Source organism: Arachis hypogaea, chromosome 2, assembly GCF_003086295.3.
Source record: "Arachis hypogaea cultivar Tifrunner chromosome 2, arahy.Tifrunner.gnm2.J5K5, whole genome shotgun sequence".
Lineage (NCBI taxonomy): Eukaryota > Viridiplantae > Streptophyta > Magnoliopsida > Fabales > Fabaceae > Arachis > Arachis hypogaea.
In genome coordinates this window covers 35,344,018-35,488,196 of record NC_092037.1, presented here as the reverse complement: position 1 = coordinate 35,488,196, position 144,179 = coordinate 35,344,018, and the positions used below count along the sequence as shown (strand labels likewise).

Here is a 144,179-nt window from a genome sequence, read left to right as displayed (position 1 = left end):
CAGATCCAAGCCATCATCTTAGCAATTTTAGAAGCAGGATGTATTTCACGGAGGCCTCAGATGCAATCCGTTATTCTCCATCCAGAAGGACAAAGCCAAACACGCACCGAGCCTATTAGGGATCAAGCAAGGAGATCGAGAGAGCCTTCGCAACAACATGGAAGGATTCAACAAAACATGTATGGGTATACAAAGTCTGCCAACAGAAGCAGCTATCAGGGGCCTCATCAATGGTCTACGAGAAGGACCTTTTAGCCACTCAATATCCAGGAAGCACCCAAACATCTCTAAACGAGGTATAAGAACGAGCAGAGAAGTACATCAACATGGAGGAAAACTCTCGACTAGGAGAGATCTCAAAAACCAAAAATTCCTACTCCTCTCGGGATAAGGATAAAGAGTCCAAGAAAAAAGAAGATCAACATAGAGAGAAGCCTAGAAAATACCACAATTACACCCCCTTCGGGTGTCTGTTGTGGATGTCTACCGAGAAATATGCAACACTGAGAAGATCCCATCAACTCGCCCAATCAAAAACAAAAGAGGACGGACGCGTTGAAAGTCCACTTTACACCAAAGAGGTCGGACGCGTTGAAAGTCCACCTCACACCAAAGAGGTCGGACGAGTTGAAGGTCCACCTCACACCAAAGAAGTCGGACGCGTTGAAGGTCTACCTCACACCAAAGAGGTCGGACAAAGTTGAAGGTCCACCTCACACCAAAGAGGTCGGACAAAGTTGAAGGTCCACTTCACACCAAAGTGGTCAGACAAGTTGAAGGTCCACCTCACACCAAAGAGGTCGGACGAGTTGAAGGTCCACCTCACACCAAAGAGGTCGGACAAAGTTGAAGGTCCATCTCACACCAAAGTGGTCGAACAAGTTAAAGGTCAACCTCACACCAAAGAGGTCGGAAAAGTCGAACGTCTCACACCAAAGTGGTCGAACGAGTTGAACGTCCACCTCACACCCCTGAGAGACATGTTCATGGAGGATTCGCAGGAGGAAGGATCTCTAAATCATCTCGCAAAGGACACCTCAAAGAGGTATATTAAGGAAGGGAGAGAGGTTTGAATAGAACTACGGGGTGCAAACAAGCTTTCTGAGATTTTGAAAATTCTTGGTGCAACCACCCATTATTACCCAACCAAGGGAAAGTGAAAAGCTCATATTATACCTCGTAGTGGGAAGTCTGGTAATAGCCTCATCACTAGTTAAAGAAGACAAAAGTGGGCAACAACCCGTCTACTTCATCATCAAGGCTCTAAAAGGGGCCAAACTAAACTATCAAGAGATAGAGCAGTTTTCCTACGCCCTCATACTCACCTTTCGATGACTCCACCCATACTTTCAAGCTCACACTATCAGAGTTCGGACCAACCAGCCCATAGAAGGCATCCTACAGAAAATAGACTTAGCAGGAAGAACTCTACAGTGGGCAGTCAAGTTATCCGAGATCGATCTTCGACATAAAGCTCAAATAGCCATCAAATCACAGTATCTGGCCAACTTTATTATAGAGTACACTGACACCCCGGAAAATCCTACAAAATGGAAACTCTACATGGACGACTCTTCAAACAAAACTGGGAGTGGTGCAGGCGTAATTATATAAAGCGATCAGGGAAGCCAAATCAAGCTAAATGACCAAGCTGAATACGAGGCACTACTCGCTGGTTTAAGGCTAGCTAAGAAGGTAGGAGCTTACCATGTCTAGTGATTCACAAGTAGTTACCTCACAAATAGAAGGGAGCAACCAAGCTGAGGATCCCACTATGAAAAAATAGCCCGGACATTTCGGGGGACCCTGGACAAAACCAGAGAACATCCCGGACAATTCGGGGGACCCTGGACAAAAACAAAAAATAGCTCGGACAATTCGGGGAATATGAAGTCCGACACATACCTCGGGAGCAGAATGCCCGAGCTGATGCATTTTCAAAACTAGCCAACACCAAACCAAGAGGAAATAATAGAAGCCTCATCCAGGCTACATTACAACACCATAACAAGGAAAACAAACCCTCTCCTCAGGGTCCGGCGACACCAACTCATTCTACGGTACCTCCTAAGTCGCACACAGTACTCAGGGTCAGCCACAGTAACACACATTAAAACTACAGAATCCAGTCAATCAGACATGCCGTCCGGGATCTTAGTAGACATCTCAGCAATATTTTTTCAAGAAGACATAGGTCAACCATGGGGTTATTACCAAACAACTCGGACAAATAAGGAAATAACTCGGACAATAACAGCAAAACATCAAGTGTCAGACACAACAGTTAAAGGGAAACCCCAGGACTCACACGAAAGTCCAGGGCACCCTTTGGAGGCAACAAGAAAGCAAAAACCCAAATACAAAGTCTAAAGCTTTACATCAAAAGCATGTTAGCTTCTACATTGCCCCACCAGAGGAGCTCATCAATGTAACATCACCTTGGCCGTTCGCAGAATGGGGACTCGACCTCTTCGGACCCCTTCCCCAAAGATCGGGACAAGTCGTGTTCCTCATTGTAGGGGTGGATTACTTCACAAAATGGATTGAGGCAGAGCCCCTAGCTAATGCCACTGCTCAAAGAAGTCAGAAATTCTTGTACAGAAATATTGTTACAAGGTGTGGGGTTCCTTACTCCATCACCACAGACAATGACACTCAATTCACAGATGCAAGCTTTAGAAAGTTGGTAGCCGACTTGAAAATAAAGCACCAATTCACACCCGTAGAACACCCATAGGCTAATGGACAAGCAAAAGCTGCCAATAAGGTCATACTAGTCGGGTTAAAATGGAGGCTACAGGACGCAAAGGGAGCTTGGGCTGAAGAGCTCCCACAAGTCCTATGGGCATATCGGACAACTCCACATTCCACCACAAATGAATCACCTTTTCGATTGGCTTATGGAATGGAGGCAACGATACCGGTAGAATTCGAAGAAGGATCTCCTAAAATGATCCTCTACAACGAAAAATCTCATCCTAAATAACATCGGAACAAGTCGACCGGGAGAGGAAAAGCTAGTAGCTAATTGGAAAAGACCCTGCCAAGTCACGGAAGTACTGGGGAAAGGTCACCACAAAGTGTCCGACCTCGAGGGGCGAGAGCTACCAAGGTCATGGCATGCCTGATGTGTGGAAAACGATCCAACACAAAACTCACCGGCAAGTGTACCGGGTCGCATCAAGTAATAATAACTCACATGAGTGAGGTCGATCCCACATGGATTGAAGGATTGAGCAATTTTAGTTTAGTGGATGATTTAGTCAAGCGAATCAAGTTTTGGTTGAGTGATTTGTGTTTAACAGGAAGTAAATGACAGTAAATGTAAAGGGGGAAGGGAGAAGTGCAGTAAATTAAAGAACAGGAAAGTGAATTTGCAGAAACTTAAAGAACAAGAAAGTAAATGACTGAAACTTAAAGTGCAAGAAACATAAACTGCAGTAACTTAAATGGCAAGAAAGATAAATGGCTTGAATATAAAAGGGAATTGAGGACTGGGATTGCAGGATCTAAACAAAGAAGAAGTGAATTGCAACAATTAAGAGAGCAAAAATTAAATCAGATGCAATAAGCATTCAAACAGAAAGGAAATAAAATGTAGCAGAGGTTCACAGAAGAACCAAAAGTAAAATTGGGTCTCAGGTCTCAAGAGACTAGGTAGCAGAGCCTAGATCTCTATTTGCCTTCCTAGATCCAAGTTCTCTAAGCAATTGACAGAAAATTAAAGAAGAAGCAATAGAAGAACAGAAATAAAATTGAATTATGCAGAGAACAAATTGAAAAGAGTTTGAATGGGAATTGAGACAGAATTTCCTCAATTTCACACACCCAAAACTCAGAAACAGAAGAGTAGAATTGCCCAAGTGAGAATGAGGAAGGAGATCAGTCAATTCTCCCTTGATCCTCTTAGTGCTCGGACAAGTCTCCCAAGAACAATTGCAAAAGCTCAAAAGAAAGGTGAAATTCCAAGTAAAAATTGAAAGTAAAGGTAAAAAGTCAAAATCGTAAAAGGTTCAAAAAGTTTTTAATTACATCAAACTAGCTTCTATTTATACACTTTCTATTCTTGGATTTTGGGATTTGGATGGGCTTTTGATTTGGTGAAGAAATGAATTCAAATGGATTTTTAATCTGAATTTTTGGCCCATTAAAAATCACTCCCAGGAGGCTGCCCTGCCCTTGTGGAGGGCAGGGCAGAAAATTGGTGCTTGGTGCATGAGATTGGTGCGGCCTTGGTGCGAGTTGGTGCGAGTTGGTGCGGCCTTGGTACTGCCAGGAACACAAAACGCTGCCCTGCCCGCGCCAAGGGCAGGGCAGAAAGTTGTGGTGCTGCCAGGGACGAGCGTTGCGCGTTGGTGCTGCCAGGGTCGAAGATTGGTGCGCCAGAATTCGTGCGTGGTGCGCCAGGAACACAAAACGCTGCCCTGCCCGCGCCAAGGGCAGGGCAGAAAGTTGTGGTGCTGCCAGGAGAGGGTCGTGGTGCGCGCTGGTGCTGCCAGGGAAGGATTTGGTGCGCCAGATTTGCTTCTTGGTGCGCCACACACAAAATGCTGCCCTGCCCGCGCCAAGGGCAGGGCAGAGTTCCCACATTGCATTCCCGAGTTCGAGTCTGGGCGGACGCACACGCTACAATAATTTCCTTGGTTTCTTGGCACGGCAATCAACCTTAGTTCTTGGCTTCCTCATGGTTCCTTGTTCGAACCTTGTAGCATGCATGGGTGACATTTTCCCTTGAATTTCTTTCCTTGGAGAGCCCGATTCTGCCCTCCACAAGGGCAGGGCAAGGTTCTCTTCCTCTTGGTCTCAAGGCACCATTTTGTGCTCTGCCCTTGTAGTGGGCAGGGCAGAGTTGCCTTCCTTGGTTGGTTCCTTTATGTTGCCCTTCTAGAGGGCAGTGTGCCCTTGTGGAGGGCAATGTTGCCTCCCCTTTAGCATGCGGCACGCTTCTTCTCTCCTTGGCCACGCTTTCCTTTCCTTAGGCCACACTTCTTAGGCCACGCTTTTCCTTTTCTTTTCTTTTCTTCACCTATAATAAACCAAAACAACACTCCAAGTATCACTAAATTCAAGAGGCTTATAAATCAATTAAAATTCAATTAAAATTAGCTTAAACCTCATGATTTAACATTAATTCCATGGTGGTTGCTTGATTTAGAGAAGTTATGCATTTTCACTCCAAATCACTTACTTAGGATACAAGAAAGTGCATAAATGCTATCAAAACAAGTGAAATTAGCTTGAAAAATGGGTATATGATGACTTGTCATCACAACACCAAACTTAAATCTTGCTTGTCCCCAAGCAAGCATCAAAACTAAGAGTAAATGGAATGAATAAGAAAAGAACACTTATCCTTATTATGCAGATAGCAGAACTTGATCTATGGGGTATTTATGCAGACAATGACAACTCAAGTTATTGTTGTTGTTACATAATATACATTTTGCATCAAAGGTTTGCTAAACTTGCTGTGATAAGACTCACTTTTTACTCACTCCCTTGCTAACTTTTCTTGGCTTACAAAGCTTAACAAGCTTATTATTCCTTTATAGGTTGGGTGTCAAATGCTGCAGCATAGCCTTTGGCTTTATTTTCTTTCTTTTTGCTCAACATTTTTCCACCACAGACACATGGCTCATTAATTCTTCCTAGGATCATTGATGCCCAGCATCTCTTTGGATAACTAAATGTTCTGTATCTAAGTTGCTCTTTATTGTGGATTTTCAATTGGCCATCCCAAATCAGTTGATCTAAGTGACCGGGTTTCAAAATACCCCTTAGAATTTACTCATCCAAGCAGATCTCAGTACAAGAACACCACAGGCATATGTCCTAAGGTTCAAGCTATTGGTGTCCAACCTTTATTCTTTGTTTTTCTTGCCATTTTGGCTTTTTCTTTCTTCTTTTCTTTCTGTTTTTGTTACCAAGGTTGTTTCATTATTGATAGGAGTCTTTGTAACAGCAAGCTAACTCACAATTGAATGAGAATGATATTATGCAACAATTATTTCATGAGTTATACATTTAATCAAACACATATACCACCACCAACTTCCATTCATACTTATGCAACATTGGATATTTTACTTTTCAATTCAAACCAAACTCTTTTATTTAAGCATATGGGAAACAAAACAATTTTCAAGCTAAGTGATGGATAACAAGCATTGTGCAGACTTATTATTTTTGGCAAACAATTTCACTTGCAACTAGATAAACACTTTAGCAAGACATACAAAGGTTCCCATGTTCGAAACAATACACAACAGCAAGGATTAAGTTCAGATACAACCTTTGAAGTTGCAGCCCTTTGATTCTTCCTTCTGTTGTGTTCTCTTTGAGTTAAAATGCATAGTGTCTTCAATTGCTGACTCATGTCCTGCATAATTCTCAAAGTTGCTTGCTTCTCAAGCCCTTAATTATATGGTTAGTGTGTATAAACTGAGTGTGGTTTCAGGATTTGTTTTGGTGTGTGAACACCAAACTTAATTGTTTTGCCACTGTCTCAGATGTGACAAGTTAACCATATTTGAAACCATGTATCCTTGCTAAAGTTTAATGAAATAAAAGCTAGAAAACAATTCAATAGTTGAATAATGTCTTTGATTGCTTGGAGCTAGAATCATGCAAGAGGTGAAAATGTGTTTTTAAATGATATTTTTGGTGGAACACCAAACTTAGAAGTTTTCATTCTTCCTCAAATTGTTTTGGTGTGCAACACCAAACTTAGCTCCTTGCAATGCATACCAATTATTCAACATTTTTATTGAGAAAGCTATGAAAAGAAACTACCTCAGGTTGGGTTGCCTCCCAACAAGCGCTCTTTTATTGTCACTAGCTTGACATCTTCATTTTTGCTTCAAGGGGGTCGAAGATCACAGTGCCTTAGCTTGTCTGTCTTCACTGTGAACTTCCTTCCGGTTTCCTCTTTGATGACTTCTATAAATTCTTGTGGAAGGATCTTAGTCACAGTGTAGTGCTCAGGTAACTGTGGGGACACCTTCAAGGGTTGAATATTGATCACCACTCGATCCCCTAGTGAAAACTTTCCAGTGAGGAATTTTTGCTTTTCTTTAGTTCTATCCTCTGCTTCTTCTTGAAAGAATTCCTTGTTGTGTTTTTCTTGACTGGTGCTTCCTTTGTCCAGTATTTTCTCATTGTCTTCTATGATCCCTTTCCATCCTTCCTTCTTTGTAGCATCTTTGTTGTTGGTTGATTTGTCTTCAATGGTTTTGAAGAAAGTATCTGGTTTCTTCTCTCCCGTTTCTGCAAAGTACTTCGCTAGTTGAACTATCTGCTCCTCAATTCCTCTCATTAACATCTCTTGGTTCCTTGTTGTTTCCTCTTGATGTTTCATCATTCTTTCCATTAGGATCTCCAAGTTTGTGATTCTCTGAGAGTCTTGTGAGGTTGGTTGGTTATGACATGTTGAAGGTAGGAAGGGTGGGTGTGGTGGCGGCATGTAATGGTTGTTATTGCTGTAATGGTGTTTTTGATGGTTTATGAAGTTCGGGTTGTTATAATGAAATTCCCTTGGTCTGTGATTTTGGTATTCACTCATTCTCCAGTTGAGATGGGTTTGGGAGTGTCTGTGTTGTGAGGGTTGGCTTTGAATGGTATTAGTAGATGTGTGATATTGATTATTTGTGATCATGAGGTTGCCTTGGTGGAAACTTCCTTGTTCTTGATGTTGAAACTCCCTCATTCTCAGATAGGAATGGGGTCTCCATGGTGGAAATTTGGCATTCACTGCAGCAGATGTTTCCATGTTTTGCTGTGGTTGAGGATGCATTTGTCTGTTTAAGTCTTTGAACGCATTTACCCCTTCACTATTCATCACTTCTTTTTCTGAGATTGCATTTTGTGATTTCTCAAATGACTGTTGGTTGTTGACTCCTTTGTCATTGAGGTCTGCAATTCCTTGGGCAGTTGTTGTTGCTCTGAGTAGGCCATCTGAGAAGTAATCCACTGCTTTTCTTGTTTCTGGGGTCAATCCTTCATAGAAAGCTCGGAAGCCCACTTTATCAGTCGCTTTCTTGTATCTTTCCCAGGCCTTAAAGAGTAGTTCTTCGTCCCCTTGTGTGAATAGATGTTCCTCCTTTTTCAGCTGGATGATCTGTCTAGATGAGGTGAATTTGGCCAGAAATTTGGTAACCAAATCATCCCAACTAGTGATGCTTCCTTGAGGAAAGGTTTCAAACCATTGTGCAGCTTCACCCTTTAATGAGAAGGGGAATAACAGGATCTTATAAGTGTCATGATCTGAACCATCAGTTTTGACTGCATTACAAGTCTTTAGAAAAGTGGATATGTGCTGCTGAGGATCTTCCGATGGATTTCCGTCATAAGAACAATTGTTCTTGATGAGTGTAATGAGTGGTGGCTTCATGTCATGATACCCTTTGTCTGTAGAAACTTGATTTCCTGTGATATGCAAACAATCAGGATGACCAAACAACAACACGCTTGAGAATTAGGTGCAGTTATTTGAGATAAATTGTTAGTGAGTTAATAGAGGCAATTGCTCAAACAGTTAGTGTGTTAGTAGGAATTAGAATAACAGAAAAGAAAAATGCTTAATCTAGACCTCCACTTCACTTAATCATTGTCTATCTATTTCAATCCCCGGCAACGGCGCCAAAAACTTGATGTGTGGAAAACGATCCAACACAAAACTCACCGGCAAGTGTACCGGGTCGCATCAAGTAATAATAACTCACATGAGTGAGGTCGATCCCACATGGATTGAAGGATTGAGCAATTTTAGTTTAGTGGATGATTTAGTCAAGCGAATCAAGTTTTGGTTGAGTGATTTGTGTTTAACAGGAAGTAAATGACAGTAAATGTAAAGGGGGAAGGGAGAAGTGCAGTAAATTAAAGAACAGGAAAGTGAATTTGCAGAAACTTAAAGAACAAGAAAGTAAATGACTGAAACTTAAAGTGCAAGAAACATAAACTGCAGTAACTTAAATGGCAAGAAAGATAAATGGCTTGAATATAAAAGGGAATTGAGGACTGGGATTGCAGGATCTAAACAAAGAAGAAGTGAATTGCAACAATTAAGAGAGCAAAAATTAAATCAGAAGCAATAAGCATTCAAACAGAAAGGAAATAAAATGTAGCAGAGGTTCACAGAAGAACCAAAAGTAAAATTGGGTCTCAGGTCTCAAGAGACTAGGTAGCAGAGCCTAGATCTCTATTTGCCTTCCTAGATCCAAGTTCTCTAAGCAATTGACAGAAAATTAAAGAAGAAGCAATAGAAGAACAGAAATAAAATTGAATTATGCAGAGAACAAATTGAAAAGAGTTTGAATGGGAATTGAGACAGAATTTCCTCAATTTCACACACCCAAAACTCAGAAACAGAAGAGTAGAATTGCCCAAGTGAGAATGAGGAAGGAGATCAGTCAATTCTCCCTTGATCCTCTTAGTGCTCGGACAAGTCTCCCAAGAACAATTGCAAAAGCTCAAAAGAAAGGTGAAATTCCAAGTAAAAATTGAAAGTAAAGGTAAAAAGTCAAAATCGTAAAAGGTTCAAAAAGTTTTTAATTACATCAAACTAGCTTCTATTTATACACTTTCTATTCTTGGATTTTGGGATTTGGATGGGCTTTTGATTTGGTGAAGAAATGAATTCAAATGGATTTTTAATCTGAATTTTTGGCCCATTAAAAATCACTCCCAGGAGGCTGCCCTGCCCTTGTGGAGGGCAGGGCAGAAAATTGGTGCTTGGTGCATGAGATTGGTGCGGCCTTGGTGCGAGTTGGTGCGAGTTGGTGCGGCCTTGGTGCTGCCAGGAACACAAAACGCTGCCCTGCCCGCGCCAAGGGCAGGGCAGAAAGTTGTGGTGCTGCCAGGGACGAGCGTTGCGCGTTGGTGCTGCCAGGGTCGAAGATTGGTGCGCCAGAATTCGTGCGTGGTGCGCCAGGAACACAAAACGCTGCCCTGCCCGCGCCAAGGGCAGGGCAGAAAGTTGTGGTGCTGCCAGGAGAGGGTCGTGGTGCGCGCTGGTGCTGCCAGGGAAGGATTTGGTGCGCCAGATTTGCTTCTTGGTGCGCCACACACAAAATGCTGCCCTGCCCGCGCCAAGGGCAGGGCAGAGTTCCCACATTGCATTCCCGAGTTCGAGTCTGGGCGGACGCACACGCTACAATAATTTCCTTGGTTTCTTGGCACGGCAATCAACCTTAGTTCTTGGCTTCCTCATGGTTCCTTGTTCGAACCTTGTAGCATGCATGGGTGACATTTTCCCTTGAATTTCTTTCCTTGGAGAGCCCGATTCTGCCCTCCACAAGGGCAGGGCAAGGTTCTCTTCCTCTTGGTCTCAAGGCACCATTTTGTGCTCTGCCCTTGTAGTGGGCAGGGCAGAGTTGCCTTCCTTGGTTGGTTCCTTTATGTTGCCCTTCTAGAGGGCAGTGTGCCCTTGTGGAGGGCAATGTTGCCTCCCCTTTAGCATGCGGCACGCTTCTTCTCTCCTTGGCCACGCTTTCCTTTCCTTAGGCCACACTTCTTAGGCCACGCTTTTCCTTTTCTTTTCTTTTCTTCACCTATAATAAACCAAAACAACACTCCAAGTATCACTAAATTCAAGAGGCTTATAAATCAATTAAAATTCAATTAAAATTAGCTTAAACCTCATGATTTAACATTAATTCCATGGTGGTTGCTTGATTTAGAGAAGTTATGCATTTTCACTCCAAATCACTTACTTAGGATACAAGAAAGTGCATAAATGCTATCAAAACAAGTGAAATTAGCTTGCAAAAGGTGCCAGGCCGAGATCTAAAAGATTGCCCAACCTAGAAGGGTAAGCACTAACATGTACACATTCTTATTCATATCTTCATTTTATTGTTTAAAAGTTTGCAGATTCCCTAAAACGTTTCCTACCAAGACGTTCGATTATGACAGGTCGGTAAGGCGAAAACCAAATTCACCGCCCAATCACGACAAAGGTTGGCAAAGTGAAAACTGATGACAAGTCATCATATACCCATTTTTCAAGCTAATTTCACTTGTTTCACTAGTCTTTATGCACTTTCTTGTTTCACTTGTTTCACTAGTCTTCCATAAGGGCAGGGCAGCCTCCTGGAAGCTAATTTCTCATGGGCTGAAAATTGGATTAAAAATCCAATTTAATTCATTTCTTCACCAAATGAAAAGCCCATCCAAATTCCAAAATCCAAGAATAGAAAGTGTATAAATAGGAGATAGTTTGATGTAATTGAGACTTTTCTTTTGATTTTGAATTTTTACATTCTGGAACTTCATTTTTCTCTGAGAGCTTTGAACTGAGATTTGAGAGAATTGGGAAGGAGAATTGATCTCTCTTCTTCCTTGTTCTTGCTTGAGCATTTTTACTTCTCTTGTTTGAGTCTTGGGTGTGAAGAATTGAGGAATTTCTATCTCAATCTCCATTCAAGATCTCTTTAATTTCTCTTCTACATAATTGAGTTCAATTACATTTCCTTTACTGCTTCAATCTTCAATTTCTCTTTACTTGCTTTGTGAACTTGGATCTAGGAAGGCAATTGAGATCTAGACTCTACTATCCAGTCTCTGGAGTCCTGAGATCTGATTTTCTTTATGGTTCTTCTGCTGAACCACTGTTGCATTCAAATTTCCATTTCTGTTTGAGATCTAGTCTATTTCAATTCATCTCTTGTTTAGTTAATTGTTGCAATTTAATTTCCCTTGCTTAAATTCTGAATTCCCAGTCCTCAAATCCCTTTTCCATTCAAGCAATTTATATTTCTTGCACTTTAAGTTACTGAAATTTACATTTCTTGCACTTTAAGTTTCAGTCATTTAATTTCTTGTTCTTTAAGATTCAGCACCTTTACTTTTAGTTCTCTTTAATTTCGGCAATTCATCACTCTCCCTTTACATTTCCTGCTATTTACTTACTGTTGGATACAAAATCACTCAACCAATATTTGATTCGCTTGACTAAATCAACCACTAAACTAAAATTGCTCAATCCTTCAATCCCTGTGGGATCGACCTCACTCCCGTGAGTTTTATTACTTGATGCGACCCGGTACACTTGCCGGTGAGTTTTGTGTTGGATCGTTTTCCACACATCAAGTTTTTGGCGCCGTTTTCGGGGATTGAAATAGATTGACAATGATTAAGTGAAGTGGAGGTCTAGATCAAGCACTTTTTCTTTTCTGTTTCTTTAATTTTTGATTGACCCACTAACTGTTTGAATTTTTGCTTAAGCTAACTAAAACTTCACTTTAGCAATAGATTGAAGTGTCACTGGTTTTGTGTGTTTCTTATGTTTTGTTTGTATGACAGATACAAGAAGAGCTACACCCATCTTTCATGAACAAGACGAACGAACCCTCAGGAGATTAAGAAGAGCTGAAAGAGGGAAAAACATTGTTGGAGAGGAGGAGTTAGAAGAAAAATTTCAAGACATGGAGGAACATTCAACCAATCCACCAGGAGGCGTAGCTAACAACAACAACAATCCACCACAGAGGAGAGTTTTGGCCTCCTACACATTTGCAAATGCTAGACACTGTGGGAGTAGCATTCTTACCCCTAATGTCAATGCAAACAACTTTGAACTAAAGCCACAACTCATCACATTGGTCCAAAACAACTGCTCTTTTGGAGGAGGACCATTGGAGGACCCAAACCAACATCTATCCACTTTCTTGAGGATCTGTGACACAGTTAAGAGCAATGGAGTGCACCCTGACATATACAAGCTACTGTTGTTCCCATTCTCTCTCAGGGACAAAGCCACTCAATGGCTAGAAACATTTCCAAAGGAGAGCATCAACACTTGGGATGACTTGGTGAGCAAGTTTCTTGCCAAATTTTATCCCCCTCAAAGGATCATAAGATTGAGGACTGAGGTGCAGACATTCACTCAAATGGATGCTGAAAATTTATATGAGGCATGGGAAAGATATAAGGCTCTGCTAAGGAAATGTCCACCAGAGATGTTCACTGAGTGGGACAAGCTGCAGAACTTCTATGAATGACTTACTCTGAAGGCTCAAGAGGCACTTGATCACTCAGCAGGAGGATCATTGCAATTGATGAAAACTACAGAGGAAGCTCAAAACCTCATTGATATGGTGGCCAACAACCAATACTTCTTTGCTCACCAAAGGCAACACCAACCATCACAGAGGAAGGGAGTGTTAGAATTGGAAGGAGTGGATACAATTTTGGCTCAACACAAAGTGATGCAGCAGTAGATTCAGCAACAATTTGAGCAAATGGCCAAGAGAATTGATAGCCTTCAGGTTACATTAGTGAGTGCCACAAGCCAACCATCAACTCCTTGGGGGCAGAATGAAGAGGACCAAGAAGAACAGCAACAAGAGCAAGTGCACTATATGAACAACCAAAATTCAGGATCAAATGAAGTGTATGGTGACACCTACAATCCATCTTGGAAGAACCACCTAAACCTTAGGTGGGGAGACAACCACAACCAAAACCAACAACCATGGCAAAGAAACTCAGCTCAAAACACTCCAAGAAATAACCAAAATCACAACCAGCAGCCAACTAACCAAAACTTTTACAGAAAACCCCAAAATAATTACCCCAACTCTAACCATTATCCACCCAATAACCAACCAACTAACCAAAACACTTTCCGTCATCCATCAACACCCCAAAACCAACCAATCTCACAAGACTCTCAGAGGATTACTAATCTGGAGATGCTTATGGAGAAGATGATGAAGAACCAAGAATTGACAACAAAGAACCAAGAAGCTTCCATGAAGAGCCTAGAAAGGCAAATTGGACAAATCTCCAAGCAGATTTCTATTGAGAGACCTTCAAGCTCACTACCAAGTGATACCATTCCTAATCCAAAAGAAGAATACAAAGCTGTGCAATTAAGGAATGGAAAGACATTGGTGGCTGGCAACCAAGGAGCAACCAAGAAACTTACGGAGAGTGACAAAGAACCAACAAAGAAAGATGGAGCTAACAACAAGGACATAACAAGCAAGAATGTCCCAGAAAAGCTCACAGAAGAGAACAACCAACCATAGAATTTAAAGAAGGGAAAGCAGATCATGGAAGAACCAAATCCAAAATAGCAGCAAGTGGAGAAGAGTCTTACACCTCTACTACCTTATCCATAGAGATTCCAAAAAGAAGCAAAGGATCAATATTTTCACAAATTCCTTGAGACTTTCAAAAAGATAGAGATCAACATACCCTTGGCTGAGGCATTGGAGCAAATGCCTCTATAAGCCAAGTTCTTAAAGGAGCTCATCAATAAGAAAAGGAGTTAGAATGAGAATGAGACTGTAATGCTCAGTGAAGAATGCAGTGCACTAATCAAAAAAGGGCTCCCTCCCAAGCTTGAAGATCCTGGAGGTTTCTTCCTACCTTGCACTATTGGAAGTCTATTCATCAACAAGGGGATGTGTGACTTAGGAGCAAGTATAAATCTAATTACATCTTCTTTAGTGAAAAAGCTTGGCATAGGAGAGGTGAAACCAATACAGATGTCCTTGGAATTGGTGGACCAATCAGTGGTATATCCTAAAGGGTTGATTGAAAACCTTTTAGTTAAGGTTGACAAGTTCATCTTTCCTGCAGACTTTGTGATCCTAGATTCAGCAGAGAATGAGAATGACTCCATAATACTTGGTCGACCATTTTTGGCCACTGCTAGAGCCATTGTAGATATAGAGCAGGGAGAGCTAACCCTCAGGATGCATGAGGAAAGCATCACCTTGAAAGTGTTTCCAGAATCACAAAGTAATGAAGGAACAAGCAAGACAAGTAGTAACTATCTTCCAAGGCAAGCAACCAACAACACAGTAGAACAGAAGAATGAGCAGGTGCAAGGAGGAGAAGGAATTCAAAAAGAAGCTGGGATGATAAACAAAAAGGGAGGTATCACAACTCAAGTCACTGCCAAGGGAGATAGATCAAAAAGAAAGAAAGAGAAGAAAAACAAGAAGAAGGCTTACAAAGGGTGGAAGAGTAAAAAATTCCCAACTGAAGGATTTTCCAAAGGTGACAAAGTGCAACTAGTATATCAACAGCTGGGAACAGAAGATTATTACACTGTCAACCAAGTACTCTCTCTTGAGCACATTGAAATTAAGCATCAAGGCACACAGAGAAAGCTTACAGTGAGAGGGGACAAGTTGAGACATCACCAGCATCAACCACCCTAAAGGGAGTCAATGTCAAGCTAGTGACAATAAAAGAGCGCTTGTTGAGAGGCAACCCAACCTGAGGTAGTTTTCTTATCATAGCTTTTTCAATAAAAATGTTGAATAATTGGTATGCATTGCAAGGAGCTAAGTTTGGTGTTGCACACCAAAATAATTTAAGGGAGAATGAAAGATTCTAAGTTTGGTGTTCCACCAAAAATCTCATTTAAAAACACATTCTCACCTCTTGCATAATGCTAGCTCCAAGCAATCAAACAAATTATCCAATTATTTAACTGCTTTCTAGCTTTAATTCCATAACCTTTAGCAAGAACACAAGGTTTCACATATAGTTAACTTGTTGCATCAGAGGCAGTGGCAAGCAATTAAGTTTGGTGTTCCCACACCAAAATAAATCCAAGAGCCACATTCAATTTATGCATACTAATCATGCACTTAAGGGCTTGAGAAGCAAGCAACTTTTGAGAATTATGCAGGACATGAGTCAACAATTGAAGATATTATGCATCTTAACTCAAAGAGAACACAACAGAAGGAAGAATCAAAGGGCTGCAACTTCAAAGGTTGTATCTAAACTTAATCCTTGCTGCTGTGAAGTGTTTGGAATCTGGAAACCATTGTATGTCCTGCTAAAGTGTTTATCTAGTTGCAAGTGGAATTGTTTGTTAAGAATGCTTATTTGCATAAGTGCTTGTCATTCATCACTTAGCTTTAAATTTTGTTTTGTTTCCCATATGCTTGAATAAAAGAGAATGGTTTGAATTAGAAAGTAAATATCCAATGTTGCATAAGTTAGAATGGAAGTTAATGGTGGTATATGTGTTTGATTAAATGCATAACTCATGAAATAATTGCTGCATAATATAATTTTCATTGAAGTGTGAGCTAGCTTGCTGTCATAAAGGTTTCTATCAGTAAAGGAAAAAGCCCTTGAGAACAAAAATAAAACAGAAAGAAAAGGAAGTAGAAAAAGCCAATGTGGCAAGAAAAACAAAGAATAAAGGCTGGACACCAATAGCTTGGACCCTAGGACACATGCCTATGGTGTTCTTGTACTAGGATATGCTTGGACAAGTAAATTCTAAGGGGTATTTCAAAACCCGGTCACTTAGATCAACTGATTTGGGATGGCCAATTGAAAGTCCACAATAAAGAGCAACCTAGATACAGAACATTTAGTTATCCAAAGAGATGCTGCGCATCAATGATCCTAGGAGGAAATAGTGAGCCATGTGTCTGTGGTGGAAAGATGTTGAGTAAAAATAAAGCCAAAGGCTACTACTACAACATTTGACACCAAGCCTTCAAAGAATAATAAGCTTGTTAAGCAAAATGAGAAAAGAAAAGTTAGCAAGGGAGCAAGTAAAGAGTAAACTTTATAACAGCAAGTTCAGTAAGCCTTTGAGGAAAAGTGTATATTATGTAACAGCAAACAATAACTGAGTTATCATTGTCTGCATAAAAACTCCATGAATCAAATTTTGCTATATGCCTAATAAGGATATGTTTTCTCTTCTTGTTCATTTCATTTTCTCTTAGTTTTGATGCTTGCTTGGGGACAAGCAAGATTTAAGTTTGGTGTTGTGATGACAAGTCATCATATACCCATTTTTCAAGCTAATTTCACTTGTTTCACTAGTCTTTATGCACTTTCTTGCACTAGAAGTAAGCAATTTAGAGTGGAATTGCATGTTTTATTTGAATCAAACAACCACCATTTAATTGATGCTAACTCATGAGGTTTAAGCTAAATTTAATTGATTTTTAATTGATTTATAAGCCTTGTGAATTTAGTGATACTTTGATTGGTTGTTTTGATTATTTGAAGGTGAAGAAAAGAAGAAAAGAGGAAGCGTGGCTTAAGAAAGCGTGGCCTAAGGAAAAAAAGAATGTGGCGCATGGAAGGGAGGAAGCTACACTACCCTCCAGGAGAGCACACTTCCCTCCAAGAGAGCAGCATAATGAACCAAGCTTCCAAAGAAATTTTGCCCTGCCCTCCTCAAGAGCAATATCGGGCTCCATACAAGAAAAAATCAAAGGAAATTGTCTCCAAGTGCCACCCATGGGTTTCGAACCCAAGTACAAGAAGGAAAGAAGTGGCGCTACTCACAAAGGAAAATAAGCCAAAAATTGTCTCGAACACAGAGGCTTCACTAAGAAAGCAAGGAAGCTGCACCACTTGAGCGCTATCCTGATGATGTCCAAGACTTGGCACGCGAAATATTTTAAGCGCATCATGGCAACATTGCCCTGCCCTCCACAAGGGCAGGGCAGCATCCTGATGTCCCACACTCAGCACGCACACAATTTCCCTGCTCTGCCCTCCACAAGGGCAGGGCAGCCTCCTGAAAGCTAATTTCTCATGGGCTGAAAATTGGATTAAAAATCCAATTTAATTTATTTCTTCACCAAATCAAAAGCCCATCCAAATTCCAAAATCCAAGAATAGAAAGTGTATAAATAGGAGATAGTTTGATGTAATTGAGACTTTTCTTTTGATTTTGAATTTTTACATTCTGGAACTTCATTTTTCTTTGAGAGCTTTGAACTGAGATCTGAGAGAATTGTGAAGGAGAATTGATCTCTCTTCTTCCTTGTTCTTGCTTGAGCATTTTTACTTCTCTTGTTTAAGTCTTGGGTGTGAAGAATTGAGAAATTTCTGTCTCAATCTCCATTCAAGATCTCTTTAATTTCTCTTCTGCATAATTGAGTTCAATTACATTTCTTTTACTGCTTCAATCTTCAATTTCTCTTTACTTGCTTTGTGAACTTGGATCTAGGAAGGCAATTGAGATCTAGACTCTGCTATCTAGTCTCTGGAGTCCTGAGATCTGATTTTCTTTATGGTTCTTCTGTTGAACCACTGTTGCATTCAAATTTCCATTTCTGTTTGAGATCTAGTCTATTTCAATTCATCTCTTGTTTAGTTAATTGTTGCAATTTAATTTCCCTTGCTTAAATTCTGAATTCCCAGTCCTCAAATCCCTTTTTCATTCAAGCAATTTATATTTCTTGCACTTTAAGTTACCAAAATTTACATTTCTTGCACTTTAAGTTTCAGTCATTTAATTTCTTGTTCTTTAAGATTCAGCACCTTTACTTTCAGTTCTCTTTAATTTCTGCAATACATCACTCTCCCTTTACATTTCCTGCTATTTACTTACTGTTGGATACAAAATCACTCAACCAATATTTGATTCGCTTGACTAAATCAACCACTAAACTAAAATTGCTCAATCCTTCAATCCCTGTGGGATCGACCTCACTCCCGTGAGTTTTATTACTTGATGCGACCCGGTACACTTGCCAGTGAGTTTTGTGTTGGATCATTTTCCACACATCAAAAACCAACTTCACCGTCCGACCACAATGAAAACCGAATTCATCTTTTGATTTCGACAAAGGCCGGCAAGATGAAAACCAAATTCACCACCCGATCACAACAAAGTCGGCAAGATGAAAGCGAAATTCATCGTCCAATTACAAAGCGACAGGTCAGCAAGGTGAAAACCAACTTCACCGCCCGACCACGATGAAAACCGAATTCATCGTTTGATTTCAACAAAGGTCGACAAAGTGAAAACCAAATTCACTGCTCAATCAAGACGCATTAATCTGAAGCATTCATCGTCCAGTTATAAAGCAACAATCGACAGAAAGTGAAGAACAGATTCACTGTACGATCTCGATAGGAATGATCGTCCGACAAAGGTGAAAACGTGATTCACCTAAAGGACGATCAAACCGGGACATAAACCACCATCTACAAATCGGCAAAGATGAACGCAGAATAATGCAAGAAGTTATCGAACGTGATCCCAAAAAGAACCTGACGAGGTCTTATGGATTGCTATATAATAACTTAAAAAGACTGGCCGACACTAAAAAGTCAGACCAAGTCAACCCAAGTTATCAACAAATCCCTGGAAAGAGGTCTGGCCAACCCTATTAAAGAGGAATTGCTATAACTTAGAAGAGATCGACATAACGAAGTCGGTCTCCTACAAGACAAGTTATAAAAATAATCCCTGAAAAAGACCTAACAAAGGTCCAAGAAAGAAGATTACAAAAATAACTTAGAAGAGATCGACCTAACGAAGTCGGTCTCCTACAAAACAAGTTATAAAAGTAATCCCTGAAAGAGACCTGAACAAAGGTCCAAGAAAGAGGATTACAGATATAACTTAGAAGAGCCCGACATGACAAGGTTGGCCCAAACGACAAAAATTATAAAAGTAATCCCTGAAAGAGACTTGAACAAGGTCCAAGAAAGAGGATTATAGAAATAACTTAGGAGGACTCGACATGACAAACTCGGCCCAAGCGACAAACGAAAAACGTGCGCTAAAACGGACATAGCTCCACCCAAAAAAGCCACGGCTCAACGACAAGGCTATCAAAATTGTTCAGATTGACTAAAAAGAGTTCTACGAGAACACTAAAAAGTCGTCAGACAAGTTAGCCCCAAGGACCACCTCGACCCGGCAGAAAGTGGACAAAACCAGGAGTGATCAAAAGAGGTCGGACAACAAAGTACCGACACTCTACAAAGATCCACAAAGGGGACAAAGACATCTCGCAACGGCCAAAGGAAGGCCAAAAATGCTTTCCTAAAAAGTACGAAGTCTTGAAAAAAGACACTACTTAAAAGGCAAAAGCAGAAATCAAAACGGCGCTAAAAAGTCATCCAAATAGACTATAAAAAGATTCTCCCATCGGAACACTACCTAAAAAGTTGTTGGATTATGATTAAAAAGCCCGAGCAGTGAAGACAAACAAAGTCGGAAGAAGGCTGAAAAGACCTCTCAACAAAATAAAAAGAGCAATACCAGACTCAACAAAGATGCTTGAGCACGACTTCCTCAAAGAGATCGCAGCTCTGAAAGCACGATCTCACGAAAAGTTCCGAAATCAAGCAGGGGCAAAGTCGTACAGGTCGACGTTAGCTAAGAAGAGGCACAAGTACGATCTCAAAAAAGAACAAGCCAAAAGGTTGGGAAACAACTTAAGGCTCAAATGTGCTTAGCCAAAAGGGATACAACTCCACTCAAAGAAGGCACAATCTCAAACAGGGTTACGAACGTCATCCGAGACTAAAAAAGGTTCTATATAAAGAACACTAAAAAGTCATTGGACAAGTCACTAAAAGCCCGGATATCAAGCCGCAAGGATAACTTCGCCAAAGCAGGGGGTTGTCAACACAAACTTAAAGGAAGGCGTGATCCAGAAGGCAAGGGTAGAAAACCCACACTACCGCTCAAAAGAGGTTGGACTGTGAAGTACCAAACCTCTAGAAAATCTGCAAAGATTGCAAAGCAATGAAGAAACAAGCCAGACAGATGCTTGAGCACGACTTCCAAAGAGATCGAAGCTCTGAAAAGCACGATCTCACGGAAAGATCGAACTCAAGCAGGGGCACTGTTCATACCCTGGGTCAAGCTGTCCGACCCGGGATGTATAGTGTTCATATCCTGGGTCGAGTTGTCCGACCCGGGATATTCTACAGACAGAGCGACCGACCTCTCAGGACAATCCGACCTCTTCTCAAAGAGCTCGGCCAAGTCATGAGAAAGCCCAAACAAATGGCCTAAATAAAGGAACACGCCCCAGATCCTAAGGCAGCCCAAGCCTACAAGAGAAGGGCGGTTCCCTTGAAGATAAGATGACCTCACTTGAAGATAAGATAAAGATAAGATAAGATAACTAACTTATCTTATCCACAGGAGGCCACATCTCACCATTATAAATACACTGGAGCACCCAGGTATAACCCATACTCTGATTCTACTCAATACCTGCTTAATACCCTTGCTAACTTAAGCATCGGAATCCCTTGCAGGTACCCCCACCCTTTGGTGATAAAGGATCAACAGCACTCTCAGTTCCACAAGTCGGACACACCAGCTCCGGCCGCTATACACCTGCCGGACACGTCGGCTCCGACCAACACAGAAGATCTCGTCCGAGATCGACCTACAGTTTCAGGTAACCCTCGAACCAGTTTTTAAAATATCAAATGAATTCGGAATTATGCAAATTTTATATCCATGCGACCATCTCGGATTAAGCTTTCTATTAAACCAAAAATTATAATTTTTCATTGACTTTAGCTTCGGGAATATAAGCAAAACCGTGACTGCTCTGCAGTGTTTTAAATCCAGAAAACAGCTGCAGCATACAACATTCAAAATTTCATATAAAATCCAAATTAAATCCAACCACCTTCAAAATTAAGGTGGTTAAACTTAACTTATCCAAATTTCTTTCTCAATTGGTTCCAGGGTCATACCATTTTTAATGAAGGAGTTACGTAGCTTGGAAGTTAGGTAATTTTCTGCAGAATTCTGTTTTACAAATCATTAAACACAACCTCTTCCAAGTCCCATAACTCACTTATTAAAACATGGAAAACCCTGAAATTTGAATCATATGTACTAAACATACTCAACTTTCACCTCCAATTGGTTGCATCTCAATATCATTCCAGAATTAAAAATTATAAAGTCTCAAAGTTACTGATTTAGAAAACAAAACCTGACTTTTACTGCATAATACATCTTACTTTAAAAATCCAAATCTTTAAAACCACAACACTAAGAATTCTAAATTTTTGTGAAATTAAAGTATTAGGACCAGAGTTTCATTTAAAATTGGTTCTATTTCAAAATTCAAACTGGAGAAATTCCAATAGAGGAAACAAGTTGCTGCTGTGTTAAACACTCTGCAGAAAAACCAGATTTGACATCCGTAATTCAAAAATTCACCATAAATCATAAACTTAATGAAAAAGTCTCAAATTCACCAGTCCAGTTCTCTATATTCCTAAGCTTAATCCAGACTTAGTTCCACACAATTTCGATAATCACAGAATTAGTTATAGCTTTTCAAAGTTGCAGACTCAGTTTAGAAATTATGCAGAAAATCAGATTTTAGAATTCAACTTTGAAAAATCATAACTAATTCTCTAGTTGATACGAAACCTTAAAAATTGAATTTTCACAATTACACTTAATATAATTTACTTAACACTTAAATTCTTATCATTTCAGTCACTATAGAGTCACTGATTCACTTTCAAAGTTGCCGTTTAATTTCAAGAGAACCTGATTTTCAGCAAACCATTTAGTATTCAAAATCCAACCCTTCAATACCCCTCAAAACCAATTCCAAATCAACCACCAACCAAGCTCATTAACATTACAATATACCAAATAATAGCTCAACAATAAGTCATCAAACTATTCCCAATCTACATAATCAATCAATATCACCAATCAACAATTTCAAATCACAATCTCAACCATTCCAATCACAATTTCAGTCACAATTCAATATTCACATAATCAATCAATTACTCACAGCTATTAAATCTATTTACAGTTATTCAATAAACCTTGTAGGCATTCTTAAATTAAAATCGTTTTAAACCCCCTACCTCGATGTCGCAATTACAAGAATCTGGAGACAAAATTGCGGCGAGACAGCTGGCTAGACCCCTACTAGTCACGCAACCATTTCAGCCAAGAAAGCAGCAGCACTACATCTCAACACAACTGGGATAGCAGTGCCATTAGCTCCCACAACAGTGATCATGGTTGCAGCGAGATGAAGATTTTGAATTCAATGGAATCGAAAAGCAAAAACGGCACTGGTGATTTAAAACAGAGCACAAGGCAAAGTTGAATTAAAACAAGAACAAGCAGTTCAATAATAAATTGGCAAAATAGGGCGTGCAATTGGAGCAGAAATAAGGGGAAAAGGCTAACCCAGGCCAATGGATGTTGAACCTAATTAGAACGGGAACAGGGCAGCAATGATTCCCAGTAATCCTTCCCGGTGGTTCCGACAGCAACAACACCCCGCCAGTGGATCCATTCCACAGCAACTCCAACAATCAGAAGAATGAATACTAGAAGTAGAAACAACCGCGTCTATGGCAACTCCAATGGCACCAGCTCCTTCTTCTTCTTGCGTGCAGAGGCAATAATGATGGCTAGGGTTTGATGGAAGTGTCTCTCCCTGGTGATCTCAACAGCGGCCGTGGCTTCAACTGATATCAAGAACGGCGGTGACAACGCGAAGTGGCAGCGATTGTGGCTCAACGACAACGGCTTCATCGTTCTCCGTCTCAACCCTCTCAACTTTGATCTCCCTTCTGCTCTCTCCTCTCTTGTCGACAGCAACGGTGAGGCATGTAATGGCGGCAGCGGTTCCCTCTTCTGTCAGCGACATCCCTCCTCCTCTCTTCCTTCTCTCTCGAGCCCTCTCTGTTCTCCATTTTCCCTTTGCTTCTTCTCTGTTCCTTTTTTTTCTTCTGTAATATGTATTGTGTATATGTGGTAGGAGTTTAACCGTGAGTGAGTGGTGAGGAAACAATAAGCGTGGCCCAATAACTAATAAACAAATGTGGAGTACATGTGTGAGTGCGTGATTGGTCAGGGAGTATACGTATTAGATAATAACAATACGTATAAAATAAGAAATATAAGACTTTATTAAAGTAAAATATGTACGAGTAACTAAAGAACTTTTACAAAATATTCGAGATAAAATAACAATTTAAGATTCAAACATAATATTATGAAAATTACTTTTGAAACACAGAATTTTACTTACTAATTTATCAATAAGCTTAAATAATTATTTTTAATTTAAATCATAAAGTAAGCATACTAATAACATTTTATAGAATACAATTTAAACTCAAAATATTAATTTTTCAAATTAAATGATATAAATTTTCATCATTCTTCCATTACTAGAACTTTAATTCTAATTTATGTAAAATAACTAATTATAATAAAAGTTGTATAAAAATATTAACTGACTTAAACTTAAAGTATTTACAAAAATTTATTTAATCATTCCTAATAAATTAATCTCTAAGAGCTCAAATTAATAAAATAAACCATAATTTAAGCATAATACAATTTTTCTTAAATTAAATTATATAACACTTCCATTACTGAATTCTAATTTGAAATTATATAAAATAACCAATTATAAAAATTTACAGAAAAATATTAATTAACTTAACTCCAAATATTAATAAAACTAATTTAATTATTCTTAATTGATTTTATAAAATAAGATATCAAATTAATAAAATAAATCGTAACCTTTTAAGAATAAAAGTTACTTAAATTAAATTATACAATTCTTTCTTATTTTTCAATTAATAAAATTATACAAAATATTCCATTATATAAAATTACTTAAGAATATTAATTGATTCAAAATAAAACTATCTCTGAATCTATTTAATTATTTCTAATAAAATAATTTCTAAAATTATAAAGTTTAAAGTTAATAAAATAAAATCACAATTTATTTATAATTATATTTTCAAAAATGCGGGATGTTACAAAAGGACTCTGAAGAAGAAGCTAAGAGAAGCTAAAGCACAACAATCCAGAGAAAACCTTACAGAGAATCTCGAAAAAGAGAGAGACATGGCCGAACACAATAATAATGGTGGAGGCGCAAGGAGGATGCTTGGTGATTATACTACACCTACTTCCAAATTTGATGGAAGAAGCATCTCAATCCCTGCTATTGGAGTAAATAATTTTGAGCTAAAGTCTCAACTAGTTGCTCTAATGCAACAGAACTGCAAGTTTCATGGACTTCCATCAGAAGATCCCTACCAGTTTTTAACTGAGTTCTTGCAGATCTGTGAGACTGTTAAGACTAATGGAGTAGATCCTGAAGTCTACAGGCTCATGCTTTTCCCCTTTGCTGTAAGAGACAGAGCTAGAACATGGTTGGACTCACAACCTAAAGATAGCCTGGACTCTTAGGATAAGCTGGTCGCGGCCTTCTTGGCTATGTTCTTTCCTCCTCAAAAACTGAGCAAGCTTAGAGTGGATGTTCAGACCTTCAAACAAAAAGATGGTGAATCCCTTTATGAAGCTTGGGAAAGATACAAACAATTGACCAAAGAGTGGATGTTCACACATTCCACCTTCTACTAGTCAGTTGCTGCATCAAATACTGGAGAGGTTGGACCGGCATGAACAGAAAGCGAAGCTCCGAGAGCGCCGCAACCAGCATCGATTCAAATACCTCAAGGAGCTACTCACAGGCAACCACAGACCTGATGAGGACCCAGACACTCTGGACTCCACTTCCTTTACAAGCACAGGGAGCCATGATGGTCCCGACTGTAGAGATACTGCCACCAGCCCACCCTTGTTCCTGACAGATGGCACCGAGGACAGTGCAAAGCCTTAAGTGTGGGGAGGTCGGTCAGTACCTGACTTCCAAAGGTAATTCTTTCCCCTAACACCAATTTCTTTTTCTTTAAAATAGGATAGATTGCATAGTAGTAGGTTAATTGCATGCATGTTCTACCTGATTGAAAAAGATAATAAGTTTCTTTTAAGACCCTACTTTTTTTTGAAAAATTTCACTAATTTGAATAAAAACATTTATGTTAAATTTGTTTGAAGTTGAAATTGGAACACAGTTTTTGAGCTAAAGAACACACAACCCTTGAAACTTTGAGCCTAAATACATGGTTACACTATTTAACCATAAATACTTTTTTTTTCCTGTGTGTTTACTTCTCTATGATTGTAATCTGAATTTTGTTTTATCCTATATGTCCAATGTTAATGTTTTATATGCATGCATATGATTGAGGCCATTGTTTGTTTAGTTCATATATCCCAAATAAGCCTACCCTTTTAAATTACCTTTGTTAGCCACTTTGAGCTATTTTTAATCCCATTTGTTCTACATTTTACCACATTACTAGCCTTACGCAGAAAAACAATTGAAAATCCCAAGTGAATCTTTGGTTAGCTTAAGATAGAAATTATGTGTTAATTGAGTATGGGAAAATTGTGGGAATAAAAGGTAATAAAGGAATATGTCATGATAAAATCAGGGAAATTTGGGCACCTATTCATGTGAAACCATAAAAGAAAAAATTACAAATCTATGTGCATTGATAAGCTATGTTTAAAAAAAATTTATATTTGTTTTAGTGAATAAGGGGACGAAATTACCCCAATTATAAGCTCAATAATCAATGCACATGTGATAAAATTAAAATAGAGGTTGATGCATGAGTATGGCATGTGAAAAGGAATTTCTGGGTAGCTAAGTATGAATGTTGAAATTATATAGATTATATGTATGTTAGGTGAGAGCTTAGGTTAATTAAAGATTCAATGTATAAGCTCACTTAGCCACATGTATACCCTCACCTTTACCTTAGCCCCATTACAACCGTGAAAAGACCTCATGATGTTTGCATTGATACTTTAAAATTGTTGATTGGTTAGGTGAAAAACAAAAATTTGAAAGCATGATTAGAGAAGGATAGAGTGATTACCCTATATACTAGAGAAGATAAGAGTGCACACGCACCAACAGTAAGGGTTCAATGCTCTGTCCTGTGTTCCCTGCTTCCACGAGCTATCTTCTTACAAATTTACTTGCTTTTACTGTATAATTTGAATTAGTGGAATCTGCTCCATGTTTTGTCGTAGAAAACTTATCTATTTTAATCATGTAGACAAAATCATACAGTTGCATTCATGTATATATAGGTTGCATTGCATTGCATGAGTCTCACATGTCCCTATTCATTTAGATTTGTCTCTTTCAACTAAGCATGAGGACATAATAATGTTTAAGTGTGGAGAGGTTGATAAACCATTATTTTATGATTTATATTGTGTTTAATTGAGTGGTTTTATCAAGTCTTCACCCACTTATTCATATAATTTGCATGCATTTACAATTCCTTGTTGAAAATGTTATATGATTGAAAACCCGCTTCCTAAAGATCTTTTAATTGTATATTTTTATTCTCCGTTGTACCATTCGATGCCGTCATTTGTGTGTTAAGTGTTTTAGGCTTCATAGGGCAGGAATGGCGTAAAGAATGGAAAGGAAGCTTGCAAAAATGGAAGGAACACAAGGAGTTGAGGAGATGATCAGCGAGGAGTGACGCGGGCACATGGCTCACGCGACCGCGCAAAATGGAGGAAATCGCAGTGACGCGCTCGTGTGCCTGACGTGACCGCGTGGATTGGGAGCTGCACGAGTGACGCGGATGCGTGGATGATGCGCACGAGTGGCACGGGAAACACTGAGTGACGCAAACGCGTGGACGACACGGTCGTGTAACATGCGCAATCTGTAGAATAACAGAAGTCGCTGGCATAGATTCTGGGCCGCGTTTCAACCCAGTTTTCGGTCCAGAAACACAGATTAGAGCCAGGGAACATGCAGAGACAGGTAGAACAATTCATTCCACATATTTTCTAGTTTTTAGATTTGATTCTACTCCTCCCCTAGGTTTTCTCTCTTTCCCATTCATAATTTAGGATTTGAAGATTTTGGCTTTGGCTTTTGAGAAGAGTCTACCTCTGGAACTGGTCATTCTAGTTTGTTTACCTACTTTTCGTTTACTCTTCCATATTCCTAATTTGTTCAGAGTTGACATTGGATTATTTTTAGAGTTCATTAATACAAGACCATTTTTACTTTTAATTAATCTCTTTGATTATTGTTTATTCTGTCTCTTTTTATTTTCCCCCTTTATTTTGTGAAGTCTACATTTATGATCATGGAGTAGTTTCCCAACTTGATTGGGAGTTGATCAAAAGGAGAACCTTGAGTTGGAATACTCAAGAGTTCAATTGTAATTGGTTCATTGTTGGTTGGCTTGTTAGTCACTAACTCTAATCATTTCCAAGGGAGAGGATTAGGACTTGTGAGTAGAAGTTGACTTTTAATTTGACTTTTCTTCATTCGTTGAGGGTTAACTAAGTGAAAATAATGACTAATTATTAATTGATCTTGATAAAATTCCATCAAGGATAGAACTTCCAATTAATCTTCTCCTGGTTAAGATTTTTATTTAAATCACATAAATTCTCTAATTTAATTTTCTGTTTATGAAACTCAAAACCAATTTGGAAAACCTCTGATTGATAAAATAGCACATCTTCCTGCAACTCGTTGGGAGACGACCTGGGACTCATACTCCCAATATTTTATTTCTAAAATTTGTGACAACTCTTTTCTAAATTGATAAGTGAATTTTTGCCGGTGAAGAACTGTACTTGCAATGCCATTTTTCTAAATAATTTTTAATCTGCCAATTTCCGCTCACGTCAATAACTCATACTCCAATTTTACAAAAAACCTGCTAAAAGCCTGTACTGACTTAAGCATCAAAGTCTCTTGCAAGTACCACCCCCTCCACTGAACGGGGACCAACATTGCCCCGTACTCCAACAAGTCGGATATGGCCACCTTGATCAATCCAGAAGATCTCGTCCAAGATCGACCACCCAGTTTCAGGTAACCATCAGAAGATTGGCGCCGTTGCCGGGGAACCTAGAAGTCATCCCATCAACATGGCAAGCAACCCTACCAACGACCATAATTCCAAATTAGAAGAAGGAATGCCAATCAAGAACACGGATGCCAAGCCAACCTCCCCAAAGGACACACACCACTCCAAGGGAGATAAGCAACCCAGAGCACGAAAATCTTAGACGCCATCCGTGAACAGCAGGATCGCCTCGAACAGCTCGAACAAGAGGCTGAAAGACAACGAGAAGCCGAGCGAGATCTCCGGAAGGAAACAATAGAAATCATGAAAGCTAAAGTCCTAAAACTCGAAGCCGACCTCAAGGTAAAAACCACTCAATCCAACTGCAAAGCCAGTCCTCGCCAAGACCAAGATCCGTTCACAATAGAAATCATGAAAGCTAAAGTCCCAAAAGACTTCATAGCTCCCAACATGACCCCTTATGATGGTACGTCCAATCCAAACCATTACCTCTGCAACTTCAAGAGTCAGATGTACCTCACTAACGCCTCAGACGCGACTCGTTGCAAGGCCTTCCCAACTACTCTGACCAAGACGGCAATAAAGTGGTTCGAGAGCTTGTCCCCGAGATCCATCACAAGCTTTGACGACTGGTGCACGAAATTGCAATCACACTTTTGTAATTTCGCACAACTAACCAGCAAGTGCACTGGGTCGTCCAAGTAATACCTTACGTGAGTAAGGGTCGATCCCACGGAGATTGTCAGCTTGAAGCAAGCTATGGTTATCTTGTAACTCTTAGTCAGGATATCAATAATTATCAGGGTTGATTGTAAAAAGCAAAAGAACATGAAATAAGTACTTGTTTTGCAGTAATGGGGAACAGGTTGAGGTTTTGGAGATGCTCTATCTTCTGAACCTCTGCTTTCCTACTGTCTTCTTCTTCAAGCACGCATGGCTCCTTCCATGGCAAGCTGTATGTAGGGTTTCACTGTTGTCAATGGCTACCTCCCATCCTCTCAGTGAAAATGTTCAACGCGCTCTGTCACAGCACGACTAATTATCTGTCGGTTCTCAATCGGGTTGGAATAGAATCCAGTGATTCTTTTGCGTCTGTCACTAACGCCCAGCCCTCAGGAGTTTGAAGCTCGTCACAGTCATTCAATCCTTGAATCCTACTCAGAATACCACAGACAAGGTTTAGACCTTCCGGATTCTCTTGAATGCCGCCATCAATTCTAGCTTATACCACGAAGATTCTGATTAAGGAATCCAAGAGATATCTACTCAATCTAAGGTAGAACGGAGGTGGTTGTCAGGCACACGTTCATAGTTGAGAATGATGATGAGTGTCACGGATCATCACATTCATCAGGTTTAGGAACAAGTGATATCTTGGAATGGAAGCAAGCATGATTGAATGAAAAACAGTAGTAATTGCATTAATCCATCAAGACACAGCAGAGCTCCTCACCCCCAACCATGAGGTTTAGAGACTCATGCCGTAGAAGATACAATGAGAAATGTGTAAAGTGTCATGGGGTCTAGATACAATGTCAAAAGATCCTATTAATAGTGAACTAGTAACCTAAGGTATACAGAAATGAGTAAATGACGTAAAAATCCACTTCTGGGTCCACTTAGTGTGTGCTTGGGCTGAGCATTGAAGCTTTCATGTGTAGAGACTTTTTCTGGAGTTAAACGCCAGCTTTTATGCCAGTTTGGGCATTTAACTCCAATTTTTATGCCAGATCCAGTGTTAAACGCTGGGAATTCTGAAGCTGATTTGCAACGCCGGTTTGGGCCATCAAATCTCGGGAAAAGTATGGACTATTATCCATTGATGGAAAGCCCAGGATGTCTACTTTCCAATGCCGTTGAGAGCGCGCCAATTGGGCTTCTGTAGCTCCAGAAAATCCACTTCGAGTGCAGGGAGGTCAGAATCCAACAGCATCTGCAGTCCTTTTCAGCCTCTGAATCAGATTTTTGCTCAGGACCTTCAATTTCAGCCAGAAAATACCTGAAATCACAGAAAAACACACAAACTCATAGTAAAGTCCAGAAAAGTGAATTTTAACTAAAAACTAATAAAAATATAATAAAAACTAATTAAAACATACTAAAAACATGCTGAAAACAATGCCAAAAAGCGTATAAATTATCCGCTCATCACAACACCAAACTTAAATTGTTGCTTGTCCCCAAGCAACTGAAAATCAAAATAGAATAAAAAGAAGAGAATATACTATAGACTCCAAAATATCAAAGAAACTTAGCTCCAATTAGATGAGCGGGACTATTAGCTTTTTGCTTCCGAACAGTTTTGGCATCTCGCTTTATCCTTTGAAGTTCAGAATGATTGGCATCCATAGGAACTTAGAACTCAGATAGTGTTATTGATTCTCCTAGTTAAGTATAATGATTCTTGAACATAGCTATTTTATGAGTCTTGGCTGTGGCCCAAAGCACTCTGTCTTCCAGTATTACCACCGGATACATACATGCCACAGACACATACTTGGGTGAACCTTTTCAGATTGTGACTCAGCTTTGCTAGAGTCCCCAATTAGAGGTGTCCAGGGTTCTTAAGCACACTCTTTTTGCCTTGGATCACAACTTTATTTCTTCTTTTTTTTCAGATTTTTGAAATACTGCTTTTTCTTGCTTCAAGAATCAATTTGATGATTTTTCAGATCCTCAATAACAGTTCTCCTTTTTCCTCATTCTTTCAAGAGCCAACAATTTTAACATTCTTAAAACAACAAATTTAAAAGACATATGCACTATTCAAGCATTCATTCAGAAAATAAAAAGTATTGTCACCACATCAAACTAATTCAACTAGTTTCAAAGATGAATTCGAAATCCTGTACTTCTTGTTCTTTTGTGATTAAAGCATTTTTCATTTAAGAGAGGTGATGGATTCATGGGACATTCATAGCTTTAAGACATGAACTTTGAATTTTATTAATCATGAATTAAGAACAAGACTCAAAAATAGATATAAGATGAGACTAGTAGGAATAGAAAACAAAAATTTAAATGGGCTCCTAATGATAGAGGTTATCACAGAGTTAGGACTCAACAACCTTGATTTTGAGAAGTGGATGCTCCCTCAAATTGAGGGGAGAACTTTTGGCGTTTCAACTCTTGAAGTTCACGCCCCTGCTTCTCTTGTTCCTTCAGCAATTTGCAGAGCATGCAGTTTTGATTCTGTTGTTCTTCCTTAAGTTGCTCCATAGTTTCTTGCAACTTGGTGATAGATGCTTCTAGGCTGGCCCAGTAGTCAATTTCAGGAAATTCAGGGAGGAACTCCTGTTCCCTCTTTTTGATAGAGTTGTCTTGCATTTGTCCTTCCATTGACTTCTTGGTGATTGGATGTTCAATGGGTATGAATTCATCTACTCCCATCTTCACCCCAGCCTCTTTACAGAGCAAGGAGATCAAGCTTGGGTAAGCCAGTTTGGCTTCAGTGGAATTCTTATTTGCAATTGTGTAGATCTCACAAGCAATCAGATGATGAACCTCCACTTCTTTTCCAAGCATAATGCAATGAATCATCACTGCTCTCTTGATGGTGACCTCAGAACGGTTGCTAGTGGGCAATATGGAACACCCAATAAAGTCTAGCCAACCTCTTGCAATTGGTTTGAGGTCTCCCCTCTTGAGTTGGTTTGGGACACCTTTTGAATTGGTTATCCACTTAGTTCCAGAGAGGCATATGTCCTCTAGAACTTGATCCAACCCTTTATCTGCTCTCACCATCCTCCTATTAAAGGATTCAGGATCATCTTGCAGTTGAGGCAATTTAAAGACCTCTCTTATTTTGTGCAGATGGAAGTAAATAATTCTCCCTCTGACCATGGTTCTGTAGGTATGAAAAGCAGTTCCAGTCATTCTCTGCTTATCTGTCAGCCACAAATTTGAGTAGAATTCCTGAACCATGTTCCTTCCAACCTTTGTCTCAGGGTTGGTTAGAACTTCCCATCCTCTGTTTCGAATTTGCTCTTGGATCTCTGGATATTCATCTTCTTTCAGATTGAATTTGACTTTCGGGATCACTGACCTCAGACCCATTATTTTGTGGTAATGGTCTGCATGTTCTTTGGTTAAGAACTTCTCTTGACTCCAGACATCCTTTGGATTATTCTCTTTCTTACCTCTTGAATTGGTTTGTTTTCCTCTAGGAGCCATGATCTTGGTAAATCTTGGCCTAGTGATCACGGAAAGCACACCAAACTTAGAGGTTTGCTTGTCCTCAAGCAAAAGAAGGCAAAGAGGGGAGAGAGGAGGAGAGCAAATTCGAATGGCGTGGGGAAAGAGGGTGGCCGAACGTGTTTAAATAGGAGAGGAGGAGATATTTTCGAAAATTTGAGGGAGATTTGAGAAGATATGAAAAAAATTTGAGGAGATAATTGAGTTTTAGAAAGAGCCTAGGAAAGGATTTGAAATAGATTTGAAGAAGATTTTAATTTTTGAAATTGGAAGGTGAATGATGAAAGTTTGTAATGTGTTTATGCAGAAAAATATGGATCAAAACAAGAAAGTTTGAAAAAATTTGAGGTGGAAAACAAAATCTCCTCCCCCTGCCTTTCTGGCGTTTAACGCCCATTTGTTGGCCAATTTGGGTGTTTAATGCCCAGCCAGGTACCCTGGCTGGCGTTAAACGCCAGAAAACCCTTTATCACTGGGCGTTTTGCTAAACGCCCAGGATGCTGCACACCTGGCGTTAAACGCCCAGAATGGTGCCCATTCTGGCGTTTAACGCCCAAAATGGCACCTTTACTGGCGTTAAACGCCCAGAATGGTGCCCATTCTGGCATTTAACGCCCAAAGTACCCCTTACTGGCGTTTTTTCACCAGCAAGCTCTTTTTCTCTGATTTTTGCACTGAATCCTTCTGTAACTCTGTGAATTCCTTCAATTTTGATAATTGCCCTTTTAGAATATGTATCAAACCTTGATTAAACAGAACAGATACCCTGCTAATCACTGGGTTGCCTCCCAGCAAGCGCTTCTTTATTGTCTTTAGCTGGACCTTCACTGAGAATTACTCAAGTCTCAGTTTTGAGCATTCTTGCTCAAAAATTGCTTTCAAGATAATGCTTGATCCTCTGTCCATTAACAATGAACTTTTTGTCAGAATCAGTATCTTGAAGCTCAACATATCCATATGGTGACACTCCTGTAATCAAATACGGACCCCTCTACCGGGATTTAAGTTTTCCTGGGAACAATTTGAGCCTAGAGTTGAAGAGCAGAACTTTTTGTCCTGGCTTAAAGACTCTGGATGACAACTTCTTGTCATGCCACTTCTTTGCCTTTTCCTTATAAATCTTTGCATTTTCAAAGGCACTGGGTCTAAACTCATCTAGCTCATTTAGCTGGAGTAATCTCTTTTCACCAGCTAATTTAGCATCCAGGTTTAGGAATCTGGTTGCCCAGTAGGCTTTATGTTCCAGTTCCATGGGCAGATGACAGGCCTTGCCATACACAAGTTGGTATGGTGAGGTTCCTATTGGAGTCTTGAATGCTGTTCTGTATGCCCACAGAGCATCATCCAAGCTCTTTGCCCAATCTTTTCTTCGGGCTATTACAGTCCGTTCTAGGATTCTTTTTAGCTCTCTGTTAGAGACTTCAGCTTGCCCATTTGTCTGTGGATGATACGGGGTAGCTACTTTGTGGCTAATTCCATATCGGACCATAGCAGAGTAAAGCTGTTTATTGCAGAAATGAGTACCCCCATCACTGATTATGACTCTAGGAACACCAAATCTGCTGAAGATGAGTTTTTGGAGGAATTTCAGCACTGTCTTAGTATCATTAGTGGGTGTAGCAATTGCTTCTACCCATTTAGATACATAGTCCACTGCCACCAGAATGTAAGTGTTTGAGTATGATGGTGGGAATGGACCCATAAAGTCAATTCCCCATACATCAAACAACTCAATCTCTAAGATCCCTTGTTGAGGCATGGCGTACCCGTGAGGCAAGTTACCAGCTCTTTGGCAGCTGTCACAGTTACGCACAAACTCTCGGGCATCTCTATAGAGAGTAGGCCAGTAGAAGCCACATTGGAGGACCTTAGTGGCTGTTCGCTCACTTCCAAAATGTCCCCCATACTGGGATCCATGGCAATGCCACAGGATCCTTTGTGCTTCTTCTCTGGGTACACATCTGCGGATCATTCCATCTGCACATCTCTTAAAGAGATATGGCTCATCCCATAGGTAGTACTTGGCATCTGAAATTAATTTCTTTCTTTGCACTCTGCTGTACTCCTGTGGTATGAACCTCACAGCTTTATAATTTGCAATATCTGCAAACCATGGAGCTTCCTGAATGGCAAAGAGTTGCTCATCTGGGAAAGTCTCAGAGATCTCAGTAGAAGGGAGGGACGCCCCAGCTACTGGTTCTATTCGGGACAGATGATCAGCTACTTGGTTTTCTGTCCCTTTTCTGTCTCTTATTTCTATATCAAACTCTTGCAGAAGCAACACCCATCTTATAAGCCTGGGTTTTGAATCCTGCTTTGTGAGTAAGTACTTAAGAGCAGCATGGTCAGCGTACACAATCACCTTTGATCCCACTAGATAGGATCTAAACTTGTCAATGGCATAGACCACGGCAAGTAACTCTTTTTCTGTGGTTGTATAATTCTTCTGTGCATCATTTAGAACACGGCTGGCATAATAAATGACGTACAAAAGCTTGTTATGCCTCTGTCCCAACACTGCACCAATGGCATGGTCACTGGCATCACACATTAGTTCGAATGGCAATGTCCAGTCTGGTGCAGAGATGACTGGTGCTGTGACCAGCTTGGCTTTCAGGGTCTCAAATGCCTGCAGACACTGTGTGTCAAACACAAATGGTGTGTCAGCAGCTAGCAGATTGCTCAGAGGTTTTGCAATTTTCGAAAAATCCTTTATAAACCTTCTGTAGAATCCTGCATGCCCCAAAAAGCTTTTGATTGCCTTAACATTGGCAGGTGGTGGCAATTTTTCAATTACCTCTACCTTTGCTTTATCCACCTCTATTCCTTTGCTTAAAATTTTGTGCCCAAGGACAATTCCTTCAATCACCATAAAGTGACATTTCTCCCAGTTTAAAACCAGGTCGGTCTCTTGGCACCTTTTCAGGACAAGTGCTAGGTGATTAAGACAGGAGCTGAATGAGTCTCCATATACTGAGAAGTTGTCCATGAAGACTTCCAGGAATTTCTCCACCATATCAGAGAAGATGGATAGCATGCATCTCTGAAAGGTTGCAGGAGCATTACACATACCAAAAGGCATCCTCTTATAAGCAAACACGCCAGAAGGGCAAGTAAATGCTGTTTTCTCTTGGTCTTGAGGATCTATTGCAATTTGATTGTAACCTGAATAGCCATCCAAAAAGCAGTAATAATCATGATGAGCTAGTCTTTCTAGCATTTGGTCTATGAATGGTAAAGGAAAATGATCCTTTCTGGTGGCTGTATTGAGCCTTCTGTAGTCAATACACATACGCCACCCTGTAACTGTTCTTGTAGGAACTAGTTCATTTTTTTCATTATGAACTACTGTCATGCCTCCCTTTTTTGGGATAACTTGGACAGGGCTCACCCAGGAGCTATCAGAAATAGGATAAATAATCTCAGCCTCTAGTAATTTAGTGACCTCTTTCTGCACCACCTCCTTCATGGCTGGATTTAGTCGCCTTTGTGGTTGGACCACTGGTTTGGCATTATCCTCCAATAGGATCTTGTGCATGCATCTTGCTGGGCTAATGCCCTTAAGATCACTTATGGACCACCCAAGAGCTGTCTTGTGTGTCCTTAGCACTTGAATCAGTGCTTCCTCTTCCTGTGGATTTAAAGCAGAGCTTATAATCACTGGAAAAGTGTCACCCTCTCCCAGAAATGCATATTTCAGGGATGGTGGTAGTGGTTTGAGTTCAGGTTTGGGAGGCTTATCCTCCTCCTGAGGAATTTTCAAAAATTCTTTTGTTTCCTCTGGTCCTTCCTAATCAGGCTAAACATCCTTGAAGATGTCCTCAAGCTTTGATTCTAGACTTTCAGTCATATTGACCTCTTCCACCAAAGAGTCAATAATGTCAGCGCTCATGCAGTCATTTGGTGTGTCTGGATGCTGCATAGCTTTTACAGCATTCAACTTGAACTCATCCTCATTGACTCTCAGGGTTACTTCCCCTTTTTGTACATTAATGATAGTTCGTCCAGTTGCTAGGAAAGGTCTTCCTAGAATGAGAGTTGCACTCTTGTGCTCCTCCATTTCCAGCACCACAAAGTCAGTTGGAAAGGCAAATGGCCCAACCTTGACAATCATGTCCTCTATTATGCCTGATGGATATTTAATGGAGCCATCAGTAAGTTGGAGGCATATCCGGGTTGGTTTGACTTCTTCAGTCAACCCAAGCTTTCTGATAGTGGATGCAGGTATTAGATTGATACTTGCTCCAAGGTCACACAGGGTTGTCTTGGTGCAAGCACCTTCTAATGTGCATGGTATCATAAAGCTTCCTGGATCTTGAAGCTTTTCTGGTAAGCTTTTCAGAATGACTGCACTGCATTTTTCAGTGAGAAACACTTTTTCGGTTTCTCTCCATTCCTTCTTATGGCTTAAGATCTCTTTCATGAACTTAGCATAAGAAGGTATTTGCTCAAGTGCCTCTGCAAACGGAATCTTTATTTCAAAAGTCCTTAGATAGTCTGCAAAGCGGGCAAATTGCTTATCCTATTTCGCTTGGCGGAGTTTCTAAGGATAAGGCATCTTGGCTTTATATTCTTCAACCTTAGTTGCTGCAGGTTTATTCCTTACAGAGTTGGTTGGAGAAGCCTTTTTAGAGGGGTTACTATCAGCACTCTCAGGTGTCTAATCCCTCATTGGCGTTTGAACGCCAGGATTGGGTGAGGAATGGGCGTTTAACGCCAAGTTTTCCCCCTTTTCTGGCGTTTGAACGCCATAACTGGGCAGGGAATGGGCGTTTAACGCCAGCTTTTCCCCCCCTTTCTGGCGTTTGAACGCCAAGAGTATTCCTCTCTGGGCTCTTACTGTCCTCAGAGGGATTTTGGACAGTGGTTTGGTTATCCTCTATCAATTGTTCCTTTGTTGCCTTTTTGCTACTTTGAGCAGTGTTATTCAATGTCTTCCCACTCCTCAGTTGAACTGCTTGGCATTCTTCTGTTATCTGTTTAGATAACTGCTATTTTGCCTGATTCAACTGTGATTCTATGTTCTTGTTAGCAATTTTAGTTTCCTGGAGCATCTCTTTAAATTCTGCTAACTGTTTTGTCATCAGGTGTAATTGTTGATTAAGCTCAACCATCTGTTCTTGAGGATTAGGATCAGTGGCTACCATCATAACTTCTTCTTTTGTAGAGGACTCATTGCTAGAGTACAAATGTTGATTTCTAGCAACAGTATCTATAAGCTCTTGAGCCTCTTCAATTGTCTTCCTCATGTGTATAGATCCACCAGCTGAGTGGTCTAAAGTCATCTGAGCTTTTTCTGTAAGCCCATAGTAGAAGATGTCTAGCTGTACCCACTCTGAAAACATTTCAGAGGGGCATTTTCTTAGCATACCTCTATACCTCTCCCAGGCATTATAAAGGGATTCATTATCCTCTTGTTTAAAGTCTTGGATGTCCAGCCTTAGCTGTGTTATCCTTTTTGGAGGGTAGAATTGATTCAGGAATTTGTCTGATAACGGTTTCCATGTCTTTATGCTTGCTGTAGGTTGGTTATTCAACCACCTCTTAGCTTGATCTTTTACAGCAAATGGAAACAGTAATAGTCTGTAGACATCCTGATCCACCTCTTTATCACGTACTGTATCAGCAATTTGTAAGAACTGTGCCAGAAACTCAGTAGGTTCTTCCTGTGGAACACCGAAATACTGGCAATTTTGCTGCACCATGATAATGAGTTGAGGATTTAGCTCAAAGCTGATTGCTTTGATGGGAGGTATACAGATGCTACTCCCATATGCAGCTATAATGGGGTTAGCATATGACCCCAGAGTCCTTCTGGACTGCTCAATTCCATTTAGGTCCATGATGGAGAAAGGGAATATGATATGAATTCACAAGTGAAGTAAATTGTTTTTTTCTTTTGAATTAACCGAAAATAATAAAATAAAACAAATGGAAAATAAAATCAAATTTCGAAAACTAAAAGAAAATAAGATCAAGGTAAATTGAAAACTAAATCAATTAGTTAATTAAAAAGATTTTGGAATTAGCAATTGAAAAGATATGATTGAAAATTATTTGAAACAGATTTGATTTTTGAAATGAGGAAAGAGAAAAACAACAAAATGACACCAAACTTAAAATTTTTAGAAAATCAAACACAAATTTTCGAAAATTTTAAAGGTAAAACACAAAGAAGACACCAAACTTAGAATTTTTAAAGAACAAGAAAGGACTAAGAACATGCAAATTCAAAAAAAATTAAAAGAAAACAAAAGCATGCAATTGACACCAAACTTAAAATATGAAACTAGACTCAAATAAAAGACTCTAAACCAACAAAAATAAAACAGTCATAATCTAAGCAACAAGATAAGCCGTCAGTTGTCCAAACTCGAACAATCCCCGACAACGGCGCCAAAAACTTGGTGCACAAAATTGCAATCACACTTTTGCAATTCCGCACAACTAACCAGCAAGTGCACTGGGTCGTCCAAGTAATACCTTACGTGAGTAAGGGTCGATCCCACGGAGATTGTCGGCTTGAAGCAAGCTATGGTTATCTTGTAACTCTTAGTCAGGATATCAATAATTATCAGGGTTGATTGTAAAAAGCAAAAGAACATGAAATAAGTACTTGTTTTGCAGTCATGGGAAACAGGTTGAGGTTTTGGAGATGCTCTATCTTCTGAACCTCTGCTTTCCTACTGTCTTCTTCTTCAAGCACGCAAGGCTCCTTCCATGACAAGCTGTATGTAAGGTTTCACCGTTGTCAATGGCTACCTCCCATCCTCTCAGTGAAAATGTTCAACGCGCTCTGTCACAGCACGGCTAATCATCTGTCGGTTCTCAATCGGGTTGGAATAGAATCCAGTGATTCTTTTGCGTCTGTCACTAACGCCCAGCCCTCAGGAGTTTGAAGCTCGTCACAGTCATTCAATCCTTGAATCCTACTCAGAATACCACAGACAAGGTTTAGACTTTCCGGATTCTCTTGAATGCCGCCATCAATTCTAGCTTATACCACGAAGATTCTGATTAAGGAATCCAAGAGATATCTACTCAATCTAAGGTAGAACGGAGGTGGTTGTCAGGCACACGTTTATAGTTGAGAATGATGATGAGTGTCACGGATCATCACATTCATCAGGTTTAGGAACAAGTGATATCTTGGAATGGAAGCAAGCATGATTGAATGAAAAACAGTAGTAATTGCATTAATCCATCAAGACACAGCAGAGCTCCTCACCCCCAACCATGAGGTTTAGAGACTCATGCCGTAGAAGATACAATGAGAAACGTGTAAAGTGTCATGGGGTCTAGATACAATGTCAAAAGATCCTATTAATAGTGAACTAGTAACCTAGGGTATACAGAAATGAGTAAATGACGTAAAAATCCACTTCTGGGTCCACTTAGTGTGTGCTTGGGCTGAGCATTGAAGCTTTCATGTGTAGAGACTTTTTCTGGAGTTAAACGCCGGCTTTTATGCCAGTTTGGGCGTTTAACTCCAATTTTTATGCCAGTTCCAGCGTTAAACGCTGGGAATTCTGAAGCTGATTTGCAACGCCGGTTTGGGCCATCAAATCTCGGGCAAAGTATGGACTATTATATATTGCTGGAAAGCCCAGGATGTCTACTTTCCAACGCCATTGAGAGCGCGCCAATTGGGCTTCTGTAGCTCCAGAAAATCCACTTCGAGTGCAGGGAGGTCAGAATCCAACAGCATCTGCAGTCCTTTTCAGCCTCTGAATCAGATTTTTGCTCAGGACCCTCAATTTCAGCCAGAAAATACCTGAAATCACAGAAAAACACACAAACTCATAGTAAAGTCCAGAAAAGTGAATTTTAACTAAAAACTAATAAAAATATAATAAAAACTAATTAAAACAACTAAAAACATGCTGAAAACAATGCCAAAAAGCGTATAAATTATCCGGTCATCAACGACCTCGCCAGAAAATTCCTAGCCATGTTCTCCATACAAAAAGATAAAACAAAGCACGCTCCCAGCTTGCTTGGGATCAAGCAAGGAGATCGGAAAGGCCTCCGAAGCTACATGGAAAGGTTCAACAAAGTTAGCCTCGATATACAGAACCTTCCCACAGAAGCAGCCATCATGGGACTTATCAACGGTTTGCGAGAAGGGCCCTTCAACCACTCCATATCTAAGAAACACCCCAAATCTCTAAATGAGGTGCAAGAACGGGCCGAGAAATATATCAACATAGAAGAAAACTCCCGACTGGAAGAGACCTCAAAACCGGGTTCTCCTACCCCTCTCGGGACAAAGATAGGGAATCAAAGAAAAAAGAAGACCAATCCTCAGAGAAGCCCAGGAAATATCATAACTACACCCCTCTTCGGATATCCTTAGTAGACATCTACTATGAAATATGCAACATAGAAAAGAAGATGCCGCACACTGGTTGATCAGGGCAGCTCGTCAAATATCCTATTCAAATTTGCCTTTGACAAGCTCGGACTATAAGAAAAGGAGTTCAAGGCATATCCAAACAGCCTGTTCGGGTTAGGAGACGCTCCGATCTAGCCCCTTGGGTACATTTCACTCCACACAACCTTTAGAAAGGGAACCCGGTCCAGAACACTGAGCATCGACTACATTGTGGTTGATTGATAAACCACTATTTTATAGTTTATCTTGTCCTAAATTGAGTGCTCTTTATCAACTCTTTGCACACTTATTCATACAATTTGCATGGTTTTACAAATCCTTCCCAATTTTGTTCTATGGTTGAAAACTTGTTTTCTAAGCCCCTAAATTCTGTATTTTTAATTTACCTTTTTACCATTTGATGCCGTGATCCGTGTGTTAAGTGTTTTTAGACTTTATAGGGCAGGAATGGCTTAGAGGATGGAAAGGAAGCTTGCAAAATGAAAGGAATACAAGAAACTAAGGAGCTGACTAGCGAGAATCGACGTGCACGCGTGGCTCACGTGCGCGCGCAATTTGGCATATTCCATAGGGATGTGGACACGTACCTGACGCGTACGCGTGACACGCGTAAAGGACCATCGACGCGAATGCGTACTTGATGCTAGGGGCGATTTTGGGCTGAGATTTGACCCAATTTTCGGCCCAGAAACACATATTAGAGCCAGGGGACAGTAGGGACTCAATTGAAATCACACATTCTCATTCATTAGTTTTAGTTTTAGTTTTTGAATCTTAGTGAGAGAATTTACCCCTTTCTCTAGGGCTCTTCATAGATTTATAGATTTTCTAGTTTCATGCTTTTGGATTGGACATTGAGAAGAGTTACTACCTCCGTTGAAGTCTCTATCATTATAGTTTATTTTCTATTTCCTTACTCTTTTATTTCCCATTTATTTTATTGAGAGTTACATATGGATATCTTCGATTTTGGAATTAATTAATGCTTCATATATTTTTCTATTTAATTTCATTATTTGTTGATTATTTTCAATTAATTTAAGTTACCATGTCTTCTTCCTACTCCCTTTACATGCAAACGAAAATGGTATCCATGTCAATGGAGTAGGTTCTTAACTTGACTTTGGAGTTGATTAATAGGAGACCCTTAAGTTGGAATACTCAAGAGTTAATTTGAAACTGGAAATTGTTGGCTGGCTCTCTAGTCACTAACGCTAATCCTTCCCAAGGGAGAGGATTAGGACTTGTGAATAAGAATTGGCTCAATTACTTGACTTTTCTTTATACGGTAGGGGTTAACTAAGTAAAAACAATAACCTATTACTATTACTTTTGGAAAAATCCAACAAGGATAGAACTTCTGATTAATCTTCCCTGGTCAAGGCTTTTAATCTTAATTATATAAAATCTCTCTTTAATTTCCACTGCTTTAATTTACAATCATTTATTTTCCCATTCCCCAAACTCCAAATCTCTTGAAAAATTCCTGACCACTCAATAGCAACTCGATGGGAGACGACATGGGAATTTTAATCCTAGTATTTTATTCTAAATTTTTGACAACCCTTTTTAAATTGATACGTGAAATTTTCATCAGTTAAGAATTGTATTTACAACGTTAATTTCCATTATAAATTCTTAATCGATAATTTTTTGCAAGTTAATTTTTGGCGCCGTTGCCGGGAAGTTGCAATAGTGTGCTAAGTTATTGGTTAGTGTAAATATTTTTTAATTTACATATTTACATATTTTATTTTATTTTATTACCACGGGCTTTATGTTTCTTTTATTGAATGATGCGTTCGTTACCGGATCCGAGCTTAGACGCGTTTGATCCCGAAACTGAAAGAACTCTTTCACGTATAAGGCGAGCTCGGCGTCGGTTAGCCTCTGAGGGTGGTGAAGTGGTTACTACCAATTCACCAGTCTTATCTAAAGGCATATCTGAAGCGCTATTCGAGGAAGCAACAAGCTCCTCTTCTACTGATTTTGTTGATTTATGCGCAGGTAATATGGCAGAGCCCAGAAGGATTACTCTCTAGGAAGCAGGAGCTCTGAACTTTACACTGCCACCGTTTCAAGCGCGTCATCCAAATCTGGGTGTAGATTTTGAACTGAAGACTGCGCTAATCAATCTACTGCTTAAGTTTCATGGCATACCTGCTCAAGAGCCTCTCAAGCACCTCAGAAATTTTTAGACAGCCTGCTCAACTGTTAGGCGTAATGGTACAGATGAGACTACTATTTTGCTATCTGCCTTCCCGTTTTCTCTTGAGGGGAAGGAAGGGAGTGGTACTACACTCAACATGAAGCAGATGTTATTAATTGGGATCTGCTCAGAAGGGAATTCCTGGACAAATACTTTCCGACTGAAGTTACAGATAGACTTAGGAAAGAAATTTCCTACATTATTCAAGGTGAAATAGAGACTCTTTATGAGTATTGAGAACTCTTCAGGAATCTCCTAGACGCATGTTCCCACCACATGATTGACAAGCTGGTGCTGATTAGCTATTTTACGCAAGGCATGAAGCCTCAAGACAAGACTACATTAGATGGTGCGAGTAATGGCTCTCTGAAGAAGTACAAGACCGCAGAAAAAGCGTGGCAACTGATCACCGATCTAGCTGAGTCTACCCGGAATGCCAGGCACAGGAACAACCATCTCTAATAGTGAGTCAACTGCTCTAACACAGACTTTGGGAGAGATGACCAACATATTGAAGCAGCTACAGCTGAATCAATAACAACCTCAGCCCCCTCCACAACAACAGTGTCAACAGCTGGCTCCTCAGAGAGTGTGCGGAATATGTGCTTACTACACTCGTTACACTGATGAATGTCCGCAACTCCAACAAGAGGACAACACCTTGGCAACTACCCACAATTTCTATGACCGCCGGAATCAAGGATACTATCAACAAGGCGGTAATTATAACCAAGGTGGGAACTCCAATCAAGGTTGGCAAGACACCTCCAATTAGGGATGGAGGGATAACTCCAACCAAGGGTGGAGAGGCAACTCCAACCAAGGATGGCAAGACTTGCATCATTTACCCTTTTTACCTATGCAAAAAGACCATAAAAAGAGCACATATTCATTGATTCAATGCAATTTCTTGAGCTAAATGATATGTATTATGGTAATTGCTTTGAAATGGGTTTGTGCTGAATTTCAGGTAAAAAGTGCAACAAAAAGGGAAGAAAACATCAAAATAGAGCTAGGTGATAACTTGCATCATCTACCCTTTTTTCTTGCATAAAAAGGACCATAAAAGAGGCATAATCTCATTTGATCATTGCAATACATGCCTTAATTGATGAATATCATAGTACATTGCTTTAAAATGAGTTTGTGCTGAATTACAGGAGAAAAAAACATCAAAAATGGGAAGGAAACAAAAAAATAAGTGGGGCGTGTGAAGCAAGCATGCCACTTGGAACAAACGCCACAAAATTTGATTAGTGTGGCACACCAGAAGCTGGGCATGGCACGCTAGTATAACTTTCCAGAGAATAACAATGAAGACCATTGAAGGGGCGTGGCACGCCAGAGGCTGGGTGTGGCATGCCAATTCATCTTTTAGAAGAGTTCATCATTAGGGCGTGCCACTTTGTTTCGAAGGCATGGCACACCAGCTCCAGAATTCACTTGGGTATGCCACTTGAGGATCAAGGCGTGGCACGCCAAGCCTAAGGACCCACAATTGAATGGGCGTGCCACTTGAGCAACATGGCATGGCACGCTGGTTCAAGAATCCAGAGAGGAGGTTGAAGGCTAAATGAGGTCTGGGTGTGCCACTTGGTGTCGAAGGTGTAGCACGCCAGCCCAATAATTCCACTAAGGCGTGCCACTTGAACAACACAGGCGTGACACGCCAATGCACAAAGAAGACTCAAACCAAAGCTGGGCGTGCCACTTGGAGTCGAAGGCGTGGCACGCCAGCTCACATATCTCACTTGGGCATACGACTTGGAGTCGAAGGCGTGGCATGCCAACACTAAAGGAGGCCAAGTAAAAGCTGGGCGTGCCACTTGGTATCGAAGGCGTGGCACGCTAGCAAAGGAATCTCACTTTAGTGTGCCACTTGAACGTTCAGGTGTGGCACGCCAACTCTTGGAACTAAGGCTTGTGATGGGCGTGGCACGCTAGTCTCATGGCGTGGCACGCTGGTAGTGTTTTCCAGAGAAGGAGATAGGAAGCCAACGAACTGGGCGTGCCACTTGAAAGATGAGGCGTGGCACGCCAGCAAAGGGATGAGGCATTTAGAGGGTGCTGGCACGCCAGACCCTGGGCGTGCATGCTGGTACTAATTTCTAGAAAGCATGAAGATGAGGAAATGGCTTGGGCGTACCACTTTGTATTGAAGGTGTGGCACGCCAGGCTACTTGAGGTTATTAAAATGGTCTGGGCGTGCCACTTTGGCTCAAAGGCGTGGCACACCAGGTTACAAGGGTCAATTAAAATACCCTGGGCATGCTACTTTGGCTTGAAGGCGTGGCACGCCAGGGACATAATGTAGGAGGGCGTGCCACTTAGATGATGAGGCGTGGCACGCCAAGCCAGAATCAAAGGAAGCGTGACACGCCAGCGAAGCGCCAGTCATACGCCAGCTATAATATCACGTTTGTTGAGTTTCTTTTCCCTCCAAATTATAATTTTCTTTTCACTTTTGTATTTTCCTTTATTTTTCTAGACCTAGGAGTAGTATAAATATCCCTTGGAGGTATTAAAAAAGGGGATCGGTGTAGTAGGATTGGGGAGAGTTCTAGTTGGGTTCACTTTTCACTTTTTTTACACTTTTTCTCTTCCATCTCTTGTACTTTCTCTCTGATCTATGAGTAGCTAAATTCCATCTCATTGAGAGAGGGAACTCTATTGTACTTGATGGGTTAATGATAGTGAATTTCTTCTTCTCTTCATCTTCTCTTTCATTTGCTAGAAGGAATTTCATTTTTCATGCTTAGTGTTCAATCATCTTGGAAAAGAGATTGAATGCAAAATGGGTTTCATGAGAACCTTGGAAAAGAAAACATGAAACCATGCTAGAAATCCCTTCTCACACTTGAGTAGGATATGGGTTTTGGTGTTTGGATATGGTGACATATAATCCTCCATCTACTTGGGCCTATGATGTTGTATGGTATAATCAGGGACCAAGCATATCTCTCTTCATGAGAAATTAGACCAAGGAATTGGCTATTGATCAAGATCTAAGAGATTGAGTCACCAAGGAATTGGGGTTCAATCAATCATGATTGCCAAGAGGTCAATGAGTTGCATGATTGAAGAGGATATAAGCTGGATTTAATCCAAAGAGATAATATCTCCTGATCTCAATGAATTTCCCTTATTCTTATCTCTCCCATTCTTTTATAGCTTTTATTTACATTCTGCAAATCCCCATTCCCTGTTTACATTCTGCCATTTCTATTTCTGCACTCTATTGCCTTTCTTTATTCATTTGCCATTTATGTTTCTGCCATTTATTATTCTGCAATCAAAACTTTTGTTTAGCTTGACTAATTCACCAATTGATTAAAAATTGTTCAAATATACCAATCTCTATGGATACGATCCCACTCCACTGTGGGTACTTACTTGACGATAATTTTGGTGCGCTTGCCAAAGAAAGGATTTACCATTTTTTATTGGGGGAAGTGAATTCAAACTTCATCACTGGGCATGCGAAACTAGCGTGCCACTTGGAGCAAATGCCATGAAAGTACATGGGCGTGGCACACCAAGAGCTGGGCGTGGCACGCTGGTACAATTTTCCAGAGAGCAATGCTAGAAGCCACAAGAGGGGCATGGCACGCTAAGATGGGTGTGGCACACCAGGACCTTCAACCATTATGGGCGTGCCACTTGATGTCGGAGGCGTGGCACGCCAGCCGTCAACCATCACTTGGGAGTGCCACTTGAAGATCCAAGCGTGGCACGCCAATGCTAGAGAAGGCCAAGCAAAGCTGGGCGTGCCACTTCATGTCGAAGGCGTGGCATGCCAGCCCCCAACCATCACTTGGGCGTGCCCCTTTAAGACCCATGTGTGGCACGCCAATGCTAGAGAAGGCAAAGTAAAGCTGGGCGTGCAACTTGAGATCGAAGGTGTGGCATGTCAAGCTCTCATCTAAACTTAGGCGTGCCACTTGAGTACCAAGGCGTGGCACGCCAACTCTCATTGTTTATCTGGGCGTGCCACTTGAATGCTTGGGGTGTCACGCTAGCTACTGGAACAAAGAGGAACTATGGGCGTGGCACGCTAGACCCTGGGCGTGGCACGCCAGTTATATTTTCCAGAACGGTGAAAAAGCATGCACAAAGGGCGTGGCACGCCAGATGCAAGGCGCGGCACGTAGTTATATTTTTCAGAAAGGAAGATAGGAGGCCAACCATATGGGCGTGCCACTTGGTGTCGAATGCGTGGCATGCCAGCTATCATCTCTTACTTGGGCGTGCCACCTGAATCTCAGGCAGGGCATGCCAACATCACTAATCAACAAGAAGAAGTCCTGGGCATGCCACTTGAGTTCTGGGCGTGGCACGCCAACAAAGGAACCAAGCACACAAATGGGCGTATGGTGGACGAAATTGTGATAAAAGAGTTCCAGGCACTGTTAGAGAAGCTCACAACTCCGTTCAACTTAACCAGCAAGTATACTGGGTCATCCAAGTAATACCTTACGTGAGTAAGGGTCGATCCCACAGAGATTGTTGGTATGAAGCAAGCTATGGTCACCTTGTAAATCTCAGTTAGGCAGATTAACTGATTTATGATGATTTTGAAAATTAATAATAAAAAGAAAATAAAATAGGATAGAAATACTTATGTAAATCAATAGTGAGAATTTCAGATAGGCGTATGGAGATACTATGCTCCTCTCGAATCTCTATTTTTTTATTACATTCATCCAATCCTTCCTACTCCTTTCCATGGCAAGCTATATGTAGGGCATCACCATCATCAATGGCTACTTTCAATCCTCTCGGGAAAATGGTCCTATGTGCTGTCACTGCACGGCTAATCGTCTGGAGGCATCACCCTTGTTGATAGCTACATCCCATCCTCTCAGTGAAAATGGTCCAAATACGCTGTCACAACACGGCTAATCATCTGTCGGTTCTCAATCAGGTTGAAGTAGAATCCATTGATTCTTTTGCGTTTGTCATCACGCCCAGCCTTTAGGAGTTTGAAGCTCGTCATAGTCATTTAATACCGGAATCCTACTCGGAATACCACGGACAAGGTTAGACTTTCCGGATTCCCGGGATCCTACTCGGAATACCACAAACAAGGTTAAACTTTCCGGATCCCCATGAATGCCGCCATCTATCTACCTTATACCACGAAGATTCTATTGGGGAATCTAAGAGATATGCGCCCGGCCTAGAGTAGAACGGAAGTGGTTGTCAATCACGCGCGTTCATAGGTGAGAATGATGATGAGTGTCATGGATCATCACATTCATCAAAGTGTTGTGCAATGTATATCTTGGAATAAGAATAAAAGAGAATTGAATAGAAAGTAATAATAATTGTATTGAAACTTGAGGTACAGCAGAGCTCCACACCCTTAATCTATGGTGTGCAGAAACTCCACCGTTGAAAATACATAAGTGAAAGGTTCAGGCACGGCCAAATGGCCAGCCCCCATGGTCTAAGGACTATGCGCCCCCAGATGTTCCTTTGATCTAAAGTGATCAAAAGATGTCTAATACAATAGTTAAATGTCCTATATATACTAGACTAGCTACTAGGGTTTACATGAGTAAGTAATTGATGCATAAATTCACTTCTGGGGCCCACTTGGTGTATCTTTGGGCTGAGCTTGATCTATCCACGAGCTGAGGCTTCTCTTGGAGTTGAACGCCAAGTTATAACGTGTTTTGGGCGTTCAACTCCGGGTTGTGACGTGTTTCTGGCGTTTAACTCCAGACACCAGCATGTACTTGGCGTTGAGCGCCACTTTACGTCATCAATTCCCGAATAAAGTATGGACTATTATATATTGCTGGAAAGATCTAGATGTCTACTTTCCAAAGCCGTTGAGAGCGCGCCATTTGAAGTTCTGTAGCTCTAGAAAATTCATTTCGAGTACAGGGAGGTCAGATTCCAACAGCATCAGCAGTCCTTTTGTCAGCCTTTTTCAGAGTTTTGCTCAAGTCCCTCAATTTCAGCCAGAAATTACCTGAAATCACAGAAAAACACACAAACTCATAGTAAAGTCCAGAAATGTGAATTTAACATAAAAACTAATAAAAACATCCCTGAAAGTAGCTTAAACTTACTAAAAACTACCTAAAAACAATGCCAAAAAGCGTATAAATTATCCGCTCATCACAACACCAAACTTAAATTGTTGCTTGTCCCCAAGCAACTGAAAATCAAATAGGATAAAAAGAAGAGAATATACTATAAATTCCAAAATATCAATGAATATTAATTCTAATTAGATGAGCGGGACTTGTAGCCTTTTGCTTCTGAACAGTTTTGGCATCTCACTTTTTCCTTTGAAGTTTAGAATGATTGGCTTCTCTAGGAACTTAGAATTTTGGCTAGTGTTATTGACTTTCCTAGTTAAGCATGTTGATTCTTGAACACAGCTACTTATGAGTCTTGGCCGTGGCCCTAAGCACTTTGTTGTCCAGTATTACCACCGGATACATAAATGCCACAGACACATGACTGGGTGAACCTTTTCAGATTGTGACTCAGCTTTGCTAGAGTCCCCAGTTAGAGGTGTCCAGAGCTCTTAAGCACACTCTTTTGCTTTGGATCACGACTTTAACTACTCAATCTCAAGCTTTACACTTGGACCTTCATGACACAAGCACATGGTTAGGGACAGCTTGATTTAGCCGCTTAGGCCTGGATTTGGGCCTTCCTATCCATTGATGCTCAAAGCCTTGGATCCTTTTTACCCTTGCCTTTTGGTTTTAAGGGCTATTGGCTTTTTTTGCTTGTTTTTTCTTTTTCTTTCTATATATTTTTTTCGCCATTATTATTTTTTTCACAAGCTTTTGCTTTTTCACTGCTTTTTCTTGCTTCAAGAATCAATTTCATGATTTTTCAGATCATCAATAACATTTTTCTTTGTTCATCATTCTTTCAAGAGCCAACAGTTTTAACATTCATAAACAACAATATCAAAAGACATATGCACTGTTCAATCATTCATTCAGAAAACAAAAAGTATTGTCACCACATCAATATAATTAAATTAAATTCAAGGACAATTTTTGAAATTCATGTACTTCTTGTTCTTTTGAATTAAAAACAATTTTCATTTAGGAAAGGTGAAGGATTAATGGATTTTATTCATAGCTTTAAGACATGGTTACTACATACTAATGATCATGAAGTAAAGACACAAAACATAAATGAACACAACATAAAAACCGAAAAGAAGAAAGAAATAAGAACAAGGAATGAATCCACCTTAGTGGCGTCTTCTTCTTGAAGGTCCAACAATGTCCTTAAGCTCTTCTATGTCCCTTCCTTGCCTTTGTTGCTCCTCCCTCATTGCTCTTTGATCTTCTCTTATTTCATGGAGAATGATGGAGTGCTCATGATGTTCCACCCTTAATTGTTCCACGTTGTGGCTCAAATCTTCTAAGGAAGTGTTGAGTTGTTCCAATAGTTATTGGAAGGAAAGTGCATCCCTTGAGGCATCTCAGGGATTTCTTGATGATGAGCTTCCTCATGCATCTCTTGAGATCCGTGGGGGGTCTCTCTTGCTTGCTCCATCCTCTTCTTGGTGATGGGCTTATCCTCTTCAATGGGGATGTCTCCTTCTATGATAACTCCAGCTGAGTAACATAGATGGCAAATAAGGTGAGGAAAAGCTAGCCTTGCCATGGTGGAGGGCTTTTCAGCTATTTTGTAGATTTCATTGGAGATGACCTCGTGAACTTCTACTTCCTCTCCGATCATGATGCTATGAATCATGATGGCCCGATCCACAGTAACTTCAGATCGGTTGCTAGTGGGAATGATGGAGCGTTTGAATGAACTTCAACCATCCTCTAGCCACAGGCTTGAGGTCCAGTCTTCTTAGTTGAACTGACTTGCCTTTGGAGTCTCTTTTCCATTGAGCTCCTTCCACACATATGTCCATTAGGACTTGGTCCAACCTTTGATTAAAGTTGACCCTTCTAGTGTAGGGGCGTTCATCTTCTTGCATCATGGGCAAGTGGAATGCCAACCTCACATTTTCTGGACTAAAATCTAAGTATTTCCCCCGAACTATTGTGAGATAATTCTTTGGACTCGGGTTCATACTTTGATCATGGTTCCTAGTGATCCATGCATTGGCATAGAACTCTTGAACCATTAAGATTCTGACTTGTTGCATGGGGTTGGTTAGGACTTCCCAACCTCTTCTTCGGATCTCATGTCGGATCTCCGGATACTCATTTTTCTTGAGCTTGAAAGGGACCTCAGGGATCACCTTCTTCTTTGCCACAACATCATAGAAGTGGTCTTGATGGCTCTTGGAGATGAATCTTTCCATCTCTCATGACTCGGAGGTGGAAGCTTTTGTCTTCTCTTTTCCTTTTCTAGAGGATTCTCCGGCCTTAGGTGCCATTTATGGTAATGGAAAAACAAAAAGCTTATGCTTTTACCACACCAAACTTAAAATATTGCTCGCCCTCGAGCAATAGAAGAAAGAAGAGAAGAAGAAGAAGAAGAAGAGAATATGGAGGAGAAGGGGAAGTGTAGGTTCGGCCAAGGTGAAGAAGAGGGGGTTGTGTTGTGTGAAAATGAAGTAGAAAGGAAGGGTATATATAGGGAGGGGGTGTAGGTTCGGCTATTTAGGGTGGGAATGGGTGGGAAAATGTTTTTGAATTTGGAAGGTAGGTGGGGTTTATGGGGAAGAGTGGATGGATGTGAGTGGTGAATAGGTGATTGGGAAGAGAGATTGAGGTGATTGGTGAAGGATTTTTGGGAAGTGTGACATGGGGAGGAGTAAAATAGGATTAGGAGGTAAGGTGGGAATATAGTAGGTGGGGATCCTGTGGTGTCCACAGATCCTGAGGTGATCCTGTGGGGTCCACAGATCCTGAGGTGTCAAGGAATTCCATTCCTGTACCAAATAGGCATGTAAAATGCCCTTGCACACCATTCTGGCGTTTAAACGCCGACTGGTGCACATTCTGGGTGTTCAACGCCCACATGTAACATGTTTCTGGCGTTGAACGCCAGTTTCATGCTTGTTGCTGACGTTCAGCGCTAGCCTTTCCTTTAGGCACATTTCTGGCGTTCGAACGCCAGAATGTTGCTTGTTTCGGGCGTTCAGCGCCAGATTCATGCTCTGTTCTGGCGTTGAACGCCAGCCAGATGCACCTTACTAGCGTTGAACGCCAGCCTGTGCTTCCTCCAGGGTGTGATTTTTCTTCTGCTATTTTTGATTCTGTTTTTAATTTTTATATTTTTTCGTGACTCCACATGATCATGTTACCTAATAAAACACAAAATAACAGTAAAATAAAAATTAGATAAATAAAATTGGGTTGCCTCCCAACAAGCGCTTCTTTAATGTCAATAGCTTGACAGTGGCTCTCATGGAGCCACAAAGGTGATTAGGTTAATGTTGTATAGCCCCAACACCAAACTTAGAGTTTGGTTCTGGCCTCCCAACACCAAACTTAGAGTTTGACTGTGGGGGCTCTTCTTGACTCTGAACTGAGAGAAGCTCTTCATGCTTACTCTCTTTTGTCACAGAGGGATGACCATGTGCCTTAAACATAAGGTAGTCCCCATTCAATTGAAGGACTAATTCACCTCTGTTGACATCTATCACAGCTCCTGCTGTGGCTAGGAAAGGTCTTCCAAGGATGATGCATTCATCCTCTTCCTTCCTAGTGTCTAAGATTATGAAATCAGCAGGGATGTAAAGGCCTTCAACCTTCACTAACACGTCCTCTACTAATCCATAAGGTTGTCTTACTGACTTGTCTGCCAATTGTAATGAGAACAAGGTAGGTTGTACCTCAATGATCCCCAGCTTCTCCATTACAGAGAGTGGCATAAGATTTATCCCTGACCCCAGATCACACAGAGCTTTTGCAAAGGTCATGGTGCCTATGGTACACGGTATCAAAAACTTGCCAGGATCTTGTTTCTTTTGAGGTAAAATTTGCTGAATCCAGGTATCCAGTTCACTAATGAGCAAGGGAGGTTCACTTTCCCAAGTCTCATTACCAAACAACTTGGCATTCAGCTTCATGATAGCTCCTAAATATTGAGCAACTTGCTCTCCAGTCACATCTTCATCCTCTTCAGAGGAAGAATAGTCTTCAGAGCTCATGAATGGCAGAAGGAGATTTAATGGAATCTCTATGGTCTCTATATGAGCCTCAGATTCCTGTGGATCTTTAATAGAAAACTCCTTCTTGCTTGAGGGACGTCCCAGGAGGTCTTTCTCACTAGGATTTTCGTCCTCCTCCTCCCTTGTGCATTCGGCCATATTGATTATATCAATGGCCTTGCACTCTCCTTTTGGATTTTCTTCTGTATTGCTTGGGAGAATACTGGGAGGAGTTTCAATGATTTTCTTACTCAGCTGGCCCACTTGTGCCTCCAGATTTCTGATGGAGGATCTTGTTTCACTCATGAAACTGAAAGTGGCCTTTGACAGATCAGAGACTAGATTGGCTAAATTAGAAGTGTTTTGTTCAGAATTCTCTGTCTGTTGCTGAGAAGATGATGGAAAAGGCTTGCTATTGCTCAGCCTATTACGTCCACCATTGTTAAAGCCTTGTTGAGGCTTTTGTTGATCCTTCCATGAGAAATTTGGATGATTTCTCCATGATGAGTTATAGGTGTTTCCATAAGGTTCACCCATGTAATTAACCTCTGCCATGGCAGGGTTGTCAGGATCATAAGCTTCTTCAGAAGCTGCCTCTTTAGTACTGTTGGATGCATGTTGCCATCCATTCAGATTTTGAGAGATCATGTTGACCTGTTGAGTCAACACTTTGTTCTGAGCCAATATGGCATTCAGAGCATCAATTTCAAGAACTCCTTTCTTCTGAGGTATCCCATTATTCACGGAATTCTTCTCAGAAGTGTACATGTATTGGTTGTTTGCAACCATGTCAATGAGTTCTTGAGCCTCTTCAGGCGTTTTCTTTAGGTGAATAGATCCACCTGCAGAATGGTCCAATGACATTTTCGAAAATTCAGACAGGCCATAATAGAATATATCTAATATGGTCCATTCTGAAAACATGTCAGATGGATATCTTTTGGTCAGCTGCTTGTATCTTTCCCAAGCTTCATAGAGGGATTCACCATCTTTTTGTTTGAAGGTTTGAACATCCACTCTCAGCTTGCGCAGCTTTTGAGGAGGAAAGAATTTATCCAAGAAGGCGGTAACCAGCTTATCCCAGGAGTCCAGGCTATCCTTGGGTTGTGAATCCAACCATATTCTAGCTCTGTCTCTTACAGCAAAAGGGAAAAGCATGAGTCTGTAGACTTCAGGATCAACTCATTCGTCTTTACAGTCTCACAAATCTGCAAGAACTCAGTTAAAAACTGGTAAGGATCTTCAGATGGAAGTCCATAAAACTTGCAGTTTTGTTGCATTAAAGCAACTAGTTGAGGCTTAAGCTCAAAGTTATTGGCTCCAATGGCAGGAATGGAGATGCTTCTTCCATCAAACTTGGATGTTGGCTTTGTGAAGTCACCAAGCATTCTCCTTGCATTATTATTATTTTCGGCTGCCATCTCCTTCTCTTGTTCTAATGTTTCTGAAAGGTTACCTTTAGATTGTTGTAACTTAGTTTCTCTTAATTTTCTCTTCAGAGTCCTTTCAGGTTCTGGATCAATTTCAACAAGAGTGCCTTTTTCCTTGTTCCTGCTCATATGAAAGAGAAGAGAACAAGAAAAGAAGAGGAATCCTCTATGTCACAGTATAGAGATTCCTTTATGTTAGTAGAAAAAGAAAGAGGAGAAGAATGAAGAAGAGTGGGTTCGGATATTTAGGTGAAGAGAGGTGAAGAGAAGTGTTAGTAATTAAATAATTAAATAGAATAAGAGAGACGAGATAGAAAATTCGAAAATAATTTTTAAAAAAAGGGTTAGTAATTTTCGAAAATTAAAGATGAATTAAAATTAAAATTAAAATTTGAAACAATTAGTTAATTAAAAAGAATTTTTGAAAAAGGGGTGAGATATTTTCGAAAATTAGAGAGGAAAGAGTAGTTAGGTGGTTTTGAAAAAGATAAAAAACAAACAAAAAGTCAAATAGTTAGTTGAAAAAGATATTAAAATCAAATTTGAAAAGATTAGAAGATAAGAAGTTAGATAAGATAATTTGAAATCAAATTTTGAAAAAGATATGATAAAAGATAAAAAGATGTGATAAAAAGATATGTTTGAAAAAGATTTAATTTTGAAAATTAAAATTAATTACTTAACTAACAAGTAACTACAAGATATGATTCTAGAATTTAAAGATTGAACCTTTCTTAACAAGAAAGTAACAAACTTCAAATTTTTGAATCAATCACATTAGTTGTTAGTAAAATTTCATTTTTTTTAAAATATAAGAAAAAGATTTTGAAAATAAATTTTTAAAATTTCGAAAATTACAAAAAAAAATGAAAAAGATGTGATTTTTGAAAAAGATTTTGAAAAGATAAGATTTTTAAAATTGAAAATTTGACTTGACTTATAAGAAACAACTAATTTTTAAAAATTTTTGACCAAGTCAACCCAAAATTTTGAAAATTGGAGGGAAATAAGGAAAATATATTTTTTTGATTTTTGAATTTTTAATGAGGAGAGAGAAAAACACAAACATGACCCAAAACATAAAAATTTTGGATCAAAACACAAGATGCATGCAAGACACTATGAATGTCAAGATGAACACCAAGAACACTTTGAAGATCATGATGAACATCAAGAACATAATTTTGAAAAATTTTTTATGCAAAGAAAACATGCAAGACACCAAACTTAGAAATCTTTAATGCATGGATTCTAACAAACGAAAAATGCATATGAAAAACAACAAAAGATGCAAAACAAGAAAACATCAAGATCAAACAAGAAGACTTACCAAGAACAACTTAAAGATCATGAAGAACACCATGAATGCATGAATTTTCAAAAAATGCATGATAATTTTTTTTAAAACATGTAATTGACACCAAACTTAAAAGTTGACTCAAGACTCAAACAAGAAACACAAAATATTTTTGGTTTTTATGATTTTATGATTTTTTTGGTATTTTCTTTATTTATTTTCGAAAAAAAAGGAAAAAAATTTTTGAAAAATTTTTGAAAACAAAACAAAAAGAAAATTACCTAATCTGAGCAACAAGATGAACCGTCAGTTGTCCATACTCGAACAATCCCCGGCAACGGCGCCAAAAACTTGGTGGACGAAATTGTGATCATCAATGTTGTATTCTTTGTTGTTGTATGGAATAATTATAATGGCTCTTTGCTATGTGTGGACACAACTCCGTTCAACTAACCAGCAAGTGTATTGGGTCGTCCAAGTAATAAACCTTACGTGAGTAAGGGTCGATCCCACAGAGATTGTTGGTATGAAGCAAGCTATGGTCATCTTGTAAATCTCAGTCAGGCGGATAATATTTGATTATAGATTTTCGAATAATAATAAATAATAAACAGAAAAGAAAGGTAATTAAAATAGGATAGAAATACTTATGTAAATTAATGGTGGGAATTTCAGATAAGCGTCTAGAGATACTGTGCCCTTTCTTTTTCTACTTTCCTACTTCTTCCTTCAATCCTTCTTACTCCTTTCCATGGCAAGCTGTATGTAGGGCATCACTGTTGTCAATGGCTACATCCCATCCTCTCAGTGAAAAAGGTCCAAATGCTCTGTCACAGCACGGCTAATCATCTGTCGGTTCTCAATCAGGTTGGAATAGAATCCCTTGATTCTTTTGCGTCTGTCACTAACACCCAGCCTTCAGGAGTTTGAAGCTCGTCACAGTCATTCAATCCCAGAATCCTACTCAGAATACCACAGACAAGGTTTAGACTTTCCAGATTCTCATGAATGCCGCCATCAATCTAGCTTATACCACGAAGATTCTGTTTAAGGAATCTAAGAGATACACGCCCGGCCTAAGGTAGAACGGAAGTGGTTATCAATCACGCGCGTTCATAGGTGAGAATGATGATGAGTGTCACGGATCATCACATTCATCAAGTTGAAGTGCAACAAAAATCTTAGAATAGGAATAAAGAGAATTGAATAGGAAATAGTAGTAATTGCATTAAAGCTTGAGGTACAGCAGAGCTCCACACCCTTAATCTATGGTGTGTAGAAGCTCCACCGTTGAAAATACATAAGTGAAAGGTTCAGGCATGGCCGAATGGCCAGCCCCCTAAAACGTGATCAATAGTCTCCTCAGATGAAGAATAAAACAAAAGTGAGACCAAAGACGTCTAATACAATAGTAAATAATCCTATTTATACTAGACTAGCTACTAGGGTTTACATGAGTAAGTAATTGATGCATAAATCCACTTCTGGGGCCCACTTGGTGTGTGTTTGGGCTGATTTTGATCTATCCACGAGCTGAGGCTTCTCTTGGAGTTGAACGCCAAGTTGTAACGTGTTTTGGGCGTTCAACTCCGGGTCGTGACGTGTTTCTGGCGTTTTACTCCAGACTGCAACATGGAACTGGCGTTGAGCGCCAATTTACATCGTCAATTCCCAAATAAAGTATGGACTGTTATATATTGCTGGAAAGATCTAGATGTCTACTTTCCAATGCCATTAAGAGCGTGCCATTTGGAGTTCTATAGCTCCAGAAAATTCATTTCGAGTGCAGGGAGGTCAGATTCCAACAGCATCAACAGTCCTTTGTTAGCCTCCTATCAGAGTTTTGTTCAAGTCCCTCAATTTCAGCCAGAAATTACCTGAAATCACAGAAAAACACACAAACTCATAGTAAAGTCCAGAAATATGAATTTAACATAAAAACTAATGAAAATATCCTAAAAGTAGTTTGAACTTACTAAAAACTACCTAAAAACAATGCCAAAAAGCGTATAAATTATCCGCTCATCAGTTGTAAAAGGAGTCCAAGGTTCTTCAAGAAGACTAATTTAAGACTTGGAGTTCAAGAATGGTGTGAAGCACAATTAGATGATTTTTGGGAAATGTTAACAAGGGTCAATTAGGAGCTTATCCATCCGGCTTGAAGCATAAAGATCAACAAGAAGGTGACCGGATGCCTAGAATATGGGATCCCGGAGGAGAGTCAAAGACCAAGCATGGATGGAAGTTCAAGGAGGAGTGGAAACACAAGCCACCCTAGCTAGAGTCTCCTCAAAAAGTCCAACTTAGGACTATAAACCAAAGTGTTAGGTGGGAGACACCCCACCATGGTGACATTTTTCATACCCTTTCTCTTTGTTCATAGTCTTAAGTTCTTGCATGTTTGCTTGTCTTAGTTAGTCTAGGATTAGTTTAATTTTTGAGTAGATAGGTTAATTTTCATATGGATCATGATTTTGTGAAGTTTTGAATGTTTGGGGTTGAATTTTGGTTGAGCTAAAGTTGAGTGCATTAGATTTTGAAAGAATTTTTTTTTCAAAACAGGGCATCTGTGCGTACGCACGCTGCTATGCGTGCACACACAACTATGAGTTCCACGATCTGTGTGAGCGCACAAGCCTGTGCGCCCGTACACTCTTTGCAGTGCCCTCTGGTGGGAGCACTGGCTCAGCCTGTGCGCATGCACAACCACCCCTTTTCGCCCTTGTGCGTGCATGGTATGCGAAATTGCAATCACACTTTTGCAACTCCGCACAACTAACCAGCAAGTGTACTGGGTCATCCAAGTAATACCTTACGTGGGTAAGGATCGATCCCACAGAGATTGCCAGCTTGAAGCAAGCTATGTGGTTAATTCCATATCGGACCAAAGCAGAGTCAAGCTGTTTATTGCAGAAATGAGTGCCTCCACCACTAATCAATACTCTAGGGACACCAAACCTGCTAAAGATATGCTTCTGGAGGAACTTTATCACTGTTTTAGTATCATTAGTAGGTGTTGCAATTGCCTCCACCCATTTAGATACATAATTTACTGCCACCAAAATATAAGTGTTTGCATATGAAGATGGAAAAGGTCCCATCAAATCAATACCTCATACATCAAACAACTCAATCTCTAAGATCCTTTGCTGAGGCATGGTATAACCGTGAGGCAGATTACTAGCTCTCTGGCAACTGTCACAGTTACGTACAAACTCTCGGGAGTCTCTATAGAGAGTAGGACAGTAGAAGCCACATTGGAGGACCCTTGTAGCTGTTAGCTCACTTCCAAAATGTCCTCCATATTGTGATCCATGGCAATGCCATAGGATCTTCTGCGCCTCTTCTCTAGGTACTCATCTACGGATTATTCCGTCTGCACACCTCTTAAAGAGGTATGGTTCATCCCACAAGTAATACTTTGCATCAGAAACCAACTTCTTTGTTTGCTGCCTATTATACTCTTTGGGTATGAATCTCATAGATTTATAGTTTGCAATGTCTACAAACCATGGTGCTTCCTGAATGGCAAACAATTGCTCATCCGAAAAGGTTTCAGAGATCTCAGTAAGAGGGATGGATGCTCCTGCTACTGGTTCTATCCGGGATAGGTGGTCAGCTTCTTGGTTCTCTGTCCCTTTTCTGTCTCTTATTTCTATATCAAACTCTTGCAGAAGCAACACCCGTCTTATGAGTCTGGGTTTTGAATCCTGCTTTATGAGGAGATATTTTAGAGCAGCATGGTCAGTGTACACAATAACTTTTGATCCTACTAAATGAGATCTGAACTTGTCAATGGCATAAACCACTGCAAGCAACTCTTTTTCTGTGGTTGTGTAATTCTTCTGCACGTCATTTAAAACATGGCTAGCATAATGAATGACATGCAGAAGATTTTCATGTCTTTGTCCCAATACTGCACCAATGGCATGGTTATTGGCATCACACATTAGTTCAAATGGTAATGTCTAGTCTGGTATAGAAATGACTGGTGCTATGACCAGCTTAGCTTTCAGAGTCTCTAACGCCTGCAGACACTTTGTGTCAAAGATAAATGGCATATCAGCAACTAACAGCTTGCTCAGAGGTTTTGCAATTTTTGAAAAATCCATTATAAACCTCCTATAGAATCCTGCATGCCCCAGAAAGCTTCTGATTGCCTTAACATTGACAGGTGGTGGTAATTTTTCAATTACTTCTACCGTAGCATGATCCACCTTTATTCCCTTGTTCGAAATTTTGTGCCCGAGGACAATTTCTTCAGTTACCATAAAGTGATATTTCTCCCAGTTTAAAACCAGGTTAGTCTCTTGGCACCTTTTCAGAATAAGTGCTAGATGATCAAGACAGGAGCTAAATGAGTCTCCAAATACTGAGAAGTCATCCATGAAGACTTCAAGAAATTTCTCTACCATATCAGAGAAGATAGAGAGCATGCACCTCTAAAAGGTTGCAGGTGCATTGCACAGACCAAATGGCATCCTTCTGTAGGCGAATACTCCAGATGGACATGTGAATGCTGTTTTCTCTTGATCTTGAGAATCTACTGCAATTTGGTTGTAACCTGAATAGCCATCCAAAAAACAGTAGTATTCGTGACCTGCTAGTCTCTCTAGCATCTAGTCTATGAATGGTAAAGGAAAATGATCCTTTCTGGTGGCAGTATTAAGCCTTCTGTAGTCAATACACATACGTCACCCTGTAATTGTTCTTGTAGGAACTAGTTCATTCTTTTCATTATGAACTACTGTCATTCCTCCCTTCTTGGGGACAACTTAGACAGGGCTCACCCAGGGACTATTAGAAATAGGATAAATAATCCCAGCCTCTAGTAACTTAGTGACCTCTTTCTGCACCACCTCCTTCATGGCTGGATTTAGCCGCCTCTGTGGTTGAACCACTAGCTTAGCATCATCCTCCAATATGATATTGTGCATGCATCTGGCTGGGCTAATGCCATTAAGATCACTTATGGACCACCCAAGAGCTGTTTTGTATGTCCTTAGCACTTGAATTAATGCTTTCTCTTCCTGTGGCTCTAAAGCAGAGCTTATGATCACGAGAAAAGTGTCATCCTCTCCTAGAAATGCATATTTCAGGGATGGTGGTAGTGGTTTGAGCTCGGGTTTATGAGGCTTCTCCTCTTCCTGAAGAGTTTTCAAAGGTTCTTTTGTTTTCTCTGGTTTCTCTAGATCAGGCTGAACATCTTTAAAAATGTCCTCTGGCTCTGATTTGAGACTCTCAGTCATTTTGACCTCTTCCACCAGAGAGTCAATAATATCAACGCTCATGCAGATGTTTGGGGTTTCTGGATGCTACATAACTTTGACAACATTCAACTTAAACTCATCCTCATTGACTCTCAGGGTCACCTCCCCTTTTTGGACATCAGTGAGGGTTCGTCCAGTTGCTAGGAAAGGTCTTCCTAGAATAAGAGTTGCACTCTTATGCTCCTCCATTTCCAGCACCACAAAGTCAGTGGGAAAGGCAAATGGCCCAACCTTGACAATCATGTCCTCAATTACGACTGGTGGAATTTTAGTGGAGCTATAAGCAAGTTGGAGGCATATCCGGGTTGGTTTGACGTCTTCAGTCAAACCAAGCTTTCTGATAGTGGATGCAGGTATCAGGTTGATACTTGCCCCAAGATCACATAGAGCTGTCTTGGTACAAGCATCCTCTAATGTGCATGGTATCATAAAGCTTCCAAAATCTTTAAACTTCTCTGGTAAGCTTTTCAGAATGTCTACACTGCATTCTTTAGTCAGAAAACTTTTTCAGTTTCTCTCCAATCCTTCTTATGACTTAAGATCTCTTTCATGAACTTAGCATAAGAAGGTAAGAAGGTATTTGCTCAAGTGCCTCTGTAAATGGGATCTTTATTTCAAGAGTCCTAAGATAACCTGTAAAGCGGGCAAATTGTTTATCCTGTTCCGCTTGGCAGAGTTTTTACAGATAAGGCATCTTGGCTTTATATTCTGCAACCTTAGTTATTGCAGGTTTATTCCCTACAAAGGTGGTTGCAGAAGCCTGCTTAAGGGGGTTGTTATCAGTACCTAGAGGTGTCTGATCCCTTATTGGCATTTGAACGCCAGGATTGGGGGCTGGATGGGTGTTTAACGCCAATTTTCCACCTTTTTCTAGCATTTAGACACCAGAATTGGCCATTCACTGGGCGTTTAACGCCAATTTTGCACCCTTTTGTTGTGTTTAAATGCCAGAATCATTTCTCTCTAGGCTCTTACTATCCTCAGAGGGATTTTAGGCAGTGGCTTGATCATCCTCTGTCAGTTGTTTCTTTCTTGGCTTCTTGCTGCCTTGAATTAAGGCATTCAATGTCTTTCCACTCCTCAGATGAACAGCTTGGCAGTCTTCTGTTATTTGTTTAAATAATTGTTGTCTTGTCTGATCCAATTGTGCTTCCATATTCTTGTTAGCATTTTGAGTGTCTTGTAGCATCTCTTTAAATTCTGCTAACTGTTTTGTTAGAGCAAGTAATTGCTTATTGAGTTCAGCAACTTGTTCTAGAGGACTAAGTTTAGTGGATACTGCTTTAACCTCTTCTTTCATGGAAGACTCACTACTTAAGTACAGATGCTGATTTCTAGCAACTGTATCAATTAGCTCTTGAGCCTCCTCAATTGTCTTTCTCATGTGTATAGATCCTCCAGTTGAGTGATCTAGAGATATCTGGGCCTTTGCTGTAAGCCCGTAGTAGAAGATGTCTAACTCCACCCACTCTAAAAATATTTCAGAGGGGCATTTCCTTAGCATCTCTCTGTACCTCTCCCAGGCATTATAAAGAGATTCATTATCCTCTTGTTTAAAGCCTTGGATGTCCAGCCTTAACTGTGTCATCTTTTTTAGAGGGAAATATTGATTCAGGAATTTGTCTGACAACTGTTTCCATGTTCTTATGCTGGCCTTAGGTCGGTTGTTTAACCATCTCTTAGCTTGGTCTTTTACAGCAAATGGAAATAGCAATAATCTGTAGACATCCTGATCCACTTCCTTATCACGTACTATGTCAGCAATTTATAAGAACTGTGCCAGAAACTCAGTAGGTTCTTCATGTGGAAGACCGGAATACTGACAATTTTGCTGCACCATGATAATGAGCTGAGGATTTAACTTAAAATTACTGGCTCTAATGGAGGGTATACAGATACTACTTCCATATGAAGCAGTAATGGGGTTTGCATATGACCCCAGAGTCCTTCTGGACTGTTCATTTCCACTTAGATCCATGATGGAGAAAGGGAGATGATGTGAATTGCAAATAAACAATTTTTCTCTCTCTTTTTTTTTTGAAAACCGAAATAAAAAGGAAAAAATAAAATGAAATAAATGAAAAATTGAATATAAGTTTCGAAAATTAAGAAGGAAAAAGAAATAAAAGAAATTAAAAAACTAAACTAATTAATTAATTAAAAAGATTTGAAAATTTTTGGATATGATTTTCGAAAAATGAAGAGAGATAAAGTGGTTAGGAAGTTTTGAAAAAGATATGTCTTAAAATTAAAGATACTTGTAAGAAAATAAATAAAAGAAAAGATTTGAAAAAGATATGATTTTAAAATTTGAGATTAGAAAAGATAAGATAAGATTTTAAAAAAGATATGATTTTTGAAAAAGATTTGAATTTTGAGATTTAAAACTAAGATAAGAAAAAAATAAAAATTTTAAAATAAAAATCTCAATTTTTTTAAAGGAAAATTCGAAAATTAAATTAAAATAATGAGAAAAGATATTTTTGAATTTAATGAGGAAAGAGAAAAACAATAAAATGACACCAAACATATAATTTTTAGATCAAAACAAAGAAAACAAACAAGAAAACTTTGAATGTCAAGATGAATACCAAGAACACTTTGAAGATCAAGATGGACACCAAGAACAATTTTTGAAAATCTTTAGGAAAATAAAAACTCAAAGGACACCAAACTTAAAAATTTTTATACTTTGGACACTAATAATTCAAAAATGCACAAGAAAAACAAGAAAAGACACAAAACAAGAAAAACTAAAGATCAAACAAGGAAAATAAACAAGAACTTGAAGATGAAGAAAGAACACAATGTATATATTTTCAAAAAATGTTTAAGAAAAATTAAAACATGCAATTGACACAAGACTCAAATAAGAAACAAAAAATTTTTTTTTAAAAAGAAAATAAAGGACTCAAAGTTAGTGACTCTAAACCAAAAAGATAAATTCTTCCTAATCTAAGCAACAAGATGAACCGTCAGTTGTTCAAACACGAACAATCCCCGGCAACGGCGCCAAAAACTAGGTATGCGAAATTGCAATCACACTTTTGCAACTCCGCACAACTAACCAACAAGTGCACTGGGTTGTCCAAGTAATACCTTACGTGAGTAAGGGTCGATCCCACAGAGATTGCCGGCTTGAAGCAAGCTGCGGTTATCTTATTATTCTTAGTCAGGATATCAATAACAATTCTTAGTTTTATTTGTAAAAAGTAAAAGAACATGAAATAAATGATACTTGTGATTCAGTGATGAGGAATAGGTTGAGGATCCAGAGATGTTCTGTCTTCTGAATCGCTGCCCTCCTACTATCTTCATCTCCAAACGCGCATGGCTCTTTCTATGGCCGGCTTTATGTTGGTGGATCACCGTTGTCAATGGCTACCATCCGTCCTCTCAGTGAAAATGGTCCGGCTATGGTTCTCACCGCAAGGCTAATCATCTGTCAGTTCTCACTTGTGTTGGAATAAGATCCATTGATCCTTTTGCACACTGTCACTGCGCCCAACAATTGCGAGTTTAAAGCTCGTCACAGTCATCCCTTTCCAGAGCCTACTCGAAATACCACAGACATGGGTTAGACTTTCCGGACTCAGGAATGCTGCCAATTGATTCTAGCCTCTACCACGAAGGTTTAGATCTCACGAGTTTGAGTGCTCTGTTGTCAGGAGATGCAGGTCAAACTCGTGGATTAGAAACCCAAGAGATACACACTCAAGTTGTCGCCCAATGACTACATTGAGCTCATGTAGAACGGAAGTAATTGTCAGGCACACGCTCATAAGTTGGGGAATGATGATGAGTGTCACGGATCATCATATTCTCCATGTTGAAATACGAGTGAGTATTTTAGAATAGAAACAAACATGATTGAATAGAAAACAGTAGTAATTGCATTAATCCATAGAAACACATCAGAGCTCCTCACCCCCACCTATGGGGTTTAGAGGTTCATACTGTAGAAGATACAATAGGATTTGTCAAAAGTGTCATAAGTTACAAAATAAATCTCTAAAAGTAGTTTTTATACTAAACTAGTAACCTAGGTTTACAGAGAATGAGTAACTAGATGCAAAGAGTGCAGAAATCCACTTATAGGGCCCACTTGGTGAGTGTTTAGGCTGAGCTTCCTAGCTTTCACGTGCATGTGCCATTTCTGGAGTTAAATGCTAGGTTGGATGCCAGTTTGGGCGTTTAACTCCAGCTTTGGTGCCAGTTCTGGTGTGGGTCTCTCGTGGGCGTTTAAATGCCAGTTTGACCCATCAAATCTCAGGAAAAGTATAAACTATCATATATTACTGTAAAGCCTAAGATGTGTACTTTCCAACGCAATTAAGAGAGTGCCAATTAAGTTTCTGTAACTCCAGAAAATCTACTTCGAGTGTATGAGGGTCAGAATCCAACAGCATCTGCAGTTCTTTTTCAACCTCTGAATCAGATTTTTGCTCAGGTCCCTCAATTTCAGCCAGAAAATACTTGAAATTATAGAAAAACACACCAACTCATAGTAAAGTCCAGAAATGTGATTTTTGCATAAAAACTAATAAAAATATACTAAAAAGTAAATAAAACATACTAGAAACTACCTAAAAACAATGCCAAAAAGTATATAAATTATCTGCTCATCAGTGCGCATGGAGCCATGTGCACACGCACACATGATCCTCACAAAAAAAAAAGAAAAGTGACCTGTGCGTAGGCACACAACTGTGTGTACACACACCTCTTACACCCCTTTCTATCCAGAACGTTCGCACGACTTGTGCCGACGCATGCCACCCACTTTTTGCCTAGTGTGCGTACACACACCTCCCTGTGCGTACGCACAAGTGTTGTTTTGGGAAAAAAATTTATTCCTCTTCCATTTAAGCCCTAACGCACCTCCACCCTTACATCCCTTCTTTCTCTTACTTTTCTCATGTTTCTCTGCTTATTTTACTTAGCTTTCATTGCATCTCATTTTCATTTTACTAGTTATATTAGTTTTGGTTTACTTGCTTGTTAATTGAATAAATTGCAAGTGTTTGTTTCATATTGATTGGGTTGGTTGTTGCTTGAAGTTTCCAACAATGCACTTATACTTTTCCTTAATTTACTAGTACTTAGTGGGTTTGAATACTCATGTTTTGACTGTACCACTAGGACAAATTATATAAGTGCATTGAGTCAAGTGAGTTGAGTTGAAAATTACTTAGTCATCATGATGTCCATATTAAATTCATCACATGACCGATACTTGTTCTTTGTTAATGCTTTGCATTTGTTTGAGTTACTCAACGTGATTCTTATCAAGCTTGTCACTTTTTGTAATAAGTATTTTACCATGTGACCTTTTTCTTTATGTTTCAAGATGAATAAGGAGTTTTCTACTCATTATTGGATTGGTTATCATTTATTGTGCTATTCTATACCAATTTTGCGCTATCACTTGCACAATTTCAATATCCTACATCAAATACTCAAGTCACTTTTGTGGTTACCTAAGTTTGTTTGTGTCTCATCTCTTGCTTATTCTTTAATTGCAACCTAGGCCATCTAATTGAGGAATACATGCTTACTTTTTGATTGTGTGGATTCCATTCTAACCAGCCATTGTGTGCATTCCAACCGCGCGCATGATTGGAATACACACATGGCTAATTTTTTTTCTTATACCACACTTCTATGCAAACTTCCTCAATTAGATGCTTATTAGTTCCCCTCCCCCTTACCCTTTCATGCTACTTGCCCGATGATTCTTATTTATACTTTCTTCATTCTTTTTTAAGATACGACATAAAGGCAAGGAGTCGGGAGAGGAGGAAGATGTTGAGGATGGAGATGCCGAGCATTGGTGGGCGAAATTGTGAACTATACTTTTTCACAACTCTCATAATCCCCGGTAATGGCTCCAAAAACGTGGTAGCTCAATACCATGGCATTACACAACTTCGCACAACTAACCAGCAAGTGCACTGGGTCGTCCAAGTAATAAACCTTACGTGAGTAAGGGTCGATCCCACGGAGATTGTTAGTATTGAAGCAAGCTATGGTCATCTTGTAAATCTTAGTCAGGCAAACTCAAATGATAATGATGATGAACGAAAATAACACAAAGGTAAAGATAGAGATACTTATGTAATTCATTGGTGGGAACTTCAGATAAGCGCATGAAGATGCCTTCCCTTCCGTCTCTCTGCTTTCCTACTGCCTTCATCCAATCCTTCCTACTCCTTTCCATGGCAAGCTCGTGTAGGGTTTCACTGTTGTCAGCAGCTACCTCCCATCCTCGCAGTGAAAGCTAATGCACACACTCTGTCACAGTGCTGCCAATCACCGGTGTGGTTCCCTCCCCTACCGGAATAGAATCCAATGATTCTTTTGCGTCTGTCACTAACGCCCAGTAAGTTACAGGTTTGAAGCACGTCACAATCATTCAGTCATTGAATCCTACTCAGAATACCACAGACAAGGTTAGACCTTCTGGATTCTCTTGAATGCTGCCATCAGTTCTTGCCTATACCACGAAGACTCTGACCTCACGGAATGGCTGGCTCGTTTGTCAGGCGAGCACTCGGTTGTCAGGCGATCAACCATGCATCGTGCAATCAGGAATCCAAGAGATATTCACTAAGCCTCGAATGCTTGTAGAACAAGAGTGGTTGTCAGTCACTTTGTTCATGGGTGAGAATGGTGATGGGCGTCAATCATCACCTTCATCAAGTTGAAGAACAAGTGATATCTTGGAACAAGAACAAGTGGAATTGAATGGAAGAACAATAGTAATTGCATTAATACTCGAGGTACAGCAGAGCTCCACACCTTAATCTATGGTGTGTAGAAGCTCCACCGTTGAAAATACATAAGAACAAGGTCTAGGCATGGCCGAATGGCCAGCCTCCCAATGATCTAAGAACACAATGTCCAAAGATGATCTAGAGATCTAAAGTGATCAAAAGATATAAAGATCCAAAGATTTCTAATACAATAGCAAAAGGTCCTACTTATAAGAAACTAGTAGCCTAAGGTGTACAGAAATGAGTAAATGACATAAAAATCCTCTTCCGGGCCCACTTGGTGTGTGCTTGGGCTGAGCAATGAAGCAAATTTCGTGTAGAGACTCTTCTTGGAGTTAAACGTCAGCTTTGGTGCCAGTTTGGGCGTTTAACTCCCATTTGGGTGCCAGTTCCAGCGTTTAACGCTGGGATTTCTTGAGGTGACGTTGAACGCCGGTTTGGGCCATCAAATCTTGGGCAAAGTATGGACTATCATATATTGCTGGAAAGCCCAGGATGTCTACTTTCCAACGCCGTTGATAGCGCGCCATTTGGGCTTCTGTAGCTCCAGAAAATCCACTTCGAGTGCAGGGAGGTCAGAATCCAACAGCATCTGCAGTCCTTTTTGGTCTCTGAATCAGATTTTTGCTCAGGTCCCTCAATTTCAGCCAGAAAATACCTGAAATCACAGAAAAACACACAAACTCATAGTAAAGTCCAGAAAAGTGAATTTTAATTAAAAACTAATAAAAATATACTAAAAACTAACTATATCATACTAAAAACATACTAAAAACAATGCCAAAAAGTATACAAATTATCCGCTCATCACAACACCAAACTTAAATTGTTGCTTGTCCTCAAGCAACTGAAAATCAAATAAGATAAGAAGAGAATATGCAATGAATTCCAAAAACATCTGTGAAGATCAGTATTAATTAGATGAGCGGGGTTTTTAACTTTTTGTCTCTGAACAGTTTTGGCATCTCAATCTATCCCTTGAAATTCAGAATGGTTGGCTTCTTTAGGAACTCAGAGTCCAGATAGTGTTAATGATTCTCTTAGTAAGGTATGATGATTCTTGAACATAGCTATTTATTGAGTCTTGGCTGTGGCCCAAAGCACTCTGTCTTCCAGTATTACCACCGGATACATACATGCCACAGACACATAATTGGGTGAACCTTTTCAGATTGTGACTCAGCTTTGCTAAAGTCCCCAATTAGAGGTGTCCAGGGTTCTTAAGCACACTCTTATTGCCTTGGATCACAACTCTTATTTCTCTCTTTTTTTTCATTTTCTTCTCTTTTTTTTTCGATTTTTCTCTTCTTCTTTTTTTTTTTTGAATAGCTTTTTCTTGCTTCAAGAATCATTTTAGTGATTTTTCAGATCCTCAGTAACATGTCTCCTTTTTCATCATTCTTTCAAGAGCCAACATTCATAAACCACAAATTCAAGATACATATGCACTGTTTAAGCATACATTCAGAGAACAAAAATATTGCCACCACATCAAAATAATTAAACTGTTATAAAATTCAAAATTCATGCAATTCTTCCTTTTTCAATTAAGCACATTTTTATTTAAGAAAGGTGATGGATTCATAGGACATTCATAACTTTAAGGCATAGACACTAAGACACTAATGATCACAAGACACAAACATGGATAAACATAAGCATAAAATTCGAAAAACAGAAGAACAAATAACAAGGAAATCAAAGAACGGGTCCACCTTAGTGATGGCGGCTCTTTCTTGCTCTTGAAGATCCTATGGAGTGCTTGAGCTCCTCAATGTCTCTTCCTTGTCTTTGTTGCTCCTCCCTCATGATTCTTTGATCTTCTCTAATCTCATGAAGGATGATGGAGTGTTCTTGGTGCTCCACCATTAATTGTCCCATGTTGGAACTCAACTCTCCTAGGGAGGTGTGTAGTTGCTCCCAATAGTTTTGTGGAGGGAAATTCATCCCTTGAGGAATTTCAGGGATCTCATGATGAGTGGGATCTCTTGTGTACTCCATCCTTTTCTTGGTGATGGGTTTGTCCTCATCAATGGGGATGTCACCCTCTATGTCAACTCCCACTGAATAACAGAGGTGACAAATGAGATGAGGAAAGGCTAACCTTGCCAAGGTGGAGGTCTTGTCTGCCACCTTATAGAGTTCTTGGGCTATAACCTCATGAACCTCTATTTCTTCTCCAATCATGATGCTATGGATCATGATAGCCCGGTCTATGGTGACTTCGGACCGGTTGCTAGTGGGGATGATTGAGCGTTGTATGAACTCTAACCATCCTCTAGCCACGGGCTTGAGGTCATGCCTTCTCAATTGGACCGGCTTTCCTCTTGAATCTTGCTTCCATTGTGCGCCCTCTTCACATATGACTGTGAGGACTTGGTCCAACCTTTGATCAAAGTTGACCCTTCTAGTGTAAGGATGCTCATCTCCTTGCATCATAGGCAAGTTGAACGCCACCCTCACACTCTCCGGACTAAAATCCAAGTATTTCCCCCGAACCATAGTAAGATAATTCTTTGGATTCGGGTTCACACTTTGGTCATGGTTCTTGGTGATCCATGCATTGGCATAGAACTCTTGAACCATCAAGATTCCGACTTGTTGAATGGGGTTGGTAAGAACTTCCCAACCTCTTCTTCGGATCTCATGTCGGATCTCCGGATATTCACCCTTTTTGAGTGAAAAGGGGACCTCGGGGATCACCTTCTTTAAGGCCACAACTTCATAGAAGTGGACTTGATGCACCCTTGAGAGGAATCTATCCATCTCCCATGACTCGGAGGTGGAAGCCTTTGCCTTCCCTTTCCTCTTTCTAGAGGTTTCTCCGGCCTTGGATGCCATAATGGTTATGGAAAAACGAAAAAGCAACGCTTTTACCACACCAAACTTAAAATGTTTGCTCGTCCTCGAGCAAAAGAAGAAAGAAGAGAGTAGAAGAAGAAGAAATGAGGAAGAGGGAGATGGTGGTGAATTCGGCCAAAGAGGGGGAGAAGTGGTGTTTAGGGTGTGTGAAAATGAAGGGTTGAAGAAGGGTATATATAGAAGAGAGGGGGGTAAAGGTTCGGCCATTATGGGTGGGTTTGGGAGGGAAAGTGGTTTGAATTTGAAGGGTGAGGTTGGTGGGGATTTATGAAGGATGGATGTGAGTGGTGAAGAGAAGGGTAGGATTTGATAGGTGAGGGGTTTTTTTGGGGAAGAGGTGTTGAGGTGATTGGTGAATGGGAGAAGAAGAGAGAGAGTGATGGTAGGGTCCTGTGGGGTCCACAGATCCTGTAGTGTCAAGGAAAAGGCATCCTTGCACCAAATGGCATCAAAATCCACGTTTTGAGCCATTTCTGGCGTTAAACGCCGGGCTGGTGCCCATTCCTGGCGTTTAACGCCAGGTTCTTGCCCTTTACTGGCGTTTAACGCCAGTCTGGTGCCCCTTTCTGGCGTTAAACGCCCAGATGGGTACCAGACTGGGCGTTAAACGCCCAACTGCTAGGCTGACTGGCGTTTAAACGCCAGCAGCATCTTCCTCCAGGGTGTGCTGTTTTTCTTCCTGTTTTTTTTCATTCTGTTTTTGCTTTTTTCATTGTTTTTGTGACTTCTTATGATCATCAACCTACAAAAAAAAAAATAACAAAAGAAAATAATTAATTATAAAACATTGGGTTGCCTCCCAACAAGCGCTTCTTTAATGTCATTAGCTTGACAGAGGACTCTCATGGAGCCTCAGAAGTGCTCAGAACCGTGTTGGACCCTCCCAACACCAAACTTAGAGTTTGAATGTGGGGGTTCAACACCAAACTTAGAGTTTGGTTGTGGCCTCCCAACACCAAACTTAGAGTTTGACTGTGGGGGCTCAGTTTGGCTCTGTTTTGAGAGAAGCTCTTCATGCTTCCTCTCCATGATGACAGAGGGATATCCTTGAGCTTTAAACACCAAGGATTCTTCATTCACTTGAATGATCAACTCTCCTCTATCAACATCAATCACAGCCTTTGCTGTGGCTAGGAAGGGTCTGCCAAGGATGATGGATTCATCCATGCTCTTCCCAGTCTCTAGGACTATGAAATCAGTAGGGATGTAATGGTCTTCAACTTTAACCAGAACATCCTCTACAAGTCCATAGGCTTGTTTTCTTGAGTTGTCTGCCATCTCTAGTAAGATCTTTGCAGCTTGCACCTCAAAGATCCCTAATTTCTCCATTACAGAGAGGGGCATGAGGTTCACACTTGACCCTAAGTCACACAAGGCCTTCTTGAAGGTCATGGTGCCTATGGTACAAGGTATAGAAAACTTCCCAGGATCCTGCCTCTTTTGAGGCAATTGCTGCCTAGACAAGTTATCCAGTTCTTTGGTGAGCAGAGGGGGTTCATCCTCCCAAGTCTCATTTCCAAATAGCTTGTCATTTAGCTTCATGATTGCTCCAAGATATTTAGCAACTTGCTCCTCAGTGACATACTCATCCTCTTCAGAGGAGGAATACTCATCAGAGCTCATGAATGGCAGTAGTAAGTCTAAAGGAATCTCTATGGTCTCAGTTTGAGCCTCAGATTCCCAAGGTTCCTCATTGGGGAACTCAGTGGAGGTCAGTGGACGTCCATTGAGGTCTTCCTCAGTGGCGTTCACTGCCTCTTCTTCCTCCCAGAATTCGGCCATATTGATGGCCTTGCACTCTCCTTTTGGATTTTCTTCAGTATTGCTTGGGAGAGTGCTTGGAGGAAGTTCAGTGATTTTCTTGCTCAGCTGACCCACTTGTCCTTCCAAATTCCTAATGGAAGATCTAGTTTCAGTCATGAAACTTTGAGTAGTCTTAATTAGATCAGAGACCATAGTTGCTAAGTCAGAGGTATTCTGCTTAGAACTCTCTGTCTGTTGCTGAGAAGATGATGGGAAAGGCTTGCTATTGCTAAACCTGTTTCTCCCACCATTATTGTTATTGAAACCTTGTTGAGGTCTCTGTTGATCCTTCCATGAAAGATTTGGGTGATTCCTCCATGAAGGGTTGTAGGTGTTTCCATAGGGTTCTCCCATGTAATTCACCTCTTCCATTGAAGGGTTCTCAGGATCATAAGCTTCTTCCTCAGATGAAGCTTCTTTAGTACTGCTTGGTGCATTTTGCATTCCAGACAGACTTTGAGAAATCATATTGACTTGTTGAGTCAATATTTTATTCTGAGCCAAAATGGCATTCAGAGTGTCAATCTCAAGAACTCCTTTCTTCTGACTAGTCCCATTGTTCACAGGATTTCTTTCAGAAGTGTACATGAATTGGTTATTTGCAACCATTTCAATCAGTTCTTGAGCTTCAGTAGGCGTCTTCTTCAGATGAAGAGATCCTCAAAAAGAGCTATCCAAAGACATATTGGACAGTTCAGAGAGACCATCATAGAAAATACCTATGATGCTCCATTCAGAAAGCATATCAGTGGGACACTTTCTGATCAATTGTTTGTATCTTTCCCAAGCTTCATAGAGGGATTCTCCTTCCTTCTGTCTGAAGGTTTGGACTTCCACTCTAAGCTTACTCAATTTTTGAGGTGGAAAGAACTTTGCCAAGAAGGCATTGACTAGCTTTTCCCAAGAGTCCAGGCTTTCTTTAGGTTGAGAGTCCAACCATGTTCTAGCTCTGTCTCTTACAGCAAAAGGGAATAGCATCAGTCTGTAGACCTCAGGGTCAACCCCATTAGTCTTGACTGTGTCACAGATTTGCAAGAACTCAGCTAAAAACTGATGAGGATCTTCCATTGGAAGTCCATGGAACTTGCAATTCTGTTGCATTAGAGAAACTAATTGAGGCTTAAGCTCAAAGTTGTTTGCTCCAATGGCAGGGATAGAGATGCTTCTCCCATAGAAGTCGGGAGTAGGTGCAGTAAAGTCACCCAGCACCTTCCTTGCATTGTTGGCATTGTTGTTGTTTTCGGCTGCCATGTGTTCTTCTTCCTTGAAGAATTCGGTCAGGTGCTCTAAAGAGAGTTGTGCTTTGGCTTCTCTTAGCTTTCTCTTCAAGGTCCTTTCAGGTTCAGGATCAGCCTCAACAAGAATGCCTTTGTCCTTGCTCCTGCTCATAAGATAGAGAAGAGAACAAGAAAATGTGGAATCCTCTATGTCACAGTATAGAGATTCCTTTAGGTGTCAGAGGAAAAGAAGAGTAGAGGACAGGAGTGGGAAAATTCGAACTTATCAGAGAGAATGGAGTTCGAATTTTGCATTAAGGGATAATGTTAATCCATAAATAGAAGGATGTGAGAAGGAGGGAAGTGATTTTCGAAAATTAAGTGGGAAATTTGAAAACATTTTTGAAAAACATCACTTAATTTTCGAAAAATGAAAATGGAAAAGAAATCGAGTGATTTTTGAAAAAGATTTTGAAATTAGAAATAAAAAAGATTTGATTGAAAGCTTATTTTGAAAAAAAAAGACATGATTAAAAAGATATGATTTGAAAACAATTTTAAAAGATATGATTTGAAAACATTTTAAAAAGATTTGATTTGAAAACTAAAAAAAACTTGACTAACAAGAAAAGATATGATTCAATCATTAAACCTTTCTCAACAGAAAAGGCAACATACTTGAAATGTTGAATCAAATCATTAATTGATAGTAAGTATCTTTGAAAAAGGAAAGGAGTTAATTTTGAAAAAGATTTGATTGAAAATTGATTTGAAAAAGATTTGATTTTGAAAAGATTTTGAAAACTTAGAAAAAATCTGATTTTAAAACAAAATCTTCCTCCCTTAGCCATCCTGGCGTTAAACGCCCAGAATGGTATACATTCTGGCGTTTAACGCCCAAAATGCTACCTTTTTGGGCGTTAAACGCCCAACCAGGTACCCTGGCTGGCGTTTAAACGCCAGTCTGTCCTTCTTCACTGGGCGTTTTGAACGCCCAGCTTTTTCTGTGCAATTCCTCTGCTGTATGTTCTGAATCTTCAATTCTCTGTATTATTGACTTGAAAAGACACAAATTAAAAATATTTTTGGATTTTTAATAATAAGGACAAACCAAAATGCAACAAGAATCAAATAACAATGCATGCAAGACACCAAACTTAGCAGTTTGTATACTACTGACACTAACAATGCATATGAGACACACAAAACAATCAAGTCAATAGAATTTCAAAGATCAGAGCAAGTAAATCATCAAGAACATCTTGAAGATCACTTAGACACATGAATGCATGCAATTGACACCAAACTTATGATGAGACACTAGACTCAAACAACAAATATTTTTGGATTTTAAGATTTTGTAAATTTTTTTTTGTGTTTTTTCGAAAAATAAGTGGAAAAAGATATCAAAATTCCTAATGAGAATTCCAGGAATCAGTGCAATGTTAGTCTAAGACTCCGGTCCAGGAATTAGACATGGCTTCACAGCCAGCCAAGCTTTCAAAGAAAGCTTTGGTCCAAAACACTAGACATGGCCAGAGGCCAGCCAAGCCTTAGCAAATCACTGCTCCAAAAGCAAGATTGATACGAAATCAACAAGCTCTTGTGGTGATGAGTTGAAACCTCGGTCCAATGAAATTAGACATGGCTTCTCAGCCAGCCAGATTTCAACAAATCATCATGAAACTCTAGAATTCATCTTTAAGAATTTCGAAAAAAATAAATACCTAATCTAAGCAACAAGATGAACCGTCAGTTGTCCAGCCTAAACAATCCCGGGCAATAACACCAAAAACTTGATGTTGTTGCCGGATCTTGGCACTGATGTTACCAAAGCTTGCTCAAAACTTGAACAATCCCCGGCAACGGCGCCAAAAACTTGGTGGGCGAAATTGTGAACTATACTTTTTCACAACTCTCATAATCCCCGGTAATGGCTCCAAAAACGTGGTAGCTCAATACCATGGCATTACACAACTTCGCACAACTAACCAGCAAGTGCACTGGGTCGTCCAAGTAATAAACCTTACGTGAGTAAGGGTCGATCCCACGGAGATTGTTAGTATTGAAGCAAGCTATGGTCATCTTGTAAATCTTAGTCAGGCAAACTCAAATGATAATGATGATGAACGAAAATAACACAAAGGTAAAGATAGAGATACTTATGTAATTCATTGGTGGGAACTTCAGATAAGCGCATGAAGATGCCTTCCCTTCCGTCTCTCTGCTTTCCTACTGCCTTCATCCAATCCTTCCTACTCCTTTCCATGGCAAGCTCGTGTAGGGTTTCACTGTTGTCAGCAGCTACCTCCCATCCTCGCAGTGAAAGCTAATGCACACACTCTGTCACAGTGCTGCCAATCACCGGTGTGGTTCCCTCCCCTACCGGAATAGAATCCAATGATTCTTTTGCGTCTGTCACTAACGCCCAGTAAGTTACAGGTTTGAAGCACGTCACATCATTCAGTCATTGAATCCTACTCAGAATACCACAGACAAGGTTAGACCTTCTGGATTCTCTTGAATGCTGCCATCAGTTCTTGCCTATACCACGAAGACTCTGACCTCACGGAATGGCTGGCTCGTTTGTCAGGCGAGCACTCGGTTGTCAGGCGATCAACCATGCATCGTGCAATCAGGAATCCAAGAGATATTCACTAAGCCTCGAATGCTTGTAGAACAAGAGTGGTTGTCAGTCACTTTGTTCATGGGTGAGAATGGTGATAGTAAAGTCCAGAAAAGTGAATTTTAATTAAAAACTAATAAAAATATACTAAAAACTAACTATATCATACTAAAAACATACTAAAAACAATGCCAAAAAGTATACAAATTATCCGCTCATCAAGCATGCATTGGACTTGGCAATTTTACTGCAACCCGAGCCCCCGCATCCACCATTTGAACGTGGAGTACTCTAGAGCAATTCTCCCTGGATTGTATTCGTGCACGGAGGACCGTGCAACGCTTAAGTGTGGGGAGGATTCACCATTTTTGGGCATAAAAATTTTCTTTTCCGAACACTTTGCACTTCATTTTTTGTTTTCTTTTATTATGTTTCTTGTAGATATTTGGAGTATTTTTTTATTGTTGCATTGCATTTTCTTCATAGTTTATATATATTGCATTTTGCATCTTTTGCATGGTATATACCTTGTAGATTGAAGTCGTGATTGGATGTTGTGAATAGCATAGTGCCTAGTTCAATTTTGTCCTAATGGTTCATGTTAGTTTTTGCAATGTTGAAAATTAGAAATAGAACTAGGAAAGATTTTGAAATTGCATTCATCACAACATACATACATACATATATAGGAAATAACTTTGGTGGAAAACAACAAAAATTTTCAAGAATTTTGTTTCAAGGGCATTCTATTGAATTGATTTGGAAAATTATTTTTAAAACTTGCTTGAATGATTTCTTTGGAACATAAAAGAGAGATAGAACAAAATAACTTGTGAGTTTTTGAGCTTTAATATGTGGTTACACATCTTAACCACTATTTTTGTTCATTGTGTGCTATGCTCCTTCTATGATTGTAATATTAGTTTTGCTTGATTCTTTATTTCCAATGTTTGATGTTTTGAATGCATTTAGCATGATTGAGGCCATCTTTGATTTTAGCTCACTCACCCATATGGACCTACTGATGACAAGTCATCTTATGCTAGTTTTACAAGCATTTTCCATTTGTTTCACTAGGTTTTATGCACTTTCTTGCGCAATAAGTGGTTGGAATGGAATTTCATGATTATTTTGAGTCAATCAAACATCATTTATTTTATACAAAATCATTAGGTTTATACAAGAATTAATTGATTTTATGAATGGTGCAAGGACCTTGTGATTTTGTTGAGACTTTGATTGCTTGTTTGATTGCTTTTAGGTGAAGAAATGAAGAAAGGGGGAAGCAAACAGTAAAGCATTACGTTCAGAGAAGGAACGCCATGCTCAGCAACATACAAGGAATGGCGCTCACTTTTAAAGGGAGCGCTACGCTCACTAAGGGAGCATTTTCGGGGAAGTTAAGCTTGGAAGCAAGATTTTTGCTATCCGTACATAATAGTTAGCGCTCAATAATGCAACGTAGCGCTCACTAAGAGAGCGCTAGTTAAGGAAAATTATGCATGTGAGAAGCACACATAGTGAGTAAGCACTGTGCTCATTGTGTGAACTGAACGCTCCACTGGAAGCATGCATCCTGACCCACTTCAAACAAGTGTCATTTTGATCCAATTCTTCATAGGCCAAAAAGCCCACTCTAATTGCTTGATGAGGGAAATAGAAAATGTATAAATAGGAACAAATTTGATTTGAGAATGACCTTTTTTGCTCTCTTTTAATTTTCCTTTTAGAATTTTAGAGTCGGAAATTAGATCTAAGTTTACCTTTTTTTATTTTTCTCTTTTAATTTTTCCTTTTGAGAGTTTGAGAATTGAGATCAGATCTGGGTATTCTTTTCTTTTCTGTTTCATTTTCTCTCTTCTGCAATTTCTTTTTTCTGATTTTGTTACTTCACTGAAATTGTCAATTTATCTTTAGGATTTCAGAGTTGATCTAAGTCTTCTTGCTGTTTTGATTCTTCTGCAATTTTCCATTTCTGTTTTGCAAATGAGATCCTAATATGAATCTCTTCATCTCACAATTCTCTGTTTTACTACAATTTACAATTCCAGTCTTGTTCTGAATCCCAGTACCCAAATCCTTTTATTCTTTAAGCAATTTAAGTTCCCTGGCACTTTAGATTCAGCATTTTAAATTTCTTGCACTTTATGTTTCAGTCATTTACCTTTCTCGCAATTTAAGTTTCAGCTCATTTACTTTCTTGTACTTTAAGTTTCTACAATTTACTTCTTCTGCACTTTAAGATTCTTTCAATTTTCATTCTGCACTCTAGTTCACTTGCAATTTTACTTCTGTTAATCAAATTTCACTCAATCTATCAAATATTCACTTAACTAAATTTATCATCATACTAAAATTGCTCAATCCATCAATCTCTTTGGGATTGACCTTACTCTTGTGAGTTACTACTACTTGATGCGACCCGGTATACTTGTCGGTGAGTTTGTATAGAATTGTCTTTCCCTCATCAAGTTTTTGGTGTCGTTGACAGGGATTGATATAGATTGACAATTATTAAGTAGGGTGATAATCTAGATTAAGAATTTTTTTTCTTTGTTTTTTATCAAGCACACTAACTGTTTGAGTTTTTGTTTAAGCTAACCTTAACCTCATTCTAGCTGTAGAGTGAATTATTTTTGGTTTCTCATTTTGTGTGTGTTTTATGCCAGGAGGAAAAAGAAATGAATCCACCTCCTTTGATTCTAAACCAGAGAAAACATTTCTGAGATTGAGAAGAGAAGTAAGAGGGAAGGGAGTTGTTGGAGAAGAAGACTCGGAAGAAGAAGACCAAGAAATAAAAGGGAATGCCCCTAATCAACCAGACGAAGTAGCTAACAATGGCCAACCTCAAAGGAGAGTTCTAGCCTCCTATACCTTCCCCAATGCAAGAAACTGTGGGAGTAGCATACTCACTCCAAATGTTCATGCTAACAACTCATTACACTGGTGCTGAATAACTATTTTTATGGAGGAGGTCCCTTGGAAGATCTAAATCAGCACCTAGCCATCTTTCTGAGGATATGTGACACAGGTAAGACAAATAGTGTACACCTAGACATCTATAAGTTGCTGTTGTTTCCATTTTCCCTGAGGGATAAGGCAACTCAATAGTTAGAAGCATTTCCCAAAGAAAGCATCAACAATTGGGAGGATTTAATGAGCAAATTTTTGGCTAAATTCTACCCACCTCAGAGGATCATAAGATTGAAGACAGAGGTGCAAACCTTTACCCAAACGGATGGAGAATCACTTTATGAGGCCTGGGAAAGATACAAAGCCTTGATTAGGAAGTGTCCACCGAAGATCTTTAATGAATGGGACAGACTTCAAAATTTCTATGAGGGATTGACTTTAAAAGCTCAAGAAGCTTTGGATTATTCTGCTGGAGGTTCAGTGCAACTAATGAAGATAGCTGAGGAAGCCCAGAATCTAATAGATACTGTAGCCAACAACCAATACTTCTATGCTCATCAAAGGCAGCACCAACCAGCTCCAAAGAGATGCATGTTAGAACTTGAAGATGTGGACACCATCTTGGCACAAAACAAAGTAATGCACCAACATATTCAACAACAAATAGAGATGATGGCCAAGAAGATTGATGGTCTTCAAATTGCAGCAGTAAACACTACAAATCAACCATCACCTACATGGGGACAAAATGAAGAGAGCAATGGAGAGCAACAGCCTGAGCAAGTTTAATATATGAACAACCAAGGAGATGGACAAAATGAGTTCCATGGAGATACCTACAACTCATCCTGGAGGAACCACCCCAATTTGAGGTGGGGAGACAACCAAAACCAGTAGCCTTGGCAGAGAAACTCAAACCAGAATAATTCCAGAAACACAAACCATCAAAATCATCAAAACACTAACCAAAACCAATACAAAAAACCACAAAACAATCAACCTCAACCCAAATACTATCCACCCAACAACCCATCCACTAACCAAAATAATTATCATCCACCATCTACATCCCATGCTCAACCACAACCACATCAAGAAGATCAAAGGATCTCCAACTTAGAGATGACGATGGAAAAGATGATCAAGCATCAAGAATTGGCCAATAAGAACCATGAGGCTTCATTAAGGAATCTGGAAAGACAAATTGGACAACTGTCCAAGCAAATAGTGGCTGAAAGACCAACTAGTGCACTTCCAAATGATACCATTCCCAACCCCAAAGAAGAATGTAAAGCAATCCAATTAAGGAGTGGAAGAACCCTGGAGAATGACAAAGAAGCTAACAAGAAGCATGTGGAGAATGATATTGGCAGCAAGAAGCGAGTAGGAGAAAAAGACAAGCAAGACCAAGAGGAGTCCAAACAGAAGGAGGAAGAGCTCCAGGCTTCAAAGAAAGGAAAACAAATAATGAAGGAGCATCCACAAGAACAGAAGAAGGTTAAAAAGCCATACATTCCTTCACTTCCATATCTTTAAAGGTTCAATAGAGAGCTTAAAGACCAACAGTTTCTCAAGTTCCTAGAAGTTTTCAAGAAGCTGGAAATCAATATTCCACTTGCTGAAGCATTGGAGTAGATGCCTCTATATGCAAAATTCCTAAAGGAGCTTATCAATAAAAAGAGACGCTGGGATGAAAAATAAACAGTAATTCTAACTCAAGAATGTAGTGCTGTGATTCAGAAAGGACTACCACCAAAGCTCAAGGACCCTGGAAGCTTCTTTCTATCATGTACTATTGGTAGCATGCCATTGGACAAAGCCCTCTGTGATCTAGGAGCAAGCATCAACTTGATGCCTCTCTCATTAATGATGCAGCTTGCAATAGAGGAACTCAGAACAACTAGAATGTCACTTCAAATGGCAGATCGGTCACTCAAGATACCTAATGGAGTGGTGGAGAATTTGTTAGTGAAGGTTGGAGAATTCATCTTCCCTACTGACTTTGTCATTTTAGACATAGAAAAAGAAGAGCATAACTCAATTATCTTGGGTAGACCTTTCTTGGCCACAACAAGGGCCATTATAGATGTAGAGAAAGGTGAAATGATCCTCAGAGTGCATGATGAGCAAATGATCATCAATGTCTTCAAAGCTATAGAATACCCTCCTGAGAAAGCACAGCACATGAGAGTGGAAATGATAGAAAAACTGATAGAGGAAGTGTTTGAAGCCAACGGTCAAGAAGAACAAGAAGAAGAGACAGAAGCCGTTCAAGAAGTCTCTGAAGAACAAGGACTGAAATTCCCTCCAAAGGCGAGACAAAGGAGAAACCAAAACAAGATCTGAAGCCTCTTCCCTTACACCTTAAATATGCATTTCTTGGTAAGGAGGATAGTTTTTTAGTGATTATTAACTCTGTCTTAAGTGGAGAAGAAGAAAGCAAACTTCTTGCTATATTGAAAGACCACAAAGATGCATTGGGGTGGACCATTGATGACTTGAAAGGCATAAGCCCTGCCATATGCATGCATAAGATACTTTTGGAGGACAATTTCAAACCAGTGGTTCAACCTCAGAGAAGGCTAAACCCCACAATGAAAGAAGTTGTTCAGAAAGAAGTGATGAAGGTATGGAATGCAGGAATCATCTATCCTATTTCTGACAGCTCACGGGTAAGCCCGGTTCAAGTGGTGCCAAAGAAAGGTGGGATGATTGTCACTGTTAATGAGAAGAATGAGCTTATTCCTACAAAAACTGTGACAGGATGGAGGATGTGTATTGATTATAGAAGGCTGAATGATGCCACGAGAAAAGACCACTTTTCCCTTCCTTTCATTGACCAAATGCTTGAAAGGTTAGCTGGCCATGCCTATTACTACTTCCTAGATGGATATTCTAGCTACAATCAAATAGTGGTGGACCCTATGGATCAGGAGAAAACGTCATTCACCTGTCCCTTTGGAGTCTTTGCATATAGAAGAATGCCATTCGGGTTGTGTAATGCCCCAGCTATCTTCCAGAGATGCATGCTATCAATCTTCTCAGATATGGTAGAAACGTTTATTGAAGTTTTCATGGATGATTTCTCTGTTTTTGGCGACACTTTCAATGCTTGCTTGTATCATCTTACCCTAGTCTTGAAACGGTACCAAGAAACCAATTTGGTTTTAAATTGAAAAAATGCCATTTTATGGTGCCCGAAGGAATTGTTCTTGGTCACAAAGTTTCAAGAAAAGGGATAGAAGTTGACAAGGCAAAGGTAGAAATCATAGAGAAACTTCCTTCACCAACTAATATGAGAGTTGTTAGAAGTTTCTTAGGACATGCTAGATTTTATAGAAGATTCATCAAGGATTTTTAAAAATAGCCAAACCACTGAGCAATTTGTTGGTGGTTGATAATCCTTTTGTTTTTTATGAGAACTGTAAGCATGCATTTGAAACTTTAAAAACCAAACTCACAACAGCACCAATCATCACACCCCCAGATTGGGAATTACCTTTTGAACTCATGTGTGATACAAGTGACCTTGCAATTGGTGCTGTGCTAGGAGAAAGGAATGGCAATTTCCACCATGTCATTTATTATGCAAGCAAAGTATTGAATGAGGCTCAGAAAAATTACACCACAACGGAAAAGGAATTATTGGCTGTGGTTTATACATTTGATAAGTTTATATCATAATTGATTGGATCTAAGATTGTAGTTTATATTGAGCATGCTGCCCTTAAGTATTTGATGTCAAAACAGGATGCTAAACCAAGACTTATCAGATGGATATTGCTCCTACAAGAGTTTGACATTGAAATAAAGGATAGGAAATAGAGTGAAAATCAAGTTGCTGATCATTTATCAAGGCTGCCACAAGAAACAAATCAAGAAGCTTCACATCCAGTGAACGAAAGCTTTCCAGATGAACACCTTTTACAAATTCAACAAGCCCCTAGTTTACAGATATTGCAAACTACAAGGTTGGAAGAAAGATTCCCCAATAATTCACCAAGCAACAAGTGAAGAAGCTGCTCAATGAGGCCAAGAAATTCTTATGGGATGAACCATTCTTATTCAAGAGGTCTCCAGATGGAATGATTAGGAAGTGTGTTCCTAAGAATGAAATGAAAGATATACTATGGCATTGTCATAATTCAGCCTATGGTGGTCACTTTGGACCGGAAAGGACGGTTGCCAAGGTGCTCCAAAGTGAATTTTATTAGCCAACCATATTAAGGATGCTAGGGAGTTTGTCCATCTATGCAATGAGTGCCAGAGAGCAGGAGGATTAACAAGAAGGAATGAAATGCCTTAGAACTACATCTTGGAGGTAGAACTCTTTGATCTTTGGGACATAGATTTATGGGCCCTTTTCCACCTTCATATTCTTTCAAATACATACTTGTGGCAGTAGAGTATATCTCAAAGTGGATGGAAGTCATAGCAACAACCACATGTGATGCACAAATTGTCCTTCAATTCCTTAAGAAGCACATTTTTACTAGATATGGAGTGCCTAAGGGTCTTGTCAGTGATGGTGGTAGTCATTTTTGCAACAAATAGATGGAGAAACTACTTCACAAATATAGGGTGATGCACAAAGTAGCCACACCATATTACCCACAGACCAATGGCCAAGCAAAGCTTGCAAATAGGGAGTTGAAGAGGATTTTGGAGAAAATAGTGGGGAACACAAGAAAGGATTGGGCCAAAAAATTAGAAGATGCTCTCTGGGCATACATGACAGCCTTTAAAACCCCTATTGGAAAGTCTCCTTTTTAGTTATTATATGGCAAATCCTATCACCTCCCTGTAGAGCTTAAGCATAAAGCCTTCTGGGCCACTAAACTCCTCAATCTTGATTCTTAAGCAGCAGGAGAGAAGAGGCTACTGCAACTAAATGAGTTGGATGAGTTTAGACTGGAAGCCTATGAAAGTGCTAAGATATACAAGGAAAAAGCTAAGAGATGGCATGACAAAAGGATCTCAAAGAAGGAGTTCAAACCAAGACAGCAAGTACTCTTGTATAACTCCAGGCTCAAAGTTTTTCCTGGCAAACTCATGTCCAAATGGACTGGCCCCTACTTGGTGACAAAGGTTCTTCCTTATGGAAGCTTTGAACTTCTAGATGAAGCAACAAAGGACATTTTCACAACAAATGGTCACATGGCAAAGCATTACTTGGGAGGCCATTGGGACAAAGAAGAGAGTATTCATGAGCTGGGAATGAACAAGGATGAAGAACATCAAGCTAATGACGATAAAGAAATGCTTGTTGGGAGGCAACCCAACCAGAGGTAGATTTTTTTTCTTAACTATTTCAATAAAATGGTTAAGTAGATTTATCTGTATTGCAAGGAGTTAAGTTTGGTGTTGCACACCAAAACAATTTAAGGGTGAATGAAGGATGCTAAGTTTGGTGTTCCACCAAAAATCTCATTTAAAAACACATTTCAACCCTCTGCATAAATGGTTACTAGCTCCAAACAATTAGGGAAACTACTTAACCATTGTTTTTTTTTTAGTTTTTAGTTTTACTACCTTTAGCAAAGGCACAAGGTTTCATATATGTGGTTGACTTGTTGCATAAGAAACATTAGCAAGGGACTAAGTTTGGTGTTTACACACCAAAGTAAGTTCAAAAGCCTACAAACAATTCATGCATGCTAACTATTTGCTTAAGGGCTTGGGAAACAAGCAACTTCTAAGGATTGTGTAGGAAAACATTCAACCTTTGAAAGGAATATGCATCATCATCATCCAAAAGAGATACAACAGAGATAAATAATGATGACAGAAAGAAAGCTGGGAGACATTTCCAAGAGGTTGTATTGACACTCAATCCTTTTTGCTGTGAAGTATTTTAAATTGGAGATTCCTATGTACCTTGCTGAAGTGTTCAATTAAGTGTAGATGTAGATGTCTACTAAGTGTTTTAGTTTGTATGCTTGTTATCACTCATCTACTTAAATATATGTCTTGTTCCCCTATGCATGAATAAGAGAAAATGTTTGAAACAGAAAGTAATTGTCCAATGTGGTAGGAGTAAAAATAAAGTTCAGTGGTGGTAATTGCTTGATTAGATGATAAGCTCAATAATCAAAGCTAAAGAATAGAATGTCCTTTGTAGTGTGAACTCAGTTGCTGTTATAAAACCTTCAATTAATGAACATCCTTGGAAAATAAAGAAAAGTAAGAAGAAAAAAAAGAAAAGAAAAGCCAAGAATTGGCAAAAAGAATAAAAGAAACAAATAATAAGGCTAGACACTAATAGCTTGGACCTTATGACATATGCCTGTGGTGTCTGTAGTGAAGAGGTGTTGAGAAAAATTAAGCCAAAAGGCTGCTGCAACACTTGCCACTGAGCTACCATTAAGAAATAAGCTTCTGAAGCAAAAGAAAGAAGGAAAAATTTAACAGGGATCAATAAAGGAATAAGGAATTATAGCAGCAACTCTAGTGAATCCTCAAAGAGATATTTCATATCTGACAGCTAAGAATAATTGAGCTGCATTTTGTCTGCATAAAACCCCATGAACCAAATTTTATTACCTGCTAAATAAGGACATATATGCTTCTCTATTTTATTTTATTTCTTCTCATGTTTAGTTCTTGCTTGGGGACAAGCAAGGTTTAAGTCATCTTATGCTAGTTTTACAAGCATTTTTCATTTGTTTCACTAGGTTTTATGCACTTTCTTGCACAATAAATAAGTAGTTGGAGTGGAATTTCATGATTATTTTGAATCAATCAAACATAATTTATTTTATACAAAATCATTAGGTTTATGAAAGAATTAATTGATTTTATTAATGGTGCAAGGACCTTGTGATTTTGGAGAGACTTTGATTGCTTTTAGGTGAAGAAATGAAGAAAGGGGGAAGCAAACAGTAAAGCATTACGTTCAGAGAAGGAACGCCATGCTCAGCAACATATAAGGAATGGCGCTCACTTCTAAAGGGAGCGCTACGCTCACTAAGGGAGCGTTTTCGGGGATGTTAAGCTTGGAAGCAAGATTTTTGCTATCCGTACGATGAGCGGATATTTTATACGCTTTTTGGGGGTAATTTCATGTAGATTTTAGTATGTTTTAATTATTTTTTAGTAGAATATTATTAGTTTTTAGGCAAAAATCATATTTCTGGACTTTACTATGAGTTTGTGTGTTTTTCTGTGATTTTAGGTATTTTCTGGCTGAAATTGAGGGAGTTGAGCAAAAATCTGAGTTAGGCTGAAAAAGGACTGCTGATGCTGTTGGATCCAGACCTCCTTGCACTCGGAATGGATTTTCAGGAGTCCAATTGGCGCGCTCTTAACGGCGTTGGAAAGTAGACATCCAGGGCTTTCCAGCAATATATAATAGTCTATACTTCGCGCGAAGATAGACGACGTAACTTGGCGTTGAACGCCAAGTACATGCTGCTGTCTGGAGTTAAACGCCAGAAACACGTCATGATCCGGAGTTGAACACCCAAAACACGTTATAACTTGGAGTTCAACTCCAAGAAAAGTCTCAGCTCGTGGATAGCGTTAGTCTCAGCCCCAGCACACACCAAGTGGGCCCCAGAAGTGGATTTCTGCACCAATTATCTTAGTTTACTCATATTCTGTAAACCTAGGTTACTAGTTTACTATTTAAACAACTTTTAGAGACTTATCTTGGACCTCATGACATTTTCAAATCTGAATTTTATACACTTTGACGGCATGAGTCTCTAAACTCCATCGTTGGGGGTGAGGAGCTCTGCAGGGCTCAATGAATTAATGCAATTGTTTCTATTTCATTCAAACGTGTGTGCGTTCCTATCTAAGATGTTCATTCGCGCTTAATTGTGAAGGAGGTGATGATCCGTGACACTCATCACCTTCCTCAATCCATGAACGTGTGCCTGACAAACACCTCCGTTTTACATCAGATTGGATGAGCATCTCTTAGCTTCCTTAATCAAAATCTTCGTGGTATAAGCTAGAACTGATGGCGGCCATTCTTGAGGATCCGGAAAGTCTAAACCTTGTCTGTGGTATTCCGAGTGGGATTCAAGGATTGAATGGCTGTGACGAGCTTCAAACTTGCGATTGCTGGGCGTGATGACAAACGCAAAAGGATCAATGGATCCTATTCCAACATGATCGAGAACCAACAGCTGATTAGCCGTGTTGTGACAGAGCATCTGGACCGTTTTCACTGAGAGGATGGGAAGTAACCACTGACAATGATGACACCCTACATACAGCTTGCCATGGATGGAACTTTACAAACAATTGAGCTGAATATTACATTACAGAAATTCAGAGGACAAAGCATCTCCAAAACTCCAACAGATTCTCCATTAATAAAGTAACAATTTCTTATTCCAAATATTTTGACTTCTTACAATTAAAACCAATTAATCTTATTGACATCCTGACTAAGATTAATAAAATAAACATACTCTGCTTCAAACCAATAATCTTCGTGGGATCGACCCTTACTCACGTAAGGTATTACTTAGACGACCCAGTGCACTTGCTGGTTAGTTGTACGGATCACAAATTCGTGCACCAAGTTTTTGGCGCCGTTGCCGGGGATTATTCGAGTTTGAACAACTAAAGGTTTATTTTATTTCTTAGATTAGGAACAATTCATTTTTATTGTTATAGAGTCATTAAATCCTGATAGGATAGTTTCTTTTCAAAAATTTCTTTTCAAAAACATTATTTTTCTTAATTAATTGCTAATTTTCGTGAGTTTAGTGTCTTGTTCTAAGTTTGGTGTTAATTGCATATTTAATATTTTTCTTTAAATTTTTGAACTTGTGTTCTTTGTTCTTCATTGATCTTCAAGTTGTTCTTGTTTATTTTTCTTGTTTGATCTTGAGTTTTTCTTGTTTTGTGTCTTTTCTTGTTTTTCTTGTGCTTTTTCAAAACATTAACTTTCAAAAATTTATACTTTTATCCATAAATATAATACATCTTTAGAATCAACACTGAAGTTACTGCCCAATTGGCTGGAGCATTAGTAGTTGTTCTTGATAATTGGATATCTTCTTTGGAATCTTTTTCAAAAATAATTTTTCTTTGATTGAATCTTGTGCCAAACTCTAAGTTTGGTGTGTCCTTGTTAATTTTTCTTTAAATTTCGAAAATTTGTCTTGGTTTTCTAAAAATTTTAAGTTTGGTGTTCTTTCTTTTGTTCTTAGTGTTCTTGTGAATCTTCAAGGTGTTCTTAAGTCTTTCCTGTGTTTTGATCTTAAAATTTTTAAGTTTGGTGTTCCTTGGTGTTTTTCCTCCAAAATTTTCGAAAATAAGGAGCATTAGATCTAAAATTTTTAAGTCTTGTGTCTTTTGTGTGTTTTCCTCTTTCATCATAAAATTCAAAATTCAAAAAAAAATATCTTTTCTAACTAATTTTGAACTACATTTTCGAAAATTTTATATAAAAATTCAGATTTCAATTTCAAAATATTTTCAATTTCTTTTATTTATTTCGTTTTTATTTTATTTTATAAAATAAATTTTTTATAAAATAAATAATATCAACATACATATCATCTCCTTTATTCCATCATGGAACTAAGTGGGAATGAACAGTCCAGGAGGACTCTGGGGTCATATACTAACCCCACTACTGCTTCATATGGGAGTAGTATCTGTATACCCTCCATTGGAGTTAGTAGCTTTGAGTTGAATCAGCTCATTATCATGGTGCAGCAAAACTGCCAGTATTCTGGTCTTCCACATGAAGAACCTACAGAGTTTCTGGCACAATTTCTACAAATTGCTGACACAGTGCATGATAAGGAAGTAGATCAGGATGTCTACAGATTATTACTGTTTCCATTTGCTGTAAAAGATCAAGCTAAGAGGTGGTTAAATAACCAGCCTAAGAACAGCATAAAAACATGGAAACAGCTGTCAGAAAAATTCCTGAATCACTATTTCCCTCCAAAACGGTTGACAGAGCTAAGGCTGAGCATCCAAGGCTTCAAACAATGAGATAATGAATCCCTTTAAGATGACTGGGAGAGATACAGAGAGATGCTAAGAAAATGCCCCTCTGAAATGTTTTCAGAGTGGGTGCAATTAGACATCTTCTACTATGGGCTTACAGAAAAAGCTCAGATTTCTCTAGACCACTCAGCTGGTGGATCTATACATATGAGAAAAACAATTGAAGAAGCTCAAGAGCTTATTGATACAGTTGCCAGAAATCAGCATATGTACCTAAGCAGTGAATCCTTCATGAAAGAAGAAGCTAAAACAGTAACTGCTGAACTCAGTCCTGTGGATCAGGCTAATGAATTCAATCAGCAATTAGACTTTCTAACCCAGCAGCTAGCCGAATTCAAGGAAATACTACAGGAAACAAGAATGGCTAACAGTAATATGGAAGTACAGTTAAAGCAAACAGAAAGGCAACTGTCAAAACAAATAGCAGAAGAATGCCAAGCAGTTCAATTAAGAAGTGGAAAAACATTAAATACCTCACTTCAAAGCAGCAGGAAGCCAAGAAATGAACAAATGGCTACTCAAAATCCCTCTGAGGACAATCAGAGCCCAGAGAGGAATAAGGCTGGCGCTGAACGCCCAGACCATGCTCATTTCTGGCGTTCAACGCCAGAAACAAGCATGAATCCGGCGTTGAACGCCCAAGGGAAGCATAGTTCTGGCGTTCAGACGCCAGTAACAGATAAGGAGATGGCATCTAACGCCACTCCAGCTTCCACCCCTGGCATTCAAACGCCAGTGGGAGATCAGTCACATACAAGTGCTGATAACAACCCTTCTAAAAAGACTTCCCAACCCACTTCTACAGGTAATAAACCTACAGCAACTAAGGTTGAGGAATACAAAGCCAAAATGCCTTATCCTCAAAAACTCTGCCAAGCGGAACAGGATAAGCAATTTTCCCGCTTTGCAGACTATCTCAGGACTCTTGAAATAAAGATTCCATTTGCAAAAGCACTTGAGTAAATACCCTCTTATGTTAAATTTATGAAAGAGATCTTAAGTCATAAGAAGGATTGGAGGGAGACTGAAAAAGTTTACCTCACTGAAGAATGCAGTGCAGTCATTCTGAAAAGCTTACCTGAGAAGCTTAAAGATCCCGGGAGCTTCATAATACCATGCACATTAGAGGGTAATTGCACCAAGCAAGCTCTGTGTGACCTTGGGGCAAGTATCAACCTAATACCTGCATCTACTATCAGAAAACTTGGTTTGACTGAAGAAATCAAACCAACCAGGATATGTCTTCAACTTGCTGATGGCTCCATTAAATACCCATCAGGCGTGATTGAAGACATGATTGTCAAGGTTGGGCCATTCGCCTTCCCTACTGACTTTGTGGTGCTGGAAATGGAGGAGCACAAGAGTGCAACTCTCATTCTAGGAAGACCTTTCCTAGCAACTGGCCGAACCCTCATTGACGTCCAAAAAGAGGAAGTAACCTTGAGAGTCAATGAGGAGGAGTTCAAGTTGAATGTTGTCAACGCCATGCAACATCCAAACACCCCAAATGACTGCATGAGTGTTGATATTATTGACTCTCTGGTAAGAGAGGTCAATATGGTTGAGAGTCTCGAATCAGAGCTAGAGGACATCTTTAAAGATGTTCAGCCTGATCTGGAGGAATCAGAGAGAATAGTAGAACCTCTGAAAATCCCTCAGGAAGAGGAGAAACCTCATAAACCTGAGCTCAAACCATTACCACCATCCCTAAAATATGCATTCCTGGGAGAAAGTGATACCTTTCCTGTAATCATAAGCTCTACCTTAGCGCCACAGGAAGAGGAAGCACTAATTCAAGTGCTAAGGACACATAAGACAGCTCTTGGGTGGTCCATCAATGATCTCAAAGGCATTAGCCCAGCCAAATGCATGCACAAGATCTTACTGGAGGGTGACGCCAAGCCAGTGGTTCAACCACAAAGGCGGCTGAATCCAGCCATGAAGGAGGTGGTGCAGAAAGAGCTCACTAAGTTACTAGAGGCTGGGATTATTTATCCTATTTCTGATAGCCCCTGGGTAAGCCCTGTTCAAGTCGTCCCTAAGAAAGGTGGCATGACAGCGGTTCATAATGAAAAAAATGAACTGGTTCCTACAAGAACAGTTACTGGGTGGCGTATGTGTATTGATTATAGAAGGCTCAATACAGCTACCAGAAAGGATCATTTTCCTTTACCATTCATAGACCAGATGCTAGAACGACTGGCAGGTCATGAATACTACTGCTTCCTGGATGGATATTCAGGTTATAATCAAATTGCAGTAGATCCAAAAGATCAAGAGAAAACGACATTCACATGTCTATATGGAGTATTTGCATACAGAAGGATGCCATTTGGCCTGTGCAATGCACCTACAACCTTTCAGAGGTGCATGCTCTCAATTTTCTCTAATATGGTGGAAAAATTTCTGGAAGTCTTCATGGATGACTTTTCCGTATTTGGAGACTCATTCAGCTCCTGTCTTGACCATCTAGCACTTGTTCTAAAGAGATGCCAAGAGACTAACCTGGTTTTAAATTGGGAAAAATGTCACTTTATGGTGACTGAAGGAATTGTCCTTGGGCACAAAATCTCGAACAAGGGAATAGAGGTGGATCAAGCTAAGGTAGAGGTAATTGAAAAACTACCACCACCTGCCAATGTTAAGGCAATCAGAAGCTTTCTGGGGCATGCAGGATTCTATAGGAGGTTTATAAAGGATTTTTCAAAAATCGCCAAACCTCTGAGCAACCTGCTAGCTGCTGACACGCCATTTATCTTTGATAAAGAGTGTCTGCAGGCATTTGAGACTCTGAAAGCTAAGTTGGTCACAGCACCAATCATCTCTGCACCAGACTGGACATTACCATTTGAATTGATGTGTGATGCCAGTGACCATGCCATTGGTGCAGTATTGGGACAGAGGCATGACAAGCTTCTGCACGTTATTTACTATGCCAGTCGTGTTTTAAATGACGCACAGAAGAATTACACAACCACAGAAAAAGAGCTGCTTGTAGTGGTTTACGCCATTGACAAGTTCAGATCCTATTTGGTAGGATCAAAAGTGATTGTGTACACTGATCACGCTGCTCTTAAATATCTACTCACAAAGCAGGATTCAAAACCCAGACTCATCAGATGGGTGTTGCTTCTGCAAGAGTTTGATATAGAAATAAGAGACAGAAAAGGGACAGAGAATCAAGTAGCAGATCACCTGTCCCGAATAGAGCCAATGGAAGGGGCGTCCCTCCCTCTTACTGAGATCTCTGAAACCTTTCCGGATGAGCAACTATTTGCCATTCAGGAAGTGCCATGGTTTGCAGATATTGCAAACTACAAGGCAGTGAGATTCATACCCAAAGAGTACAGTAGGCTGCAATCAAAGAAATTGATCACAGATGCAAAGTACTATCTTTGCGATGAACCATATCTCTTCAAGAGATGTGCAGACGGAGTAATCTGTAGATGTGTGCCTAAGGAAGAAGCGCAGAAGATTCTATGGCACTGCCATGGATCACAGTATGGAGGACATTTTGGAAGTGAGCGAACAGCCACAAGAGTCCTCCAATGTGGCTTCTACTGGCCTACTCTCTATAAAGATTCCCGAGCGTTTGTACTTAATTGTGACAGTTGCCAAAGATCTGGCAACCTACCTCACAGTTATGCCATGCCTCAACAAGGGATCTTGGAGATTGAGTTGTTTGATGTATGGGGTATTGACTTCATGGGACCTTTCCCACCATCATACTCAAACACTTATATTCTGGTGGCAGTGGATTATGTATCCAAATGGGTGGAGGCTATTGCAACACCCACTAATGACACTAAAACAGTGTTGAAATTCCTCCAGAAACACATCTTCAGCAGATTTGGTACCCCTAGAGTATTAATCAATGATGGGGGCACTCATTTCTGCAATAAACAGCTTTACTCTGCTTTGGTTTGTTATGGAGTTAGCCACAGGGTAGCCACTCCCAACCATCCATAGACTAATGGGCAAGTTGAAGTCTCAAATAGAGAACTCAAAAGAATCCTGGAACGGACTGTAATTAACCGTAGAAGGGATTGGGCAAGAAGCTTGGATGATGCTCTGTGGGCATACAGAACAGTATTCAAGACCCCTATAGGGACCTCTCCATACCAGCTTGTGTATGGAAAGGCATGTCACTTGCCAGTGGAACTGGAACACAAGGCCTACTGGGCAACCAGATTCCTGAACCTTGATGCCACGTTAGCTGGAGAAAAACGATTGCTTCAGTTAAATGAGCTAGAGGAATTTAGACTCAATGCTTTCGAGAATGCAAAAATATACAAAGAGAAAGCGAAAAGATGGCATGATAAGAAATTGTCATCCAGAGTCTTTGAGCCGGGGCAGAAAGTTCTGCTATTTAATTCTAGGCTCAAATTATTCCCTGGGAAATTAAAATCCCGGTGGAGAGGTCCATATGTAATTACACGTGTATCACCATATGGATACGTAGAGCTTCAGGATAATGAATCTAACAAAAAGTTCATTGTTAATGGACAGAGAGTTAAACATTATCTTGAAAGCAATTTTGAGCAAGAATGCTCAAAACTGAGACTTGATTAAAATCTCAGTAATAGTCCAGCTAATGACATTAAAGAAGCGCTTGCTGGGAGGCAACACAGCCATTCACAAAATTTAATTTTATTTGTTTTTGCTAATTAATTAATTTTTACAGGTATATGTCAGAGTATCTTCAAAAGGTAAAATAGCAATTGATTGAATTCACAGAGTTACAGGGAAATTTGGAAAGCTTACTGGCATCAAAAAGCCAGTAAGAAATGTTTTGGCCGTTGAACGCCCAAAAGAAGCACCCACTGGGCGTTCAACGCCAGTAAGGGTAGCCATCTGGGCGTTAAACGCCAGAAAGGAGCATCTTCTGGGCATTGAACGCCAGAAAGAAGCACCTTCTGGGCGTTTAACGCCAGAACCACAGCATCCTGGGCGTTTAGAAAAACGCCCAGTGACAAAGGACTTCCTGGCGTTCAACGCCAGAAAGAAGCAACAGCTGGGCGTTGAACGCCCAGGAGAAGCAACATTTGGGCGTTAAACGCCCAAAACATGCAGCGTTTGGGCGTTTAATGCCAGGATGGTGGGGAAGAGGTAAAATTCGTTTTTCTTTACAAATTTTCTAATTTTTTATGTTTCAATTCATGATTTCTTGCATAAACATGTTTCAAATTGTCATCCCTCAGATCAAATTAGTTTTCTAAAAACCCTAATTTCTAAAACCCTTTTTTTAAATAATATGGCTTCATACATAAACATAAACTTTTTCTTTTCAAATCCAATCCAACTCTTTTTCCAATTTCTTTTCAAACTTCATTATCTTTTAAAATCTTTTTTAAATTGTATATTTCAATTTTATTTTTAAATATCATTCATATCTTTTTAAATTATATCCTTTTCTAATCATGCCTATCTTTTATAAATCATATCTCTTATCTTATATCTTTTTCTTATTTTCGAGTCCCACCCCCTCCCTTTATATTCCCTTTCCGCGTCCCTCTCCTCATCCTCCATTCCACACTTGCTCTCCTCCTATTCCTCTTCTCTCTTTTCTTTTGCTTGAGGACAAGCAAGCCTCTAAGTTTGGTGTGCTTATCCGTGATCACAAAAACATTCTCACTTTGATCATGGCCCCTAAAGGAAAACAACCCAACCCAAGAGGCAAGAAAGAGAATATTCCAAAGCCACTTTAGAATCAAGGGAAGTTCTTAACTAAAGAACATCCAGACCATTATTACAAAATAATGAGTCACAGATCAGTGATCCCGGAAGTCAAGTTTGATCTGAAGGAAGATGAATATCCGGAGATCCAAGAACAAATTCGAAACAGGAACTGGGAAATCCTAGCTAATCCTGAAACGAAAGTGGGAAGGAACATGGTTCAGGAGTTCTATGCTAATCTATGGCAGACAGACAGGCAAAGAATAATTAGAGCTGCCCTCTATGACCATCAGACCTTAGTCAGAGGAAAGATTGTTCATACCCATCCTGACAAAATCAGGGAGATCTTTAAGCTTCCTCAACTGAAAGATGTCCCAGACTCCTTTAATAGGAGAATGATAAGGGTAAATAAAAGTCTGGACAAGATTCTAGAGGATATATGCATCCCCGAAGCCAGGTGGACCACCAGCACGACTGGCATCCCAAATCAACCCAAAAGAGAAGATCTCAAACCAGTAGCCAGAGGCTGGCTAGATTTCATTGGGCGTTCCATATTGCCCACCAGCAACCGTTCTGAAGTTACTATTAAAAGAGCAGTGATGATTCACTACATTATGTTGGGAAAAGAAGTAGAAGTCCATCAATTGATCTCGTGTGAACTATACAAAATAGCAAACAGGAATTCCAAGGATGCCAGATTGGCCTATCCAAGCTTAATTTCTATGCTCTGCAGAGATGCTGGAGTGAAGATGGGAATAACAGAGTATATCTCAGTTGAAAGGCCAATCACTAGAATATCAATGGACAGACAATAGCTGCAGGATGATCCAATCAAGAGGAGAGCACATGAAGTCCTCCCAGAACTTCCTCAATTCGAATATTGGGAACATATTGAAGCATCTATTTCCAAATTGCAAGAAGCTATGAACCAAATAAAGGAAGAACAGAACAATCAAAGTAGCATGCTTTGCAAACTGCTTAAGGAACAGGAAGAGCAAGGGCGTGATTTAAGGGAGCTGAAGCGCCAGAAATTGATCCTTGAAGGACCAAGCACCCCACAGATCAGAGGAACATCTACTTCTCAAAACACAGGTTGTTGAGTTCTCATTTTAGCTTTAACTCTGTGATAGTGTTATTATAGAAATTTACCTTAGGATACATATATAGTAGTAGTAGTAGTAGTAATTAGTATATCTATTCTGGTTTTATTTCCAATTAAGTTATAATTTATTTTTCTCATCATCATCAGGCATGAATAAAATAGTAGATAATTAGAATGAAGAAGTAATTTATTTTTTCGAGTTCTTAATAATAAAAATTATAATTAATTATATGTGGTGGCAACACTTTTTGTTCTCTGAATGAATGCTTGAACAGTGCATAATTTTTATCTTGAATTTTATGAATATTGGCTCCTGAAAGAATGAGGAACACGAAAAATATTATTGATAATCTGAAAAATCATGAATTTGATTCTTGAAGCAAGAAAAAGCAAAAAAAAAATATTTACAAGAAATCATTGGATCAAGAAAAGGGAATAAAAGCCAACAGCCCTTAAAACCAAAAGGCAAGGGTGAAAAGGATCCAAGGCTTTGAGCATCAGTGGATAGGAGGGCCTAAGGAAATAGTTCCAGGCCTAAGCGGCTAAATCAAGCTGTCCCTAACCATGTGCTTGTGGCATGCAGGTCCAAGTGAAAAACTTGAGACTGAGTGGTTAAAGTCGTGATCCAAGGTAAAAAGAGTGTGCTTAAGAGCTCTTGACACCTCTAACTGGAGACTTTAGCAAAGCTGAGTTACAATCTGAAAAGGTTCACCCAGTCATGTGTCTGTGGCATTTATGTATCCGGTGGTAATACTGGAAAACAAAGTGCTTAGGGCCACGGCTAAGACTCATAAAGTAACTGTGTTCAAGAATCAACATACTACACTAGGAGAATCAATAATACTATCTGAATTCTGAGTTCCTATGGATGCCAATCATTTTGAATTTCAAAGGATAGAGGGAGATGCCAAAACTATTCAGAAACAAAAAGCTACAAGCCCCGCTCATCTAATAAGAATCTGAGCTTCATTTAAAACTCTAAGATATTATTACTTCTTAATTTCTTTTCATCCTATTTTATTTATCTAGTTGCTTGAGGACAAGCAACAGTTTAAGTTTGGTGTTGTGATGAGCGGATATTTTATACGCTTTTTGGGGGTAATTTCATGTTGATTTTAGTATGTTTTAATTATTTTTTAGTAGAATATTATTAGTTTTTAGGCAAAAATCATATTTCTGGACTTTACTATGAGTTTGTGTATTTTTCTGTGATTTTAGGTATTTTCTGGCTGAAATTGAGGGAGTTGAGCAAAAATCTGAGTCAGGCTGAAAAAGGACTGCTGATGCTGTTGGATCCTGACCTCCTTGCACTTAGAATGGATTTTTTTTGGAGCTACAGGGGTCCAATTGGCGCGCTCTCAACGAAGTTGGAAAGTAGACATCCAGGGCTTTCCAGCAATATATAATAGTCTATACTTTGCGCGAAGATAGACGACGTAACTTGGCGTTGAACGCCAAGTACATGCTGCTGTCTGGAGTTAAACGCCAGAAACATGTCATGATCCGGAGTTGAACGCCCAAAACACGTTATAACTTGGAGTTCAACTCCAAGAAAAGTCTCAGCTCGTGGATAGCGTTAGTCTCAGCCCCAGCACACACCAAGTGGGCCCCAGAAGTGGATTTCTGCACCAATTATCTTAGTTTACTCATATTCTGTAAACCTAGGTTACTAGTTTACTATTTAAACAACTTTTAGAGACTTATCTTGGACCTCATGACATTTTTAGATCTGAATTTTATACACTTTGATGGCATGAGTCTCTAAACTCCATCGTTGGGGGTGAGGAGCTCTGCAACGTCTCAATGAATTAATGCAATTGTTTCTATTTCATTCAAACATGTGTGCGTTCCTATCGAAGATGTTCATTCGCGCTTAATTGTGAAGGAGGTGATGATCCGTGACACTCATCACCTTCCTCAATCCATGAATGTATGCCTGACAAACACCTCCGTTCTACATCAGATTGGATGAGCATCTCTTAGCTTCCTTAATCAGAATCTTCGTGGTATAAGCTAGAACTGATGGCGGCCATTCTTGAGGATCCGGAAAGTCTAAACCTTGTCTGTGGTATTCCGAGTAGGATTCAAGGATTGAATGGCTGTGACGAGCTTCAAACTCGCGATTGCTGGGCGTGATGACAAACGCAAAAGGATCAATGGATCCTATTCCAACATGATCGAGAACCAACAGCTGATTAGCCGTGCTATGACAGAGTATCTGGACCGTTTTCACTGAGAGGATGGGAAGTAACCACTGACAATGGTGACACCCTACATACAGCTTGCCATGGATGGAACTTTACAAACAATTGAGCTGAATATTACATTGCAGAAATTCAGAGGACAAAGCATCTCCAAAACTCCAACAGATTCTCCATTAATAAAGTAACAATTTCTTATTCCAAATACTTTGACTTCTTACAATTAAAACCAATTAATCTTATTGACATCCTGACTAAGATTAATAAAATAAACATAGTCTACTTCAAACCAATAATCTCCGTGGGATCGACCCTTACTCACGTAAGGTATTACTTGGACGACCCAGTGCACTTGCTGGTTAGTTGTACAGATCACAAATTCGTGCACCACCGTACATAATAGCCAGCGCTCAATAATGCAACGTAGCGCTCACTTAGTTGAGAAAAATTGCGCACATGAGGAGCACACATAGTGATTGAGCGATGTGCTCATTGTGTGAACTGAACGCTCCACTGGAAGCATGCATGCTGACCCATTTCAAACAAGTGCCATTTTGATCCACTTCTTCATAGGCCAAAAGGTCCACTCTAAGTGCTTGATGAGGGAAATAGAAAGTGTATAAATAGGAACAAATTTAATTTGAGAAGGACCTTTTTTGCTCTCTTTTAATTTTCCTTTTAGAATTTTAGAGTCGGAGATTAGATCTAAGTTTACCTTCTTTTTATTTTTCTCTTTTAATTTTTCCTTTCGAGAGTTTGAGAATTGAGATTAGATCTGGGTTTTCTTTTCTTTTCTGTTTCATTTTCTCTCTTCTACAATTTCTTCTTTTTGATTTTGTTACTTCACTGAAATTGTCAATTTATCTTTAGGATTTCAGAGTTGATCTAAGTTTTCTTGTTGTTTTGATTCTTCTGCAATTTTCCATTTCTATTTTGTTACTGAGATCCTTATCTGAATCTCTTCATCTTATAATTCTCTGTTTTACTACAGTTTACAATTCCAGTCTTGTTCTGAATCCCAGTACCCAAATCCTTTTATTCTTCAAGCAATTTAAGTTCCTTGGCACTTTAGATTCAGAAATTTAAATTTCTTGCACTTTAAGTTTCAGTCATTTACCTTTCTCGCAATTTAAGTTTCATCTCATTTACTTTCTTGTACTTTATTTTTCTACAATTTACTTCTTCTACACTTTAAGATTCTGTTCTGCACTCTAGTTCACTTGCAATTTTACTTCTATTAATCAAATTTCACTCAATCTATCAAATATTCGCTTAACTAAATTCATCATCATACTAAAATTGCTCAATCCATCAATCCCTGTGGGATCGACCTCACTCTTGTGAGTTATTACTACTTGATGCAACTCGGTACACTTGCCGGTGAGTTTGTGTGGAATCGTCTTTCCCTCATCACCTACCCTTGCATCTATCTTCGTTAACCCTTTTGAACCTCTTAATCCCTTTGTTCTAATTGTTAGCACATCATAACCCTTGGCGGAAAACCATGAATTACCTTAAATTGCATCTTTGATTAGCTTAGGTTGAAGAGTGTGTTTCATTTAAGTGTGGAGGAAATTTTTAGAAGCATTGGTAGAGAAAATATTTATTTTTGGGCATTCATTGAAAATTTGGAAAATGGGTGCACATTCATGTATTAATTTGCTTCAACCTTATGCATTTATCATAGAAAAAAAATATGAAATGGAAGAAAAAAAACAAAGTAATAAGATGGGACAAAATCTTCCCAAAGAAAAGAAAAAAATGAATAAGAAATGCATATGTATTTTGAATAGAAACTAAGGCATGAATGTGTATGAAAAGAAGTAATGGGTGGAATGCATTTCGTGATTAGATTGATATAGGTTGAGTTGGACACTTGATCTAATCAAAGATTCAATCTTTAGAACACTTAGCCATATATTCATCTTACCCTTATCCCAACCCCATTACAACCTTCTAAAGACCTCATGATACTTGCATACATGCGTCAAACACTTGTTGATTGTTAGATGAAAAGCAAATCCATGAAAGCATGATTGGAGGAGATTTGAGTGAATTGGTCCTAAACACTGAGTGATGAGAGTGTATACACACCTAGTGAGGGTTCGATCACTCAATTCTATGTTTCCAAACTTCTTATCATGCATTCTTTTAAGTTGCTTCCTTTTTATGAGTTAAATCAATTCTTTAGATTTTGTTTGCATTGAGCCACTTCTTTGCTTAGCCCTATATGTATATACTCTTGCTTGGAAAATTTGATTGTCTGTTTTTACCAAATTAATAGGATACTATAGATAGGTATAGCTACATATAGTATATACGTACTTGCATACATATAAGTAGTTGCATTGAATAAGTTGCTTGCCCTTTTATCCTGCTCCATTGTATGTGTTTAGCATGAGGATATGCTATTGTTTAAGTGTGGGGGAATTGAAGAGTCTATATTTTTCGATATATTTTGGTTTGATTTGAGTGGATTTCATCATATAAACTCACATTTATTCACCTAAATAGCATACTTTTGTATTCTCTCCCTAAATTGTGCTTAATTATGAAAACATGCTCTTTTGTGCTTATTTTTACTAATTTTATTCCATTTACCTTCCATTCGATACCTTGATGTTATTTGTGAGTGATTTCAGATGAATAAGGTAGGAATGACTTGGTCGGAATGGAAGAGGAGCATGCAAATAGGAGAAAGCATGAAGAAAACAAAGGAGAAGAGCTCAGCCATGCGTGCATGCGCACGAGGACGCATGCGTACGCACAAAATGGAAATCAGCATGAGTGCGTACGCACAACCACCTGTGCGTACGCACAAGTAGAAATTCGGCAAAGTGTGCAGACCACACACCTGTGCATACACACAGGTACCAGCGTAATACTCCATTAAAAAGTCACGTGCTGTGCGGTTTTGGGGGTCTCTAGGCCCAATTCTGAAGTACTAAAGGCTGGTTGAGAGGCTATATTAAAGGCATCTCAACACATAACAAGGAGAGCCATCTTAGAGTAGGAAAAACACATAGTAGGAGTAGGAGTAGTGTAGATTAGAAAATTCTCTCTTAGGGTTTTAATTCGGGTTTGTAGAATTTTATACTTCAAATTTGATTTTGGATTCTAGCAATTGCCTTGTAAGTATTTCTTTAATTTCTCTTTTAATTATACTACTTGTCCTACACTTCCTCATAATTCCATTTCTCTTGCCAATATTTACGTTGTCTTGCAATTTTGATTCCTAGTTGTTTAATTTGATATTTGATGGCTTTTATATGTTGGTTAAGTTGCTTTTATTGATTTTGATTATTTATGGTTCATAGCTTTTATCATTTTCCCAATTTTGCCATGTTTTATGTTTATGCCCTCTATGTGTTTGATGAAATGCCAATTTTGATTATGGAGTAATTTCCACCCCTTGGCTTGGGAAAAATGAGTTTATGGATTACTAGAGCCGTAATGTCCAACATTTAGTGATAATTCTTGAGTTGTTAGTTGTTATTGTTTCCACTAACGCAAGCTTTTTACCAACTAGTTTGGTAAGTTAACTAGGATTTATGGATTAATAGCAATTATGCTCACTTGACTTATCCTTCGATATTAAGGGTTGACTTAGTGAGATTAATCCATTATAATTAACATAGTTATGGTTGTGGCAAGGAAGGGATTCCATAACTCACCCTAAGTCAAGGTTTCATTTATGTTTTGATCCACACTTTTCCATCACTTTATAGCATTACTTGTTTATATTATATACTTAGTTCTTTTGTTCTTTCATTAGTTTATTAATTACAATTTTGTCTTGTTCTTTTATCTCTTTATTTGTTTGCTTTCTTATCATTGAAACCCATTTGCTTTCTCGCAACCAAAATTGTGCACTCCTTCGCATTAGTTCCTAGGGAAGACGACCCGGGAGTCAAAATACTCTTGGTAAATTTTGTATTGAATTGTGACATCTTTTGGATTGAATTTTGGTTGTAAGATTTTATTGTTGATTTGGACTATAGTACCAATGAAGGAATTCTATTTTGAGAAACTCTAGATCAACGATAAAACACTCATTATCACGAATGCACACCAAGTGATGTGTGTATGCGCACGCATTCGTGCGCACGCACACGTCCTGATATTTTCTGAGCTGTGCACACGCACAGGTGTGTGCGTACGCACATGCCCTATTTTCCAGCACCTGAGTTTTTAGATTTAAACTTGGTTTTGAACCCCTAAACCCCTATTTTTCCCCTGTTAACCTTAGATCTTACTGGTAAGCTTAGTACTTAGTGGAAGACGGGAGTTTAAGCTAACTTGGGAATAAAGCAAGTAAAAGAACAATGTAAGAAGTTGAGAATTGATAATGCTGATCCATCAAGAATATTAAAATGTATGATCAATGAGTTAATTGAAATTGAGCATTAATCGATGAGACATGAATTAGTATTGAGAAAAAAATGATAAATTGTTAAACATGATTGAATAACTTAAGCTTAGGGCGTTGTCCCCATGTCAGCTGGGATTTTTCCGTGGTTATTATTAAGCTTGGAGTATTGTCTTCCCCATGTCAGCTTGGGATTTATCCCATGGATATTATTGAGCTTGGGGGCATTCTCTTCCCGATGATAGTTTGAGGATTCTCCCCATGGTGTACTTTTGAGCTTGAGAACATGTCGAGATGGCTACGCAACCGACGGTTGATATCAACAGCCATAGGACAGGCAAGCATCATGTGTACATTGTTTGAATTGCATGTTTGTGAACTAATTGGGAATGCCTACATGATTATAACATGTTATTTGTTGTACTTGTTATCTGTATTACTTGTAAGTTACTTGTTCTTGCCTTGTTTGCTTATTTGTCTGTGTAAATTAATTGGTGATGGAGGAGCGGAGGTAGGGTGGACTAGTTTGGAATGTATGTTAGGTTTAAAAGTGAGTAATTTTGGGAATGTTTAGATTACCTACCCCTTTTTATCGCTTCTATTTAGAAATTAAGTTTTACAATTGTATGACAGAGTTCTAGGATTGCCTCTGGTATTTCTAGGACCTTATTTATTATACGCGTGGCACCTTTACCATGTTGAGAACCTCTGGTTCTCATCCCATACCATGTTGTTGTTTTCAGATGCAGGTCGAGAAACTCCTCGCTAGGCGTTTGGATTCTTGAAGTGGAGTAGTCCCTGGGATATTTTGGGTTTATGTTTGTATATATATATATATACATGTACTTGAGCACTTAGCTTTCTCTCCAAGAAATTTTACTATTTTGTTCCTCATACAGGTTACAGGCAGAGTTAAGGATTGGTTTCTGTATTTTGGGTATTTGGAATACTTATGTATATATATGTAAATATTCTCCGGCCAGTCTTAGATTCGCAGGCTGAGTCAGGAGCTAGTTTTACTGTATTCTTGACTCTCTTTCCGTTCTTTTGTTTATTTATATCTTGAACCTTTAGGTTTCTTAGCACGCAAGTTATTCCTTTTATGAGTGTTGCACTTTTTATTTTGCGATTTTGTTTTACCCGTTTTTCAAGGTTCCTAGTTAAATATCTCTTTCACTATTATTATATATATTCTTACTTTTAGAGGTTGTAATACCTTACTATCTCAGTCTTATGACTTAAGCATAAGATTAAGTGTGGTAGGTTGTTATCTTATGGTATCAGAACAGTTCGTTCCTATAGAGCCTGAGGACGGACTGATTATGCTTCTATGCATTCTCTGTGTATGTGTCAATGTGCTATTAGGATATCCAACTGATATATGCGGCATAAACGTTCATGAGCATGCATTTGGGACTTAAAGTACTAGACTTGCAATATTGAGACTGATCAACTTGATATCACTTATTTGGTGTGTGTAGGGACCAAATGTCGACTCGCGGACGCGGATGCGGGCGAGGTAGAAGCAGAATAGGAAATGTTGTGCCTGAAGCGACAGGGAATAATCCTACCCTTGTAGACTTCATGGATGCTTTAAAGAATATGGCCGCAGCGATATATGCGACAACCGAAGCCTTGGGAAACCAAATAAATAATGCGAATAATGGTAATAACGGCGATGATGGTCCTATGACGCTCTCCTCCTTCCTAAAGATTCATCCTCCGACCTTCAGAGGAACCTCGAACCCTACTGGTGGACGAAATTGTAATCATCAACAATGGCTCCAAAGACTTGGTGCTCTTAAACATGAATTACACTTTGTCACAACTCCACACAACTAACCAGCAAGTGTACTGGGTCGTCCAAGTAATACCTTATGTGAGTAAGGGTCGATCCCACAGAGATTGTTGGTATGAAGCAAGCTATGGTCATCTTGTAAATCTCAGTCAGGCGGATTTAAATGGATTAAGAGATTATTGGTTTAAATAATGATAATAAAATAAATAGAAAATAAAGATAAAGTTACTCATGTAATTCAATGGTGGGAATTTCAGATAGGTGTATGGAGGTGCTGTGTTCCTTCTAAGTCTTTGCTTTTCTACTTCTTCCTTCCAGTTTTTTATCACTCCTTTATATGGCAAGCTATATGTAGGGCATCACCATTTTCAATGGCTACATCCCATCCTCTCAGTGAAAATGGTCCAAATGCTCTGTCACAGCACGGCTAATAATCTGTCGGTTCTCAATCAGGTTGGAATAGAATCCCGTGATTCTTTTGTGTCTGTCACTAACGCCTAACCTTCAGGAGTTTGAAGCTCGTCATAGTCATTTAATCCCGGAATCCTACTCGGAATACCACAAACAAGGTTAGACTATCTGGATTCCCATGAATGCCGCCATCAATTCTAGCTTATACCACGAAGATTCTGATTAAGGAATCCAAAAGATATGCGCCCGGTCTAAGGTAGAACGGAAGTGGTTGTCAGTCATGCGTTCATAGGTGAGAATGATGATGAGTGTCACGGATCATCACATTCATCAAGTTGAAGTGCAACGAATATCTTAGAACAGGAATAAATCGAATTGAATAGAAAATAGTAGTAATTGCATTAAAACTTGAGGTACAGCAGAGCTCCACACCCTTAATCTATGGTGTGTAGAAACTCCACCGTTGAAAATACATAAGTGATGAAGGTCTAGGCATGGCCGAGAGGCCAGCCCCCAAAACGTGGTCAAAAGATAAGAAATACAATCCAAGACATCTAATAAACTAGTAAAAAGTTCTATTTATACTAAACTAGCTACTAGGGTTTACAGAGGTAAGTAATTGATGCATAAATTCACTTCCGGGGCCTACTTGGTGTGTGCTTGGGCTGAGCTTGATCTATCCACAAGCTGAGGCTTCTCTTGGAGTTGAACACCAAGTTGTAACGTGTTTTGGGCATTCAACTCTGGTTCGTGACGTGTTTCTGGCGTTTGACTCCAGAATGCAGCATGGAACTGGCGTTGAGCGCCAGTTTACATCATCAAATCTCGAATAAAGTATAAACTATTATATATTGCTGGAAAGCTCTGGATGTCTAATTTCCAAAGCCGTTGGGAGAACGCCATTTGAATTTCTATAGCTCCAGAAAATCTATTTTGAGTGCAGGGAGGTCATATTCCAACAGCATCAGCAGTCCTTTGTCAGCCTCCTCTCAGAGTTTTGCTCAGGTCCCTCAATTTCAGCTAGAAAATACCTGAAATCATAGAAAAACACACACACTCTTAGTAAAGTCCAGAAATGTGAATTTAGCATAAAAACTAATGAAAACATCCCTAAAAGTAACTAGATCATACTAAAAACTACCTAAAAACATTGCCAAAAAGCGTATAAATTATCCGCTCATCACAACACCAAACTTAAATTGTTGCTTGTCCCCAAGCAACTGAAAATCAATTAGGATAAAAAGAAGAGAATATACTATAAATCCCAAAATATCAATGATTATTAATTCTAATTAGATGAGCGGGACTTGTAGCTTTTTGCTTCTGAACAGTTTTTGCATCTCACTTCATCCTTTGAAGTTTAGAATGATTGGCTTCTCTTGGAACTCAGAGTTCAGATAGTGTTAATTGATTCTCCTAGTTAAGTATGTTGAGTCTTGAACATAGCTACTTATGAGTCTTGGCCGTGGCTCTAAGCACTTTGTTTTCCAGTATTACCACCGGATACATAAATGCCACAGACACATGACTGGGTGAATCTTTTCAGATTGTGACTCAGCTTTGCTAGAGTCCCCAGTTAGAGGTGTCCAGAGCTCTTAAGCACACTCTTTTTGCTTTGGATCACGACTTTAACCACTTAGTCTCAAGCTTTTCACTTGGACCTTCATGACACTAGCACATGGTTAGGGACAGCTTGATTTAGCCGCTTAGGCCTAGATTTATTTCCTTGGGCCCTCCTATCCATTGATGCTCAAAGTCTTGGATCCTTTTTACCCTTGCCTTTTGGTTTTTAGGGCTATTGGCTTTTTCTTCTTGCTTTTTCTTTTTCTTTCTATTTTTTATTTTTTTATTTTTTTGCCACCTTTTTTTCGCAAGCCTTTTGCTTTTTCACTGCTTTTTCTTGCTTTAAGAATCAATTTTATAATTTTTCAGATCATCAATAACATTTCTCTTATTCATCATTCTTTCAAGAGCCAATAATTTTAACATTCATAAACAATAAGATCAAAAATATGCACTGTTCAAGCATTCATTCAGAGAACAAAAAGTATTGTCACCACATCAATATAATTAAACTAAATTCAAGGATAAATTTGAAATTCATGTACTTCTTGTTCTTTTGAATTAGAAACATTTTTCATTTAAGAGAGGTGAAGGATTAATGGAATTATTCATAGCTTTAAGACATAGTTACTAACTACTAATGATCATGAAGTAGAGACACAAAACATAGATAAACATATAACATAAAAACCGAAAAGCAGAGAAAATAAGAACAAGGAATGAGTCCACCTTAGTGAGGGTGGCGCCTTCTTGAAGGACCAATGGTGCTCTTTGAGCTCCTCTATGTTTCTTCCTTGCTTCTGTTGCATGATCCCTAGTGATTTTGGTGCTCCTATCCTTGGTTGCTCCCAATAATTGTGTGAAGGAAAATTTATCCCCTGAGGTATCTCAGGGATCTCTTGATTTGCAGTCAAATGTTCTACCACTGAGCTATAGACCCTTTAGATGAATCTCTCCATCTCCTATGACTCAGAGGTGGAAGCTTTTGTCTTCCCTTTCCTCTTTCTAGAGGTTTCTCTGGCCTTAGGTGCCATCAATGGTCATGGAAAAATAAAAAGCTATGCTTTTACCACAACAAACTTAAAATGTTGCTCGCCCTCGAGCAAAGAAGAAAGAATGGAAGAAGATATGGAGGAGAGGGAGAGATGTGTATGTTTCGGCCAGATGGGTGGGATTGGGTGGGGAAAAGATGGATGGATGTGAGTGGTGAAGGGGTGATGGGGAAGAGAGATTGAGGTGATTGGTGAAGGGCTGTTGGGAAAGTGTGTTATAGGATTATTAGGAGGTAGGGTGAGAATATGGTAGGTGGGGATCCTGTGGGGTCCACAGATCCTGAGATGATCCTGTGGGGTCCACAGATCTTGAGGTGGCAAGGATTTACATCTCTGTACCAATTAGGCATGTAAAATACCTTTGCATGCAATTCTAGCGTTTAAACGCCGAAGTGATGCATGTTCTAGGCGTTCAACGCCCATGTGCAGCATGTTTCTGGCGTTGAACGCCAGTTCCATGCTTGTTTCTGACGTTCAGTGCCAGCTTTCCTCAGGGTGCATTTCTGGCGTTTGAATATCGGGATGTTGCTTGTTTCTGGCGTTCAGCGCCAGATCCATGCTCTATTCTGGCGTAGAACGCTGGCCAGATGCTCCTTACTGGCGTTTAAACGCCAATAAGTCCTTCCTCCAAGGTGTGATTTTTCTTCTGCTATTTTTTATTCTATTTTTAATTTTAATATTTTTTTCGTGACTCCACATGATCATGAACCTAATAAAACATAAAAGAACAATGAAAATAAAATAAAATTAGATAAATAAAAATTGGGTTGCCTCCCCACAAGCGCTCTTTTAGTGTCACTAGCTTGACAGTGGGCTCTCTTGGAGCCACAAAGGTGATCAGGTCAATGTTGTGGACTCCCAACACCAAACCTAGAGTTTGGATATGGGGGTTCAACACCAAACTTAGAGTTTGGTTGTGGCCTCCCAACACCAAACTTAGAGTTTGATTGTGGGGGCTCTGTTTGACTCTGTACTGAGAGAAGCTCTGCATGCTTACTCACCCTTATTACAGAAGGATAGCCGTGTGACTTAAACACAAGGTAGTCCCCATTTAATTGAAGGACTAATTCTCCTCTGTTAACATCTATCACAGTTTCTGCTGTCGCTAGGAAAGGTCTTCCAAGGATGATGCATTCATCCTCCTCCTTCCTAGTGTCTAAGATTATGAAATCAGCAGGAATGTAAAGGCCTTTAACCTTTACCAACACGTCCTCTACTAATCCATAAGCTTGTCTTACTGACTTGTCCACCAATTATAATGAGAATAAAGCAGGCTGTACCTCAATGATCCCCAGCTTCTCCATTACAGAGAGTGGCATAAGATTTATGCCTGACCCCAGGTCACACAGAGCCTTGTTAAAGGTCATGGTGCCTATGGTACAGGGTATTAAGAATTTACTAGGATCTTGTCTCTTTTGAGGTAAAGTTTTCTGAACCCATGTATCTAGTTCACTAATGAGCAAGGGAGGTTCACCTTCCCAAGTCTCATTACCAAACAACTTGGAATTCAGCTTCATGATGGCTCCTAGATATTGAGCAACTTGCTCTCCAGTTACATCTTCATCCTCTTCAGAGGAAGAATAATCTTTAGAGCTCATGAATGGCAGAAGGAGATTTAATGGAATCTCTATGATCTCTATATGAGCCTCAGATTCCTTTAGGTCCTCAATAGGGAACTCCTTCTTGTTTGAGAGACGTCCCAGGAGGTCTTCCTCACTAGGATTTTTGTCCTTCTCCTCCCTTGTGCATTCGGCCATATTGATTACATCAATGGCCTTGCACTCTCCTTTTGGATTTTCTTCTGTATTGCTTGGGAGAATACTGGGAGGAGTTTCAGTGACTTTCTTACTCAGCTGGCCCACTTGTGCCTCCAAATTTCTGATGGGGGACCTTGTTTCACTCATGAAACTTAAAGTGGCCTTAGACAGATCAGAGACTAAATTTGCTAAATTAGAGGGGCTCTGTTCAGAATTCTCTGTCTGTTGCTGAGAAGATGATGGAAAAGGCTTGTTATTGCTTAGCCTGTTTCTTCCACCATTATTAAAGCCTTGTTGAGGCTTTTGTTGATCCTTCCATGAGAAATTTAGATGATTTCTCCATGATGAATTATAGGTGTTTCCATAAGGTTCACCCATGTAATTTATCTCTGCTATTGCAGGGTTCTCAGGATCATAAGCTTCTTCAGAAGCTGCCTCTTTAGTACTGTTGGATGCATTTTGCCATCCATTCAGACTTTGAAAATCATGTTAACTTGCTGAGTCAACACTTTGTTCTGATCCAATATGGCATTCAGAGTATCAATTTCAAGAACTCCATTCCTCTGAGGCATCCCATTATTCACGGAATTCCTCTCAAAAGTGTACATGAGTTGGTTATTTGCAACCGTGTCAATAAGTTCTTGAGCTTTTGCAGGCATTTTCTTTAAGTGAATGGATCCACCTGCAGAATGGTCCAATGACATTTTGGAAAACTCAGATAGACTATAATAGAATATATCTAATATGGTCCATTCTGAAAACATGTCAGAAGGACACTTTTTGGTCATCTGCTTGTATCTTTCCCAAGCTTCATAGAGGGATTCACTATCTTTTTGCTTGAAGGTCTGAACATCCACTCTAAGCTTGCTTAGCTTTTGAAGAGGAAAGAATTTATCCAAGAAGGCCATGACCAGCTTATCCCAGGAGTCCAGGCTATCTTTAGGTTGAGAGTCCAACCATGTTCTAGCTCTGTCTCTTACAGCAAAAGGGAAAAGCATGAGCCTGTAGACTTCAGGATTTACTCCATTCGTCTTTACAGTCTCACAGATCTGCAAGAACTCAGTTAAAAACTGATAAGGATCTTCAGATGAAGCCCATAAAACTTGCAGTTCTGTTGCATTAGAGCAACTAATTGAGGTTTCAGCTCAAAATTGTTTGCCCCAATGGCAAGAATTGAGATGCTTCTTCCATCAAACTTGGACGTGGGATTAGTAAAATCACCAAGCATCCTCCTTGCATTATTGTTGTTGGGTTCGGCTGCCATCTCCTTCTCTTGTTCAAAAATTTCAGAAAGGTTGCCTCTAGATTGTTGTAATTTAGCTTCTTAGTTTTCTCTTCATAGTCCTTTCAGGTTCAGGATCAACTTCAACAAGAGTGCCTTTTTCCTTGTTCCTGCTCATATGAAAGAGAAGAGAAAAAAAAGGAAGAGGAATCCTCTATGTCACAGTAAAGATGATCCTTATTATTAGTAGAAGAAGAAAAGAATAAAGAAAGGAGAATCCAAACACAAGGGTAAGGATAGAGGCAGTGATTGGAGATGAAGAGAGGTGAAGAGAAGTGTTAGTAAATAAATAAATAAATAGAAGAAGAGAAGAGAGAGAGAATTTGAAAATAATTTTGAAAAAGTAGTTAATAATTTTCGAAAATTAAAGATAAGATATAATTAAAATTAAAATTTAAAACAATTAAAAAGAATTTTTTGAAAAAGAGATGAGATATTTTCGAAAATTAAAGAAGGAAAAGTAGTTAGGTGGTTTTGAAAAAGATAAGAAATAAACAAAAAGTCAATTAGTTAGTTGAAAAAGATATTAAAGTCAAATTTGAAAAGATAAGAAGATAAGAAGTTAGATAAGATTTTGAAATCAAATTTTTGAAAAAGATATGATAAAAAGATAAGATAAGAAGATATGATAAAAAGATAGGATTGAAAAAGATTTAATTTTTTAAATTAAAATTAATTACTTAACTAACAAGAAATTAAAAGATAAGATTCTAGAATCTAAAGATTGAACCTTTCTTAACAAGAAAGTAACAAACTTCAAATTTTTGAATCAATCATATTAATTGTTAGCATAATTTCAAAAATTAAGATAAAATTAAGAAAAAGATTTTTTGAAAAACATTTTAAAGAATTTTCGAAAATTAATAAGAAAAATGAAAAAGATTTAATTTTTGAAAAAGTTTTAAAAAGATAAGATTTTTTTAAAATTGAAAATTTCACTTGACTTGTAAGAAACAGCTTAATTTTAAAATTTTTTTGACTAAGTCAACTCAAATTTTCGAAAATTTGGAGAGAAATAAGGAAAAGATATTTTTTATTTTTAAATTTTAATGATGAGAGAGAAAAACAACAAAAATGACTCACAACAAGAAAATTATGAATCAAAACTCATGATGCATGCAAGAACACTATGAATGTCAAGATGAACACCAAGAACACTTTGAAGATCATGATGAACATCAATAACATATTTTTGAAAAAAATTTTATGCAAAGAAAACATGCAAGACACCAAACTTAGAATTCTTTAATGCATGGATACTATGAATGCAAAAATGCATATGAAAAACAATAAAAGACACAAAATAAGAAAACATCAAGATCAAACAAGAAGATTTACCAAGAACAACTTGAAGATCATGAAGAACACTATGAATGCATGAATTTTTCGAAAAATGCATAAAATTTTTTTAAAACATGCAATTGACACCAAACTTAAAAATTGACTCAAGACTCAAACAAGAAACAAAAAATATTTTCGATTTTTATGATTTTATGATTTTTTTTTGTATTTTCTTAATAAATTTTTCGAAAATATTCTTTAGAAAAATGAAAATAAAGAAAAAAAATTTTGAAAGATTTTTTGAAAACTTTTTGAAAAGAAAATTACCTAATCTGAGCAACAAGATGAACTGTCAGTTGTCCATACTCGAACAATCCCCGGCAATGGCGCAAAAAGCTTGGTGGACGAAATTGTGATCATCAACAATGGCTCCAAAGACTTGGTGCTCTTAAACATGAATTACACTTTTGATGACAAGTCATCATATACCTATTTTTCTATGCTTTTTCATACAAGAAATTGATGATTAGTGCTTAAATATTGCATTCTTGTGTACTTAATTGGAAGATTTCCTTGATCTTTTAATTTTATAAATCTTGTAGGAAATAAGAAGAAAAAGAAGCAAAGAAGCACAAAAAAAGGAGAAAAAAAGAGCTTTAGGGTATGTTCCGAGGGTTACCTGAAACGTGTAGCTCGGTCGTCTGGAAAGGCCCAAGGTGGGGGTTCAGGGACCCGAGCTTGGTATGTAGAGTGGTTGGTGGTTGTACCTGCAATGACACTCCGATGCTTAAGTTAGCATGGGTCCAAGCAGATATGTGTAGAATGTGGAATGAATGCCATACCTGGGTGCTCCAGTGTATTTATAGTAGTTGGCCGTGACCTTCCCTGGATAAGATATTCTTATCTTATCTTATCTTTGGGAGTTTTATCTCTATCTTTGTGGAACCGCCTTTTCTAGGCCTTTTCGGCCTTTAGGTTTTGGGCTACGTTCCTTTTGATGGGCCTTCCTTGTTTTATTGTCCGAGGTCTGACCTGTAGGCGTGAGCCTTAGGACGAGGTCAGACCTTTTATGAATTTGCCGAGTTGGAGGAGCCCGGTCAGGGTATGAACAGTGCCCCTGCCCGAGTTCGTCCTTTTTGGGAGGTCGAGCTCGGGCATAGTAGTTTTTTCAAAATTCAAAAATGGCCGTTCCTGCATTTATTGCATTTTACCGTTTTTCCTCGATTTCCGTTCGGGCCCTGTGAAGGCTTTATTTATTTGCCCCTTTTCCTCCTTTTCTGCATTTTATTTTTCTTTACCCTTTTTCGAGCACTGCTTCTTCTTTCTCTTCCCTGAATCTCTCCGTGTGTCTTTCTGGGGTTTCCTCTGTGCCGTCATTCCGTTCTCCTCGCTTCGGAGCTCGTCGTCTTCGTTTCTTTCTTCCAGGTTTGTTCCCATGTTTTTCTTTTCTTGTGCATATATGCTTCTGTTCTTTGTGTGGCTCTTGTTTGTTTCTTTTTCTTTATGCCTGGGTTGCCCCGAAAAGAGGCGCCGCCATTGCTTGTTTGTTTGTATATATGGGGGGGCTCTTTTTTGTTCTCTGGTATTTTTTGATCCGGGTTGCCGCATTTTCTTCGTGGGGTTTTTGTTTCTTGCTTTGCTGAATGGGTTTTCGCTGTCTTCTTTATGTGATTTTTGCTTGCTGTTGTATTCTTCTTTGTAGGTAAGAATTTTATGTCTCGAAAGGTTCTTCAAGCGATGTCGACTAAGATTCCATGTGGTCTTGGTTGGGTAGACCCTCTTCCTCTAAGAGTCCCTTCTGTGGTAGATTCTGAGTATTTAGCTAGGTTCCGTAGGCACTGTAGCATATGTGAAAATAAAGAGTCTGAGAGGGATTATGAACTAGTAGCCCCGGATTCCGAGGAGAGAGTGTGCTTCCCGCCCTTAGATAGTTCCGAGAAGCTCTTCTTTTATGCTTATGATTGTTTTTTCTCTAAGCTGAGTGTCCGACTTCCCTTTACCGATCTGGAGACCGAGGTGTTATGGTCGTGTAACCTTGCCCCTACACAGCTTCATCCAAATTCTTGGGCGTTTTTAAAGCTGTTTCAACTTTTGTGTCAGTTTTTGGGCGTCTCTCCCTCTATTTCTCTTTTTTCCTATTTGTTTGTGTTGACGAAGCCGGGGTCGGGTGGAGGGAAGGTATCTTGGGTCTCTTTTAGGGCTAACCAGGGAAGGAAGTTTTGTACCCTGTATGATGAGTCCTTTCATGATTTTAAGAACTTTTATTTCAAGGTCCGGGCTACTGGAGATGTCTGACCTTTCTTTCTAGATGAGAGTGGGGAGCCTTCTTTTCCTCTTTGTTGGCAGGAGAATGTAGTGTCTACTAAGTATACCCTTGAGAGTCTAGATGAGGTGGAGCAGGCTTTTGTGGGTGTGGTAAGCAGTTTATGGGGTCGGGCACCTCACTTGGACACGAAGAAAATGTTGGGAGATCCAAGCCTTCTCCGTTCCGAGTTAGGTAGTTCCCGACCTCTCCGAGATTCATCTTTTTTAGCATTTTGGTTTTGCTTGTTTTGGTGGAATTTCTGTTTGTGGTAATCCTTTTTTATTTCTGCAGAGATGTCTTCTCAGGCGGATTCCATGAAGTACCTTCGTCGGACGAAGAAGTCTGTGGCTGCTCGAAATATCGAGGCTGGGGAGGCTTCTGCCCGATCTTCTCCGAAGAAGACTACTGTGGGTGTTACTACTCGGTCGAAGACTATTCCGACTCCCCAGTTCCGAGCTATAAATCAAGATCCTCCGACCTCTGGACCCGGTCACTCTTCCCCGCCTTCGTCCTCGGGTCCTCCTCCCAAGAAACAGAAGACCTCTCAAGAGCTTGCGGGTTTTAATGACAAGGATTTTGATGCTATTGGTTGGATTGAACAGCATATTCTCCCACAGACCTTTATTTCTACTGATGATGTGTCTATGGAGCACCATTTTCAGTATATGGCGCGGAGTTGTGTCCGGATGGCCAGTCTTCATGCCGCTATTGCCCGGGAGTTCAAGAAATCCCCCATTGGTGCGACCAGCTCCCGACTTGAGAAGGCTCAGTCTGAGTTTGAGAAGATTAGTGAGCTGAAGGCTGCTAGGATTACTGAGCTGGAGGCATCTTTGGAAAAAGAGAAAGCTAAAGCTACCGCGGCTGTGGCGGCAGCGAAAGCATCTGAGGAGATGGCGAAGGCGGCGACGGAGAATTATACTCGGATATATGCCGAGCTTGTGGAGACAAAGGAGAGGTTGCAATCTGCTCAAGATGATTTTTACGAGCTAGAAGGTCATGTGGCTAAGGGTATGGATGCTATGTTTGAAAATTTGAAGGCTCAGGTCCGGGTTCTTGCTCCTGACCTGGATCTGAGCTTATTTAGTACGGATAACGTTGTTGTGGAGGGAAAGATTGTTCCTGCTCCCAACGAGGATGAGGTTCCGGTGTCCGACCCCAAAGTTCCGGTTGCGAACCCGACTTCACCTTTGGATGGATCTGGTGTGGAGGTTTTAAACCGGGATGACGGTGCCGTCGATGCAGTCCTGATTTCTATGTTTCCTCCGCAGCCTTCTGTTGATGTGGAGTCCGGAAAGGACCTTGATCCTCTGTAATCTTTTATTTTTGGTTTTTTGCCCGGCCTGTGGGCTCTTTTGTTTTTGGATGGTTTCTGTGAACGCTTTGGACGCCTTTTTGCTATTAGCTACTTGTAGTAACTTTTTAGCTTATTATGCGGTGTTGCGTTTTGACTTTTTGTTTCCGCTTTTATGCTTTTTAGTTGTTTTTGGATAACAACCTTTTAGCTAGCGCTTGAAACTTTTGTTTTACCCCTTCCTTTGATTTCGTTTTTTCGCTTGTACTTTTTAGTTGTTTTTGTATAGCAACTTTTTAGTAAGCGTTTTCGAAATCTTTGCTTTCGCCGTTTTAAGGCTTCTTTCTCGGATCCGGGCTTTTTTCTCGGACCTCGGGCGTTCGAGTACCTCCCTTTGTTGGGTCCGACCTTGTCGTTGGTCGGCCTTTTAAGTTATTTTTGTAATCTCTTTTTATTTGGCTTTTTGAGCCTTTTCAGAGTTGCTTTATAACTTCTCACATTAATTTGAACCTCGTCGCTTTATCTTTGCCGACCTTGTGTGGTCTCTTGGCAAATGATTTTTTGCGTTTTGTCGAGCATAAATTAATGCGCCTTGGCGGGGTACTTTCTAGGATTTGTTTCATCATGAGGAAGAAGAAAAGAAAATAGAAAAATTTGATTAGTATTAAAAAAGAAAGAATATTTACAGAGTGTTTACCCTTGACTAGGTCGGGTGCCTTACTTGACCGGGTGTATTAAAAAACCCTTGTAGGAAAAAAGAGTACACCTTGGGTTAAATTTTTCTAGCTGTAGTACCGTCTTAGATTACAGGCGTGCCAGGCCCTGGGCAGCTCATTGCCTTCTAGGTCGGATATTTTGTAATAGCCTGTCCCTAAGACTTCTGTTACCTTGTAGGGTCCTTTCCAATTTGCAGCTAGCTTTCCTTCTCCCGACTTTTGTGTTCCGATGTCATTTCGGATTAGAATCAGGTCGTGAATGGAGAAGCTTCGCTTTATTACTTTCTGATTGTATCTGAGGGCCGTTCGCCGTTTTAAGGCTTCTTCTCGGATCCGGGCTCTTTCTCGGACCTCGGGGAGGAGGTCGAGTTCTTCCTTTTGTGCCTGCGGGTTACCTTCTTCGTTGTAGAAGATGACTCTGGGTGACCCTTCATCTATTTCGATAGGAATCATTGCCTCCATCCCGTAAGCTAGTCGGAATGGCGATTCTCCCGTTGTAGAGTGTGGGGTTGTCCGATATGCCCATAGTACCTGGGGGAGCTCCTCGGCCCATGCCCCTTTGGCCTCTTGGAGTCTTCGTTTTAACCCGGCCAAGATGACTTTATTTGCGGCCTCTGCTTGTCCATTGGCTTGTGGGTGCTCGACTGAGGTGAATTGCTGTTTGATTTTTAGTTCGGCCACCAAGTTCTGAAAACTTGTGTCCGTGAACTGTGTTCCATTGTCTGTTGTGATGGAGTAGGGGACTCCGAACCTTGTGACAATGTTTTTGTATAGGAATTTGCAGCTTTTCTGAGCCGTAATGGTGGCTAAGGGTTCAGCTTCGATCCACTTTGTGAAGTAGTCGACCCCTACGATGAGGTATTTGACTTGCCCCGGTCCTTGGGGGAACGGGCCGAGTAGGTCAAGTCCCCATTTTGCGAAGGGCCATGGTGCGGTGATGCTGATAAGGTCTTCGGGTGGTGCCTTGTGGAAATTGGCGTGTTTTTGGCAGGGGGGCATATTTTCACAAATTCCGTTGCGTCTTTCTGCAAGGTCGGCCAGTAGAACCCGGCTCGGACTACTTTTTTGGATAATGCCCGAGCTCCGAGATGGTTCCCACACATGCCTCCGTGGACTTCTTCGAGGACGTTCTTTGTTTCTGAGGTCGGGACGCACCTAAGGAGGGGGTTTGAGAATCCTCTTCTGTATAATACGTCGTGAATTAGTGTATAATTCTGGGCGTCTTTCGTGAGTCTTTTAGCTTCCTTTCTTTCGGCGGGAAGAGTTCCCGACTTCAGGTAGTTGAGTATGGGGGACATCCATCCTTGCTGTTGGTTGGATATATTTAGCGTTTCTTCCTCTCTTAGCACGGAGGGGGATTGTAAGGTTTCTTGGAGGAAACTTCTGTTGTTGCCTCCGGGCTTGGTGCTGGCGAGCTTTGAGAGGGCGTCTGCCCGGGCGTTTTGTTCCCGAGGTATGTGCTGAATCTGTATCTCTGAAAAGTGGCGTAGTTGTGCCTGTGTTTGGTCCAGGTATTTTTTCATGGTGGGGTCTTTGGCCTGGTAGCTTCCATTTACTTGTGATGTGACGACCTGGGAGTCGCTGAAGATCGTGATTTTCTGGGCTCCGACCTCTTCGGCTAGCTTTAGACCTGCTAGTAGGGCCTCGTATTCGGCTTGGTTGTTCGAAGCCTGGAACTCGAATTTTAGGGATAGTTCTATCCGCGTTCCTTGGTCGCTTTCGAGTATAACCCCGGCTCCGCTTCCAGTTTTGTTTGAGGACCCGTCGACATACAGGTTCCATGAGAGTGGGGTTCCAGGGGTCTCAGTGTATTCTGCGATGAAGTCGGCTAGATACTGAGATTTTATGGCAGTCCGGGTTTCATAGTGGAGGTCGAACTCGGACAACTCCACCGCCCATTGCAGTATTCGTCCTGCCAGGTCTGTTTTTTGGAGGATGTGTTTCATGGGTTGGTTTGTCCGGACTTTGATGGTGTGGGCTTGAAAGTAGGGACGGAGCCTCCGAGCTGTGAACACTAGGGCGTAGGCGAATTTTTCTATCTTCTGATAGTTTAATTCGGCCCCTTGTAGTGCCTTGCTTACAAAGTATATGGGGTGTTGTCCTTGGTCATTTTCTCGTATTAATGCTGAAGCGACTGCTCGATGTCCAACCGAGAGGTATAGTACGAGCTCTTCTCCTTTTAAAGGTCGGGTTAGGATTGGTGGCTGCCCGAGGAATTCCTTGAATTCTTGAAAGGCTTTTTCGCACTCCGGGGTCCATGAGAAGGGTTTCCCTTTTTTTAGGAGTGAGTAGAGAGGTAGTGACTTTATTGCTGACCCTGCCAAGAATCTTGATAGGGCGGCTAGCCTTCCATTCAGTTGTTGTACTTCTTTGACACACGTCGGGCTCTTCATATTGAGTATCGCTTGGCATTTGTCCGGGTTTGCTTCGATGCCCCCTTGAGTCAGCATGAAGCCTAAGAACTTTCCGGCCTCTGCGGCGAAGGTGCACTTTGTCGGGTTAAGTCTCATGTTGTGTTTTCTGATGGTTCCGAAGATACTGGTGAGGTCGGTCAACAAGTTTTTGTCTTCTTGTGTCTTTACCAGCATGTCGTCGACATACACCTCTAGCTGTAATCCGATGTGCTCTGAGAACACTTTGTTCATTAGCCTCTGGTAGGTTGCCCCTGCGTTCTTCAGCCCGAAGGGCATCACTACGTAGCAGTAGTTTGCCCTTGGGGTTATGAACGAGGTTTTTTCTTGGTCGGGTCCGTACATCGGGATCTGATTGTATCCCGAGTATGCGTCCATGAAGGAGAGATACCTATAGCCTGAGGCTGCGTCTACTAAGGCGTCGATGTTTGGTAGTGGATATGGGTCTTTAGGGCAGGCTTTGTTGAGATCCGTGTAATCGACGCACATCCTCCATTTTCCATTGGGCTTTTTCACCAGGACCACGTTTGCGAGCCATAGGGGGTATTTTACTTCCCTAATGAACCCTGCATCTAGCAGTGCTTGTACTTGTTCTTCTATTGCTTGCATGCGCTCGGGTCCGAGCTTTCGGCGTCTTTGTTGGACAGGTCGGGATCCCGGGTAAACTGATAGCTTATGGCACATCAGGTCGGGGCTTATGCCTGGCATGTCGGAGGCTTTCCAGGCGAAGAGGTCGGAATTCTCCCTTAAGAGGGTTATGAGTTCCTCCTTTAGGCCCGCTTCGAAGTTTGTTCCTATGTTTGTTATTTTTTCAGGTGTGTTCCCAATCTGGACTTTTTCGGTTTCTCCCTCTGGTTGTGGCCGAAGATCTTCTCGGGATTGAACTCGTCCGAGCTCTATTGTGTTGACCTCTTTCCCTTTTAGGCTTAGGCTTTCGTTGTAACATCGCCGCGCTAGTTTTTGGTCGCCTTTTAGGGTAGCGATTCCTTTTGCGGTAGGGAACTTCATACAGAGGTGTGGGGTCGAGACTATAGCTGCCAGTCTGTTTAGGGTCGGTCGCCCAATGAGGGCATTGTATGCTGAAGTGACGTCGACTATAATGTAGTCGATGCTTAATGTTTTAGATTGCTCGCCTCTTCCAAAGGTAGTGTGTAGCGAGATGTATCCTAAGGGATGGATCGGGGTATCCCCTAGCCCAAATAGGTCGGTGGGATAGGCCTTTAGTTCTTTTTCTTCAAGTCCGAGCTTGTCGAAGGCCGTTTTGAACAGGATATCTGCTGAGCTTCCCTGGTCAATCAGGGTTCGATGTAAGTTGGCGTTTGCTAGGATAATGGTGATTACCATTGGATCGTCGTGCCCGGGTATTATCCCTTGAGCATCTTCTCGGGTAAATGAGATAGTAGGTAATTCGGGCAGGGGACTGTCTTCTCGGACGTGATAGACTTCTTTGAGGTGTCTTTTTCGCGACGATCTGGATGTTCCTCCGCCTGCAAAACCTCCATTTATCATGTGAACGTGCCTTTCAGGGGTTCGTGGGGTTTGTTCGGCCCGATCTTCGTTATCTCCCCGCCTTCTCTTCCTGGTCTCTTCTCCTTTCTCTGCTATGTATCTGTCGAGTTTTCCTTCTCTGGCTAGCTTTTCTATAACATTTTTTAGGTCGTAGCAGTAGTTAGTAGAATGACCGTAGAGCTTGTGATATTCACAGTATTCGGACCGATCTCTCCCCGCTCTTTTGTGTTTTAGCGGTCGGGGCGGTGGGATCTTTTCGGTGTGGCATACTTCTCTGTAGATGTCTACCAGGGAGACTCGGAGGGGGGTGTAGTTGTGGTACTTCCGTGGCTTGTCCGAGTTGGGTTCTTCTTTCTTCTTCTGTTCCCGATCTCGATCTCGGAGTGGGTAGGTTGATTCCTTCCTAGAAGAGTCTCTTAGCTGGGAGGTTTTCTCCATGTTGATATATTTTTCTGCCCGCTCCTGCACCTCGTATAGGGAGGTCGGGTATCGTTTGGATAGGGATTGGCTAAACGGTCCCTCTTTTAGGCCGTTTGCTAGTCCCATGATGGCTGCTTCAGTGGGCAAGTGTTGTATGTCCAGACAGGCTTTGTTGAATCGCTCCATGTATTCTCGGAGAGTTTCTTGGTTACCTTGTTTGATCCCGAGTAGACTGGGGGCATGTTTTGTCTTGTCCTTTTGAATGGAGAACCTTGTTAGGAATTTTTTGGTTAGGTCTTCGAAGCTGGTGATTGATCTTGGTGGCAGGTTGTCGAACCACTTCATGGCTGACTTGGTGAGAGTGGTGGGGAAGGCTTTGCACCGAATCGCGTCGGAGGCGTCGACTAGGTACATTCTGCTTCTGAAGTTGCTGAGGTGGTGACTTGGATCGGTGGTGCCGTCGTAGAGATCCATATCGGGTGGTTTGAAGTTTCGCGGTACCTTCTCCTTCATGATCTCTTGCATGAAGGGATCATGGTTACCTTCGGGGGTGGTGCCGCGTTCTGTCCGGTCTTTCATGTTGGCCTCTATTTTCCGCAGTTTTTCTTCTAATTCTCTGCGTTTTCGAGTCTCCCTTCTCAGATCTTGTTCAGTTTCTTTCTGCTTTTTTATGTCCTCTTCGAGTTGTTTCAGCCGGTTTTGTTGTGCCCGGACTGCTTCTAGAATTTCCGAGCTCTTCTCTTTTTCGGAAATTTGTGGATCTTTGTTTGGGAGTGATGTCTTTGGGCGATTCTGTTTGTTTCCTCCTGGAGTGCGTGGTGATAGAGGGCTGTCCGGTCGTTCTCCGGTGTCAATTTCGTCCTCTTGTTCAGACGCAGCGCGGTCATTGTTGTGAGGGTTGTCCGCCATGGTAGAGGGATGACTTCCAGGTCCCCGGCAACGGCGCCAATGTTCCGAGGGTTACCTGAAACGTGTAGCTCGGTCGTCTGGAAAGGCCCGAGGTGGGGGTTCAGGGACCCGAGCTTGGTATGTAGAGTGGTTGGTGGTTGTACCTGCAATGACACTCCGATGCTTAAGTTAGCATGGGTCCAAGCAGATATGTGTAGAATGTGGAATGAATGCCATACCTGGGTGCTCCAGTGTATTTATAGTAGTTGGCCGTGACCTTCCCTGGATAAGATATTCTTATCTTATCTTATCTTTGGGAGTTTTATCTCTATCTTTGTGGAACCGCCTTTTCTAGGCCTTTTCGGCCTTTAGGTTTTGGGCTACGTTCCTTTTGATGGGCCTTCCTTGTTTTATTGTCCGAGGTCCGACCTATAGGCGTGAGCCTTAGGACGAGGTCGGACCTTTTATGAATTTGCCGAGTTGGAGGAGCCCGGTCAGGGTATGAACAGGGTACATTTTGAAGTTGGGTACACTTTGGAGCTTTAGGCCACGCTTTTAAAAGCGTGGCCCATGACCAAATCAAGAAAGGAAGCAGCCAGCACGCACACGATCCTGCCCTTGCCAAGGGCAGGGCAGAATCGTGATGCAAAGTGTGGTTGGAAGCAAGAATTTTCGCTAAGTTAAAATCTGGCCGCACACAGCATGACCATGCCTACTTCAAAGGGCTATAACTTGAGCTACAGACGTCCAATTGATGTGCTTCTAGTTGCGTTGGAAAGCTGACATTCAGAGCTTTCCAACGATATATAGCAATCCATTTTTGGTGCACAATTGAGGCAGGAACGAAAGGCATCTTTAAGGGCCATGAGAAAGCAAGAAACTAGGCCTTACTTTGGTGCCAAGAAAGCCAAGGAAATTAAGTAGCGTGTGTTTCGGCCATGGTTCGAACTTGGGACATCAAAGTGAAAACACTGCCCTGCCCTCCACGAGGGCAGGGCAGCATTTGGGTTGGTGCACAAATCTGGCGCACCACACACAAATCTGGCGCAACAATTCTCTCCTGGCAGCACCAGCGTGCATCGCAACTCAATCCTGGCAGCACCAAAATTTCCTGCCCTGCCCTCTGTGAGGGCAGGGCAGCATCCTATGCACCAAGCTCAATTCTGGCGCACCAATTTTCAATTCTGGCGCACCAATTCCTGATTCTGGCAGCACCAAGGAATTTCTGGCGCACCAACCTTTCCTGCCCTGCCCTTGGCGCGGGCAGGGCAGCATCTCACGCACCAAGGACGCACCACCATGCACCAATTTTCTGCCCTGCCCTCCACAAGGGCAGGGCAGCCTCCTGGGAGCAACATGGGCCAAAATTCAACCAAATTTTCATTTAAATTCAATTCCTCTCCAAATTGAATCAAGGCCAACCAAACCCATTTCTCCTCAAACCCAAAGCAAGCAAAGCCCAAATCATCACTCAAAGGCACATGGATCAAGTAATTTAGGATTTTCATTTTTGTAATTTCTTTTAATTTCATTTTCATTTTATTTTGTAAAGCCTATATAAGGCATCATTTCCATCTTTGAAAGGAGGCCGGCTCCATTAGGAATAGATAGCTCTCTCCTTTAGTTTTCTTATCTGCTTTGAATCTTGAGTGAGATTGGAGGAATTCTGTTTCATTCTCACCTTGAGATCTCTTGTTTACTTTTTCTGCATAATTGAAATTCACATACTGCTTCATCTTCTCTTTTAATTCTGCAATTCATTTATCTTCTCTCCTTCTGTAATCGTTCTTGGTTGGATCAAGGAAGGAATTGAGATCTAGACTTGTTTTCTAGTCTCTTTGAGTTCCTGAGATCTTCAACCTCATTTGGCAATTAATCTGAATTTAATTTCTGTTTGCTTCTTCAAGCAATTCTGCTTTCTGTTTAAGATTTGTTGCAAGTAACTCTTCTGCTTGATTGCTCCTTACATTCTCTTGTTGAATTTTAATTCCCAGCACCCAAGTCCTTTTACTTTTCATGCAATTTAATTATTCTGCAATTATTATAAGTGCTGCTTATTGCTTTCCTTTAAATTTCCTGCACCCAAACCCCTTTACTTTTCATGCAATTTACTTTTCTTGCAATTTAAGTTTCAGCTCTTTTACTTTCTTGTTCTTTAAGTTACTTGCAATTTTACTTTCTGCACTTTAATTTTCCTTGCTATTTACATTCTGTTGGCTACAGTTTCACACAATTCACTCAATGTTAGCTTGACTAAACTAATCACCCACTAAAGTTGCTTGATCCATCAATCCCTGTGGGATCGACCTCACTCTTGTGAGTTATTATTACTTGATGCGACCCGGTACACTTGCCGGTTGGATATGTGTGTTGGAAATTTATTTTTCCACAAAAACACCATCAACTTTGTCACAACTCCGCACAACTAACCAGTAAGTGTACTGGGTCGTCCAAGTAATACCTTACGTGAGTAAGGGTCGATCCCACAGAGATTGTTGGTATGAAGCAAGCTATGGTCATCTTGTAAATCCCAGTCAGGCAGATTTAAATGGATTAAGAGATTATTGGTTTAAATAATGATAATAAAATAAATAGAAAATAAAGATAAAGTTACTCATGTAATTCAATGGTGGGAATTTCAGATAGGTGTATGGAGGTGCTGTGTTCTTTCTGAGTCTTTGCTTTTCTACTTCTTCCTTCCAGTTTTTTATCACTTCTTTCTATAGCAAGCTGTATGTAGGGCATCACCGTTGTCAATGGCTACATCCCATCCTCTCAGTGAAAATGGTCCAAATGCTCTGTCACAGCGCGGCTAATCATCTGTCGGTTCTCAATCAGGTTGGAATAGAATCCCGTGATTCTTTTGCGTCTGTCACTAACGCCCAGCCTTCAGGAGTTTGAAGCTCGTCACAATCATTCAATCCCAGAATCCTACTCGGAATACCACAGACAAGGTTAGACTTTCCGGATTCCCATGAATGCCGCCATCAATTCTAGCTTATACCATGAAGATTCTGAATAAGGAATCCAAGAGATATGCGCCCGGTCTAAGGTAGAACGGAAGTGGTTGTCAGTCACGCATTCATAGGTGAGAATGATGATGAGTGTCACGGATCATCACATTCATCAAGTTGAAGTACAACGAATATCTTAGAACAGGAATAAATCGAATTGAATAGAAAATAGTAGTAATTGCATTGAAACTTGAGGTACAGCAGAGCTCCACACCCTTAATCTATGGTGTGTAAAAACTCCACCGTTGAAAATACATAAGTGATGAAGGTCCAGGCATGGCCGAGAGGCCAGCCCCCAAAACGTGGTCAAAAGATAAGAAATACAATCCAAGACATCTAATAAACTAGTAAAAAGTTCTATTTATACTAAACTAGCTACTAGGGTTTATATAGGTAAGTAATTGATGCATAAATTCACTTCCGGGACCCACTTGGTGTGTGCTTGGGCTGAGCTTGATCTATCCATGAGCTGAGGCTTCTCTTGGAGTTGAACACCAAGTTGTAACGTGTTTTGGGCATTCAACTCTGGTTTGTGACGTGTTTCTGGCGTTTGACTCCAGAATGTAGCATGGAACTAGCGTTGAGCACCAGTTTACGTCATCAAATCTCGAATAAAGTATGGACTATTATATATTGCTGAAAAGCTCTGAATGTCTACGTTCCAACGCCATTAAGAGCGCGCCATTTGGAGTTCTGTAACTTTTGAAAATCCATTTTGAGTGCAGGGAGGTCAGATTCCAACAGCATCAGCAGTCCTTTGTCAGCCTCCTATCAGAGTTTTGCTCAGCTCCCTCAATTTCAGCCAGAAAATACCTGAAATCACAGAAAAATACACAAACTCATAGTAAAGTCCAAAAATGTGAATTTAGCATAAAAACTAATGAAAACATCCCTAAAAGTAACTAGATCATACTAAAAACTACCTAAAAACAATGCCAAAAAGCGTATAAATTATTCGCTCATCACCTACTAATGTGGATAATTGGATACAAGCTATTGAGCGAGTATTACAGGCTCAGCAGGTTCCTAATGAACAGTGGGTTAAGTTTAGAACCTACCAGCTGCACGGTGAAACTCAGCATTGGTGGCAGGGCATGAGGCGTATTCTACAGCCTGATGGGGTTGTGATCTCGTGGGAGTTGTTCCGAGAAGAATTCTATAAAAAAATACTTTCCCAGCTCAGTTAGGAATGCCAAGAAACTTGAACTGTTTCAGCTGAAACAAGGCCAGATGACCGTTACTGAGTACACAAGTAAATTTGAGAAACTATGCCGTTTTTCATGCATCTGTCAGGGAGCTCCTGAGGATTTTGCTAGGTGGAAATGCATTAAGTATGAAGAAGGCCTTCGTAGTGACATGCAGATCTTTGTAGCACCTATGGAGATTTGAACCTTCTCTGAACTGGTGAACAAAACCAGAGTTGCTGAAGAATGTCTGAGAAAGGCGACATTAGATAAGAGTGACCACCAAAGCTCTGTTAGGGAAGATCGCGGAAGAAATTTTGCGCCTAGAGGTCAAAATTTCAAGTGAGGCGGCAATATTCCACAGCAACATCAAGGCCAGAATAGCTTTTGGAGGTTCATTAATAACAATAACCAGGAAAAGAGGGCACGGAACGCAGGCTCATTTTCCACATGACGACTTGACTTGCAGGAGGTGTGGAAGGTACCACCCAAACACTCTGTGTAGGGCCAGTTGGGATGTCTGTTATTACTGTGGAAGAGCCGGACATATGTCCTGGAATTGCCTAGAAAAAAAGAATCATGATGCTAGGAGAGCTCCGCAGGCGGGACGAGTGTACACTATTTTGCCTGCTTTGCATGATGATAACCTGTAACACTTATAATAATCCACCACCGGGCTGTGAGAATTGTAACTTCCAAGGAAATGATTGAAAGATGACTTTTAATTACTGAGACAGAATGGCAGTTGGTTGAAAGAGGATTGGAAGAGTAAGCATACAACGTGAGTTATAGGTTAGGGATCGAGAGTGTTGAGAGTGGTGCGACGACACTATTAGAATCGATGGAACTCAGGAGCTTGAAGGATTATAAAATAGAGGACGAGATCCGTCCAATCAAGTGTTCCCAGTATGAAATACCAATTGGACTGGAAAGTGCGTTAATGAATCCTTCCGAGTCATCCTAACCTTCTTTTGTAGCTTACAATAGAATTCTACCCCGAATGCCTTCTTAAATAATGAATGGATCAACTCCTAATTCTATCACATACTTGCACGAATCTCGTTTCTTTCAAATGAGTTTGAGTTTGTCTTGTCATAATAACGTAAGTTCGTGAATCTTAGGAACTTGCCGCGAGTAGAATTGCTCTCTTTTGTAAAACTGGTAATCCGTTGACATCAGGGTGCACTATATCTTCTCCTCAAACCAGCTTGAATTTCAATTCCTCTCTAAGAGTGCACCTTAACCCCTTCTTGTATATCTTGTTAATCTCTAGAACTTGTTGTACCCATCATATAGAGCATCTGGTGCACGAAATTGTGATCAATACTTTTCACAACTCAAATAATCCCCGGTGATGAACCCAAAAACTTGGTGTTCAATACCATGGCATAAACACAACTTCGCACAACTAACCAGCAAGTGTACTGGGTCGTCCAAGTAATAAACCTTACGCGAGTAAGGGTCGATCCCACAGAGATTGTTGGTATGAAGCAAGCTATGGTCACCTTGTAAATCTTAGTCAGGCAAACTCAAATGGATATGGGTGATATATGAATAAAACATAAAGATAAAGATAGAGATACTTATGCAATTCATTGGTGGGAATTTCAGATAAGCGTATGGAGATGCTGTGTTCCTTCCGTCTCTCTGCTTTTCTACTGTCTTCATCCAATCCTTCTTACTCCTTTCCATGGCAAGCTTATGCAAGGGTTTCACCGTTGTCAGTGGCTACCTCCCATCCTCTCAGTGGAAATGTTCAACGCACCCTGTCACGGCATGGCTATCCATCTGTCGGTTCTCAATCAGGCCGGAATAGAATCCAGTGATTCTTTTGCGTCTGTCACTAACGCCCCGCCATCAGGAGTTTGAAGCTCGTCACAGTCATTCAATCATTGAATCCTACTCAGAATACCACAGACAAGGTTAGACCTTCCGGATTCTCTTGAATGCCGCCATCAGTTCTAGCATATACCACGAAGACTCTGATCTCACGGAATGGCTGGCTCGATTGTCAGGCGAGCGCTCGGTTGTCAGGCGATCAACCATGCATCGTGTATCAGGAATCCAAGAGATATTCACCCAATCTAAGGTAGAACGGAGGTGGTTGTCAGGCACACGTTCATAGGTGAGAATGATGATGAGTGTCACAGATCATCACATTCATCAAGTTGAAGAACAAGTGATATCTTAGAACAAGAACAAGCGGAATTGAATAGAAGAACAATAGTAATTGCATTAATACTCGAGGTACAGCAGAGCTCCACACCTTAATCTATGGTGTGTAGAAACTCCACCGTTGAAAATACATAAGAACAAGGTTTAGGCATGGCCGAATGGCTAGCCTCCCAATGATCTAAGATAGCATCAGAACAAGGATAACTACCCCGATGAATATACAACAGTAAAAGGTCCTACTTATAGAGAACTAGTAGCCTAGGGTTTACAGAGATGAGTAAATGACATAAAAATCCACTTCCGGGCCCACTTGGTGTGTGCTTGGGCTGAGCATTGAAGAATTTTCGTGTAGAGACTCTTCTTGGAGTTAAACGCCAGCTTTTATGCCAGTTTGGGCGTTTAACTCCCATCCTTGTGCCAGTTCCGGCGTTTAACGCTGGGAATTCTGAGGGTGACTTTGAACGCTGGTTTGGGCCATCAAATATTGGGCAAAGTATGGACTATCATATATTGCTGGAAAGCCCAGGATGTCTACTTTCCAATGCCGTTGAGAGCGCGCCAATTGGGCTTCTGTAGTTCCAGAAAATCCACTTCGAGTGCAGGGAGGTCAGAATCCAACAGCATTTGCAGTCCTTTTTAGTCTCTGAATCAGATTTTTGCTCAGGTCCCTCAATTTCAACCAGAAAGTACCTGAAATCACAGAAAAACACACAAACTCATAGTAAAGTCCAGAAAAGTGAATTTTAACTAAAAACTAATAAAAATATACTAAAAACTAACTAGATCATACTAAAAACAATGCCAAAAAGCGTACAAATTATCCGCTTATCACAACACCAAACTTAAATTGTTGCTTGTCCTCAAGCAACTGAAAATCAAATAAGATAAAAAGGAGAGAATATGCAATGAATTCCAAAAACATCTATGAAGATCAGTATTAATTAGATGAGCGGGGCGTTTAGCTTTTTGCCTCTGAACAGTTTTGGCATCTCACTCTATCCTTTGGAATTCAGAATGATTGGCTTCTTTAGGAATTCAGAATCCAGATAGTGCCATTGATTCTCCTAGTTAAGTATGATGATTCTTGAACACAGCTACTTATTGAGTCTTGGCCGTGGCCCAAAGCACTCTGTCTTCCAGTATTACCACCGGATACATACATGCCACAGACACATAATTGGGTGAATCTTTTCAGATTGTGACTCAGCTTTGCTAGAGTCCCCAATTAGAGGTGTCCAGGGTTCTTAGGCACACTCTTTTTGCCTTGGATCACAACTTTATTTCTTTCTTTTTCTTTCTTTTTCTTTTTTCTTTTTCTTTCTCTCTTTTTTTTCGAATTTTTTTTCTTTTTTTTTCTTCTTTTTTTTTTTGTTGTATTCACTGCTTTTTCTTGCTTCAAGAATCATTTTTATGATTTTTCAGATCCTCAGTAACATGTCTCCTTTTTCATCATTCTTTCAAGAGCCAACAATTTTAACATTCATGAACAACAAATTCAAAAGACATATGCACTGTTCAAGCATACATTCAGAAAACAAAAAGTATTGTCACCACATCAAAATAATTAAGCTAGTTTTAAAGATGAATTTGAAATCCTGTACTTCTTGTTCTTTTGTAATAAAAACATTTTTCATTTAAGAAAGGTGATGGATTCATAGGACATTCAGAACTTTAAGGCATAGACACTAAGACACTAATGATCACAAGACACAAACATAGATAAACATAAGCACTAAAATTCGAAAAACAGGAAAATAAAGAACAAGGAAATTAAAGAACGGGTCCACTGGTGCATGAAATTGCAATCACACTTTTGCAACTCCGCACAACTAACCAGCAAGTGCACTGGGTCGTCCAAGTAATACCTTGCGTGAGCAAGGGTCGATCCCACGGAGATTGTCGGCTTGAAGCAAGCTATGGTTATCTTGTAAATCTTAGTCAGGAGATCAGAAATTATCAGGATTGATTGTGAAAAAGAACAAAAGAGCATGAAATGATTACTTGTTTTGCAGTAATGGAGAATAGGTTGAGGTTTTGGAGATGCTCCATCTTCTGAATCTCTGCTTTCCTACTGTCTTCTTCTTCAAACATGCAAGGCTCCTTCCATGGCAAGCTGTATGTAGGGTTTCACCGTTGTCAATGGCTACCTCCCATCCTCTCAGTGAAAATGTTCCTATGCTCTGTCACAGCATGGCTAATCATCTGTCGGTTCTCGGTCAGGCCGGAATAGAATCCCGCGATTCTTTTGCGTCTGTCACTAACGCCCCGCCTGCTAGGAGTTTGAAGCACGTCACAGTCATTCAATCATTGAATCCTACTCAGAATACCACAGACAAGGTTTAAACCTTCCGGATTCTCTTGAATGCCGCCATCAATTCTAGCTTATACCACGAAGATTCCGGTTAAAGAATCCAAGAGATAACTACTTAATCTAAGGTAGAACGGAGGTGGTTGTCAGGCACGCGTTCATAGTTGAGAATGATGATGATTGTCACGGATCATCACATTCATCCGGGTTAAGAACAAGTATTATCTTGGAATGGAAGCAAGCATGATTGAATGAGAAACAGTAGTAATTGCATTAATCCATCAAGACACAGCAGAGCTCCTCACCCCCAACCATGGGGTTTAGAGACTCATGCTGTGGAAAGTACACAAAGAAAACGTGTAAAGTGTCATGAGGTCCAGATACAATGTCAAATGATCCTATTAATAGTAAACTAGTAGCCTAGGGTATACAAAGATGAGTAAATGACTTAAAAATCCACTTTCGGGCCCACTTGGTGTGTGCTTGGGTTGAGCAATGAAGCATTTTCGTGTAGAGACCTTTTATGGAGTTAAACGCCAGCTTTTATGCCAGTTTGGGCGTTTAACTCCAAGTTTTATGCCAGTTCCAGCGTTAAACGCTGGAATTTCTGAGGCTGTTTTGCCACGCCGGTTTAGGCCATCAAATCTTGGGCAAAGTATGGACTATCATATATTGCTGGAAAGCCCAGGATGTCTACTTTCCAATGCCGTTGAGAGCGCGCCAATTGGGCTTCTGTAACTCCAGAAAATCCATTTCGAGTGCAGGGAGGTCAGAATCCAACAACATCTGCAGTCCTTTTCAGTCTCTGAATCAGATTTTTGCTCAGAACCCTCAATTTCAGCCAGAAAATACCTGAAATCACAGAAAAACACACAAACTCATAGTAAAGTCCAGAAAAGTGAATTTTAACTAAAAACTAATAAAAATATACTAAAAACTAACTAAATCATACTAAAAACATACTAAAAGCAATGCCAAAAAGCGTATAAATTATCCGCTCATCACAACACCAAACTTAAATTGTTGCTTGTCCCCAAGCAACTGAAAATCAAAATAGGATAAAAAGAAGAGAATATACTATAGATTCCAAAATATCAAGGAAACATAGCTCCAATTAGATGAGCGGGACTAGTAGCTTTTTGCCTCCGAACAGTTTTGGCATCTCACTCTATCCCTTGAAGTTCAGAATGATTGGCATCTATAAGAACTCAGAACTCAGATAGTGTTATTGATTCTCTTAGTTGAGTATAATGATTCTTGAACATAGCTAGTGTATGAGTCTTGGCTGTGGCCCAAAGCACTCTGTCTTTCAGTATTACCACCGGATACATACATGCCACAGACATATAATTGGGTGAACCTTTTCAGATTGTGACCCAGCTTTGCTAGAGTCCCCAATTGGAGGTGTCCAGGGTTCTTAAGCACACTCTTCTTGCCTTGGATCACAACTTTATATTTTTTTTCTTTTTCTTTCTCTCTCTCTTTTTTTTTTGTATCCACTGCTTTTTCTTGCTTCAAGAATCAATCTAATGATTTTTAGATCCTCAATAACAGTTCTCTTTTTCCTCATTCTTTCAAGAGCCAACAATTTTAACATTCTCAAAACAACAAATTCAAAAGACATATGCACTGTTCAAGCATTCATTCAGAAAACAAAAAGTATTGTCACCACATCAAGCTAATTCAACTAGTTTCAAGGATAAATTTCGAAATCCTGTACTTCTTGTTCTTTTGTGATTAAAGCATTTTTCATTTAAGAGAGGTGATGGATTCATAGGACATTCATATCTTTAAGGCATAAAATTTTAATTTCATTAATCTATGAATTAAGAACAAGACTCAAAGATAAATATAAGATGGGACTAGAAAAATAAAAATAGAAAACAAAACAAAAGAAGAAAAAAACGCAAAAACATAGGCTCCTAATGATAGAGGTTTTCACAGAGTTAGGACTCAACAACCTTGATTTTGAGAAGTGGATGCTCCCTCAGCTTGAGAGGAGAACTTTTGGCATTTCATCTCTTGGAGTTCACGCCCCTGCTTCTCTTGTTCCTTCAGCAATTTGCAGAGCATGCAGTTCTGATTCTGCTGTTCTTCCTTCAGTTGCTCCATAGTCTCTTGCAACTTGGTGATAGATGCTTCTAGGCTGGTCCAGTAGTCAATTCTTGGGAATTCAGGGAGGAATTCATGCGCCCTCCTCTTGATAGAGTTGTCTTGCATTTGTCCTTCCATTGACTTCTTGGTGATTGGGTGTTCAATGGGTATGAACTCATCTACTCCCATCTTCACCCCAGCCTCTTTACAGAGCAAGGAGATCAAGCTTGGGTAAGCCAATTTGGCTTCAGTGGAATTTTTATTTGCAATTGTGTAGATCTCACAAGCAATCACATGATGAACCTCCACTTCTTTTCCAAGCATAATGCAATGAATCATCACTACTCTCTTGATGGTGACCTCAGAACGGTTGCTAGTGGGCAATATGGAACGCCCAATAAAGTCTAGCCAACCTCTGGCAATTGATTTGAGGTTTCCCCTCTTGAGTTGGTTTGGGACACCCTTTGAATTGGTTATCCACTTAGTTCCAGGGAGGCATATGTCCTCTAGAACTTGATCCAACCCTTTATCTGCTCTCACCATCCTCCTATTGAAGGAATCAGGATCATCTTGCAGTTGAGGTAATTTGAAGATTTCTTTTATTTTGTCCAGATGGAAGTACATAACTTTCCCTCTGACCATGGTTCTGTAGGTATGGTAAGCAGTTCCAGTCATTCTTTGCTTATCTGTTAGCCACAGATTAGAGTAGAATTCCTGAACCATGTTCCTTCCAACCTTTATTTCAGGATTGGTCAGAACTTCCCATCCTCTATTTCGAATTTGCTCTTGGATCCCCGGATATTCATCTTCTTTCAGATCAAATTTAACTTCCGGGATCACTGACCTCAGACCCATTATTTTGTGATAATGGTCTTCATGTTCTTTGGTTAAGAACTTCTCTTGATTCCAAAGATTCTTTGGATTATTCTCTTTCTTTCCTCTTAAATTGGTTTGTTTTCCCTTAGGAGCCATGATCTTGATGAATCTTGGCTTAGTGATCACGGAAAAGCACACCAAACTTAGAGGTTTGCTTGTCCTCAAGCAAAAGAAAGGAAAGAAGAGAGAGAGAGGAAGAGGAAATTCGAATGGTGTGGTGGGAAGAGGGAGCCAAACGTGTATTTATAAGGTGGGGAGGGGAATTTTCGAAAAAAAAAGAAATTTGAAAAAAAGATTTGAGAAGATATGGAAAGAAATTGAGAGAAAGGTGAGTTTTTTGAACAAAATTTGGGAATGATTTGAATGATTTGAAGAATGATTTTGAAAATTTGAAAGTGAATGATGAGAGATTGAAATGTATTTTTGTAGAAAAATATGGGTGAGAAAAGGAAAGTTTGAAAAAATTTGATTTGAAAACAAAATTGTGGTCCCCCCACCTTTCTGGCGTTAAACGCCCAGAATGGCACCCATTCTGGCGTTTAACGCCCATTTGGTGCCCCTTTTGGGCGTTTAACGCCCAGCCAGGTGCCCTGGCTGGCGTTAAACGCCAGAAATCCTTTATCACTGGGCGTTTTTCTGAACGCCCAGGATGCTGCACACCTGGCGTTAAACGCCCAGAATGGTGCCCATTCTGGCGTTTAACGCCCAAAATGGCACCATTCCTGGCGTTAAACGCCCAGAATGGTACCCATTCTGGCGTTTAACGCCCAAAATGCCCCTTACTGGCGTTTTTTCGCCAGTAAGCTCTTTTTCTCTGCTTTTTGAGCTGAATCCTTCTGTAACTCTGTGAATTCCTTCATTTTTGATACTTGCCTCTGTAAGAACAATTCATACAACTTCCTAATGATTGGGTTGCCTCCCAGCAAGCGCTTCTTTACTGTCTTTAGCTGGACCTTTACTGAGAATCACTCAAGTCTCAGTTTTGAGCATTCCTGCTCAAAATTGTTTTCAAGATAATGCTTGATTCTCTGTCTATTAACAATGAACTTTTTGTTAGAATCAATATCCTGAAGCTCAACATATCCATATGGTGACACTCCTGTAATCACATACGGACCCCTCCACCGGGATTTGAGTTTTCCCGGAAACAGTCTGAGCCTAGAGTTGAAGAGCAGAACTTTTTGTCCTGGCTCAAAGACTCTGGTTGACAATTTCTTGTCATGCCATTTCTTTGCCTTTTCCTTATAAATTTTTGCATTTTCAAAGGCATTGAGTCTGAACTCCTCTAGCTCATTTAGCTGGAGTAATCTTTTTTCACCAGCTAACTGAGCATCCATGTTTAGGAATCTGGTTGCCCAGTAGGCTTTATGTTCCAGTTCCACGGGCAGATGACAGGCCTTCCCATACACCAGTTGGTATGGAGAGGTTCCTATAGGAGTCTTGAATGCTGTTCTGTATGCCCACAGAGCGTCATCCAAGCTCTTTGCCCAATCCTTTCTTCGGGCTATCACAATCCGTTCCAGGATTCTCTTTAGCTCTCTGTTAGAGACTTCAGCTTGCCCATTTGTCTGTGGATGATACGGAGTTGCCACTTTGTGGCTAATTCCATATCTAACCATAGCAGAGTATAGCTGTCTGTTGCAGAAATGAGTGCCCCCGTCACTGATTAGTACTCTGGGAACACCAAATCTGCTGAAGATGTGTTTCTGGAGGAATTTTAGCACGGTTTTGGTATCATTAGTGGGTGTAGCAATTGCTTCCACCCACTTAGATACATAGTCTACTGCCACCAGAATATAAGTGTTTGAGTATGATGGTGGGAATGGCCCCATGAAGTCAATGCCCCATACATCAAACAATTCTATCTCTAATATCCCTTGTTGAGGCATGGCATATCCGTGAGGCAAGTTACCAGCTCTTTGGCAACTGTCACAGTTACGCACAAACTCTCGGGAGTCTTTATAGAGAGTAGGCCAGTAGAAGCCACATTGGAGGACTTTAGTGGCTGTTCGCTCACTTCCAAAATGTCCTCCATATTGTGATCCATGGCAGTGCCATAGGATCCTTTGTGCTTCTTCTCTGGGCACACATCTGCGGATCACTCCGTCAGCACATCTCTTAAAGAGATATGGTTCATCCCAGAGGTAGTACTTGGCATCTGAAATTAATTTCTTTCTCTGCACGTAGCTGTACTCCTTGGGTATGAACCTTACAGCTTTATAATTTGCAATATCTGCAAACCATGGAGCTTCCTGAATGGCAAATAGTTGCTCATCTGGGAAAGTCTCAGAAATCTCAGTAGAAGGGAGAGACGCCCCAGCTACTGGTTCTATTCGGGACAGATGATCAGCTACTTGGTTCTCTGTCCCTTTTCTGTCTCTTATTTCTATATCAAACTCTTGCAGAAGCAACACCCATCTTATAAGCCTGGGTTTTGAATCCTGCTTTGTGAGTAAGTATTTAAGAGCAGCATGGTCAGTGTACACAACTACTTTGGATCCCACTAGATAGGATCTAAACTTGTCAATGGCATAGACCACTGCAAGTAACTCTTTTTCTGTGGTTGTGTAGTTCTTCTGTGCGTCATTTAGAACACGGCTGGCATAGTAAATGACGTGCAGAAGCTTGTTATGCCTCTTCCCAACACTGTACCAATGGCATGGTCACTGGCATCACACATTAGTTCAAATGGCAATGTCCAATCTGGTGCAGAGATGACTGGTGCTGTGACCAGCTTAGCTTTCAGGGTCTCAAATGCCTGCAGACACTGTGTGTCAAACACAAATGGTGTGTCAGCAGCTAACAGGTTACTCAGAGGTTTTGCAATTTTCGAAAAATCTTTTATAAACCTTCTGTAGAATCCTGCATGCCCCAGAAAGCTTCTGATTGCCTTAACATTGGCAGGTGGTGGTAATTTTTCAATTACCTCTACCTTTGCCTTATCCACCTCTATTCCCCTGCTTGAAATTTTGTGCCCAAGGACAATCCCTTCAGTCACCATAAAGTGACATTTCTCCCAGTTTAAAACCAGGTTAGTCTCTTGGCACCTTTTCAGGACAAGTGCTAGGTGATTAAGACAGGAGTTGAATGAGTCTCCATATACTGAGAAGTCATCCATGAAGACTTCTAGAAATTTCTCTACCATATCTGAGAAGATAGAGAGCATGCACCTTTGAAAGGTTGCAGGTACATTACACAGACCAAAAGGCATCCTTCTGTAGGCAAACATGCCAGAAGGGCAAGTAAATGCTGTTTTCTCTTGGTCCTGAGGATCTACTGCAATTTGGTTGTAACCTGAATAGCCATCCAAAAAGCAGTAGTAGTCATGCCCAGCTAGTCTTTCTAGCATTTGGTCTATGAATGGTAAAGGAAAATGATCATTTCTGGTGGCTGTATTGAGCCTTCTGTAGTCAATACACATGCGCCACCCTGTGACTGTTCTTGTAGGAACCAGTTCATTTTTTTCATTATGAACCACTGTCATGCCTCCCATTTTGGGGACAACTTGGACAGGGCTCACCCAGGGGCTATCAGAAATAGGATAAATAATCCCAGCCTCTAGTAATTTAGTGACCTCTTTCTGCACCACCTCCTTCATGGCTGGATTGAGCCTCCTCTGTGGTTGGACCACTGGCTTGGCATTATCCTCCAACAGGATCTTGTGCATGCATCTAGCTGGGCTAATGCCCTTGAGATCACTTATGGACCACCCAAGAGCTGTCTTGTGTGTCCTTAGCACTTGAATCAGTGCTTCCTCTTCCTGTGCATTTAAAGCAGAGCTTATAATCACTGGAAAAGTGTCACCCTCTCCCAGAAATGCATACTTCAGGGATGGTGGTAGTGGTTTGAGTTCAGGTTTGGGAGGCTTATCCTCCTCCTGAGGAATTTTCGAAAATTCCTTTGTTTCCACTGATTCTTCTTGATCAGGTTGAGCATCTTTGAAGATGTCCTCAAGCTCTGATTCTAGGCTTTCAGTCATATTAATCTCTTCTACCAGAGAGTCAATAATGTCAGCGCCCATGCAGTCATTTGGTGGGTCTGGATGCTGCATAGCTTTTACAGCATTCAACTTGAATTCATCCTCATTGACTCTCAGGGTTACTTCCCCTTTTTGTACATCAATGAGAGTTCGTCCAGTTGCTAGGAAAGGTCTTCCTAGAATGAGAGTTGCACTCTTGTGCTCCTCCATTTCCAGCACCACAAAGTCAGTTGGAAAGGCAAATGGCCCAACCTTGACAATCATGTCCTCAATTATGCCTGATGGGTGTTTAATGGAACCATCAGCAAGTTGGAGGCATATCCGGGTTGGTTTGACTTCTCCAGTCAACCCAAGCTTTCTGATAGTGGATGCAGGTATTAGATTGATGCTTGCTCCAAGATCACATAGGGCTGTCTTGGTGCAAGCACCTTCTAATGTGCATGGTATCATAAAGCTTCCTGGATCTTGAAGCTTTTCTGGTAAGCTTTTTAGAATGACTGCACTGCATTCTTCAGTGAGAAACACTTTTTCAGTTTCTCTCTAATCCTTCTTATGACTTAAGATTTCTTTCATGAACTTAGCATAGGAAGGTATTTGCTCAAGTGCCTCTGCAAACGGAATCTTTATTTCAAGAGTCCTTAGATAGTCTGCAAAGCGGGCAAATTGCTTGTCCTGTTCCGCTTGGCGAAGTTTTTGAGGATAAGGCATCTTGGCTTTATATTCTTCAACCTTAGATGCTGCAGGTTTATTCCTTACAGAAGTGGTTGAAGAAGCCTTGTTAGAGGGATTACTGTCAGCACTCTCAGGTGTCTGATCTTCCCTTGGCGTCTGAACGCCAGGATTGGGTGGAAAATGGGCGTTTAACGCCAACTTTTCCCCCTTTTCTGGCATTTGAACGCCAGAACTGGGCAAGGAATGGGCGTTTAACGCCAGCTTTCCTTCCCTCTCTGGCGTTTGAACGCCAATAACATTCCTCTCTGGGCTCTTACTGTCCTCAGAGGGATTTTGAACAGCGGGTTGGTTATCCCCTGTCAATCGTTCATTGTTTGGCTTTTTGCTACTTTGAGCAGTGTTATTCAGTGTCTTCCCACTCCTCAGTTGAACTGCTTGACATTCCTCTGTTATCTGTTTAGATATTTACTGTTTTGCTTGATTCAACTGCAGTTCTATGTTCTTGTTAGCAACTTTAGTTTCATAGAGCATCTCTTTAAATTCTGCTAACTGTTCTGTCATCCGGAGCAATTGTTGATTAAGCTCAATCATCTGTTCTTGAGGATTAGGGTCAGTGACTACTGTCATGACTTCCTCTTTTGGAGAGAACTCATTGCTAGAGTACAAATATTGATTTCTAGCAACAGTGTCTATAAGCTCTTGAGCTTCTTCAATTGTCTTCCTCATGTGGATAGATCCACCAGCTGAGTGATCTAAAGACATCTGAGCTTTTTCTGTGAGCCCATAGTAGAAGATGTCTAGCTGTACCCACTCTGAAAACATTTCGGAGGGGCATTTTCTTAGCATACCTCTATACCTCTCCCAGGCATTATAAAGGGATTCATTATCCTCTTGTTTAAAGCCTTGGATGTCCAGCCTTAGCTGTGTCATCCTCTTTGGAGGGTAAAAGTGGTTCAGGAATTTGTCTGATAACTGTTTCCATGTCTTTATGCTTGCTGTAGGTTGGTTATTTAACCACCTCTTAGCTTGATCTTTTACAGCAAATGGAAACAGTAATAGTCTGTAGACATCCTGATCCACCTCTTTATCATGTACTGTGTCAGCAATTTGTAAGAATTGTGCCAGAAACTCAGTAGGTTCTTCCTGTGGAAGACCGGAATACTGGCAATTTTGCTGCACTATGATAATGAGTTGAGGATTTAGCTCAAAGCTGCTTGCTTTGATGGGAGGTGTACATATGCTACTCCCATATGCAGCTGTAATGGGGTTAGCATATGACCCCAGAGTCCTTTTGGTTTGATCAATTCCACTTAGATCCATAATGGATTGCAAATAGATATATTTATTTTTATTTTTATTTTTGAATTAAACGAAAAAAATAAAATAAAACAAAAGAAAATTAAAGTAAAAATTCGAAAATCAAAAAGAAAATAAGATCAAAGCAAATTGAGAACTGAATCAATTAGTTGATCAAAAAGATTTTGGAAACAGCAATTAAAAAGATATGATTGAAAAATTTTTATGAAAAAGATTTGATTTTTGAAAAGAGGAAAGAGAAAAACAACAAAATTACACCAAACTTAAAATTTTTAGAAAATCAAACACTAATTTTCGAAAATTTTTGAGGAAAAACACAAAGAGGACACCAAACTTAGAATTTTTAAAGATCAAAAAGAGACTAAGGACATGCAAATTCGAAAATTAAAAGAAAAACAAAAGCATGCAATTGACACCAAACTTAAAATATGAAACTAGACTCAACTAAAAGACTCTAAACCAACAAAACAAAATAGTCCTAATCTAAGCAACAAGATAAGCCGTCAGTTGTCCAAACTCGAACAATCCCCGGCAACGGCGCCAAAAACTTGGTGCACGAAATTGCAATCACACTTTTGCAACTCCGCACAACTAACCAGCAAGTGCACTGGGTCGTCCAAGTAATACCTTGCGTGAGCAAGGGTCGATCCCACGGAGATTGTCGGCTTGAAGCAAGCTATGGTTATCTTGTAAATCTTAGTCAGGAGATCAGAAATTATCAGGATTGATTGTGAAAAAGAACAAAAGAGCATGAAATGATTACTTGTTTTGCAGTAATGGAGAATAGGTTGAGGTTTTGGAGATGCTCCATCTTCTGAATCTCTGCTTTCCTACTGTCTTCTTCTTCAAATATGCAAGGCTCCTTCCATGGCAAGCTGTATGTAGGGTTTCACCGTTGTCAATGGCTACCTCCCATCCTCTTAGTGAAAATGTTCCTATGCTCTGTCACAGCATGGCTAATCATCTGTCGGTTCTCGGTCAGGCCGGAATAGAATCCCGCGATTCTTTTGCGTTTGTCACTAACGCCCCGCCTGCTAGGAGTTTGAAGCACGTCACAATCATTCAATCATTGAATCCTACTCAGAATACCACAGACAAGGTTTAGACCTTCCGGATTCTCTTGAATGCCGCCATCAATTCTAGCTTATACCACGAAGATTCCGGTTAAAGAATCCAAGAGATAACTACTTAATCTAAGGTAGAACGGAGGTGGTTGTCAGGCACGCGTTCATAGTTGAGAATGATGATGATTGTCACGGATCATCACATTCATCCGGGTTAAGAACAAGTATTATCTTGGAATGGAAGCAAGCATGATTGAATGAGAAACAGTAGTAATTGCATTAATCCATCAAGACACAGCAGAGCTCCTCACCCCCAACCATGGGGTTTAGAGACTCATGCTGTGGAAAGTACACAAAGAAAACGTGTAAAGTGTCATGAGGTCCAGATACAATGTCAAATGATCCTATTAATAGTAAACTAGTAGCCTAGGGTATACAGAGATAAGTAAATGACTTAAAAATCCACTTCCGGGCCCACTTGGTATGTGCTTGGGTTGAGCAATGAAGCATTTTCGTGTAGAGACCTTTTCTGGAGTTAAACGCCAGCTTTTATGCCAGTTTGGGCGTTTAACTCCAAGTTTTATGCCAGTTCCAGCGTTAAACGCTGGAATTTCTGAGGCTGTTTTGCCACGCCGGTTTGGGCCATCAAATCTTGGGCAAAGTATGGACTATCATATATTGCTGGAAAGCCCCGGATGTCTACTTTCCAATGCCGTTGAGAGCGCGCCAATTGGGCTTCTGTAGCTCCAGAAAATCCATTTCGAGTGCAGGGAGGTCAGAATCCAACAGCATCTGCAGTCCTTTTCAGTCTCTGAATCAGATTTTTGCTCAGAACCCTCAATTTCAGCCAGAAAATACCTGAAATCACAGAAAAACACACAAACTCATAGTAAAGTCCAGAAAAGTGAATTTTAACTAAAAACTAATAAAAATATACTAAAAACTAACTAAATCATACTAAAAACATACTAAAAACAATGCCAAAAAGCGTATAAATTATCCGCTCATCATCCACCTTAGTGATGGCAGCTTGTTCTTCCTCTTGAAGATCCTATGGAGTGCTTGAGCTCCTCAATGTCTCTTCCTTGTCTTAGTTGCTCCTCTCTCATGATTCTTTGATCTTCTCTAATTTCATAGAGGAGAATGGAATGTTCTTGGTGCTCCACCCTTAGTTGTCCCATGTTGGAACTCAATTCTCCTAGGGAGGTGTTTAGTTGCTCCCAATAGTTTTGTGGAGGAAAGTGCATCCCTTGAGGCATCTCAGGGATTTGATGATGAGAGGGGTCTCTTGTTTGCTCCATCCTCTTCTTAGTGATGGGCTTGTCCTCATCAATGGGGATGTCTCTCTCTATGTCAACTCCAACTGAATAACAGAGGTGACAAATGAGATAAGGAAAGGCTAACCTTGCCAAGGTAGAGGACTTGTCCGCCACCTTGTAAAGTTCTTGGGATATAACCTCATGAACTTCTATTTCTTCTCCAATCATGATGCTATGAATCATGATAGCCCGGTCTATAGTAACTTCGGACCGGTTGCTAGTGGGAATGATTGAGCGTTGGATAAACTCCAACCATCCCCTAGCCACGGGTTTGAGGTCATGCCTTCTTAATTGAACCGGCTTTCCTCTTGAATCTCTCTTCCATTGGGCGCCCTCTTCACAAATGACTGTGAGGACTTGGTCCAACCTTTGATCAAAGTTGACCCTTCTAGTGTAAGGGTGTTCATCTCCTTGCATCATGGGCAAGTTGAATGCCAACCTTACATTTTCCGGACTAAAATCCAAGTATTTTCCCCGAACCATAGTAAGCCAATTCTTTGGATCCGGGTTCACACTTTGATCATGGTTCTTGGTGATCCATGCATTGGCATAGAACTCTTGAACCATTTAGATTCTGACTTGTTGAATGGGGTTGGTAAGAACTTCCCAACCTCTCCTTCGGATCTCATGTCGGATCTCCGGATATTCACTCTTTTTGAGTTTGAAAGGGACCTCGGGGATCACCTTCTTCAAGGCCACAACTTCATAGAAGTGGTCTTGATGCACCCTTGAGATGAATCTCTCCATCTCCCATGACTCGGAGGTGAAAGCTTTTGCCTTCCCTTTCCTCTATCTAGAGGTTTCTCCGGCCTTGGATGCCATAAATGGTTATGGAAAAACAAAAAGCAATGCTTTTACCACACCAAACTTAAAAGGTTTGCTCGTCCTCGAGCAAAAGAAGAAAGAAGAGAGTAGAAGAAGAAGAAATAGAGGAGATGGAGATGGCCTTGTGGTTCGGCCAAAGGGGGAAGAAGTAGTATTTAGGTTGTGTGAAAATGAAGGAGTGAAGAAGGGTTTATATAGGAGTGGGGGGAGGGTTATGGTTCGGTCATGTATGGGTGGGTTTGGGAGGGAAAGTGTTTTGAATTTGAATGGTGGGGTAGGTGGGGTTTTATAAAGGATGGATGTGAGTGGTGAAGAAGAGAGAGAGTGGTGGGGTAGGTGGGGATCCTGTGGGGTCCACAGATCCTGAGGTGTCAAGGAAAAGTCATCCCTGCACCAAGTGGCGAGCAAAATTGCTCTTTGTGCCAATTCTGGCGTTAAACGCCGGGCAGGTGCCCATTTCTGGCGTTTAACGCCAACTTCTTGCCCTTTTCTGGCGTTTAACGCCAGTCTGGTGCCCCTTTCTGGCGTTAAACGCCCAGAATGGTGCCAGACTGGGCGTTAAACGCCCATCTGCTAGCCTTACTGGCGTTTAAACGCCAGCAGGTTTGTCCTCCAGGGTGTGCTATTTTTCTTTCTGTTTTTCATTCTGTTTTTGCTTTTTCCATTGATTTTGTGACTTCTCATGATCATCAACCTACAGAAAACATAAAATAACAAAAGAAAATAAATAAAATATAACATTGGGTTGCCTCCCAACAAGCGCTTCTTTAATGTCAGTAGCTTGACAGTGGGCTCTCATGGAGCCTCAGAGATGCTCAGAGCAATGTTGGAACCTCCCAACACCAAACTTAGAGTTTGAATGTGGGGGTTCAACACCAAACTTAGAAGTTGGTTGTGGCCTCCCAACACCAAACTTAGAGTTTGACTGTGGGGGCTCTGTTTGGCTCTGTTTTGAGAGAAGCTCTTCATGCTTCCTCTCCATGATGATAGAGGGATATCCTTGAGCCTCAAACACAAAGGATTCCTCATTCACTTGAATGATCAATTCTCCTCTATCAACATCAATCACAGCCTTTGCTATGGCTAGGAAGGGTCTGCCAAGGATGATGGATTCATCCATGCACTTCCCAGTCTCTAGGACTATGAAATCAGCAGGGATGTAATGGTCTTCAACCTTTACCAGAACATCCTCTACAAGTCCATGAGCTTGTTTTCTTGAATTGTCTGCCATCTCTAGTGAGATTTTTGCAGCTTGCACCTCAAAGATCCCTAGCTTCTCCATTACAGAGAGAGGCATGATGTTTACACTTGACCCTATGTCACACAAGGCCTTCTTGAAGGTCATGGTGCCTATGGTACAAGGTATTGAAAACTTCCCAGGATCCTGTCGCTTTTGAGGCAGTTTCTGCCTAGACAAGTCATCCAGTTCTTTAGTGAGCAAAGGGGGTTCATCCTCCCAAGTCTCATTTCCAAATAACTTGTCATTTAGCTTCATGATTGCTCCAAGGTATTTAGCAACGTGCTCTTCAGTGACATACTCATCCTCTTCAGAGGAAGAATACTCATCAGAGCTCATGAATGGCAGAAGTAAGTTCAATGGAATCTCTATGGTCTCATTTTAAGCCTCAGATTCCCATGGTTCCTCATTGGGGAACTCATTGGAGGCCAGTGGACGTCCATTGAGGTCTTCCTCAGTGGCGTTCACTACCTCTTCCTCCTCTCCAAATTCGGCCATGTTGATGGCCTTGCACTCT

General features: G+C 40.2%; 1 non-coding gene across 1 annotated transcript; it reads left to right on the top strand.

Annotated features, from left to right (window-relative positions):
• The first annotated feature begins 73,567 nt into the window (after positions 1–73,567).
• Positions 73,568–73,675, top strand: LOC112764794 (small nucleolar RNA R71). Its single transcript, XR_003183341.1, has one exon. It is a non-coding gene; the product is annotated as a small nucleolar RNA R71 (small nucleolar RNA).
• Positions 73,676–144,179: the final 70,504 nt, after the last annotated feature.